This window comes from Brachyistius frenatus, unplaced genomic scaffold, assembly GCF_029030835.1.
Source record: "Brachyistius frenatus isolate BFR_SWC_R1_liver_20210118 unplaced genomic scaffold, ASM2903083v1 Contig_2, whole genome shotgun sequence".
NCBI classification, from domain to species: Eukaryota; Metazoa; Chordata; class Actinopteri; family Embiotocidae; genus Brachyistius; species Brachyistius frenatus.
This window is the reverse complement of record NW_027210601.1, coordinates 1-115812: the sequence shown is the minus strand read 5'-3', so window position 1 is coordinate 115812 and position 115812 is coordinate 1. Positions and strand designations below refer to the sequence as shown.

Below are 115812 nucleotides of genomic sequence, written 5' to 3'. Positions count from 1 at the left end.
CACTGACAGTGTTGCTGTGAAGCAGCCAAGAGGTAAATAGGTTTTCTGAAGAATTTCATGGTGGGCAATTTCGTGCACTGGTGCTGGATTTTGTTTAAGAAGCCTGGGAAACTACCAGAAGCAAAGGTTGACATTTGCTTTTCAAACCAAACACTGTCTTCAGTGACTCGTTGCTGTCTTGTCTGCCTGTTTCCCCCCAAAGATATTCACGTATATAACAACTTGATACTGCTTTCTTGGTGGCTTTTACACTTACAGATACATTTCAGTTACATGGAACAACTTATGAGTAACTGATGAGTCACTGAATCACAATATAAAGGAAAGACTTATCATCTCCAATGTGTGATTCATGGTTACAGGAAGGGACATAGCGGCTTCTGGTGACCACAAGGAGAGATGGCTGATACAATAGAGTGAATCCCTAAAAACAACACCAATGTTTTAAAGTCTAAAGAAGTTGTGAGAAAACACGTTTTTTTTTTTTTTTTTCATCTTTCTAAAACATCACACCTGAACTTTTTTTTTACTCAGACTTGTCAGTGTCTTTCGAGCAGAGTGAGGCAAGAGGATATATAAAAAAAGAACAACAACAACAACAACAAAAAAGGCTGTGATAAAACCGGAAGGAAACTAGTGTGAGTATTTCACCAACACTTTGCAGTGGTCTTATGGTGGTGTATTTATCCGAGCATATACAGATGAAACATGTACACATGATTTAAGATCATACCAGTAATCTATCAGGTTTTAACTCAAATCCCGCAGACACCGCAGTGAAACATTCTGCTTTTACCTTCTACGTTTATGAAGGTCCATTAGTTTTTTTTTTTGCAACATCCATATTGTATGATATTATATAAGCAGAGGTTTTCAGTGTAATGCATCACAGGGGAATGCAAAGATTATGCAACCCTGCAAAAACCTGATAAAGAAACAGAATCCTATTAAACAGAAATTATGGAAGAAAATGGCTTCCAGGCATGTAGAAAACTTTGTTTAAAAATCTCCTCTATTTCAAAAATGCTAAGCAAAAGCATCAAATGTACAGAAGCCCTTCTGTATTCCCTCTTATTGTCTCTCTACAGCAACAACAGCTGAACATGTGAGAGTGCCTGAATTCCCTCGTGATCCAGCAGTCTATTAAATGGCACTAATTTTTGCATTTAGAGACAAATCCACAGACTCAAAAGGTGTCAAATGTCAGCCGTTTCCTCGCCCGCCTCATACCTCTGAACTGGGACAGTTCTTCTTAAAATACTGCGCTCCTCAGAGAAATGTGCCAGAACATTCAGTGTCTACATAACACCCAGGTTCCCTCCCGGCCTCCCCATATCCAATTTTTTTTATTTTTTTATTATTATTATGTACTTTCTGGCACTGCACTGTGCGAGACAAAGATGTAAGTCTTCACCCTATTTAAGATAGATTTGATCTGTTCTCAGATACTGGGCCTGTCAGGGCATCTCACACTGTTTGTCTGTAGTTTTACTGTATTCTCACCCCTATAAATTTAAAAGTTTGGATTTAATTCAATATTTAGTCTTACTATAGTTCAGTTTAGACCTTTGGTAAGTCATGTTATGTCTTTTTTACCCTCTAAATCTGCCACTAATACTCACTACTCCTTTGTTCATACCCTATCATATTATTTATTATATCAGGCGTTTTGGGGTGACGTGGCAGGAGCCAATCAGCGCCACGGAAAGGTCCTGCATCCGTCCGTCGTCTTGGGCAACGCCCGTGTAGTGGCTGTCACTTACCGTCATGTATTTCCAATGTAGATTAAACAATTTTTTAAAAATAGTAAAAAATAAAATAAACATTACATACGTATTTATTCAAATTTTGTGTAAACGTACGTAATGTCATAATATCTGCAGTCCTGGTCTTCAGTCCTGATTGGCTGAGTTACCCTCGAAAGCTCGTGCCACCCTTTGTCGCCTGGCAACCATGTTGTTTGGTTTCTGATTAGCAGATAACGGTTTACAGTAAAAAAAAAACAACAACAACAACAACAACAACAATTAAATCAAGTTTTTTTTCTACATCAGCTACAGATACAAATGTGTTATTTAAGGTAGTACTTTTAAGACACTCGCGTGTTTTGGTTTCATCTCTAAAGAATCACTCTGAGTGAGACGTAACGTTGCTACGTAACAGCTCCATCGTACCCATCCTGTCCACTACGCACATTTTCTGCGCAAACGCCGCCGTCCTGTCTTTTGTTCCCCATTCATGAAGCGACTTTGAGGAGCCCGGAGAGGTGTCGCCGTAAACTGTAACACCCTCCTCCTCCACCCTTCTCCACCCACCCTCCACAAAAAAAAAGGGGACTGCTGGCCCTTTAAAGGGTTACGCAGCAGGGCCAGCCGATGTAGGACGAGCCGACGACCGCGCGTCTGCCCGCCCGCCCGCTGCCATCCCCATCATGGCCTCCGCACAGCCGCCACCGACACCGCCGAGGATGAACCGACCAGCCAGCGGCCCTTCCCTTCCCGGAGCGGAGACGGACGTCAAGCCGAAGCAGAGGCACCGGTAGAGGCGAGCCTGCGCCGGGGGAGAGCCGCCTCACATCCCATGCCACCCCGGTCTCCTCCATGCCTTCGTCTAAAGCCAAGTACAGCTATTCGATAAAGAGGGGCGCGAACCCGGGAGGAGGCGACGGCGGCGGCGGCGGCGGAAACATGACAACGAACAGGGATTATTCTGTCAATCTGTCGGTGCAGCAAGTGCTGAGCCTTTGGGTGCAAGGCACGACGCTGCAGCACTTCACAGGTATGGAGGGAGAGGGGGATGGGGGGGGGGGATGAAAGGTGTCGTTATTTTGCTGTTTTCATGTGTTCACAGAGAAAAAAAAAAAAAAAAAAAGTCATCACCATCAGCATGGCATGCCCCCCCCCCCCCCACCCCACCAACCCCTCCCTCCCATCGGTAGAGTTGTGCAGCCTGAAACGGCCGCTGTCTCAGGCGCGTCCATTTTAAAGCAGAATAAACCTGGACGTGTGATATTTCTGCTCACATGCAGGATGGGCAGAGCTGGGGGAGGAGAGGGGAGGGGAGGAGAGGGCATCTGTGCCACCCCACACCCCTCCTGCCTCCACAGCCGGTGGATAGATGATGCTGCTGCACCCCCCCCCCCCTCCCCTCTGTTCACGGGTGCAGGGGTCAGTGGCTGGCATGAAAAATAATCACAGCATGCGGCTAATTAATCTTTCTGCTGTGTGAATGCGTAGTAAATGAGTGTTGTCCCTCCTTCATCCCTCCTCCTCCTCCTCCCTTTTGTCTTGCAGTCCAGTAATCAAGGGGCAATTAGAGGCAGCATCCTCCGAGCAGGGTGTCTGCCTGGGACGAGCAAGACTAGAAATAGTGAGGATGAAGTTTTAAACCCGTGTTTTTCTTAATGCACTTTTGAATGGTAGTTTGCGTGCGGGATGCTGTAGACGAGCGGCTGGAGCGTCACGATGGGCGGAAAGCTCGCTTGCACTCGGTGTGTCACTTGCGGATGCAGACGATAGTGCTCGAGCTGTAGATTCGGGCGAAGGCGATGCGCACCTCACGTTGTGAAAGGTCAAAATATGGTCAGTCAAGTTCTCGAGCTGAATTTTTGGGAACAAGAAAAAAAAAAAAAAGCCCTACGCGGGCACTTTTATCTTTTCCTCTGCAGGCGGGCTGAACTTCCTCAGCAGGAATTTGACACAACAAAATGTATATCTGGCATCAGTAAAAAAAAAAACAACTAGTGTCATTGTTTTCTTACTGCTAAAAAAAAATAGAAATAAATCTTGTGGTGGAACAAAAAGAAGGGTCTACACAGAAACAACAGGATTCGTCTGTTTGCATAAACACAAGATTACAGAAGTTGTTGAATTCCTCCTGAGAGCGAAGCAGAGCCGGACATGTGGCCATAGCCGAGTTGGCACAGACCCGAGAAACACATCAAGCCAGACCGAGGACAAGAAGAAGAAGAAGAAGAAGAAGAAAAAAAGAGGTAGTTAATGATGCTGACTCAGCAGGAAGCTGCAGCGCTTGTAGAAGTTTACAGAAGGCGAGCTGCTGCTGCAGCAGCGAGCGTTGAGAGCTGCGGGCGGCTGGCGCAGGACCGGGTTTGCAGAACTGCCACCGGACCCCGCGGTTCACCAGCCAGGTGAAAAACGCCCTCCTCTGACATTGGAGAAGGTCAGGGGGGGGGGGGGGGGGGGGGGAAGTGTGGGAGCCTCGAACAAGTGCAAGAGACTCCACAAAACAAATGTAAACTTCTAAGATACACCGAGCCCCCCTCTGGCCTTTCTTTCAGGCCCCCGGGGGTAAAGGGGGTGGGGGGGTGTGGAGTTGCTTAAACAAACGGACTTCCTGTTTATGAGATGTGAGATTCAGCAGTTTCACTTCAGCCAACTATGAAAAGAACATATTTAAATATGAGTAAGCAACAGCGGTGTGCAATAGGAAACAGATTTTTTTTATTTTTTTATTATGTGCACGCGTTCTTTATTTTGCACACTTTTGTGGCACCGCCCAGCCATATGTAAGAAAATTGATCGGCGAAACGTATTCGTGGGAACAATATCAACCTGGGTAACACGAGGAGGAGCCAATAGCCAGAAGAAATAACTTGGCCTGAGTCTGGGTGCTGAAACTCAACCAGGTGTGTATCTTGCCCACGTTCAGATCTGTAGTCGGTCTAATTGTGGCTAAATGGACCATTTCTCTGCCAAAATTCACGACACGAAATAACCCATTTTGCTGTCTTTCAGCTCGACGTTTTAGGTATTCATAAGAAAATGTTACGTTTCTGTTTAACTCGGCCGCTCATTATAACCCTGTTTTTTTTTAAACAAAAGCTGTTCAGCTCACGTAAAACTGCTGTAGGTCGCATCCCTTCTAGCAAAAAGCACATATAGAGCTGCTCGCTGGTGACTGTCTGACAGTTAAAGAGCCAGATGTTCTCCTCAGGAGTTAGCAGAGACCTAAATACAGCTTTAAAAAAAAAAAAAAAAAACTGTGAATGAGTTCAATTGATCAGTTTTGAATTATTTTTTTATTATTATTATTTTTTTTTAATGTTGCTTCCTGTATTGACACATTTGCCCTATTCCTTTTATTAGGCAATGATATGTCAACGTTGTGTTTGCAGCTTGATGCGGTGCCCCCTAGTGGCGAGAGAGAAAACCAACTCAATCAATTCAGAGTTTAATTTAGGGAGTTCAGTTTTTCATCCAGTCCAAACTTGGAACGACTTTGACACGACATTGTGACATCGCGTTAAATCAAGATGGAAACCGAAGGCACTAAATGTTATTGAGACACAGATTTATTCCACTAAAGACAGATTTCACTGACGTCGGCAGGCGTCGGGACTTTGACCGTCGGTGTTTGTGCTCAGCGACGGCGGGAAAAGAATTCAGTTGCTTTAATTAGTTATAAAAAATTTTTTTTTAAAAAGTACCTTTTAGTACAGTGTTGACATCCTCCATCACAAGTGGAAGTATTATTTCAGTAAAATGCAGTTAAAAGGATCAAAGTAAAAGCATTTATACTGTAGTGTAATGGATATTTATATATATATATATATATTGCATTAAATAGGATTTCACCGTCACTTAGCGGTTTGAAGTCCTTTATATGCAGTTCGGTATTTTAGCTTTGTGGTAGAAGAAACAGGTTTTGCTTCACCTTTCATATTTTTTTTTTGTTTTTTTTGTTTTTTTTGCCGCTTTTGTGACATATTTGGTGATATGGACCTCTTTAAGCCTCAAACGGTTATTTATTGAAACCGCCAGAGAAGTTTAGAGAGGAAAGGTTTCTTTGGTGGAACTGAAAAAAGGAGCCAAAACCATCCTGAAGCACCGGTGAAATCGTTAACAGTGAAATTTAAACACTTACAATGCGCTTATTATAAAATGAACGGAGAGGAGCAGAAGCATATAGAGTCGGAAAATGGAAATACCCGACGAGGGTTGGAGTCAGTGGCTGTCGTGTTTGTCTTCACCGCCGGGCGACGGAGCAGCCCGGGATGTTTCTGGGCGAATCCTCGGTCTCCGTGAACACAAACGCACATTATATGTTCATGTATAAATATGTTTTATTACAGAAAAGTCAAAAACAACTATAAATGTTGTAAATAAAAAAAATAAAAAAAATCGCTTTTCATTTTGAACGACAATTTTGAGAAAGGGAAAAAAAAAAAAAAAAAAGGGGAAGATCAGAAAAAAAAAAAAAATCAAGTTGCAGGGATTGTTTTTATTTTTTATTTATCATTCAGACAAAAACACATTTATTTAATTTATAAAAAAAAAACAACAACCACGTGAATATTTCCGCAGCCTCTGTTGGTGCTGTCGTTGGTCTCATCTCAGGATTCAAATGTACGCACACGGTGAAACTTCGTGGTTCAGTCAACTGTCACCAACCGGGAAACGGGTTCGGGTCAAAGGTCGCCGTCTGGTGGAAAAACCTCCACGAATGATTCGCCTGCGCTCCCTCGAGCTCGGGAACGTTCACAATCGACATCGCATCGACGACTCCGTCGTCACGGTGCAGATTTTGTCGTCGTTCGTTTAACGAGTCGAACCGGGCAAATGTTCCTTTTTTAGTGAAGTAAGTTTATTGGCGACGTCGTCTTGACGCGTCTGTGGTTTTTATTTCGCCGACACCGCAGACCGCGACGTCGGCGCTCCTCGTCTTCACCAAACCCCGCTGAGAGTAGGTCGGGTCGTCCCAGACGATCACGAACCTCGGATCGGTCTCCCCGTACTTCCTGTACGCCCTTCCCGCCCTCCCCGCCGTCTCTCCTGTCCCCCTCGTCCCGTCACACGCAGACCTTCCCTCTTCATCGTCTCGGCAGAAAGACGGCAGCGGGGTGTGACGGTGCGCGAAGACAAAGGGCCGTTGTGTCACGGCGCCGTCGCGTCCCTCTCCGCCCGGATCGATGACAACTCGCGGAACAACTGGGCTGAACGGAGACGGCGAAGAGCTCCCGCTCGGAGACGGTGAAGAGCTCCCGCTCGGAGCCTCCGGCGACGAGGAAAACGCTCGCGAGCAGAAGTCGGTCTTTCACGTGTTCACGCCACGCGACGATGTCCCGTCCCCCCTCCTCCCCTCCCCTCCCCTCCCCAACCACCCCGTTCGCGTCCCGTCCCGTCGTCCAAAACAAAGCCGGCTCGGTCCCTCGCTCTGGATCCCCGCGCCTTCGGGTCGCTCGTTTCTTCTCTTTCTTCTTGCGGCGGTCTCGCGGCCAGCTGGCTTCTTCTTCTGGCTCCCATGGTGCCGGTGGTTCGAAGAAAGGCCCCCTCGCTGGCACGGGCCGAACCTCCTCACACAATGTCGGCCTGTGGCGAGGAGAGGAAGAGGAGGAGGAGGAGGAGGAAGAGGAGAGGGATTCGGGATGCCGTTTGCTCTTATTGTCTCTTAATTTCCAGTGAGATGAGGTTATTAAGGCGGCGCGGCGCGGCGCGGCGCGGGCCCTGTAGGATGCTCGACGGGCTTCGGCCGAGATAACGTTCGCGGTCGATGGAAACTAATTAGATGATTTTTAACAGCAGTTTGGTAACTGAGCAATTTCAGCGTCTCCGGTGTTAAAAACTGAGAGAGCAGCAGCACAATGCAGCTGCTGCACCATGTTAACGGCTCCTTTTTTTTTTTTTTTTTTTTTTTAATCTCTGCGATCTCATCTTTTCACATCCGGCTCCGTTCAAAAAAAAAACAACAACAAAAAAAAAAAACTGCGATTTATAAAATGACGAATCCGCAGCGCCGGCCGAAGGCGCTCACGAAAGGCGGCCGTCGCCTGTCGCTTCGGACGAGGTTTTCCCATCTCCTGCTTTTAATGCGTCGCTCGTCGCGAATGTCGGTCGGGAGCGGCTCCGTACATCTTCGCCTCGGGTCCGTCGCCGCGGTCGGCCGCCTCCCCCGACGAGCCCCCGACGGCTCAGACGACGGCCGCTGCAGATTGAAATCCTCCCTCGCCTCCGTTAGACGTGCTTCTCCGGTGGCGTCTCGGCGGTTTGTGATCAAACACCTGTAATGTGCACATCTGTAATGTGCACATCTGTAGCGTGCACATCTGTAGTGTGCACATCTGTAGTGCACATCTGTAACGTGCACATCTGTAGCGTGCACATCTGTAATGTGCACATCTGTAAAACGGAAAAAAAAAAAAAAAAGTAAGAATACGAGGGGCGACCAAACAGTCGCGATGCACATCGCGGTGTTACGCTCTGTGCAGCGACAGGGGCGTCGGAAACTTTTTTGATCCGCCTTTTGTAAGTCGTCTCTGAGCCCCCCCCCCTTCCCGTCCCCCCCGCCGCTGGTAAAACCTTGACGATGTCATCAGGGATATTCAGGTCGGATCTTCAGCGCCACAGAGGACACTATACAAACCCGGGACTCGTTAATGAGAGAATCAAACATTTACATGCTAGAAATCGCCAGAAATGCTAAAAAAAAACAAAAACAAAACAACAACCTGTAAATATTCAACCTGCAGGACGGGAGCTGCGTTTGAGGGGTTGTTTTTTTTCAGGCCGTGTGTGACGGGTTGTCGTGTCTGTCTCCCCCGTCAGAGATGTGGTACTGGGTGTTCCTGTGGTGTCTCTTCTCCTCGCTCTTCGTCCACGGGGCGGTGGGGCTGCTCATGTTGGTCATGCTGCAGCGCCACAAGCGAGGCCGCCTCATCACCCTGGTGCTGGTCAGCGTGGGTTTCCTGGCCTCCCTCGCCGGCGGCGTCATCACCAGTAAGTCCGGTTACTCTTCCTTTTGTTTTCTGTTCCATCTTTTTTTTTTTTTTTTTTTTTTTTTTGTCTGTGTGCCTTTTCAGATTGACCGCAGCAGCGTTCAGCGAGCTGGAAGAAGACGGGAGGTGACGGGGGAGGTGGGGGAGGGTGGGGGTGGGGGGAGCTGCGTGTTACCTCCTGTCAACCAGAGGAAGACAGGAGCTGACAGACAACACGGAGGAAGGAGACGCGGGACATTTCAGACTTCATTTCTTCACCTTCCCGTTTTGTTTCCGCAGCTTCAGGAAGCGTCGGCGATGTTGTTTTTGTGCCTCTGTAGAAAAATCCAATTATGTGCCGACTGTAGGTTCTTTCAGAAAATGTACTCACCCCACGAAAAAAAGAACGAGCGAAAGCAGCGTGTGGGCCCACTGACTGCACTCACAGCTGTAACGAAAGCGGTACGACCACTCGGAGACAACATGAATAACCTTCATTATCTGGGAGATATCACTAAATTTCCATAGTTCTCCCTGGCAAATATAATATCAGAAAAATTAGTCAATTAAATGATTGTAATTAAACATGACCTCTTTTTTTTTTTTAAAGTTATATTATGTGCTGACAGAGTGAACAGGATTGACGGTAGCACACCGCTGCTGTTATCACAGACTGTTTTATCAGAACAGACGTCGTCTCCGGGTCCGAAGTCGTTCACAGCTTCGGTTTTCTTCACCGTGTGCCTGGACGCGATTCCTCGGCTTGGCGTTCGCTCAGCCGCCCCGAAGGGCCGACCGATCGGCGACCCGGTGTCTGTGGTTGAGCGAGCGCGTTCGCCCCGCCCCTCCCTCCCTGTAATTGGACAGTTTGATATTTAAAAAAAACAACAAATAAATAAAAGCGGAATAAACGCTCAGCGCGTTTGAATATAAAAGCGCAGCCCCGTTAAAAAAAAAAAAAAAACGATTAAAAAAAATAAATAAATAAATACGTTGGTGGACACCGTGTCTTCAGTAGTTGCGGTGGTGGCTGAGTGTTAAAATGAACCCGAGGTCGACACCCGGTAGGATGCAACGACTGTGAATGATTCCCTGCGGAGCCAGGCTCAGAGGTCCTTTAAAGGTGCAGTACCACTGCGGGCCACGAGGGGGGGAGGGGTGTCTCCAAAAATCCTCCGGCTGCATTAGAGCCCCATTCAAATGGCCTCAACTCCTCCCTGTACGTGTCCCACTGTTTTATAACAGACAAAACACGTGTTTTAAAAACAAACCCTGCAGAAATGTGGTAAAAACATGGAAGTATTCTGCAGTGATTAGATTTACTTGTTCAATGTTGCCTGCTCCCCGCTCACCTTTTTTTATTTTTTTTATTTGTCTTATTTTATTTATTTTTTTTGAAACCCATTCCCCGGTTGCGGATGCTGCAGGTGTTATTTAAGCCCGAGTGTGATCCCGGGGTCTGTAAATAGAGCTGATCACATCGTAGCGTACGGCAGCAGCTCTCCAGGGCTCGCCGGATGAATCACGCTGCATCGCAGATGCGAGCGCCCCCCCCCCAAAAAAAAAAAAAATAAATAGAAAGACACTTTATTATTAATGTGTAGCAATCAGGGAGAGCAGACTATTGACTGTGTGTACGCCGGCCCGGCTCAAAGCCAGCGGGTATGGAGAGAGCGGAGGCAGCAGTCTCAGCCGAGTAAAGGTCATGTAGCGTCGAGGAAAATGTCAACCTCCAAACCCCCCCCCCCCCCCGAATACTTCAAGTACGTTTCTGTAACATTAAACATTCATGAGTCACATTTAAAAGACTTGGTTTTTTTTTGTTTTTATAATGGGACGCATTTCTTTCTAAAACAGATGTGTGTTCAGATTTGATTGAGTTGATTCAGGGTGGTTTTTTTTGGTGTTTTTTTTTGGGGGGGGGGCACAAATTGCAGGGAAGAGTTTTAAAGTGCTTTAATGTCTTTTTATGAGCTGCGTGTGCTGACAGGCGGAACAAAAATAATTGTCTATAAATAATTGTCTTCCGTTGAGTTGGCGGCAGAAAATTGCATTTAATTTGATAAAAAGAGAATAAAGAGGGATCTTAATTAAAGAATACAAATTTGACACTTTTTTTTTTTTCTGGTTTTTTTCTTTACGAGAAATGGTAGAATTTTTTTTATTTTTTTATTTTTTTTAAATGGCAGAATTACAACTGCGCTGTTTTTACTAGAAACGTTTTAAAATGCTGCTAAATCTTTTCCGAATGCTGAATAACCATAAGTGTCCTAAATAAGGCAGGAAATTGCATGTTCACAGGGAGCCATCGGTCCTGATACCCAGGTGCCAGTTTATTAGGTACACTTAGCTAAAACTACTGCAGACTAATGAAACCGCCTGCAATAAATCCTTCTTTTATTTTAGGTTATTATAGTCTGATTAGAAATCCCCCCCCCCCCCAAAAAAAAAGTTGCTGTCTGTTTCCATGGCGACGGGCCAAACGGCACACCGTGAGGACGGGAGGTCGGCACAGTACGAGGCGGCGTGGGGACGCGCACGGGGGCTCCTCCATCTTCTAACATTCACACACAGAAGAATCCTTGTCTGCCGGCGGGACGCTGCGCTGATGGACGTGTTCGTCCTCTCGGCTCCTGACAGCGGTGACGGTGACAGTGACGGTGACGGTGACAGGCCGTGACAGACAGCTCTGTTTGCTCGGTGTGTATTAACGCTGCCAATGTGTGTGTGTGTGTGTGTTTGTTTTTTCTCCCTCAGGCGCGGCGGTGGCGGGCGTTTACCGCGTGGCCGGGAAGGACATGGCACCGCTGGAGGCTCTGGTGTTCGGCGTGGGCCAGACCACCTTCTCCGTCGTCATATCCTTCTCACGCATCCTCGCAACTCTGTGAGGGGGAAGAAAAAAAAAACACAAAAAAAACCCCAAACCCCTCTCGACGAGGTTGAACGACAGACGCCGACACGAGAGCGGATGAATCGAGCCAATCAGAGACTTCGAGCCCGCTCGCGGCGGCGGCCCGCGGCTTTTGTGGGTGGAGAGGAGGCAGAGATGCTCCGGACCTTTGGGGGCTGGATGCAGGACACAGCGCCCCCCAGTGTCTCTGCACTGTCACTGCCACAGTCACAGCTCAGAGGGAACTCGATGCGAGGCCGGTTGTCTTGGTGTCAGAGACTCATCCTCAGCTCCTGGACCTGAAAGCCATGTTTCTGCGTTACATCAGTCCTTCGTGCCAAAAGCCTTCTCTGGGACATCCAGACGCCTTCGTGGCCGCTGACTCTCGAAGGCTTTCTGTTGCACTCGTGGGGGAAGAGCGGGGAAAAAAAAAGAAAAAAACAAACAAACAAAAAAAAAAATCTATTTTTTTGAAATAGGGAAACAAAAGTGTCGACCTCGTAATCACGACGTGACGACCTGCTTCGGTGATCCGCACCAGAACAAAAGCGGGTCGACGATGGGTGTTTTCGGGAGTCGCGATCCCGACAGCAAAAACAGCTTCTCCGTCAGTATTCAACGGCCGCCTGGCGTCCAGGTCTACACGCAGATCATCGCCGTCATTCCCTTTTCCTGAAACGGCTGAAAAGCTGCAGCGTCCGACTCACGAGCGGGACGAAGCTTTTGAATTTTGCACTTTGTAAAAACGTTGGCTGAAATCAAGTGAAGAAGAAAACGCAAAAACATCAGCGCTGCGTTTGATCTGTCTCCACGAAATGTTGATTTACTGTGCGCCGACGGGAACTCCTGAGCGGCGTTAAGAGGAGAGTGACCAGTCTGATGTCTGTGCTGTAAATGTGAAGCTGGAAGGTCGCTTAGCTTAGCTTAGCATAAAGACTGGAAACAAGGGGAAACGGCTAGCCTGGCTCCGCCCGAAGGTCAAAAAAAAAAAAAAAAATTAACGAAGCATATTTAACGATCTAGTTCAGATTTTTTTTTTGTTTAAATCTATTCTTGATCAGTCCGAGATTAACGAGCGGACAATCTCCCCTCGCTCTGCTTTGCCGGCACACTTTTAGCTCCGCCCCTTTGTGAAACACGCAGATATCAGAGGACAGAAACTGGATTTATTGTGTGCCAACGGGATAAACCAGAGACTCTCACACTGAGCGCAAAAACGACAAACATTTGGTCGGCCAAATACCGCGGCTTCACGTTCAAATGAGGAGCCCACCCGTTCCACGCAGGTTCCACCCGTTCCACGCAGGTTCCACCCGTTTCCGGTCTTTATGCTAAGCTAAGCGAGCCACCACCACCTGACTCCGGCTTCACATTCACGTCAACCCGCTCGTCTCAACTCTCCGCAAAACTTTCTGCAACAAAAGCCGATCGGTGTTTTGCGTCGGAAGAGTCCTTTTGAAATCGGACGGAGTGCAGACGGGGGGAGGAGGGGTAGTTTTCCTCGAGCCGGTTGGATTTCAGGTTTTAAAAAGGACGGTGTTGTTTTTGCTGCTCGAGAATCGGCGCCGACGTGTTTCCGGACAAACTCTTTCCGTGTCTGCGAGTCCTGAAAGTGCAGCTCTGCTGTAGTGACGCCGGGATCGAGGCCTCCTCGGCCTCCTCGGCCCACCGCCGGTCGCTACCCTCGTCTGCACTGCTTACGAGTCCAAACTCCCCCCCCCCCCCTACCCCCGTGGAGAGACGTCCCTCTTCTCCCCTCGCACCGATTTCTGCTGCTCAGATCGCCGTTATTTTTCTATGGCTTCCCTCTTCCTCGCTGTTTTGTTTTATCAACCCGTGTTCCTTAAAGTTTAACTTTGCACGTTGCACTGAATTTAACCTGCCTTGTTTTTAGCGCGGCGTGCGACGATACCGCTCCGGTGTGATCCGACGTAAACGCGGTAATTACACGCAGACATCAGTGAAAACACGCTGAAACTGTGTGAAGAATGTGCTTGAAGCTACTGTATTTACTCTTCACTGATAGGCCCCTTAATTCTTCCCCAAACTTAACCCCGGCGGAGAGGAGTTAGGGTTGAAATGCCAAAGTATCACTCACATTTTTAGCTTTATTCATCCTTTATTTATTTTTAATTTTTTTTTAATTTAATTGACATTACAGACAGAATTGAGTTGTTTTATTTAGGTTTTTTTTTTTTAGGAACATTTGCACTTTGGTATCCAGATAGTTGATGTGAATTTGACAAAAAAAAGAGAAAAAAAAAAAAAGAAGAAGAAGCCTTTTTGTGACATTTAGTGTGTGTGTGTGTGTGTGTGTGTGTGTGTGTGTGTGTGTGTGTGTGTGTGTGTGTGTGTGTGTGTGTGTGTGTGTGTGTGTTTTGAGGTTTTTAATGGCTCTAAAAATAAATTATGTAATTGACTCAGCTCACCTTCAGTACCAGCTCAGCACACAGGGGGGCGATATTGCACTGAGAAGAAGCGGCAGCAGGAGCCTGAATGCCTGAAAGATGATTGTGGAATTAGGAAATGTTGAAAGTGCTTCGGTTTAACACAGATATGTGACAGAGAGAAGAAAAGGAAAAAAAAAAGGTTCGTGTGAAATTGACCATTTAGAAAAGTCACCTGAAGCTCTGCACATCGTCTGCACCGCCCGTTTGAATGTTTTCAGCTCAATTTTTCAGGGACCAAAAAAAAAGAAAAAGAAAATGTGAGTGTTTTCCGATGACTCACCTGCTGTCACGGCGGTGAAATCTCTGTGAAACCGTGTATGTGGGGCAGTTTCTGCATGTTTGTTTGTGCGCGTGACTCATAGGAGACGTTGTTGTTGTTGTTGTTGTTGTTTCCGTGTTCGGTGTCGATCTGTGCGGTTGTGTGCATGTGAGTAGTATAACAGGATTTATTTTCTCTCATCATGTTGGGGGCGACGGTGGGGGGGTGGGTGGAGGTGGAGGTGGGGTTCTTTTAAAGTGTCAAAAGGGGACGAGGACCTAATTGTGAGATGGTGTCACATTTATTTGAACTTGACTGGAGTTGTGTGGAGGAGTGCACGCATCCAGAGCTGTATATAGCCACAGTGTTCACACCCAGTGCGCCAAGATATCAGTCATGATGAATAGTGTTTTGCCCCCCCCCCCCTCACCCCCTCCCTCCCTCCCTCCTCCACCACCACCACCCACCTGCTCCAGGTTCCTTGATTCAGCAGTTGTGTGACCGTGAGTGCGCCGCAATATCTAAGGTGACACCCAGCGACTAACAATCCCCTGTAGACTTAAAACAAAATCAAAAAATACCATCTGCACTGCAGCCAGACGCCCGGCTCAATAATCCCGTCACTTTCACAGGCTCGCGACTGAAGGTGCCTATCAGTCTTAACTGTCGCCCAAATGCCACATACGCCCCCCCCCCCTCCACCACTCCCCCCATCCTACGGACACATCCCGCTGTGATTGGATGTGCAGTGCAGCTCAAGATAACGTGTGAATGGACTATTACGGACAATCCAACAAGAGACAATGTTGTACAAAAACCCAAAGTGGCACTTGTAGAATAATGTACATGATGTTCTTTTTTTAATTTTGTACCAGCCAAACTGCTGATATTTATAACTATTGCCTATTTATGTACAAACTGTTCTCCTGTACATACTCAAACAGTCGGTTGAAATAAAAAAAATCTTTTGCAGTATAAACGCCAAGGGGTGATGTTTCCCGTCTCCAGCGCCCGATCTGCTTTATCTCCCGCTAAACAGCAGCAGCAGCAGCAGCAGCGGGGACTCGTCTGTCTTTTTGAATCCGTCCTTCCCACCAGGAGTCCAAAGGATCCCCCGGTGATGACGAGGAAGATGCTCGTCCCCACGTTCGGCTGGTCCGTCTTCCTCGGTGCCCCTCGTGGTCTCACTCACTCTCCCTCCGGATTTATGGCTTTTCATTCAGATGCTCTCCTTCCTCGCCTCACCTTTTCCATTCATTACCAGAAAACGTCTTTCAGATATTTTCGCTGTTGTTGTTTTTTCTTTGGAAAGAAATGCACGAACTCCGTGAAGGCTGGAAATACTGCTGCGTAGTGTGGAGCCAATCCGATGTTTAAAATCAGTAATGAAGGTGACCGTGGCTTTTAATCAACCTAAAAGGGAGGAAAGCTGCAGATGTTTTAAACCGCTCATTATTATCATTCTCCATAAACAGCTGCATTTTTGGAGGTTTTATCATATTCAAAAACTCATGAAAGTTGGTACACCCGTCTCTCCCGGCGAACATTTTTGTATTTTAGTGGAGTTGCGAGTGGGCGTGGCCAAATGGCTCGCTAGCGCGCCCTAAACAGATGCCCCTGCAGCTCTATTTACCTACATGCACGAAATTCGGTGGACACGTGTATCACACTTAGACGTACAAAAAAGTTACATTGCACCATTACGTCAACTCAACAGGAAGTCCGCCATTTTGAATTTAGTCGCCATTTTTGGCGATTCGCACATGTTGTACTTTAACGAACTCCTCCTTCAGATTTTGTCGCACCGACTTGAAATTGAGTCTGTGCCCTCTTAACATGTTTGGAATTAAAAGTTGTCAAAATAATTTGTTTTCTTCGATCGGTGTGCCGGTGGCCTGGCGGCCAAAAAGTGACCCAAAAGTCATGCTATGGTATGTTGTTCAAAAAATGACCGGCATTTTCAAAGTCAAAAATGACTTATGACAAAGGGGAGAATTGAACCCCAAACCTTTTACTGAGAGTCAGCAGTGCTAACCACTGTGCCACCAATCTTCCCGGGTGATGGGCTGCATTGTGACAAATCTTTGGCTCACTACAACCTATAACTCCACCGTCCACAAATATTCATTCAAATGCGACCAAAATTGCCGCAGACATTCTTTGGATAGTAGATATACGCGTTTTCAAGGGGGTCTGCAGTGATATTAAATATCTTCCTGTAATGTGTAGTGATGCAAAACTTTTTCAATTTTTCCAAACGTTTCAACTTCACTAAAAGTTGAATCACCATCAACAGGTGAAATCTGAACCATTAATATCAACCTTGGTGAAGTAGAATCTTTTACCTGTTGAGTTAACCAGACTGTCGGTTGAGTCGCTGGAAGCTCTGAGTGAACTCCGTGAAACACTTTCTCCTGCCGCGATTTGTCCTCCGCCACCGAAGATAGTCCAGCGGTCTACGACGCAGACTCCAAGCTGAAAACGACCTCATGAAGACACGGGTTCGAGCCCCGCCGAGGTAACACACACGGTTCACGGTTTACCCGCCGAGGTAACATGCAAGGTTCACGGTTTACCCGCCGAGGTAACACGCGGTTCACAGTTTACCCGCCGAGGTAACACGCAAGGTTCACGGTTTACCCGCCGAGGTAACATTCACGGTTTACCCGCCGAGGTAACACGCAAGGTTCACGGTTTACCCGCCGAGGTAACACACGGTTCACGGTTTACCCGCCGAGGTAACATTCACGGTTTACCCGCCGAGGTAACACGCAAGGTTTACTGTGGGCAAGTCCCCTTAATAAACAGAGAGCGAGTCCCTCTAAGGGTAAGCCACACAGGTTCAGGTTTGTACGTGCAGTCATACTAATACCAAACCAAAGGTCAACAACAATACAAAACAAAACAAAAATACAAGTCCAAAAGTGACTTTTTTTTTTCATTTTTTTTTTTTTTTTCATATTTCAGACATGATAGAGTATGACACAGAGGTGTTAGAGCAGTTGCTGCACAGTGAGAAGTAACTTGAGGCATGCATGTCAGCTCAGGAAAAGGTCATACTCCAAAAAGTCATGAAAAGTCATCCAAAATATCCAAAGTATGTCGTCCAAAATATTCAGTCATACCCTATACAAAAAAATAATTTTTGTAAAGAGTATATAGTATATACTATATAGTATATTGTATAGAGTATATAGTATAGAGTATATAGTATATAGTAGAGTATATTGTATATAGTATAGAGTATAGAGTATATAGTATATAGTATATTGTAATAGAGTATATAGTATATACTATAGAGTATATAGTATATAGTTTATAGTTTTGAGTATAGAGTACAGAGTATATAGTATATATTATAGCCAGGGCAATGCGGCTAAGTTTAATGTTTTGCCGTGACACAGGAAGTTGATGTTTAAGGTCAAACGATGCTCCAAACCTCATGAAACTTGCGTCAGGCACCAAGTTTCATGAGTTTTTGAAGATGTTAAAGATGCCAAAAAAAAGCCTTTTTTAAAAAAAAATTTTTTTTTAAAGAAGAATAAGGAACAGGATCGAGAAAAAAATAAAACTGGAAGCGGGAATATGCCGACCCTCGCGTGCTGCACGTCGGGGAGCCGGCGGCCCCGACCCGCTGGATCCCCGACGTGAATATTTGTTTTATTTATGAGAACTGCTGCTGGAATAGTGTTGTTCTCTGCGATAAAGTAATTGATTGTGTCAAATCCCACACAACATTTGAATGCATCAGCAAACATATCTTCAAAAATATTTTTTTTGTGGAGGGGGAAAACTTTTCAGCGTTCCGCAGCGCTTTCACGCTATTTCCACGTGCGCCAAATTCAGCCGTTTAAAAATATGTCTGTGGCCCCGCCCCTTCCAGTAGTTTACGATCGTTGAGGGACGGAAGTGTCCAGAATTTCAAATTAAATTGTTTGGACAGTTTCGAATGCACTTTTCTGGTACTCAGAGTCCACGGCATGTCAGCAAACTCGTCAGCGTGGATGTATTTAAGCACACAAAATAGCAAGTGTCCATCTAATTTAACATGAATATCATTAAATAAAACTGCCACCGTCCACTCTATTTTCAACATCCGAAATTGTGGAATTTAAAGTCACACATTTGGGGTTGCTGCTGTGTTTTCCTGCTAACTGTTAAAAAAAAGAAAGGAAAAAAAAGGAATATGTTCCAAAAATAATGTCGTTTTTTTCTCCTACCACTTAAAGTCAGTGATTTGTTCAAATTTGATTAATAGAACATTAGTCTTGATTTGATCAGTTGGTTTTCACTGTATTTGAATCTGCTCGTGTAGTTATTCACCCCATTGATGATGAATCATTGTGGATTTCCTCAGATAATATGCCTGGTTCACTACCATTTTGGGCGTCAGTGCTCGGTGGGTATATTTGTGCTGCTTTTAAAATCGTTCCTTCCCAAGTTTTTGAATATTATACCTCAGCATTCATTCTCTATATGGTAAGAAATGCAGTCTAGTCTCGCTTTGCCAAGTTTAATTCAAAAAGTAGGTCTGTTGCATCCAAATTATGCATTTCATTTTCCAGCATATTGGGAGGGGTATTTAATCTTGCCCCTGCAAAGCGTTGTCTTTAGGATGTACTTCTCAATTGCTGACAACAGTGAGTCACAATGTTTCGGCCATTTTTATACCACATGGGATGGTTTGGGGAAGGGTGGGGGGTGGAGGGGGAGGGGGGGGAGTGGAGGTGGTACTTTAGTAGGAAGTAAACTTGGCAGAGAGACAACTCGGATAGCTGAAATGATGCTAAAGAAGCAATTTTAACTCTCAGTTTTGGGTATATTCTCAATTTTCCTTTTAGTGATGATATGACAACAGTGATGATGAAAATGTAATTGATAACTACAATGGGTTGAAACCATTAAACAACTTGCTACTCTCTTGTATTGACATGCTCAAAATGAACCGTGTGCTGAATCGGAGGCGGTCCTCAATGCATCAGCTTACACACAGCTCAGTGGTACCATGAGCCCACAAATGAAGCTGGCCGGCTTAATTGTGCATCTTCTATTAAAATATTGCATCATAGTTTTGACAAATTGGGTTATACTTTGGCCCAGGATGAATTTTGGAGTGAATACAAAGTTTTCGCTCAAGTATAATCAGAGAAGCCCCTTCAATTGCAAGCCAATGCTTAAAATGTTTGTGTCGTTGCTGTACTCTTTAGTTTAACCATTGCAGGACACGCAATCCATATTATTGCCGGAGAACTTTGTCTGAAGCCGGGTCTCGGACCTGCAGTTGCTTCAGCCGTTTCAATGCGAAGAAGAGGCCAAATTGTGCCATGCCCTCACTGATGACGATGACTCAGGTGACGCCCTAAAGGTTTTATGCTTCTTTTTTTTTTTTTTTTCTAAGGATGCGTAGAAGTCACGCTGTCCTAAGCAGAGGATGAAGTCAAACTGTTTTAATCTAGACATTCCTGTTTTAGTTTTGGTAGATGTTCCAGCTGCGCATGAATGTTTGAGTCCTTCCCTGTGAAACTACTGGCCCTGTCTAAGGAGAAGAAACCATGCTGTGCAGCTGAGAAGGCCTCCAACAGAGTCAGCGTTGGACTGGCTTTGAGATGGAGAGCGCTAAGACCTGCTAAAGGACTCCAACTTCATGCGGAACGAGCTTCTGCCCCTTAATTTGTAAGTACATTTACGGGTACACAACATTACATGTCTGTTTTCATTAGTGATCTGCTCGAGTAGGTGATAATGTCAACTAACTTGCTGCTGTTGATATAAATTTGCTAATACAAATGTCTCCATCGCTTGTTAGCTGGCTGCCAGCATTGCCATTGAACATATCACAGCAATGTCAGCATAGTTAATAATTGTGGTTGTACAGTTGTTGATTTGTTTTTTTTTTTTTTACTGTTAAGCTCTCATTTTAAAAGGCTGGTTGTAAATGAACCTGCATTACTGATTTCACAAGCCTCGTCATATTCTTGTCATAATATCCATGCCTTTGGTCAGCTGTTTGTTATATTAAAATGTCAAATTACTAACACTGAGCTATATTGTAAAAACAGGGCAGTAAACGTAAATACTTCCAATACAGTACAGCAAAAATGGGCCCAAAAGGTAGCTAAGCATAACTAACGAGTGACTACTATTGTACAGTTAGAACAAAGGAATGGTGAAAAAGAGGCTGCAGCAATTGCTGCGTGTATTTTCTACTTTCTTCACAATCTGTCAGTGAGCTGCAGCAGGTATTGGTTTGGTTGTGTAGTCGCCTTTTATCGAGCTTGACGAGCATGTTTTCTTTTGACCCAGCATGAGGACCCGCTGCCCAGACTGACCCCTGAAGACTTGGCCCGCTGCCACCCATCCCCTCGGCAAGCCACCGAAGAGCTTGCCAAGAATCAACTCGGAAGAGGTTGATCTGCCTCATTTCATCACGATGTTCTCATCAACAGCTTACGGCTACAGCTAAAGACGGAAAAGAACTGTTTTCTGGGAACAACACCCACCTAACCACGTGCGCATGCACGCCTCCATTTTGCACGGACTTGCACACCGGCTTAAAGACAAGCATATTGTAGTAATTGCTGCTCTAAGTGTTATCTTGTTTGAGTAGGGAGCTGTAAACAGGATCCCAGGCAACCATCGTAATGTTTAGTAGAGTTGTGCTTTGTTAAACTATTAACCTCTGACTGTCAAAATCATCACCGACCACATTTTTTTTTACAGAATTTGTTAATAATACCTCAACTTTTATTCCATATGGCGATAAATGCCGTCTGGTCTCGCTCTGCCAAGTTTAATTCCAAGGGTAGAGCTTGTGTTCAAATTTAGCGTTTCACTTCAGTCAGTGCTTTGGGAGGCCTCCCAAGCGGGGGTATTTAATCTCGCCCCTGCAAAGCGTTGTCGTTAGGATATAGTTGTCGACTGGTGACAACATTCAGTGACGAGTCGATGTTTTGGTCATTTTCTTAGCAGGTGGGAGGGTTTTGGGGGGGAGGGTTGGGGTTGGGGTGGTTCTTAGGAGAGACAACTCGGATAGCTCGAATAATGCTGAAGCAGCTTTTATGACGCCCGGTTTTGGGTATATTAATATTCCTTGTAGTGGTGAGAATGACAACAGTAATGATCGTTCATGGTAGATGATATGGCCAAGAATTTGGATCAAGATATTTAAGATTCTGTTTGTTTCATGACATCTTTTTAATATATACTTTTTTTTTTTTTTCCTTTTTAGTTTTCTATGCTTCTGTAAAGCACTTTGAACGACCCTGTTTTTATTGTATGCGACAGATGGCCGCCCACCTCCGAACCGGGTTCGGCCGGAGGTTTCTTTCTCTTCAAAAGGGAGTTTTTCTCTCTCCGCTGTCGCTCATGTGGGAAAATGTTAAATTGTTGAGTTTCTGAGCTTCTGCTTCTGTTTGAGCTACATTTGGTTGCATTAACTTGATTAAATGACACATTTTGAAGATAATAATAAAAAACAAAATTAAAAAAAAAAGATCAAGATACAGGATTGGATCCTTCATTATATCCTGATCTCGAGGTCCTCCAAAATATTTTGATTTAAAAGGTGGTATTCAATCAGAGTAATACGATCTGAACGGCCGAGTGGTAGGAATGAGGGAGGTTAATTGGGTTCCAACAGCTTCGTTTTTGCATCGAGGGTCCCAAGCAGGTTAATCCAGATGTTTAGTATCTGTCACTAACAGTGTATTTGCTTATCCTTGTAAAATTTGGTTCAATATAATGTTATGTAGATTCATTTTTGACTTCATGTTCCCTCAGTCAGTATTTTAACCTCTGTAGTTTCTTTTCACAGCCGAAGCTTAGTTCACCGTCTCTTCCTGCATGTTAGTTTTAAGTTGTTTTTAGAACTAAGCTTTCCTGGGTTGGTAAAGATCTGAGCCTTTATTTAATATTAAGAAATAATAGGAAGGTAACATACCAGTCCAAAGTAAAACAACTGATCACAAAGTCGATTTCTGAGATTTTATTAGGATTCAAATAGGGCAACATACATCCATAATAATAATAATCATAATGTGCTGCTTATTAAAAGGCTGTGTACAGTATGAGGAGGTCGTGCTTCGGTGCCCTGTAATGGTAGAAACTCGCTAAGATGAATGGAAATAACTGGCTGCCACTGAGAGGAACGAGCTGAAACCAACTTATTTTTTATTAACTTTTTACATCCACAAGAAGGTGGTAATTCAAATGACACCTTGATAACATGAAGTTGTACTTGTTTTCAACGAGGAAAATCACATTTGGTGAAGAGTGAATAGAGGTTCGTAAAATCAGGCCTCAAAAACGGAACTTATTTGCCGGGGTGACTGTTTACGTTCTCGCTCCGTTTGTGTAATCAGAGGCTGCACCAGGCCGGCGTTGTCAAAGCTTTAATCATCATTGTGTCTTCGGATCTGTCGTCTCCTCGTCTCCTGCTGGCAGATGGAGGTCATCGTTCGCTGTGCGTGCCCCTCCTGCAGAAACCATTCTCGGAGAAGCTGAAGTCGTGTTTTGTCTTCCCCGCAGGCTCGAGGAAGTTGGCTGTTTTCATTTGGTGGTATGATACCTAAAAAAAGCTTTCCAGTACGTGATGCCTTGCGGTCGTGCAGACAGAGGCAGCAACTCCTGAAACCTTTAGACTGTAGCCGGGACTCCGACGCACAATAGGGCATTCTCCTATCTGATTTGACATTTGGTTGCTGGTCCGGCCGTGTGATGTGCTTGAAAGGGTTTTTTTTTTTTTGGGGGGGGGGGATTATGTGTCCATACCTCTTCACAGACAGCTGCTGCAGAGTGTAATGTATTTATAATGCTGCGACGAGGAGGAGGAGGAGGAGGAGGAGGAGGAGGGGTATGAATAACTGTGAGGGAATTTAATCAGTGTTCTTGTGGACTCGGAAGGACAAAGGTTTTGAGTTGTTATCACCTTGTTTTTTGTTATTTTATTCTTTAATGGCAGAGAGCAGAGCCTCTGGTTTCCATTCATCAGCAGCTATCTGGACGCTCGTTTTATAACCCGTCAAGGAGAGAAGCTGAGCCGAGCTGATAAGAGGTCAGCGGCCGCTGCGAAGGCAGGAAGTGTTTCATAAGAGGCCAGGGAATGTGGCTTTGGTATTTGAGAGTGTTTGATGGATGTTTGGTAAACTGTGCAGCAGAAACAATGATGTTTACGCTCTTAAACAACCTTAAATCCCATTGAAACACTGTAATTTGTGAATCCTGCATGGATGCATTAGAGTACAAATTTCAGATACTTGATACCCGTTTCCTACTAATTAATACGTCTACATCAGTTTATTTCAGTAAATATGGTAATTACACTTTGATTTTACAAGTATAGCTGCCAGTTACAACAAATTAATATTATACAAAAAAAAAAACACACAAAAAAACGAGGAGTTTATCAAACCTGATGTTTTCTTATAGACTTTTCACTTGGCAAGAAATTAATCTGCAACAATTCTGTTGAATCGAAAGTCTTTTTTAGTTTGAGTTTTTTCCAATTCTGTGACTGAGTCTATATGTGACCGAGCTTTTTCGTATCTGGGGCCGACGCTATATGCAGAACATGATATCACAGTAAAGTTGACCTTTGACCTTTTGGATATAAAACCTCATCACTTCACCATTTTATCCTGTTGGACATTTGTTTGAAACGTTGCCATAATTAGCACATGAATTATTGAGTTATGGCCACAAAGGTGTTTTGCCACCATGGCCTTTGAACTCTGGATTATATTCAGTTCATCCCGGAGTAGAATTGAGTGTTTGTGCCAAATGTGAAAAAAAAAAAAAAATCCTCCCAAATATTTCCTGAGATTGTGTTTACAAGAATGGGAAAGACTTGAGGTCACAGTGAAACTCCGACCTTTGACCAACAAAATGTAATCTACGACTTTTTGATGACAAGCGAACATTTGTGCCAGATTTGAAGACATTCCTTCGCTGTGTTCCCGAGATATCGCGCTCACGAGCAAAAGTTAACGTGAGCTGACAAAAGACCTTGACCTTTGACCTCCAAAGTTTAATCAGCTCGTTCTTGGGACCAAGTGAACAGTTGTGCCAAATTTGAAAAAAAAAATAAAATAAATAACTTCACCTCCAGAGAACGGGACAGACGGATGGGAGAGAGGGTGAAGTTACATCTACGGTGACCTTGACCAATGACCCCCCAAAAATCGAATCAAGTTCATCCAGTCGTCTGCACACGGCGCGATGCAGACACACACGTACCGGTACATAAAGATGACTGTATGTTGTTCATAATTTGCCGCGGCTGCTTCGCATGTCATGTTATTTAATGATGAAACCAAACTGCCTCCTTCATGCCGACCACCGAGCCACTCGCTGCTATTGTCTTATTGTTTCCTCCTCAGGAAATACTCAAGAGTTGAGCGCGAGCCCAGGCGAGGGGATGCATGCACGCTTTGAAAAAAAAAACAAAAAAAAACACCCCTCCGACAATGGCTGGCTGCGGGCCAAGTCTTTTGACCCGACGGATCACTTCACATTATTGACCTTGCCTTTGTGCTCGCTGACTTGACTCCAGTTGCTCATAATGTACAGTATATAAAGCGCAGACAGCAGACAAACAGAGAATGAGGTCCGTCTCCATCGGAGGCCCGGCCCGCTGTCAGAGCAGCGCCGGCCGTCTGAGTGGAGCTGTGATCTCTGTCTGGGTTTCCTTCGAGACGGATTCTCCTGGACCGTAATATCCTAAACATGGAACGTATTCCCCTGCAGTGTCAACACAATGAAACCTGCCGTGGGGAGCGTTTACAATCAAAGGAATACCAAAAATGTGCTTTACTCCCTCGCAGTTTTCCAGTCGTTCTAAATTTAGGTTTCTTGGTGTAATTTCAAAGAGACGAGTCACAGTTTTTAGCCTGATAAAGATCCTTTTGATGGATTTATCAGAGCGAAACAGCAGCCGGAGGCTGTAGATGACGGCGATAAAGGTTTTTTTCATTTTCTAAATTAAAATGGATGTTTGAGATATTCAAAATAAATAAAATATGGACACAGCTGTATTAGTGCCAGTTCAAACTAATCAAAGATGTCAGTTGAAGCGTTGGCTGAAGCGTAACCACCTACAGCAGCTGGACTAAACTGAAGGGAGCTGAAGTGTCATCTGAGAAAAGACGCTCTACTTTTCAGGTTATAAATTGAGTGGAAGAGTCAGTTCAAGTGCAAGTTTGGAAAGGAGTTGACATGCTGATAAAAGAGAAACAGAAATGGGAGTTAAAGCCTCAACTTTTAAATACTGAACGGAGATGACGTGTCGGCTGAAGTGGAAATAACAGATTCTAGAGGCAAAGTAATCTTCAAGTATTTTAAGTAATCAGATTACAGGAAGTTTTCACCTTGTCTTGTCTTTGGGACAGTTTTTCACCCTCCTCTTCTGATTTTATACGAAATGATAATGATGAGGAGGAGAAGGCTTTTTCTTTGCCTCCATTGTTCAGCAGAGCCCCCCACCTCCCTTCTTCTCCTCTTCGTGACAAACAATGATGGACGCCCCCCTCTCCTCCACTCCCCCCGTCCCCTCCATCCTCCGCTGGGTTTCTCCTTCGTCGATGATTAGGTTCTGATGAGGGACTATTGTCCCGACCAGCAGTGGTCGTGTGCGAGAGACAGAGTGACGAACTTACAGTAACACCCCTGATTCTCTGTCTCCAGCACCAGACAGGAAGGACTCTGAGCTGTGATGAATGACCGGGAAACGCTGAAAATCCCTAAATATGTATATGCTTTGAAAAATAGAGCAGGGACTTCGTGGACCCAAAGGTCCTCCGTGCCCCGCTGATCTTTGGGCCTTTTACGCCCATTTTAATCCGATTTTCTGAGGAAAGCCTTGTTTCTTTAAGTTTTCACCTGCATGTTGTGACGTGTATGTGAGCAAAAACCTATCTTTACTGCAGCCTGCCATTTAAAAAAACAACAACCCTGTAATCAAAAAAAAAAAAAAGACTTACTTTGAACTAATCTCAAACCCACAGTGTGTAAATTGGTCTCTTCAAACTTTATGATGTTAAACTTGACAAAAAAAATTCACAATTTTTTTTTTTTTGAGTGCCAAAAGGTAGCTGAATTGTTAGTAACTAAACTTCCGAAATAACTCGGATAAAAGTAGATAAAGATTAGTAGACTAAAACAAACATGGAGAAAGAATTAATGATTCGACACACTTCCATCAAGTCTATATTGTTCTTGTGCTTCATCGGGTAAAGTTGCTCATCAGCTTTCATAACGAGCTGGAAATTCAAAATTTGTTTCCTGATGACGAACCAGAGACAACTGGAGACCTTAAGAAATATCTCATCATATTTAAACTTCAGTAGCATTAATCTATGGGCTGTATTGACACTAAAAATACAGATTATCACCAGACATCCTTTCAGATTTGTTCGCAACATGCACATTCAGACAATAATAAGACCCTGTTTGACACATCACATGTCATTCTCCATGAAATCCACCAGAGGGCGGCATCGCTCAGCTCACCGTGCGGCTGCAGGCTGTCCAGCTCCGACTCCAGTCACCCGCTGGGATCCCCGCAGCGTTTCATCCTCTGAGCCGCAGGGACTGACGGCGGAGTCACAGGAACCTATCACTCATTTAAAGCGGTCAATATCCAATCTGAGCGGCGATTATCCCCCTTTAAATCGAGGCATTAGCCTTTTACTCACCTTTGGCACAGTTGGACTGACGGCTGTTTCCACGTCTGACGTCGCACGGTAAAAATAAACGGCGGGGCAGGTTCCTGCAGAAGTGGGTCACTGTTTAATGTCATTATTTCGATTTATTTACACTCGTTCACGCCTGTGAGTTTACCTTGTAAAGATGCGTTTCAACATTAAAGTAACGTCCGTGTAAAGCAGAAGGTCTGGCCGCATGCAGCGTGTGACTGACAGGCGATCTATCTGCACCCACTTGTCCCGCGCGGCCCTCCCGAGGGGCTGCTGTCCATCCCGGCTGACGGGTGGAGACAGGCGGAGCACACCTGGACGGGTCCCCCCCCCACCCGTCTGTCACGCCTACAGAAATGGAGCCACAGACAGTTCAGAGTCGGCAACTCACCTGAACTGCATGCAACCCGACAAATCTTCACGGTTCGAAGGCGGACGCCCCAAAATTTGTGTCGCCAATTCGGTCCCCGAGTTACGGTGCTAAATAATGGCCAGAAAAGTGTTTTTGATGAACGTTGTCATGTCGCAGTGAAGTTGACCTTTTGACCTTTTGAACATGAAATATCCAAAAGGTCCAATTGGACAGTTGTGTGAAATGTTGTCACTATTAGCGTATAAATTCTTGACTCATGACCACCAATGTCTTATGTGAGGTTACAGTGACCTTTGACCTTTGACCACCCTTGAACATTTGTGACTTCTTCCAGCATCTATATGCTGTCGTTCGACGCTTCAGCTGTTTGTGTGTTTGTTTGTTTGTTTGTTTGTGATCAGACTGATGGTTCGATTAGTTGATCAAATTTCTCAGCATCTCTGATCTTCTGGCCTCCTGAGAAAGAACAAAAAAAAAAAAGAAGCCTGAATCAGATCTGTGCTGATAAATGAAACCAAAAACGAATCTTTTTCCGCGACATCTGCTCAAACAATAAACAGTTTATGCTCCTCTCGTTCTCATACAATACTTTATGGACTCGCTTTCCTCACTGAGCTTTTCCTGTCTGGCAATTGAACCGTCAAACATCCTCCATCTTTAGGATTTAAATCTGCCCCGAACGTCTCGTCTCTTGTCGTCTCCGCTTCCTCTCCTCAGATGGACGGAAGCGACTCCGGTGTCGCGATAAGAATCTCCATCAGATGCGACGAGTGTCTTTGAAGGCGACACGTCTTCTCACGGTGCGATGATGAGACGGGGCATGTCTCGCGGCTCGGGTGGCATCGTGCTGCACGCCGGGGCGAGTGTGCCGGGGTGCTTCTCGAGATACCAGACACGAAAGGATTTCCTCCTCCGGGGGGGGTGTACGGTGTAACGAACATATCACATAAACAACTTTATATGTCGTAATGTGACGTAATGTCAGCACATAACTGCAGTTTACGAGTCTGCAGCCGGAGATTCGTTAGCCAGGAGGACACGTGAGAAGACCTCTGACTCCTCCGACATGGCCGTCGCTGTTTTGTGTCTATTTTGCAGTTGTCCTGTCTGTAGTTGTTTTGAGGCCATTTTGTTTTCGCTGATAGTCATTTCAAGCCTCTTTGTCGGCGTTTTTCATGAGCTCTCAGTTGTTTTTACGTCTCTTCGGGTCGATATCTTGTTGTTTTTGTGCCTTTGTGAGGTCACTTTGAGATTTTAGTTGTTGTTTTTTTTTTTACCCTTTCTGGAAATATTATGCTTCTTGTGATCAGTTTGCTGCATCTTCTGGTTGTTTTGTACCTACTTGTTGTTGTTTTGCATCTCTTTGTGGTCATTTTGTGTCTCTGTGTTCATTTGGTGAAATGGTGGTCATTTTGCATTTCCGTACAATTGTTTCGCACTTGTGTTGTCTAGTTGCATCCCTTTGTTTTTTTGTGTTTTTTTTTACTTATTTATAGTTGTTTACTTCTCATGGTCATTTTGCATCTCTTTCGGCTCATTCAGCTTCTCTTTCTGGTCATTTTGATACTTGCCTTCAGTTGTTTTGCGTGTCCATCTAGTTGTTCTGCACCTATCTTTTGTCTTTTTGTACCTATTTATAGTCGTTTTGTGTCCCGTGGTCATTTTGCGTCTCTGTGATCTTTCGGTACTTATTTATAGTCGTCTCGCCTCTCTTTCTGGTCATTTTGTGTCTCCGGGGGTCGCCACCCCTTTGACTCCACCTCTGCTGAGAAAAATGCCACTGACCAGTCAGTCCCGTCCTCAAGATGGCGCGGACAATGGTCGGGCCCTATCGGACCCCTCCAGACCTGCCCAGCCGGCCCTCAGTCTTCCTGCCAGGCCCGGGCCGTGACATTTTGATTGAGCACACGGGGTCGGTGGCGGTAACCAGCCACCGCTGAGATGTCGCTGCTGATTTGGGCTTTGTCTGCCACCCTGTGACTTTGACTTGGCAAAGGGGAGGGACAGGGGCACTTTCATCCCGGCCATTACTCTCAGTCCACCGACCAGGACGCTGACCTTTCTGCCAGTGTTGGTTTGGAAGTAAATGCCAATTAGCGCAGTTGTACTGAGCAGGAATGTGACAGCGATGTGCTGGCAGGTGCGAGTTGAGCCTGCAGGTTTGCTGAGCTCGGGATGAGAGGGTTTCAGGCAGGTGTAGCGTTACGTAATAAAACATAATGCTGGATTTGTGCTGACTGCAGTCTCTTTAAATAGTGACTCTGCACCACGTCTGATCAGTTGTTGTCAGAGACGGTGAGGGGAGGGAACGGAGTGTCCTGTCATGTGTTCGAGCCACATTTTCTATCAGACAAAACAAGAGTCATTTCACTGCAGAGGAGGAGACAATAATATGTTTACAAGTAAAGGTCGTCGCAGGTGTTTACGCATATTTGTGTAAAATGTACAGGATTCCTGATTCCATTCAAAAATGGTTTAGACTCTGTCCAAGAGAGAACACGCGTGTCAAAAAGGTTAAATGTCATTCGGCGTTTGTAAACATTTCGATTTATAGTGTCAGAGGAAATAACCCTGACGATGTCGTAATGTTTCCATCAGTTTGGACATTTTTAAGAAAGTTCGAAGCCCAAAAGACTTGTTGAGTTGTTACTTGCTTCTGCATGTAATGAATATTTTCAGGAAAGTTTTAAATAAGATATTGTGCTGCAATACAGGATCTGCAGGATGCATGTTTCAGAACTTATGATTGTTCAAACGTGAGACTGGAACCTCATTAATTTATATCAATATTTGACCTTTATAGAGGAAATTGTGCTCAATTGAAGTGAAGGCAAACTGGAACAAATGCAGGTGAAGAAAAAAAGAGAAAAAAAATGTTTAGGCTGCAATTGGCTAAAACTGTATTAACTATTTGAAGCATTTTTGCCTAAAAAGCCAAAAGTGTTTTATTCTAACTAACTTTCTCAGGCCTGCTTAAAGATGCCAATTTGTACAAAAATACATACATTTTATCCAAAGTCTTGTTTATTCTGGAAAAGATCAAAGATGTTCTCTTATTATTCTCATTATTTTACACCGCAGGATTTGTTGATGAGAGAATTTGATCTTACAGGAGGCTGATTAACGTCATGTTTTAATTTATTTTCATCCTCATTCTGCGAGAAAGCGTCCCCCGTTGTCACTCAGAAGAAGATGCAGTGATATTATAACAACACGTTACAGTTGGGAAATGTCTGAACTAATACTCTTTTTCTTCTGTTGTTCTTCTTAGAAATGGTTGGTGGGTGGGTGGGCAGATTGTGGGGTAAAAATAAAGAGCAAAGAGAATGAGTCACCGTTCCCTCAATCCCAGTCTGTGATATAAATACATCCACATAGACACGCGTACATGCATACGCTGCTCCACGCGTGGCTGACATTACATAAGCTGCAGCGTGGGAGGTGTGATGCGAGGCATGTATAATTCACCGATGTGGGACCGAACTGAGGGGTAGCTCTCGCACCCCGGCGAGCCCCCCCGAACACATCGCCACGGTTTTTTGGGTTGAATTTGACGCTCGATTCTGAGTGGACGAACCTCGGAGTGTTAAATCAGTGTGAACTGACAGACGAGCCGGAGGCTTCAAACAGCCGTTATCAAACATAACTGGAAGTCAGGAGAAGGATCAGATTGTCACAAATGTGGAAACGAGGGCATGTGCTGAGTAATCGTGGAGTAGGAGGAGGATAGTGTTACTTCATTCTGTTATATTCAGTTATAAACCACATGAGCTGATTTTGGGTTTTTTGAGAGAAGCAGAAATAAACTCAGAGCGCGACACTAACATACGATCACATATTAGGTGAGTATAGGGAACTTACTTAGCAACAGTGTTCACGTGGAGTCGTGTCCGTGTCCAATAATTACTCTCTTTTTGTTCTGTTTTGGTCTCCACCAACCCCCGAGGGAAATATCTTCTTTTGCCTCTAAATGCTCTGCAGTCTTTGGTGTGCGCTCAGATGCATAGAGAAATAACAAATGTGCACGTGCTCAGGTGCTGCTGATGATCAAGCGATGAAACGTGAAATACTTAATTGCGAAGTTTTTTAGCTTCCACCTGCTTCGTACACGTCACAGTACTGTGACAACGGGAACAGCCTCTGAACTTTGGGATCCCACCTTTGTAAATATAGCCTAAATTGCTTCGAATATATAAAACGTATGTAATGCATATGTAATAACATTCCTTATGAAAAATGATTTCATCCAAACCACGTGGTTTTTGGTGCTTTTTTTTTTTTTTTTAAATAACGACACACACGGCAAATTTCCATTTGATTGGAAGCTGCAGCCATTAAAAATCTTTAGACGTTTCACTTTTCATGTACACTCACTCACCACTCTATTAGGAACACCACTACATAAGCTCTGCCATAAATCCTTCTCTTCATAACTTTACATTTTACAGTTCTGTCAGAAAGTTGGACAGAGCAGCATTTCATTGAAAAGCGTTCCTAATATTTTGCCCCCCCCCCCACCTCATGTATGTTAATAAAAAGACAAAAATATTCGGAGCACTCCATAATATGATGCATTGTGGAACGCCACCACCCGTTGGTACCTCAATTATAAAACCTTTCACACAACGTCGTCAAAATCTGAAGATATTTAGTTGAGAGTAGAAGTAGAATTTGTGGCACGGCCGTTGTATCCGATGACACAGGTGTTCCTAATAAAGTGCTCAGTGAGTACATACGATACTTTCACGCAGAGTGAAACGCCGATAAACTGTACCGATACTTTTGATGCCTTCATGTAAAAATAGCTTTAATTGGTGAATCCGGTGGATCCGGTATTAAACGCGCTGGATCGCATGCTGAATCTGGTCTTAACCTATTTAGTTACACGGCAGGGGCTGAAAAACAGGCAGATTCATGTCAAGAACGTACGCAGAGATATTACACAGATTGAAGTAAATGAAAAATAATCTGAGGAGTTTTTGTGCAAAAAGTTAACAGATGTTTCATATTTTCTTTGTAAATAAATTGGGTTATTTTTTGCTATAAATTCAACTGGCAATCATCTCCTTGTGAGCATTACAAAAACAAAACAAAAATTGAGACATGCTGTTATTATTTATTAATATTAATTCACACAGAAAACTCAGTTGTGCAAAGTGCTGGTCTGAGCGTGCTTTTTTTTTTTTGTCCACAGGGGGCATGAGAGAGCTGCAGGTCACTCCTTCACAGTAAACTACAGCCCCACATATTACACCGTTTACATGACCCAGGATGTATGTGACACCTTCCTGAGGCAGTTTAAATTTTCACCGAGAAGATCGTGGCATTTTCTTTTTTTTTTTTTTTTTTTTTTATAACTCGCCTGTCTGTCAAAGAGAAAAAGAGTTGAAAGGCAGAGCTGCTGCCAGCAGTGGTATCCAGGGAGCAGTAAAGACGTGGGAGAGCAGCACCGGGGAAAGCCTCTATTTGATTTTGATTACAGCTAATATCCTTAAACGGCGTTAAGCCCCATGTTTCCAGTCCTCAGCTTCTCCAAATTTTTTGAGTGATTAATTAGCAGTGAAAAATAAAGACTGTAGAAGGAGAGAAAGACGTGTTGCTATACATTCACGGGTGTAAATTTGATGAGGAAACTTTGCACGCAGTTTGATTCCTTTGAAGTAAAACGTGAATAAACAATAGAATTGACCGTAATGCAGTTTGACACGAAGGAAAGTATTTTGAGCCTCCTGCGTGACCCTGACATTCAGAATCAACCGACTTTCAACACTCTTTTTGGGGAAATACTTCATTTCATACGGCGCCGACAGACAGTTTTACTTCCTCATTACGAGAATGTAAATGTTGACGTGATGGTGAAAGAGTGAAGGAACAAAATAATGGATCCAAAAACAACTCGACTACATAAAACGAAACAAAACGCGAACACGCAGTAGAGTAGTAGTTTTAGATTCATGATGTCTGCAGTTTGATAAGATAAAAAAAATAAATAAAAAAGAACGAAGCCGGTTTTATGTTGAGCCTTCAGCTTCATATTTCACTTCTGAATCAATCGATTGGAACTCATTGGCTATCGATTTGAAGACGACGGGTTTCTGGGAAAAATGGTCAATATTTTGGGGGGGGGTTCTGGTAAAGCCAGCGGATATATAGACTAAGACTTTCTGTCCCATGCGTAGGTCGTAGTTTACAGTCCGATAAGCATCTTGAGAAACAAGCGTGGAGTTGAGAGGGACCTGTGCAGCGTTTCCAGACTAATAGTCGCAGGCAAGAAAACTGAACCTGGAAGCAACAGTCTGCAAACAACAGACTAAAAATCACGTCCCATCGGCTCCAGATTTAGATTCTCATGCAGATGTCCGTTTATGGGGACGTATGAATTATTTGTTTACGCGACAACAACAGATAATTTACCGACGTTTCCGAATGCGCTCGCTCTCAGCTTCAATGACACGTGATGTAATTTGGCTTTGTCTTTTTTTTATTAAACTGTTGGATTTTATGAGAGTTCTCTGTTTTTCTCGCCCGATCGGACTTCCTATAGGGAGTAAATTGATGTCGTAATCAGTAAAATTAAAAAAAACAAAATGGTGTCCAAACTCACAAAAATATGATCCAAGTTGTAACAAACTGGAATTATCTTTTAATTTGACACGAATGTCCGATCTGTGTGGGTCTGTGCGCACATCGCGTCGCACAAAGATCCGATCTCGGACTCGAGCGGTTTTTCTTTCCGACCCTGAGAACGATTAACGAATCAATAAATTGTATGGTGGAGGTTTCCCTAACACACTGACCCCCGGGTCTCCCTGCTTCAGGTGCCGTAGTGCTTCGATGTTCCCGAGGGCCCACGCTCACACAGACAGCAGAGGGTCACTAAGCGCTGTGTGTAACCCATAAATCAGCTGATGTACGAGGTACCGGGGACGGGGACGGGACGTACCCGGCTCCCCCTCGCCTCCTCGACTTAAATGTTGCATTTTCCGAGCAGACCCAGCGTGTTTCTTTGTTTCCTGCTCTTTTTTCTTTTCCAGAGAAGCGTCTAAAAGTAGCCACGGCTAATCCTCATCTTCCTGGAAATGTTTTCCAGCCATTCGGAGGTCGAACAACGAGCACACGCAGGACTTCAATTTAATAGCCAGTGTGTCAGAAATGTTTGGTACACGATGAAATGTGTCATTAAATACTGAATTCAAAAACGTCGTGGATACGTTTTTCGGAACGTATTTATTTACAAGTGCACGGGGGGAAATGATTTTCAATTGAAAATTGAGAATATGCCAGCTTTTAAATAGACTTTTTTTTAAAAAAAATTTACTTTCACTTCAGTTTTTCCGGAAGTCACTTTATTTTAGTTAGTTATGTAATTATTTCCTTTAAAAACTATCAGAATCAGTCAAATCCTGCAACAGAGGCACGTTGCGCTCACCCTTCATATATTCAAACCGTTATGTTAGAAAGGTTATGAATTAAAATGGGATGATCCACAGAAATGACCTGTCAGGAAATATTTAAATGTAGCCTACGAACTGCTACTCACAACTGCTCAGTCCTGAACAAACTAAACTAGACAGAACTGTAAAAGAAATGGTGAATAGATAACACAAATAACTATTAGATTATATTTCACTGAGCTGATCACCTAATGCTAATAATAATAATAGCTAAGCCACAATAAGCTGACAACCAATCGGAAAAGCTCATGTCAGCATGTGACCTGTTTTGACTGAGGTGTAAGAAAAAAACAAACAGTTGACATATATATTAACTTGAAAAAGTACAGAACGTCTTAAATAATAAGCGACTAAAATGAGAGAAAAACACTAGTTAAAGCACATGCTGGTTCACATGAATGGATATTTCCTCTTTTGAAACAACTTTCTCCACGTGTGAATATAAATAAAACATATTTTAAAGAGAATTGTTGATTTAAAAAAAAAAAAAAATTTTACTCATGAACTTCCAGGTGGGATAAAGTTGCATCGCTCTCTGAACCAACTGGCAGAGCTGATGTAACGGCATCGGTTAATTTAGCATGATTCAATATTTGAACTGCTAACTCTGAAACATAAATTTCAGATTTAGTGCAGATATAAATAAAAACAAAGTCATAAAAGTCATACAAATCTCTGCTGTTTTCAAGCATCACTGTTAGAATCTAAGTTTGTTTTGGTTCCACGCATCTAATGTAACGCAGCTACTTCCTTTATTTCTTTTCTACTCCCTTACGAATGATTTTTATTTATTTATGTTCTTCTCTCAAAACACTGTATATTTGCTGTCATCTGAGGAGACACTCGAAGCATTTTCCCTCATTAGTCCAGGCCGGCCCTCCCAGCAGCAGCTGGGATTTTTCCGTCCGCGGTAACGGAAATGTTGACACAACACCGGGCTGATCCTGCAAAACTTTCTGTTACTTCAGAATCCAAGATTCCAGTCTGGCCTCCCTCGTCCCTCGTCCCTCGTCCCTCATCCCTCGTCCCACGTCCAGCCGGGGCGATGCCGTCGAGATGTCGTCACGGCCTCGGCTCGGTGTCGTGCACCGGTCTCCAGGTTCGTGTCTGCAGCTGACTGGAAACTCTGCATGACTGTGGTGATTCACTGGCGGTGATTCAACGGAGGGCAACAAAATCCCAGAGAAGAAGGAGGATGTTGGCCGCGCTTTAAAGACCGGCTTTAAAAACACTTGATTCTTTTTTCCTCTGGACTATATGTAGGTCACAAGGGAACGTTTAAAAAAAAAAAAAAAAAAAGGGGGAATTTTATTTTTCCCAAAAGCTCATTTTGTAGGGCACTAAAATGGGGACAAATACAGAGTTTTACCTCGGCGATGCCTCTTCCGAGCAGGTCTGCGTTTAAAGCCGGCGGCGGACGGAGTGACTTTTTCTCACCGGGGCGTCAAATCCGCCTCTTGACGCAGCCCGCCGCATCCTTCCGCCTCTTCTCTGCCGATTAAACATCAAATCCAAACACCGCGCGATGCTCAAAGTCAGCCTCGGGAAGGACCTCACCGTGAGTGGATTTTTGTTGTTGTTGTTTTTAAACCGAGATGGTTTCCACAAACCCTTAAAAATAGGCCTTCACGTCAGTTGTTTGGTGCTGCTTACGTCTGGAGCTGAAACGACTGGCAGACTTTCCATCTCGTGTTCGCCGCGCAGCCTGCGCAGCCACGGTGGATCGCGCGGGGATACCGTCAAAACGGCCGCGCACGCGCAAGACACGTGGCGCGCGCCGTCAGGAGAGCCCGCCTGGCTGCTGTCCCGACCCGACGCGTCCTCCTCGGTCTTGGACGGCGACGCTCTTCCCAACTCGAAACGCGAAGGCCGCTCAAAACACCTCGCCCGGCTATTTCTTCGTTGCTGTAGACTTTTTTTTGGTTTTTTTTTTGAAGCGTTTCAATCGTCTCCGCCACCGAGTTTGACACAATATTTAACGTGCGCCCTCTGCTCGAGTTTTTAGGTTCATGGGGAAAATCGCAAATGAACGCTTACAAGTATTCACCAAAAAAAAAAAAAAAAAAAAAGTGCGTAACTCGGACGCTGATTTTGATCGAGTTGCGTAACTTGGGAAACTTTCTCCCAAAGTTGATTGTTTCCTACTCCGTGCATGCCGCCGTGCTTTTATTTGTGCACAGCAGGAACAGTCTTGGAAACCTTTTGATTGCCTGCGTGTTTTTTTTTTTTTTTTTTTTCCGATTTGAAGGAGCCTTCAGAGGTTTATCCAGCACAACTTGTCGTGACCCCAAAAATGCATATCTTGGTGGCACAACAAGATTTTGTCTCGTCTAAGATAGGCAGTGAGTTACAGACAAACGACAGACAGACAGCACCAAAATGTGCCGGATCATTCGATTTAATGTAACACAATTGTCTTGGGGGAGAGGGCAGGGAGGGGGGGGGTCACCAGTTGATTGATCAGTTTGCTGGCAGATGCAGCGGCGGGGTAAGACACTGGACCAGGAAGCGGGTTCGATGAACTGTCAGATGGCGCATGAATGGCGCTTTGAGACGGCGTCGAGAGCTGAGAGAGCACTCAGCGCTGCACCTATCAACACAAAGAGGCAGCTCTTGTGTGGGGAAAGCCTGGCTGTTGTTATTCCACGGCGGCGGAAGGCAGGAGTGCCTCCCCGACCTTGAATTCATCTCATCGAGCTGATTGCTCACACAACGTAATGAAAGTGACTCACGCGGGCTTGCCATTCAGTCGCTGACAGCGTGTACATTGTACCGGCTGAGGGCTTACATCACGGTTTATTGTTGCCTGTGCCTCAGACGAAAAGGCATAAACAACAGGATCGTTTCTGTGCGGGTAGTAAAAATGGTAGTCAATGTTTAATTTGCGTATCAAACGACGCCGGGGTGAGCCATCGCCAGCGAAGATGTAGCCCCTCCTGGCGACTGTAAAATATCTCTTTGCAGCAACATTTGTGGCCAGCAGAGAGAAGCCATCTCGTTAACAGTGCGAATCGGGGAGCGTTAAATCAACCGGCCGAGTCATGTGGCCGGAGAACGTCCTGTTGCTTGAGCTGCGTGTGCGTGTGTGTGTGTGTGTGTGTGTGTGTGTGTTTGGGGGGTGGTGGTGGTGGGAAGAGGGGGGGGAGTCTTGTCGTCGCCACAGCAACAGCCTCAGTTATGTAACATCATATGGTGTGGTGTAAACAAAGCATCCAGCAATGTGTACACCCCGCCTTTTTTTTTTTTTTTTTTTTTTTTTTTTTTTTATCAGAGCTGCAGGAGAATATACGGAAACAGACATTTTGCTCCAACCGGTGCACAGCAGGCTGTTTCTGCCTCTCCGCACCCCGATGGAAAACAAAACATCCTTTATGGACACAAGTTACATTGAGACCACGTTGACATTATTGCCTCATAATTTACCTTTTTACAACCGTGCAGGAGCAGCTCTAATTGAAAATCCTGAAATATAGTTTGTGAGGGAGGCGGGCGCCTGTTTGCATTCTGCTTCTGGTCTCTGTAACGGTGTTTAAAATGGGAGACCGTCCGATGTGATACGTGTACAAGGCAAAGCTTATCTCCACAGGACAGCTTGGGTGCCAAAACCATTGTACTGTATTTATAAAAGGTGTTTATGGCCGTTTTGTGGCATATCTGCGGCAATAGAAAAGAAAAAAAAAAAGGGGGGGGGGGGAATGACAGGACGCCGCCCTATAAATACTTCAGCAGCATCAATCTTTACCCAAACGCCTCACTGTGCGCCAAGAGAAATAGGACACTCAGGCATTCCCTCATGAATACTCTCTTTCTTTGGAAGGTCGCGTTAAATAAATATGTATTTTTGATATGAAGGGAAACAAAGATAGAAAAACAGCTCAAGGAACCCCATGAACATCGGTTACAGAGGGACACAAACAGCAGTGCCTTCCCTTCAAATAAGAGCCTATTGTTTAGGAGGACAGTTCTGCTGGGCAGCTGTGCTTATTTTCTAGAACCACCCCAGGATATTAATAGCTGTGCTGCCATTCACTGCTGTACGGGGTAGTGGAAGAAGTCCCCTTCTTTTAATATGATTAAGCTGCCATCATGCTGCGCTGTCGGAGGTCGAACTGATACGGCAGAGTGTGTCAGGAGTCATGAAAAAGACAAAAGATGCATGTTTGACTCTTCAGACCTCCCCGGTGTCTCTGAGCGGACTCTCAGCTATACGTTGTAAAAGGGGGTCAAATTATTACAATCAGCTCACTCTTTTCCATCAGACCTTCATTTTGGATTGAGATAACCCCCCCCCCCCCCCCCCACCCCAAATAAAGAAAAAGCGAAGGAAAACTCCCAATAATTCAGTTCAAATACTACGAGAAGCATCTTGAAACATTTGAAGGCTTTCGATACAAGAGAGCTTGAAAACCGAATGTTACTGTTATTAAAGTCTTGGATGAAACAAAAGGAAAAAAGAAAAAAAAAAAAAAAAAGAAAAGAACTCAGGTCTCTGCAACAGCCATGGAAAGAAGGAAAAACATTTTGTATGTTATGTAAATCGAAGAAAAAGGCGTTGGTGATATCTTTAAATGTCAGATCATCAAAATTTGAGTTCACGGAGGTCTTTTTTTTTTTTTTTTTTTTTCCACAGCAAAAATTGCAACGGTAAGCTTTTCTTTCTGACTCCCAACAGTATCTTAAGATGTTTCACAATGCAAAAGGCACATCATCGGCTAACTATTTTATCATTAGGAGGAAGAGGTAACACTATTGAGGACAGCCGACCTGTGGAAAAGGTGTATATAAAGTAGTATACTTTACTTTAGAGTAACAATAAGCAGTATCATTACCTTAAGTTTAGCTGCATAAAATCTGCTAAAGCTCTGCAGACTTTTCAGCTGTTGTTTTGACCAGCAATGATAAACCAGCTTTTCATTACATCTGTTTGACATTTAAGTTTAAGGCCAAACATTTTCACGAGTTTTGATGATAAATCTGCCACCCCACTCACTGCAATATGCGTCACGGCAGCAGTTTTCAGAGGGGTCCTTCTCATTCAACAACAGGGGGAACGTGACCTTTTAAAATGTTCAGTTTGGACGGCCGTAAGACATCGTTAATCTCCGTGTTCAAAGATGTTTGGGCTGTTTGGTTCCTTCCAGTTAGTTATGTAACCGTGGTAACCCCAAGTAGCCCATCCCAGCTCAATGCGACACGAAAACACAGTGATTTAGAAAATTCCTACGTTTCATAATTAACCGATTCAAAGTGACTTTCAAGCTGACGTTAGCGGCAGCTTGTGGTCTTCAGCTGTTATTGGCAACTGAGTTATTTTTCTTATCCAGACAATGACACAACAGCGCTGAAATAAGTCCCGAAAAACAGGAGATGAGGAGATTTACTATGAAGGGTCAAAAGTCCGCGAGTGTTAAAGTAATCAATAAATTGGCTCGCTGGCCTGTGTTAGAAAACCACTTCCGCTTATATTTTCTTGTTCAAATATTGCTATGTTGAATCATAAGTGATTTACTGGTAATGACCTCTTTAAATAGAATAACCAGAACACATAAATGCGCTTCTGTGTAAATCTGTGCGATGAGGACATTTGAATAATGAATTTGAACTTTTGAATGCCATGAGATTATGAAACTGTGCCCCCACAGAAAAGCTGAGTATGATGCCGCAGTAACCACAGAGCAAACAGTTTCTCAGGTGTGATCATTTGCTGCACTCACGAGAAGCCTACGTTCAGTTGAATATCATCGGCCCGGCAGTGGAAATTAATTCAGGATGTATTATTTGTTGAGGACTTGAATTATTTAGAAAGAATATCCACATCACCTCTCCCTCCCCGCTCAGGCTCCATTACTATAAATCTAAAGACCCTTCCAGAGCAGTGCCGCATTTCTGCTGATCCTTCGAGGCACAAATGGGACCGAGTCCAGCGCCGACAACAGAAAACTCTGATTTGATCTGTGCTCTGCGTTGACTTTGGCTGACGGAGGGGCAGCTGAGGGCTCGATTAATAAACAATTGTTCTACTCTTGGCATTACTTTGGCTCAAACCAAACAAGCTGTCTTCTCAGGAAAAATGTGGTTACGCAAACACAGACAAGTTTGAGCAGCTATCCTTGTTTGGGCATTGCATTGACTTCCATTCATTGCGAACAGCCTGACCTTCACCATAAGCAGTTCAGGACCTCGGAGATGACATCTTACCTCATCAGGACCAGGATTTGGTTCCCGTAAGAACTAACGATCCCAACAAGGTCAGTGTATATACCGGAAAAGGTGACACACAGACACACACACACACAGACGCACACACAAACACCCTGCTCTGCAAAAACAAAAAAACATCTCTGTTTTTATGTGGGTGTGCAGACAGCAGTCACAGTTAAAAACAAGAAGAGCTTCTGCAACAACAGCTGCCGTTTTAGGCGAGGTTAATTGCCAAAAGGCCTCGTTGCATTGAAAGAAAGAAACTGGATCATCTTTATTTACATGAAGTCCAAAACAACCCTCATTCACGGAAAACAAATCCCCCAAAAGGACAGAATATCCGCATCGATGTTCAGATCTCTGACTGGGAAAAGACAACAACTCGTTCTTGTTCTTGCACAAAAAAAAAAAAAAAAAAGTTCCACTATTCAAATGTGCCATTTTAAGTTGTTGCAGTTGAAACAGGTGAGTCATAAAGCTCAACTGAGCCAGGAGTCCCACTCTGCAGTCTGCAGGAAGCCTGTGATATGGTGGTGGGCGGCTGTCACACAATAACTTATTAATGGGTAGATTTGCCTCACTGCAGCAAAGTTTCTTCGGGTGACGGCGTGTTTCTCAAAGACAGTTTTGCAGCAACTGCAGCTCCTGACTTGATGTGAAAAATTAGTTCAGGCTGCTGTTTCATTGAAAAAAAAAAAAAAAAAAAAAAAAAATCCAGGCAAATCTGTTCTAGCAATAGAAACAAACTCCAATGTAAATTAACTGTGTTTATTTTTCTTCAATAAACTGGCAGTGTGACGATTATGAGATGCTTTCGTGCACATCACGTCGCCGTTGCTCCACGAATACATTTCTGCACAGGCAGCTTGGTCGGAGGGTGAAATCTCTCGATTTATTTACGCATTTATCTGAGAGCTATTTCTGACTCTGGGGGTAAAAAATAGAATGACCTTTTAAGGTCGGTGATGTGTCATAGCTGGACTGGACCAAGTCAGGCTCACTGTGGTCGTATAGATCCGTGGAATACAGACACGGGATCAAAAAAAATAAAATGAAAAAATAACAACCCCGGTGCACCGCTGCACAGCCTTCTGCTGCAGACAACTCAATTAGATCATTAAAATATATCGTTTCAATCAGCCTGATTTGAACCGTTTTTAAAAGCACATCATGTTATGTTACGGGCCTTTTTCTGCAGTTGAGTGGGCTGAGAACCCGATATTGTTTCATGGTATTTTTCACATGCTTATTAAAGGAAACTTAGCATGCAGTAAAAAAAAAAAAAAAAAAATTCCCCCCATACTGGCAGCTTTTCTTGTCACTAGTTTTAAGACAACGGCCTGAGTTGTTTGCTGCTGCTTGTGGAAAATGTGAGTTAAAGCAGGGGGAAACTCAAAAGTCAGTGTGACTGTTTAAAGGTCATTTGAAGCACAACCCAGAGTTAACCCTGCATGTGGTTGATACTAAAATAATTTGACCTGTTAAGATGATAGCTAGATAGACAGACAGATAGACAGACTTTATTAAACCCTCAAAGGGCCATTTTGTTTTTGCTACAGCAGCATATACAGGTACGAGGCAAAGACATAAAAATGACAGAATAAAAAATAAAAGTAGTAAAAAATATTATCCATTAAAAAAAAGTTAAAATAGTTGTGATGACAGGATTCACCACAATCCTCTCTGGTCCTGTCAATTTCTGCTGTCCAAAAAAAAAAAAAGCAAAAAAATAAAATGCTTTTAAAGCAATTTTAGGATGTTTCAGCCTTTAACGAGCATTAATTAATTTAATCCTCTTTTAGCCTCCGACTGTCTGCAGGTTACCTGCCAGCTGCTCCACAGATTGACAGGTAAGAAAACAAATACAAGATGAACCAACTTTCATACCAACTGTGCTCATGTAATGCTGACGGTTTTAATGGTTTTCAGCATCTGAAATGGCTGTTTTAAAAAAATAATAATAATAATAATAATTATTATTATTATTTACAGTTCTTGGGCTTTTAAGATGTTGCTGCAGCTAACTGGTCTAAATTGCTCAGCACTGTTTCACAATGGACGTTGGAACTTTTCAAACAAATACTGAAAATAATTCCTGGTTTGAGAATAAGATTGAAGGTGACGACTCTTTAGAGATGTTTGTTGATCAGTACTCACAGTTACTGCTTTATACAAATGAAGGGGGAAGTTAAATGTTTTGACTTTTATGCAAATTAATTATAGATCACTGGATAATCAATCGCTTGACAGGTGATATATTAGCACATTAACTGGGATTACAAAGTGGGTAAAGAGGACAACTGCTCAGTTTTAACATAGCAGAGTATTTTATATCAGATCTGTTTTTACGCCTCCAGGTCTTGAAGAGGAACATCAGCGAGCTCATTGTCTTTGTTTCATCTAGTTGTTTTAAAGGTTTTTTGTAATTTTGTTTAGAGTATCCAGTAACACAGAAAACCTCAGGCAAGCTCGCACTAAATCACTCTGACTGTTATTATCAGTACATCTGACAGTTGTTTTCTTTGATAATTAAATGATTGTCTAGAGTGCCTGAAAATAGTGAAGTATGCCTATTATTATACCCCAGAGTTCAGATGTTTTGCTTTTTAAAGGGAAAAACAGTTGGATATATTTAATTTTAATTCATGTAAACTATTTGTCAAGTGTTTAAGAAAAAAAAAAAATCACAAAAAGTATAAATTAATATGAAACATAAATAATAGAACTTCCATTTTATTTTAATATAATCGGACATGTTTTATTGTCTCAATGTTTATGATGCTTTTTAAAAAAAAATTATTGATCTTTTCTTTCTTTTTTTGGGGGGGGGGGGGGTCATGAGATAAATAATATTTCAATTATCAACATTTTATATGTTTACAATGATGAAATGAACCTGATGTCCCACAATTTTAGTGACCTAAATTTTAAAAGGGAGATTTCCCTTGGGAATTATTAAACTATAAGATAATAAAAGCACTCGGATTGTTCCTGGGAAACCTAAATCAGAGTCTGTATACATTTAAATAGCGTTTTTATTATTTATTAACTTCAGTATTTTAGGACATGGTGCTTTGGGATGACAAATCCCATAAAAAACAAAAAAAAGCCTCTCCCAGGGAGTTGAATTGTACATATTTCAGAGTTGGGTTTTTTTGCCTCTGGTGGAGGCCACGGTTCGTCCATCTTTGTTGTTTACCGACACAGGCAGCGGTCCCGGAGCTTGAAGGCCCACTGCAAGGTCTCTGCTGCGGGTTTGTGCATGGGGAAGCCCGGTCTGTAGTGGCGGAGGGGCACAACGTGACCTGACAACAAGGAACCTCCGGGAAAACCGTCAGTCCTAAACTATGTGCAGAGGAGAAGCTAGGTGGGGGTCCTGCAGGGGGGGTTCACGACAACCGACACAACCCGCGCCTCAACGCCGGGCGACCACAGACGAGTCTTCCGGGGAGAGCGGAGGGGAGGGGGGGGGGGGGGGATTTGAAGCTTAACCGATACGGATCGACACCGGGGTGAGGTTTTAGCTCCGGTGTCGGTGCGAGCAGGCGTCTCGGGCCTGCGGTAGGCGCGCGGCCGTCGGGAGCCCCCCGCCGTCCGGGGAGGACACCCCGTGGCTGGGAGGCGGAGACGGGACCCCCGCTGACGTCAGTGGGCCTGACTGTTTCCTGCAATAGAAAGTGAGAGAGAAGGTGAAGAGAGAAAACAGAGCTGAACCCCCTGCTGACACTGAAAGGTGTGTTGCAACCCCTGACACCAGCTGCACCCGCACCTGTGAGTATCAACACGGACACTCCGCCCGTTTTTTGGTTTCGCCGCTTGTGTTTACGGCGGACGAAGCGGGTTTCCGTCCCGGTGATATAGGTCGACCTCGGTGGCTGCAGCCGGAGACCGTCGGACATGCTTCTCCCCCCCCCCCCCCCCCCCCCCCCCCGTGTGTAGTCCGGGTTAAAGCCTGCCGTGAACTTTGAGGGGGTCTCCGAGTGCGTGTTTTGCTCGAGGCGAGCCAGACGTGTTGTGGGTTTTTTTTTTTTTTTTTTTTTTGGCGCAGTGTTGTTTTTGGACTCCTGCAGCAAACCGGGCTCCGAGGAGCCAACTTGAGCTCCCGGGCAGCTCTTTGTTACTCTTTTGCACCGTAGGTAAGCCAGAAGCCGCCCCGAGCGTGTCCGCGTGTCCCGCTGCCGTCGCTTGATGCTGTTGATAAACGTGCGTGCGTGTGAGGCTGAAGGTTTGGCCGCGGCCGCGTTTTGTTGGATCGGGAGGAGGAGGAGGGAGGAAAGGGGGGTGGGGGGGGGGGGGGGGAGAAGTGTCCCATTGCGGAGACGGTGAGGGGTTTTCCCTGGCTCCTCCCTCTCTTGCAGGGCGTTCACGTGTTGCAACAGGCACAAAATACGCTATTCCCACGCGTTGTTTTCGCTGACTTCATTGCGCGCAGTTAAATCTGAATCCGGTGCTTAAATTCTTGCTTGCACCTCGCGGGACGTGCAGCGTGGAGCGGGAAGCGGCTCCGCACCGCTCCGTGTTTATATCTGCCCATGTTTGTCTCGCGAACGCACTCCCGTCAAGTGTGTGTGTGTGTGTGTGTGTGACTGTGCGCATTTCTGCTTTTACATAACACCCGTGGTCTATCCTCAGGTGTGAACGGAAACCATCCCTCATTAGTCACCTGCTGAGGACGCGCTGGTGTTTTTTTTTTTTTACCCCCCTCCTCCTCCTCCTCCTCCTCTCGTGTCAGTATCAGGGTGTTTCCTCAGATATCTGTGCACATACATACATACATACATGCATGCATGCATAGACAAGACGGACTGACAGACGTGCACGTCTCTCTCCTCCGCGTCGTCGACCCCGTGAAGCGGCACCGGCGCGGCGGCGCGGCGGCGGCGGCAGGTGAGGAGCTCTTCATGCGTCTGTCGCGCGACTCCACGCCGAGCTGCATACGGTTTTCTATGCGACCCGGTGCGGCGAGCATCCGCCGTGAGATGATGTCATTGCTCCAGCGCCACATGTTACCACCTGTATGGAGACAAATCATCATCCAGTTGTAGTAAGTGTTATGTAATATTGGGAGGGTGGGGGGGGGGACCAAGGCTGGTTCTTGAAGCACTGCTGTTCCTGCAACGTGCATGCTTGTGGCAGGGGGTGTTTTTTTTGTTTTTTGTTTTTTTTTGGGGGGGGGACATGATGGAGATGATGCAAGGGCAAGAAAGCTTAACAATGTCATTAAATCAGTCGGCTGTCGATGGTCTGATTTCCTGTCTGTGCAGAGGTGAGCTGAGGCTTTGCAGTTGTTTGTGTGCACGTCTGCGGGGTTTAACGTTTAACTTCAGAATTTGCATGACGGCAATATTAAGCTGTTAATCTTTAAAAGGGCATCGAAAACGGCGGATGAGGGTTCGGACGCGCGTCTCTCCGGCTCTGCCCCGCCATCGAGCTCCCAACAGGAAGATTTCGGACAGTTCATCACCACCGCCGCACGCAGGACCTCACTGTTTGCGTCGTTCGTCAAAGTGCAGAGCGGGATCCTCCGTGTCGGCCGCCGACACGTCAGTCAGACCGCAAAAAAAAAAAAGAGCCGCCGACCCTGCACCTCTCCGTCTGAGGTCAGAGCGGCAGATAGCAGCTGCTGCAGAGGTTATATTGATATGGGTGGTGGTGGTGGTGGTGGTGGTGGTGTTGTGGGCACGCACATCTTCACACCTCCTCCCACTGACAGCAGACAGAAGGCCGAGTCGCCGCCGCCGCCGCCGCGTGCTGTTACGTCAGAGGAGATGGTCTGAAATGAAAAGTGCGGCCGAAGCACCTGTTTGAGGGACAAACTCAATCAGCCGCTCTGTCCCGGACTCTCGGGACAGCTGCGGAGAGGAGTTCCTCGCTGCACAGAGCCTCATTGATCTGTGGAGCTCACGTTGAACCGCGTCAGACTTAATATATAGTGTTTATATATATATCTATATCTATATGTCTGTGTGTTTTTCTGTAGATGTACCCAGACTGTGGCTCAAGGAGTCGACTCCTCAAGGTTGAAACCCGCTTTCCCCAAGATGCACCTGTGAACTGAGGCGGAAAGATGCCGCGCACCAAGCAGAACAACCCGAAAAATTTAAAAGGTGAGTCTGCACCCGGCGCTGAAGAGTCCTCAAATGGTTTTTTTTTTCCTCTGCTGGCCGGCTGGTCGAAAGTTCAAGAGTTTGATCCGCAGCGCCCGCTTGTTGATCTGTGTAAGACGTGAGACCGGGGTTGAAATAGTGCCGTTATTTCCTTCGCGCGTGTCCTGAAAGAGTCACCGCGGAAAGAAGAAGAAGAAGAAACGGGGAAAGACAGAAGTCGGATAAGAGGAATTATAGCCTTAAAATAACACTGCGACGTTGCAGGATCACGTACAGTGATTCATGGCGACGTCATAAAGTCCTGAAAACTTGCCGGCTCTAATGTTAAAACGGCTCGATTGTAACTTGTTGTCAGCTGTTGTTGTGGTGGAACGGAGGACACGTTGATGTTTACTGTGTTGAGCGGTTACTGTCGCCTGGGCGAGTCAAAGGCACTGATGTGATTTTCCTCCCAACACGTATAGTTTGTTTCTACCCTCACGTGTTTCCTAAAATTGTTCCCCTGGTTCGGTTTAGGCACAAAAAAAAACAAAAAACACTTTTTTTTTCAAAAGGATGATTTTTCCATCAGATTGGCGTTGAGATATTTAAAGGCGACTCTCTCCCACCGTGCGATGGACACTCGGGAGGTGGTGTCCTGTCCGTCCTTCACTGGAGCAGTTTGTTGCAAGCAGGTGGATGTTTCTTGAAGCCGGTCTCGTCTCTCGATGCGTGTTCCCCGCGAGCCCCGCCCACCTGAGTGGAAGCCCCGCCCACCGGAGTGGTAAGGAAGCGGAGGCCCGTGAAGTCCAGAGGAGAGACGACAAGCCCACGCTGAAGTTTATTAGCAGTGTTTGTCTGTGCTTTGTTCTTGTTGCAGAAGTAGAAGGCGATTTTGTGAGAGCGATTTTTTGTTGTTGTTGTTGTTGAAAATGACGTCATGGCGGTTTTGATGGGACGTTGCTAAGGTAACGCCGCCGCCTTGCAGTGGTACGGTCCGTAGTGGAAAAAGGACTCTTAAATATCTATTGGAAATATGTCTTCTTGGTATCGACGGAGGTTATGAAAATAGTGGCAGGCGTTACCAACCACTTTTGCCTGATGGAAACCCCCCACCCCTCCCCCCTCCTCCTTCACCCCCCCCCCCCCAAAAAAAAAAAAAAAGAAAAAACCCGACCAGAGTGAGTACTGGAAGTGGAAACAGGGCTTTAGTGTCTTTCTCTCCCACATGACCTTAAAGCTGCTGCAGAATGGAACGTGGCTTTCTGTTTTGATCGAGGTTCACTCAGCAATACAGTCGAATTTTAGAGAAAAATCCCACGCGCAGCTCTCAAAGCAGCGGCCGCTTCGACGCGTTTCGCCGGCAAGTTTGTTCCGTTTTTGGAACCGACTTCAGTTTTCGACGGCGTGCCTATTCGCGCCGCGGACTTGGGACGGCGGCGCGGCGGTCGTTCAGTCGGGCTTCTGCTCTCCGCTTCGCCGACGGGAAAGACGCCGCTTCGTGCGGCGAGTGTCGGAGTCAATATTGAAGTCGGGAGCATCCTGCCGCGGCGACGCGGAGCCCCGATTGGCTCCGAGGACTCCGTGTTATGTCGCGAATTGACAGATTTGCGTGTCAACAGACGTTTGCGGTTCACAGATCTGCGAATGTGCAGCGTTACATGCTGGGTGTGAAACTGTGCATCACCGCCGTCCCCCAGCAGTCGATCCTCGCAGCACATTTCCTCGCGTCTGTGCGCGGCGAGCCGGAGTCCCTCTGGTTTATTTATCATATAAACACTTCCTGTGTGCAAGTGGTGGTTGTTGTTGTTGTTTTTTTTATTTGTTTTTTTTAAATCGCTCTTAGTTGGCCAAACGACATAAATGATTGGGTTTGAGAACAAGTGCGTTTACTTTGCCCAAGGTGTGATCGGATGGACGATCTTTATATCGGGAGCGAGGTCAGAAACGTTTCAGTGCGGGGCAGCTGTTTTAAAGAAGCAATGAGAGGGAGGAAAAAAAGTCAAACGTGTAAAGATTCAGATTTAAATCCTTTGTTCTCGTCTCTTTGAAGTCAATTTTTGTGTATTTGAAGCCGGTTTTTTTTTTTTTTTGTCCTTTTGAAGTTGTTTTGTTTCTTTGTTATAATTGTCTCTTTAAAGTCAGTTCGTACTTTTGTGGTATTTGTTTGTTAATTTGAGGTAATTCAGTGTCGTTGAGGTTGTTTTTCAACCTTTTGACTCTCATGCAGTTGTTTTGTGTGTCTTCGTTATAAGTTTGTGTCTTTTTGAGGTAGTAATTGTTTGCATCTTTGAAGTTGTCTGATGTGTCCTTGTAGTATTTTTTTATTTATATTTTTTTTGAACTCGCCTTGCGTTGGAAACTTCCAAGCAGTTTGACTTCTGTTTTTTTTCTGTGACGAAACTTGAACTCAAAACTTGTTGGCACTGAAAAATGGGAACAATGTAAAAGGAGCTGCGACAGAAACATGAATCTTGTGTTGTTTCTTCTTCGTTGGTTTTGCGTGGCTGGTTTTCTCGCGTGTCCTCCGGGAACCACCAGCGGGACGAGAGTTGTCCGTTTTGGTGAAATGTCGACGGAAATACGGAAACAAAACGGTTACAAGTGTCTTTCTGTCTTCGTAAAATCAGGAGCTCGCACCGTCTTAAACTCGGTAAATAACTTTTTAAAGGCAGACGCAGCAACGCTTTTTCATTTCCCCTCGGATACAGCACCGCGTCAGTCGGGCGTGACTTTCCCTCCTCGTCCACGGTTGAATGTGTTGGGTTTGTTGTGGGGTGGACCCACTTCAACGCCCTCGTCATTCAGTAACTTGTCGAGGCATTTGTTTGGCTTCTTGTTGTGCCTTTTGACCCAGTTCGTCACCTCTCCAGTCGAGCCTGCGCTCAAGGCATTTCCTCTATCGGGCAGGAACTGCTAATTGCGCGGCGTGCTATCACATGCTTAAACTCTGCTGTGGAGAATGTCTTTTACTGGAAACTCAGAGCAGCGTCCTCAGACTGCCCCGCGGCCGTCACATGACGACACTCAATGCCCAAAACTAGCTTTAAAAAAAACCCACAAAAAAAACACTCGGCTTGAAGCGAAACGAGTCTCCGGCAACTTGTTTCCTCCTTTTTGTAACACTCGCGGCGATTAATCGAAAGCTTCGCATGGTATTTCATTCAGTTTTCTGGACCCTCCTCTCGGGTCTCTCCTGCCTCGGAGGCCCGATTATAAAAGAAAAGAACCGCACCAACATTTTCCCTCCAGTCGGCTGAAATCTGACTCGATGCACTTCATCCTGTCAAGAGGACAAAGAATATATTATTTTATTGACACCCGGCTGCACTGCTCGCAACCGATCGCAGTTTTCATGGTGAATATTTTACATACTTCTGTTTCTTCAATGTCAGTTTATTGTTTTAAACCTCCGCTTGCCAAAAAAACTATAAAACAACCCTGCAGTGAATTTTTACTTCCATTTTATAGTAAAAAAAGAAAACGTAATAAAACGTGTGTTTGAAGTCCTGGTTAGTAGAGCTAAAACAATTTATATGCAAGTCCTTGTTTGCTTTTTTTAATTCAGTTGAGGGCTATTGTTTAAGTACATGATCTCCTCTTGTCTGTTATCTTGAGGCCATGTGCAAATACAAAACTAAACTCACAACAAACACACACACACACACACACACACACACACACGGCTCGGCATGAAGAGCTGCAGCGAGCAAACAAACAAAGGAAATTACGCCGATGCAACATACAAGACATTGTTCAAATGTCAGAAAAATAAATAAAAATACACGTCATAAATACCTCACAGCCCAAACATCATGTATTTTTCTTATCTCATTTTCACCTCACGTCGCATCTTCATTTTACGGCAGCAATCTGAGATTTTTTTTTTTTTTTTTTGCAATTGCAAAGTTTCTGTCGATCAGCAAATGAATCGACTCGATTCTTTCGGCCCAAAAAACATGAAATGGTATTTTGCATTACTTCAAACCGTAAATGTCAAACAAATAAATGATTATTCATGGTTCACGTACACATTGTAGTGACTAGTTTTTGTTGTCACTGTGGCAAAGAGGTGTGAAATGAACTCGTTTCAAACGGGGGGACTGAATATTATACTGTTTTTACAGGAATCAATACTTATAAAGATGAAAAAAAAAAGTGTGTAAAATCACATATGATTAATAAATAATCCTACTGTGACCGCAACACCTCCATTTATGTAAAACAAATTGTGATGCAGAAAAATCCTCTCCACATTACGAGCCTGATTTAAAAAAGTCTGTAAATAAGATTGCATAATTGCAGAAACTCCAGGAAGCACAAGTGTATCTAATAAACTGGTGACTGCAGAAATGAACAGGAAACACGCAGATGAGGGAAGAAGTGTGTGTTTGTTTTTGCTTTGGAGGAATCCGACGCTGTAAACGCAGAAACAAGAAGAACCGTTTGCTGTTTTACTTTTTTTTCTTTTCTTTTCTTTTGGTAAAGAAGGAAAACCCTGTTCTCAGGCGATCCGTGAATCATTTCCCCCTCGCGGGACCCCGACCGTGAGATTCATTCGCGAAACTCGACAACACACCAACATTTTTTTGTTATTTTTTTACTGGCACCCTCCTCGAGGCTCATGCAGCTTAATAGCGCTGCTCGTGTGCACCGTCAGGAACGATCTTGTGACGCAGTTTGCGGGCGGCAGTGGAGGAAGTCAGGAACTCCTCTTCCTCCTCCTCCTCCTCCTCTTTGTTTACTTTTGTCAAACAGCTGGTCTCCAAGCAGCTCCGGTGCAGCGGTTCCCCTTCAAAGAAGCACACTCGCTCTCCGTGGACACCGGCAGGAACAGACGCAACACTGGAAGACCTAAAATCATCAAATATTCAGCCTAGTTGGTTTAAGGAAAATAAACCGTATAATTACAGACACTTTGGTTTTCAGTGTCGTTGATGTCTTTCAGTGGTTTAAAGTTTAAACGCTCACCGGACTAGATCACGTGACACCTTTTTGTGGCTGCACGCCTTTTTACCGCATTACGGGTAAAAGGATCTGCGGGTTGTAGGTGAAATATATTTCACCATTTCTCACACAAGTTTAGAAACTGCGATTTTTAGGTTGTTTTTACGGCCCACCTGGCGTCACACCAAACTGCAACGATAAGTCCCGGCCTCGAACACCGGCCGTCCGGGTGGAAGTTCTGCGTTTGTTTCATCCGACCTCTGGGTGACCTCCTCCCTTCTTCAGATTTGATCCTTTTTTTTTTTTCGTCCTTCGTTACGCAGCCGTCTTCCACCCCGGTCATACACGCGTGTACTTTTCACGCCCGGGCGAGGCAAAGCGTGACAATGACACGGTATCCTCTAAATGGCCGGGCGGGCGTATTACACGCTTTGGTGTGATACTGCGTTAGTGTAGCAGAGGCGTGTGAGGCCGAAATATTAAAACCTCAGAAGAGGCAGCAGATTTTTCACGTTCTTTTTCACGACTACAAACATTTCAAAACAGTGATTTAAGTTTTCAAATGTCAGAATTGTATCAAAAGTAGCTGGAAGTAATTTTTGATGGCAGAAACTTGGACCTGAAAGATCTTTTAAAGCTCACGTTTCAACTGGAAAAAAAAAAAAAAAAAAAGTCTGGAGTCGCCCATTTATAGTCAAACTCTTCCCACGGAACAAGGAAGTTGGATTCTCAACACCATCTGTGACAAAAAGGTAAGAGATATTTACGATTTTTTTTAATTTTTTTTTTTTGCAGCAAATTAAAAAAAGAACACCAGCTTGTATAAAGAGAGACTCTGGTGCCGTCACGTTTTAGCCAGTGAAACCAGAGACACAAATATTTGACGATTGTAAGAAAATAAAAGCTCGTTTTGTGTGTGTGTGTGTGTGTGTGTAATTTTCAACAAAGAATGAGGACCATTAATAGACTGAATAGTATTATGATGAAATAATAACACATGGGTTGTGTAGAGTTTGTCTTGAGACTATTATCAACATGCTCTGGGCGCGAATGCTTTCTGTTACATAACTTGGAAGATGCGTTGCAGTTCAAAGTTGGTCATAAGTCATCGTTCTGAGTTGCAGGCGGCGTCTCGCCGCGAGGACGCCGGCATCGACCGCTTCGTCCCGGCTGGTCCGTTCCTCCAGACCCGGTGAGGAAGAAGCGTCAGCTCGGAGGTCGACGGCCTCGTGATGAAAGTGACGAAGGAAGCCCAGCATCCTCTTCAGCAACATGATGATGTTTTTTTTTGGCTTCGCAGCGATTCCCTCCAAACAATGTGACGACCCCAAATCTCAAAACCCCGTTCGCAGACTTCAGGTAAATCCGGTGGAAAAAAATACAACTAAGAAACCGGTCGTTACATTTCCGTGTGCGTCTTTTGACTTTAGAGTCATCGGTGTTGGTTAAAGAGCAATTTAATATTCCTTATTTAAAAACGGTCCTTTATCAGTATCGGCCTTCAAAATCTGAGTGTTGTTTGAACTGTCTTATCTTTACTGTGCATCTGAGCTCGTGCTGTTGTGGGACTTCAGTTTCTCTGTGTGCGATCAATAAAGTTGATCTCAACTTGTAAAGCATAAATATATGTTGTAGCACAAAATGTAAATATATTTTAAACCCTTGTCTGCAGCGCCTCCTTTTTTGTATGTACTCCGGTGTCTACAGGTTGTTGTTGTTTTTTTTACATGTGAAACAAGTGTTTTGTAGGATAACTGTAAGACGAAATAAAAAAAAATAAAAGCAAAATGAATTGACTAAAAAGAAAATTGTGTCTTCGATGCCCTACATTTTCATGAAAATATAGTGTTATTTTCAGTTTGAGCCAATAATTACTCAGATTTTTACATGCAAAATTATTAAGCATTAAATATAAGTTCGTAAAATAACTTTTTTTCAATTTTACAATTGAAGAAACACCTTGTCAGTGTTGTTTGGTGAACTACAAGGTTACACAGACACGCTACATGCAATAATCTCTTTAGTCGAGTGTACTGTATATATTATAAATGACCTACTATATAAAAGTGGAGCACAAAAAAAACAAAACATAAACTCCATAAATAAAGAAAGGTGCCAATATGCAAAGTATAAACTGAGATTTTGCAAATTGTAATCGATCAAATCCGAGTTAATTTAAAAAAGTTAATTTCATAAACAAATTTAACAAATTTATTTTCCCATCACTTTCCTCAAGCATATTTCAGTCATGAGGCTTTTAATTTTTTTTTGTTTTAATGTTTGGTAAAGTGATTTGGTTTCGATTTATGCTGCTGCCCCCCTCCTCCCCCCGTTTCCCAGCTAACGCAGAATAATGAAATCTTAAATGAAACTTCAACAAGTGTTTCTTGTCTTGCTGCAACTCTGTGGACGAACTCCATCTCCCCCCGCGCAGTGTTTGTAACGGTGGTAAAAAAAAACCACAAGAGAGTGCCGTGCTGCTGGATGCAGGATGTGTGGCTCAGTCGACGGAAAAATGTGACCCCGAGGTTGAAACCCACTGATTCAGAAAAGAGCAGCAGTTTTTTTTTCAACCTCTCGCTGCAGCGACGCCGAGCTGCCGTCCGCCGTCGCTCCTTCGTCTGCGTTTGGTGCCCGTCGCCCGTCGGCGTGCCGTTTCCTCGGCGTGCCCCTGAAAGTGCCCAGACTTGTTAGCAGCGCCAGTGTTTATTGAACTGACGCTGCATTCCTCTTGTCTTATAAAATAAAAAAAAAGAAATAAAAAAAAGAGGCTCCTCTCGCCGAAGCCCAACAGGTCTGGTCCCCCCCCCCCTCCTTACCCCCCACCCCACCCCCCCACCGCCCCCGGCCTTCGGCGGACAACACGCTGCGTGATAAATGGTGAACAACTGCAGTGAAAAAGCGGGTACTTTTAACAAGCTGGAAAATGTTTAGCTCATAAAGCCCAAAGCAGGGAGACCGAGTTTCCCCATCCCTCCTCCGGGCCTCACTTGTGCTGACACGGATGTTTATGCACAGAAATAAAGTTTGTGTATCTTATTACGCTAACCTGGTGGCTGATTAATGTGTAATTTGCGTTGATGGTGGATTTACTAGAACCTTAAAACAGGTGCAGAATCGTCTCTGCGAGCCAAAACCCTGGATTTGATTTGTCTCTGGGCTCAGGTTGTTTTTCACTGCCTCGGTAATTTGCAACAAACTGACATCGGTTTCCTGTTAATGATCAACCGTGTTTCTGACCTCAGCGCTGACTGCGGTTAAATATCCGGGGCCAGAATCAACTGCGGCAGCAAGCGGCCCGCGCTAAACCAGAGTTACACGCTAACGGACACACGGCCAAGCGCGGGACACACACACAAGAGTTGTTTGTTTGTTTATTTGATTTAAAGCTGCAAGCCTTCCCCGGGCGTCGCGTTCGAGAGAGCCGAACCCCGTTTAAAGCGCTTCGCGAACGCCTCTTTTGCTCCGATCTCCTGCGTCGGCCTCTCTTCCAGTTGCCGGGTCGGAACTGAGCAGATCGACCGCTTACGTCGTCGAGCCTCTTTTGTTTTTGTTGATTTTGTGTAACGTTTCGAATCGCTCCGATTACCCAACGAGAGGGAACTCTCGGCGTCTCTCCTCTGTGCGTAAAAAAAAAAGAAAAAAGAAAACGGCGCGAGAACGCGACGAACCCGACTCGGCTGTCGGCTCCGTTCCGCTTGACGAGACCTTTCGCAGGGAGTTTCTGCTCATTGTTTAGCTTGGCGGCGACAACGCTACTGTTCTGGTTCATTGTCAGCGCTCTCACAGCTTTTTCTCCGGCTTTAAAAAAAAAAAAAAAAAAAAAACCTCTAAACAACCTGCAAAGCTCTAAACCGTCAACAGATGCAGTGACTCGCTGGCGAACCGAGTGGAGCCTTTCAGCGCCTCGAGGGTGTTTCCCTTCGGAGCCGGTAGAGACCAAAAACAGAGCTGAAAAGAGACAAATACTGGACTTGGACTCACCAGGTGGCCAGAAACTCAACTCCAAATCAATTATAATATCGCTCTGTCGCTGCTGCATTGTGCTTGCAAGCAAGTTTCCTGTATCGCATAATGAAATGCAATACTTCAAGGTCATATTATGACCACCGGTTGATGATACTTCAGCTTTAAAATCGAGACATCTTGCTTCCTCCCTGTATCGGTGGACAGCAAAAAAAAAAAAATCTGGATAAGTTTTCCTGGCAACTGTGTGTTTTCTGCCTCGACACACTCGTCTTCCACTTGTGGGTGCGCGAACGCACACTTGAGTGCTTAAGAGCGCGAGCGTGAGCGCCGAGAGGGGCATTCGGCGAACCGGCGCATCCCGGAGCGCGCCGACGTCAGTGAGCGAGAAGGCCGAACGACCTTCAGCCTTTTTTTTTTTTTTTTTTTTCCCCCCGAGCACAAACGAAGCAGCCCGACGGCTCCTCCTGGCTGTTGGACGCTGAAATACAGACCTCTTCGAATTCATAACCGTTCACAATCAGAGGTACGGCGGAGGGGGGGGGGAAACGTGGTCCATCTGATAGTCGGAGGGGGGATTCAAAACTCGAATCGCGTCCCAAAACACTCCCGAGTCTCTTGTTAAAAGCGGAGACGACGTTCAAGTCCGTCTTGTTTAAACGTGCCGTGCGGTAACGAGCACGGCCTTCTCGCCGCTGACAAAAGAGGCGCACAGAAAGAGTTAAACATCCTGGCCCGAGCCAATGGATTTTTACATGTTGTGTCATGCTTAGGCAGCCAAACCAGTGTTTCCGTACGGTCCCTTCAAATTACAGTGCGCGACTGCAGCGAGATTCACACAAAGGGAACTTCTCTCCCAGAGGCAGGAATAAACCGGGGTTTTAGCAACAGTAACTACAACAGACAGGCTGAAACTAGTTCAGGGATGTCTGTTGGACTCGGTGGTAACCTCAGAGAAGGTTTCACTTCGACAGGGAGGGACCGGGCGGCGGGGAATTTTTATGGCCACATTTTGTGTGAATGAAATTGAATCTGGCGAAAGAGGGAAGGCTTCCCTCCGCCATCCTGAAATGTGGGTTAATGTCTATTCCTTGTTTTTAACCGAAGAGTAAAAGCTTATATTTGAGTCCTTTTTCACAGCGTGCGGTCTTTAATGGCAGGGCTTCCACTCGAGAGTTCAGACACTGCGCAAAAGGAATTTTTGATGATGGAAAATGATGATGATTATCGGAGAACGGGGACTCGCGCCCGCTTTTTATTTATCCCCCCTCCCCATTTTGTGTGAGCTCTAATTGAGAGTCGTACCTCACAACCGGCCGCGGTTTTAATCACCCCGGGTGTCTTGCTCGGTGAAGGGCGGTTCCTCCCTGACAAATCGTCCCTCGGGGCAAACGACGCGGCGGAGGCCAAGAGGGAAACCTCCCCAACACCTGGCAACATCTGGTTTTGAGGAAACCGATTTGTCAGTTCGCTAATTTTTCGAGGACTTCAGACGGCAGACCGTTTCTGTAATTTGTTCTTTTATTATTTTTGGACACGCTCTTCAGGCTGCGTGTTAACCACGCCGACGGTCTAAAATTCACTCAAATAAGAAATCATAATCATTGCCTGTGAGTAAATGTCCGCAACTGTTTTATTTCATTTGAAATTGCTTTCATTTACACCTTGTTTTTATTTTCCAATAAATGCTGCGAATCTCAGCTGCAGTTCGTTAACGGTCGTCTTTGAGCCGATGTTTCGACGCCTCACTTTATTAGAAGTTGGGGGAGTTTTTCCTTCCAGCTGTGGCTCTTGTGGGAATTGTTGAATTGTGGGTTTCTCTCCATAATGTTTTCAGGACTTTACTACTTTAACGGCCCCGAGATGACGCATGTTGTGATTTGGTGCTAGATAAATAAAACCGGATTAAATATCTTTGGGTTATGGACAATATCTCAGGAGCTTACTCGTATTTGGCATAAAAAGCTTCACTTGCTCTCACGGACGTACAATAAGACTTTGGGGGTCAAAGGTCAAAGGTCACCGTGACCTCACAACACACATTTGGGGCCGTAACTCAAAGAATTCATACTTTAATTATGCCAGCAGTTTACACAATAGGATACAATTATGAAGTGAGGACCTTTTATATCCGAAAGGTCAATTTAACTGTGAAATCACAATGTTCTGCAAAAAAAATTCACAACTGTTGGGTTTATTGGCCAAGTACATTTTTGAAATTTAATTTAATTTAACCAGGAAAGGTCCTGTTAAATTTTTTTTTTTTTTTTTTAAATCTCTCACCTAAGGGAGCCTTCGCCAAGACGGGCAGATTAAAACAACTCAAACCCAATTTTAAGATATAACTGAAGTATATAAACGCTCGCAATTAATTTACACACTAATCAGACATGCGGCAGAACAAGAAACAAGTCAAATAAACTTGAAAAAAAATTCATCCCCGCTGTAAATCACAACGTGAGAGGCTTTGAATTGAATAATGCTCGATCGGGTCGATGACTAGAAGTGCTCGGTGGCTCGTAGTGGAAGTCGTCATCGTGGCCTTCGCTTCCGGGTCTGCGTTTGAGTCGCGTTTTACACTTCTGTGGTTCGGTACGCCGATTGTTGAGTCCCGCTCGAGCTTCTCTTCTGCCCACCTGGCGTAAAAAAATTTAAAAAAACACTCGCCGTGTGCAGACTCTCAGTTTGAACGTCTGTCAAACTCCCTGTTTATGAGACGCTGGTGACTAATACCGAGGCCAACACCGCCCGCCCGGCCCGGCCCAGGAAAGGTGCGTGTTTTTCAACCACGTGCATTCGCGAGTGTTTCTCCCTCCGCCGCCTCGCGTTGTTTTCTCCCCGGCTTCGCCCCGAACGAGAACCGCTGCCCAATCAGTCAAATTATCGGGCTTTCACTTTCCAGACCGAAGCGTCGGTGAAGGGCTCAGGCGGGCCGAGTCAAATTGGAGCTAACGAACGGTGACCTCCTCGTACTCGCCGGGCGAGTGTGCGCGTCCCTCCACAGGTGAGCTCCCGCGGCCTGCCGAGACACTTCCTGGAAACTCGGTGGAGCGGCATTGATGTTGGCAACTCGGAAAGGTGAGCGTCGGCGTCGGAGCGGGGATGAAAAACGGGGCGGGGGGGGGGGTGGGGGGCTGGATTTAAACCCCCCCCACCTTTTGCTCAACGTCAGCGCGGGGACCCACAATAGTGGAAAGAAATTGTCCCTGCGGTGGTGAAAAAAAAAAAAAAAAAAACCCGGGGCCGATGGCGAGGCTGCGTGTCGCATCATTTGGGAATGTGCTCGTGACACACCGAGGAGGCGGCGAGCTCTCGTACGCACCGAGGACGTACAGTAATGTCGTCTGCCGAGAAGCGCCCCGACAAAACCCGCCCCTGTTCGGCGGGCTGCCGTCTCCCAGGGGGGGGTTGTTTTTATATTAATTTTTTTTATGATTGTGGGGAAAATGTGAGGCGAGTTAAGCTGCTGGAGTTCAAGTAAATAAATAATAAAACAAATAAATAATAAAAAAAAAAAGCTTCGGAAAAACTGCTCAAATACATTTTTTTTTTTTTTAAATTTAAAAAAAGGAACCAACGTCTGCCAGCCGGAAACCCTTAAAAGGGAGGTTGTGTGGGGGCGCTTTTCTGTGTGTGTGTGTGTGTGTGTGTGTGTGTGTGTGTGTGTGTGTGTGTGTGTGTGTGTGTGTGTGTGTGTGTGTGTGTGTGTGTGTGTGTGTGTGTGTGTGTATGCAGAGCTGGCATTGCTTAATGGTTTGCACAAGCAAAGCCCAATGTAGGGGTTGCCAGGGAAACAGAGCAGCATGAGTCTCGGTCTGCAGGTGCTGTTCTTGTGTCCTACTGCTGGAACCTCCTACGAATGCGGAGGGAGGCGAGAGGGGCGCAAAAAAGACGAAGGAGGGCAGAAAAGGGAAGGTGGGGAGGAGGGGGTAGTGGTGGAGGGGGGGGGGAGGCAGCTAAAGGAGGAATGCACAACAAATGGTAAAAAGCAGGGTGAGATAGGATAATTACGGCGGTAACACGGGACGACAGCGGGGTCAATGGACAGAGCGGGGCGCGAGGGACGCCACAGAGGAAGTCTTTCACTCCGAAGGTCTCTGCCGGAGACGCAGCTCGTTAAAGTTAATCTGATCAGCAATTTAACTTCAGGTAAAAGACACCGCGGCGATCTCACGAAGTCCGAATCGAATGGCATCAGATTAACTTAAAGGCTGCAGCTGCAACGACACAAATCAGACGCAGGGACCAAATCGCTGGACGTCACCTCTTACACACCGAGACGTTGTTGGGATTCTTCTTATGTCAGATCAGTTTATTAAAAAAAAAAATGATTTGACCTTGAATATTTAGTCACTAACTGACAACTGACATCTGACCTTTCGTAGACTAAACCATTAATAACTTTATAACGGGGAAACAATCATCACATGAATCGTTAATTAAAGTGATCAATAGTTTCAGCCCTCGCAGCACAACTGGGGAAAAGAGGTCAAAAGACCGTCAGAAGACCACGGTCATAGTTTGACTGACTCCTTCCTCTCCACATGTTAAATTATCATCAGTGCAAGCCGGTGAAGAAACTTAGATTCGGTAAAGTGCTTTAGTTGAGTGAGATTTTGTTTGTCTTAAGAATGCTGAAATTGTTGTGAAATTCTCTCTGTAGATTCACAATTAAGAAACTCTTTAATTATAGCCTCAAACTACAAAATAATTCATCTCCAAAGCAGCTTCCTTGCTTTTTGAAAAATACTTTTAACTCGCTGCCGTCGGTTCTCGTTCCACTCCGCTGCCGTATCTTTCTTTCAGCTCTTATATATATATATATATATGTATATATATAATCTTCCTCTCTCCTCGTCATCGTTTTTTTCCCCCCCTCGCCCGGTCCAGTCAGGCACGCGCTCGCCGTGCGTCGATCTGCTGACCTGCATTACATATGTTTCTGAACGTAGCCACTCTGCCGTCAGTGTTAACGGTGAGCAGTTCGCTGCGGCGACATCATAGCTCACCGCGTAATTAATTCGACGTCAGCGATCGCGCACGTTGAGATCGACCCGTACGCGACGTTCCTGTTCAGCACTCGGGAGGCCTCGTCCCGGAGGCGACGAGGGCCCCTCCGCCGCTGTGAGGATCCGGATGTTGAGGCGCAGTCGAGGGCAGAAGCGGGCAGACGCGTGAGAAAGGCGGAGGTTGGCTGTGTGGTTTCCTTAAAGTCGGGCCGTGGGCCGTACTTATCAACACCGACGCTCGCTGTTTTCTCCGCTGCTGCTCGCGTGGGACGTCTGCCGCCGTCGCTGCCGGCCAATCAGAGCGCGGCTGCTTGCTTCTGCTTCTCAGGAGTCACATGCACCACCAGGCAGAGGAGTGACTAAGCACCAGGCCTGGAGGGAACGGAAGCTGTTGCTTTGCTTACGAGCGACAAATACGCCCACCCCTCATACCCCCCCCTCCCCTTTTCCCCTCCCCCCCACCACCCCACACACACACACACACACACACACACACACACACACACACACACACACACACACAACACATTAAAACCCTGTCAGACAACTCCACACAACAGTCCTCTGCTCCATTACAGATGATCCCATCGCCTCACTGGGCCTTTTCAAGTATTGATTTTTGCTGTTGTTGTTGTTGTTGTTGTTGTTTTTGTCCGCTCCCTCACCCCCACCCCCCCCCCCCCCCCCAAAAAAAACCCCCACTTCTGTGGCGTGAAGAAACTCAAAAGGGAAATTTTAAGAAGGTGCTGCATTTAGCAGCACAACAAGTAATTTGGAAATGATTAGAGAAAATCGCAGCAAGCTTTTTGTGATGAGCCGTGATGGATGCTCCGCTGTGTGTGTTTGTTGACACGACGCTGCCGAGACAATAGACGCTCACGGCAACGCTGCTCAAACAGCGTCGGCTTTTTCGTGAAAACGTGATTTGTGTTTTCACCAAAAAAAAAATTTGTTTTAAAAGCCTTTTGATTTTTCTTTTTCTTTCACGGTCAAAACAACCAAAAGCGACAAACCTGAAAAATCTGCAAATCAAATTTGACTGTTTTTGCATGACTTCTTACATAATCGGTTCGTTCATAGTTCATGAATTCTCTGTTTCATAAATGTTTTAACTGAAATAAGCATATTTTCCTACAAAACACAAAGTAGCCCGATTTGTTAAACGCAAGCAGTCGCACCGAAACGTTCCCTGAAAGAAATCTTAAAAATAGCTCAATTTGAAATTAAATTGTGACCTCTGTATGTGAAGAAGCAGCAGTAAACGTGACCACATGTCCCTTCTGGTTTTTTTTGGCAGTTTCTTGCTGTGAACGAGCTGGAAACCGGCCCTGGTTCACCGCGTGGCCTCGGTTTGCTGCTCTATAAGTTACATCTCAGTAAAAACAAAAAAAACAAAACACACACTCGGTATTCGCCAGTCAGCAGAAAGCAGGACGCTGAATAATGGAGCTTGAGAGCTCCACATCACCAGACTGTGGGCGTTTTATAGGAATCGGTGGACCCTTCGCATGTCAGCAAACAAGTCCTCCCTGTAGGGCCTCTTTAAAAGAAAACACGGGCCCCGCCTCGTATCACGCTGCTTGTTCATTCATAAACTCTGCTCTTTGTTTTGATCGTTTCCGCGCTGCGTGTGCAGGCCAGTTGCCATGAGCAGGAAATATGTTGTTTCATCGGTGCGGTTTTAGTGTGTTTGCGAGGTATCGACTCAGCCAGGAGGCGGAGGAGGAGGAGGTGGTGGAGGAGGTGGTGGAGGAGTGAGAGGAAGTGAGCGTTGTGCGCCCTGAAGGGTCTTGTTGGTGTCGGGGGAGGGAGGGAGGAGAGGGGGTGGTGGTGGTGGTGGTGGTGGTGGGGGGGGGGGTGTGAGGGGTGAGGGAGGGCGGTTGTCCTCGGTTGCCCGGACCCCAGAGGAGTCCAAGCGGGTCGATGGTGAAAGATTGAAAGGCCCCCGAACACAGCGCGAGTCATGAGGACGGCTGAGCGAGGTCAGGTCAATATTTTAAAGACGTGCACGCAGACTGTACTACGCACACACACACACACACACACACACACACACACACACACACACACACACACACACACACACACACACACACACACACACACAGCACTGACTCTGTAAGGTCACATGGTGAACTCAGGCTTCGGGCGGTGCCTTATCGTATTGTTCATGGTAATATTGGTCTCATTTCGGATGGTAAAATGGTATGAAAATCCATATTCAGGGGTAATAGTTGGTGTTTTGACTTGACATTATGACATCAGGCGCTTTCGCAGCGTAACGCTTTGACCCACGTTGCATTCGGGGGCGCGGCGCTCTGTGTCGAGGCGCACCTGCGACGAGCGCACGGTTACGTCGAGGTTCATTTCTTAAAGTCGCGTAACCGCAGAGGCGATGAGTTTACGAACAGTAGTTGACTTATTGTATTCGCTTCACTTTGATAATGTCGACAATATCATCTTTCCATTTTCAACTGTTGCTCATCTGAAGGGTTGTTGTTGTTGTTATTTTAGTCACCACACGGTCCTGCAACTTTCAAAATAAATGTCTCGTTAAGAAATGAAGGGTTTCTGTCAAATAAAACACCGCGGGGCTTTTAATTTGAAAAGGATATGGGAAGTACTGGGTTTGTATCAGCGCGCAATGCGATCACTTTCATGGGGCAAACGGCAGCGGATCAGAACGAGGCTTCGAGTCGACAGTCACAGGTCTGTTGATTTAACAGTATAGATTCAAATTCAAGTTACAAAAGTTTTAGATTAATTGCAAACTGTCGCTTCTGCTCGCTCGCTCCTCAAAATGGGTGCAGGAAAAACTACCGCCCATCAATTCACTCGACCTCTCATCTGTTTGTAATCACTTATATCATCAGGGAGTACTGTTATTCGCAGCTGTTAGGCACAGAGAAAATGTCAGATGATAATAAATAAATCTCGCTCCTGCTTTCCCGTCGCACCCCGGTATTAAAAAGGTGTTAAAAAAAGTCTTAAGTTTGTGGTGTCAAACGGTCACATTGAGCCTCCGGGCGATTGTGTCAAGCCGCCTATCAGGTCAGTTGAGCGTAGAAATAGCTTCTTCTTCTTTTTTTTTTTTCTTAAAAAAAAAAAAAAATAAAAATGGAAAGTCGCTCAGCCGTGCAGCAGCAGCAGCAGCAGCAGCAGCAGCAGCAGCCTGGAGTTTCTGCAGCCGTGGACAAAGATAAATGGCACCAACAAGAGGGCGAAAAGGAGGATGGAAAAGGGGGCGAAGCAGCAGCTGAGAGAGAGGAAGAGGAGGACGGCGTCGTGCCAGAGGGAAGAGCGTGAAGAAGAGTGTGAAAGAGCGGGAGAAGGATGTCTGGTTAAAGAGAGCAACAGGGACAAATGTAAAGAGGGTTAATAAGGAGGCTGTGAAAATATGTGTGAGGAGGAGGAGGAGGAGGAGGAGGAGGAAGGGGTGCTGCCTGCTGGCAAAGCTTCATCCTCTCGCGTAACACGGGCCGTCTCTTCCTTTAGCTGCTGTTGCCATGGGGAGAGATGTTGGTGGTGGAGAAGGGGAGGTGCGGGGGGCGAGGGGTGGGGGGGGGTGGGGGTGAGGGGGGGCATTTCTAAGCTCCCGATGCCTCTCGGGCGGGAGAGTCTCGGGGGAGGAACTCTGAGCTCCGCGACGATCCCCGACTTCCCTCCTCCTCCGCGGCGTTCGCCGAGGAGGAGCTGGAGGCCCCGTCGGTCGTATTTTTAGACCTTGTAGTCTGGATGGTTTCAGTCAAAGCACCACAAGCAAAGCTGTTGTCCTCCCTCCCCCCTCTCCCCTCCCCTCCCCTCCCCTCCCCACCCGCCTCCCTCCCTCCCACCTCTATCTAAAAAAAATAAACAAAAAAAAAAGCAGAATTAAAAACAAGGAAGTTGCCGCGTGAAGGTGCGCGAGAGCCGTTGAGAAGTCGCGCTCGAGGCTTCGAGGCTTCGAGGCTTCGAGGCGTCGAGGCCGACGCCTGACTCGGCGCTCGGGTTCAGCTGCGCCTCGTAAAATGAGACCCGGGCTTTGTTTACGAGCGCGCGGTCGTTTTTCCACGTGCACGGCGTGACTAACGGTGAGTCTCAGGCAGCGAGAGCAGGTGCTCCCGCAGCCGGCGATCACGGCAGAAACCCCGTCCGGAGGAAAGCCGCGCGCCCTCCGGCCGAGAGCGCCGGAACGAGCCGTTAATACAGCGTGAGAAAAAGTTCATTAATCCACGGCGAGTTGGGATAATTGCTGCTCGGCGGAGTCCAGCGGTACGTGGCAGCAGATGGTGAGAAGATTGCTCGGCGTTAGCACGAAGACTGGAAGCAGGCGGGAACGTCCAGCTAGTTAAAAAGTTAAACAACAACAACACTAAAGCCCTTTAAAAGCTAATAAACGAACCTATTTGAGTTTGGTTCACCTCTCCGACAGGATACGTGTTTGTTCAAATGACTTGACGACTAGATTTCTCTTCATTTCTCAGGCTCGCAGACTGTATGTCAAGTTAGACTGACTGACGTGGAAGTGCCTTAAACTGCAATACCACTGAGGGCCACTAGGGGCTGGCTCCAAAAAGACTCCGGCTCCGTAGACTCCCATTCAACTTCTCTCATGAGGTACAAAAGTCGAAACGTGTTTTTTTTTCCCCCACAAATATTAAACGCGAAGTTAGCAGGAACGAGCACCGGCCTCAAAGCTGCTTCGTGGTCCAGGTGGAACATGTGGAGTTATCTAGAAAGACAGGATTCAGTCCTTTCATGGAGTTAATTCGACTCGTTTTCCACAAATCCAACATTTTTAAAGGATAGAAAAATACGCGGAGTTGTCGTGTGCACGATGACGCTAACTGTTTCGTTCACGTTGTCTTTGATGAAGAATCGGTTCATCGGCAAAACTGTTGCCGCTCTTGATTCGCGCAATTCACCGGGTTCCCCAACCGCACCGCGACTGGACGTCTCTGGGCCCGCCGGCGGGTCCGGGTTAAACCCGCCTGCCGGCGCACCTCTGGATTATTTGGTCTCTCAGCGGCTTCTCCTGCTGAGCGTCTTCATTAGTTTCTGCATACAATGGATCAATGCACCGAAGGGATAGATGGGTATTTATAGCCTCTGCGGGGGCACAGGAGGTTGTGCGCCACAAGTAGGTTGGCGGCTAATCTGATGTTGACAGTGCGCACTTGAGCTCGGAGGAATTAGGGGACCTGCTCTGTTTAAAATAAACAAATATTTAGAGCCTCCATCCTGTTTTGTTTTGCTTATTATTATTATTATTTTTTCTGTAAAGGAAGAGAGAGGACGGGGAAGTCAGTGCTCAGGCAGGGAGGGCTTTCCCAGATTTAGAGAAGGGATTAGAAAAAAAAAAAAAAAAGAAGAAAGAAAGGAGGGAGGAGAGAGGAGAGAGGAGGAGGAGGGGGGGGGGGAGAAGGAACACGAAGTGCAGGCAGGGAGGAGAAAGAAGCGTGGTTGCTCCACTGTGAGCGGAGGAACCAGGCAGAAGTGAGAAGTGAAAGCGCAGAGACACAGCTGTGTGTCGGTGGGTGAGGACAGACGGCAGCCAGACGCTCGGCTTTCCGCTCGGCTTCAGTCTTCCTCCTCTGCGGGTTTTTTTTTTTGTTTTGTTTGTTTTGTTTTTGTTGTTGTTGTTGTTTTTTTGTTTGTTTTTGTTTCCCCTTCCTCTCTGCTCTCTGGGAGACGGGAAAGAGGCGCAGGAATGTCAGCGGTTATTGGTTTGGGAAAGTGTCTGTCTGGGTCGGGAATGTCAGGTGTTTCGCCGTAAGCGTGTCTGACTCCGGGAGGGGAAACCGACCGACCGGCCGACCGACCAGCCGAGCCGAGCCGAGCCGAGCCCGGCCGGCAGCAGCAGTCACCCGGCTGCTCTCTGAGAAACGTGTCGACTTCCTACCAGGTACCGTTGCGGCGCTGCCGGAGCTTCGTCTTTGTGCGGATCAGTTTGTGTTTTATTCCGCGTTTTGTTTCAGTGTGGTGCCGCTTCATTGTCTCTCCACATCTTCCTCCTTCATTTCCTCTCGTCTCATTACATTATTATTATTATTATTATTTTTTATTTTTTTTAATTTTTTTCAGTCTTCCTCGTTTTGGCTGAAGTTCGTTATCTCGCTTGTTTTGTGGGTGGTTTCTGTTTGTTTTTTGGTCGTTAATTCGTTTCACATTCACTTGTATTTTCTCACTTATTTTGAGAGCTGTCGCCGTTATCCTTAAATCTGCTGGTTAATTTCTTAACATAAATTGTAAAAAAAAATTAAATAAAAAAAAAGAAGCTCACCAGAAACCTTCCACAGCTCAAAGTGACGCGTTGTTGTTTTTTCTTTCCTGATCCACAATCCATGAGATCAACAAGTGTTTCACATAGTTGTTTTTTTTTAGTTTTTTTTTTTTTAAAGTTTCTTAAAGAGCTTCCTGTCAGTGAAATATGATCCATCATCTTTGTTGTTGTCTGAGTAACAAGTAACTAAGTGCCCCCCCCCCTCCTCCCTTCCCCTCCCCGCCCCACGGCAGCGATAACCCGGCTCAGTGGCTCCGGCGCTGCGTCTCCAGCGTGTTTCGTCCCCGCCGGTCGTCCGGCGGCAGCTGACGCACGACATCAGAGGGAGGACGGGATAAGCCCGGGCGCTGCAGCCGGGGATGAGCTGGAGGCGTTATGCAACAGCTCGTCCAGAGATAGAGCAGAGCTGAACTTTCTGGGTTTTTTTTTTTTCTTCAACATACCGTGAGATCATCACTGACCCCCCCCCCCCCCCCCCAATCCCCACTGCTGGGCGGCTTCGTGTAAGAATAGATACCAGAGTTATGAGCGTTGGTTCGTGCTCCCCTCACTGACTGTTTTTTTTTTTTTTTGTTTTTGTTGCAACATCGTCTTCTTGACGATTTTCTGCTGTATTTTTATTTTATTTTTTTATTTTATTTTTTTGTTGGAATGGATCTCGTGAGCTCCTTCTGCAAGCGTTCACCTCGGCTGCGGCCGGTCCTCCCAAGTGTTGCAGGGTTTTCTGGGTTTCCACATTAAACTCACTCTGTTTCCATCCACCTGTTTAAATGCACACATTTTAAACATCTGTAAATCAAACTGTTCTTATTTGGCTGAAGTGGGAAAAGCACAAACAAAATGAGATGGAACCAAAGGGAATAAAGGTGTGACTTTATCGTCGACTAAAATATCGTCAGATGGAAACCTCAGATCTGCGTGGACTTAAATGAATACATGAAACTCGTATAAGAGACGGATTCCCATCGTGATTGTGCTGGTTTGAAGTTTGCCTGCAGTGTTTCAGTGACGTCATCTTGCGGCGTTCATTTGAAACTCTACTTTTTGTCCGGGAGAAAAAGGTTGCTGCAATAATGAGCTGATAGACGGATAATTAAATCTGTGATAATCGATTCGCCGTTTATGGTATTTATCAAAATAAATGTCAGACATCGAAGAGTTTCAGCTTCTCGGAGGTGAGAATCTGCTGCGTTTGTTTGTCCTCCACCTCTCGGGGCAGCGAGGAACATGTTGGCTGCTTTTGAACTTTATAATTAAATCCTAACAAACAGAAACTCTACGGAAGCTTCTCTACTTTGAGCATCTTTTGTGTCGAACGATAATTAGAGCCGAAAACCGATGGATGAGTTGGATGTAAATGTGATGGTGGTGGAGACGGAAGGAGGACAAACTGAGGACTGGGAGAACGAGACGAGGAGGAGGAGGAGGAGGAGGAGGAAGATAAAAAGACAGCGAGGGAACGCCGTGTCTCTCGCGCTCACTGCGGTTACGTAACGTTGCCTCCTGCCCACTGCTGATGGTGGAGGAAAGCACAGAGTAACAGCAGTGAACAGGGTGGAGGTAGTGGAGGTGGAGGTAGAGGAGGTGGAGGTGGTGAAGGGGGAGGTGGTGGAGGTAGAGGAGGTGAAGGGGGAGGTGGTGGAGGTAGAGGAGGTGGACGTGAAGGGGGAGGTGGTGGAGGAGAAGGTGGAGGTGGAGGAGGTGAAGGTGGAGGAGAAGGGGGAGGTGGTGGAGGTGAAGGGGGAGGTGGTGGAGGAGAAGGTGGAGGTGGAGGAGGTGAAGGTGGAGGAGAAGGGGGAGGTGGTGGAGGTGAAGGGGGAGGTGGTGGAGGAGAAGGGGGAGGTGGTGGAAGTGAAGGTGGAGGAGAAGGGGGAGGTGGTGGAGGTGAAGGGGGAGGTGGTGGAAGTGAAGGTGGAGGAGAAGGGGGAGGTGGTGGAGGTGAAGGGGGAGGTGGTGGAGGAGAAGGGGGAGGTGGTGGAGGTGGAGGTGTGCGGCAACATCACTGAGGCAGAAGCAGCGGCGGAAAGGTCGTTTCCCAGAATTCACCTGGGAGCGTCTCCAAGAATCCCAAAGCAGAAGTAACGTCAGATCGATCGGTCGATTGACAGAAAATTCATTCTTGGTTTTGGATCGTTGGTCGAACAAATGTTGTTTTAAAGCTGCAGAGTTTCTGGATTTTGAGGATTTGCAGTTGTTTTTTTTCAACTTCGTAAATCCATCATTTTTGGTGTTGTCGGACTGAATGGATATAAACACGTCATGTTCAACATTTACCGGCATTTTATAAACAAAAACAATCGCGTTTTTCTCCAAACAGCCCGAACCGTTATCAATAAGTCGATCAGTAATCGTTTCTCAAGACTTTTTCTTGTTCCAGCTTTTTCAATTTAATATTTCTTTCTTTACTTTTCCTTTCTTTCCTCTCTGAATATCTTCAGACTGGCTGAACAAAACTTTCAGACATTTAAAGACATCATCTCCAGCTTCGGGTATTGTTTTTTTTTAGAAATTGTTTATATCATTTTATCGTCAAAAACGAATCGATTTAAGAGTTATGAGAGTGCGTAGTTTTGACATCTGTAAGATGATAACATTTAAAAAAAAAATAATAATAATAATTTTTTTAAAAAAAGCCTCCTGCAGTTTCTGAGCCTCGCGGGTCGCCGCGTTCATGAAAAGAAAAAAAAACAAAAAACCTGAAAACAACGTTTGTTGGCGTGTCGAACATCTGCGAGGTCGACCCGCGTCGCCGACGCCTCGCCCGGTCGCCGTGCTCGCGGGGCCGCCGCGTGTGGAGACGCGTCCCGCCGTGTTTACATGCGGGAGCAGCCACGTATGCGCCGGCCGGCGACGTTTTTTTTTTTTTTTTTTTTTTTTTTTTGCGAGCTCCGAAAGCAGATGGTTGTCTGGCGGCATCCGCTGGAGAGGGAGGGGAGAGAGAGAGAAACCAGAGAGGCTCGGAGCAGCTGCGCGGAAAAGCCCCGTGGGAGTCCGCGGGGGAGACGGCCGCCGGGGGGAGGAGGGGAGAGAGGAGGAGCCGGCGGTGACGGCGAGCTGCAGCCTTTTTTTTTTTTTTTGGATTTCGGCGCCCGGATACGTTTTGGAAGACCTTTATCGACTCGTCTCACGGCTTCGCGATCACTGTTTGCGTCGTGCCGCCTTTTCCCCAGAAGCCTCCGGTCGCCGCGGCGTCACGCGCGCGTTCCTCCGCCGTTCCTCGAACTGACCCCGAGCGTAACCGGGTTGCTCTCGGCGGCCGCCCGACGCCTCCGAGCCGCGTCGCTTCCGCCGCTGTTTACGACTTCTGCTTCTCAAAAAAGCCGCGGTTTTGTAGTTTTCTCCGTCAGCTGTGCGACGCGTTCGGACGACGTCGTCGCCGTCGTCGTCGTGATGCCGTCGGGGGAGGGGGGGGGGGGCGCGACTCGGCCTCCGGCGGGAAGTCTGCGTCACAGACTGGGGATGATGCGGAGTCCGATGGAAGCCGGCAGGTTGCATTATGGGAAATGTAGGCTCCAGTGTTTTGTTTTTGGGTTTTTTTTTTTGGGGGGGCAGTAAAAGTCATTGTAGCTCGGCTTTTTAGTACTTAAATTTGAACTTATTTGACTGTTGCTCGTAAATCCTTAAACTTTATATAAAAAAAAAAAAAAACAGGCATCTTGGTATAAACCACATCGCATCTGTGTATAGATATCTACACATAGCTGCTGGTTAAAATACACAATGTCCTCCAGAAAGCTTTTTTTTTTTTTTTTTAATTTTCCTCTCAAAAGATTAAGAAAGGATCTTCAAATAGCAAAAAAGTAAATGCAGTAAATCTGAATATTATTGTTAAATCGCTGAGCGAAAATACCCAAAAGAGGTTTGTTGTCGCTGGACGAAATGAGAAGTTTGAGTTCATCGCTCTCGTTTCAGTACGTTTACGACAGACAGTCACTGAGCCCTCCGGTTCACGACGACCAGATACCAGCTCTTTAAAATTGCAGAGAACCGTGATGGTTGTTTCACTTGAGTGTCAGAAAATGTGGAAAAGCCTCAAAGTTCTCAAAAGTGACGCCCAAAAATCCAAAGATCTCTGTGATATAAAACAGAGAAGAAAAAAAAAAAAATCTCTCCGAGAGGAATGTCTGGCGTCTCTTCTCGAGCTAAACGATTACAGCCTGACTAATCGAGTAAACATTTGAGCCCCTCGCCGCTCGGCCTGAAATAAGATTTGTTCTTAATCTACAGTCGAGAGAAGGAAAAAAAAAAAACCAACAACAACAACAAAAAACAACAACGGAGATTTGTTCAAATTGAATCGCGACGGGTTTTTCGCGCCGCGCCACGCGTCTGGCCTCGTCGACGCGTTGGACGGACGGACGGACGGACGGAGGGACGGAGGGACGGAGAGCGCGGACGCTTTTTCCAGACCAGTCGAGAGGGGGGTGGGGAGGAAGACGAGCGGAGCCTGAGGAAGATCCCTCTGCTCTTCAGTAACGTGATCAATGACCTGGCACACCTCGCGTCCTGATTTTCCACCCAGGCTCCCCCTCTCCCTCCCTCCCCCCGTCCCCTCCTCTCCCCCGTCCCCCCTCCGTCTTTCGCTGCTGTCGCTGCCTCTCACTGCACTCGGCCTCATAAGCTCCAGATCTAATTAAGACCTGTCTCTTTTCCTAGAAGGCTTGGCGGCCGTGATGGTCTCTCCTCCCGCAGCGAGGATGGCACCGTGATTAGATTCAGAGATACGGGAGCAACAGCTGCCAGCTGGATGAAACTTATCGGCCCGGGTCGCGTCGGATTCCTCCGATTTGGAACCGCGACTGCGTCAGAGTCATAAATGTGGCTGTTTTCAAGCTCCTCTGGAAGTTTTGTTTTTTTTCCCTTCGCCGTTTTCACCGAAGGTGGGCTCTGGGAGGGGGCGGAAACGTACCCGGCTGCTTCACCGAGGCAGAAGTACCGCAGGAAAATCCCCCTTTTAGCGCTCAAACATGATCAGGAAAATGTACTCAAAACATCAAAGTACAAGTATTCATTCTGGAGGTCAAATATCTCATTGGACTGATTATTATTATTATTATTATATATGACTTAATACGAGTAAATAAATGGACAAGCAGCGTTTTGCTTCTGCATCTGGTCGAGTTTAAAGATGGATTTAATTTCTGATCTGTCTAAACTGACGTTTGATAGCAGGTGTCAATGTGAAACCAACAAGTTCTTTTTTTTTTTTTTTTTCTAATTTCTTCTTTTAGTACTTGTTTCACTTTTCATAACGAACAACCGAACACAACACTGTCGTTCTCTGAGGAGTTTCTCTGAACACTTAGAAACGCGGCAGCCGTTGGGATCGACTCTAAACTAATTCTGATAGGCCGTAACTCGTCCTGTAAGTGTCCCGTTTGGTAGTTTAGTCCAGTGGTTCCCAACCTGGGGATCGGGCTTCCCAAGGAGTCGCGAGATGAATGGGAAGGGTCCCTGATCCTGCAGGTCATTAAAGAGATAAAAAAAAAAAAATAAAGTATTATTTCTTAGACCGTTCTCTAGTTTTTCCACGTTTCATGAAATATTTAAAGATTCTAAATCATTTAAATGGTGGAAATTTTTTTTTTTTTTTTTTTTTAATGAAACTGCCAACAACGAATCCGAGACATCTGAACCACGACCGGAGATCACAAGTCGACACTGATGCTTAAAAGTGTGACGCGTCAGAAGCTTCTCTTTCGGCGTAAAACGCATCGTATCTGCCTCAGTGATGTTGCGGAGCGGAAATACGATGGAGAATAAAATGTAAACGTACCTCAAAACCTGAGTTTGTTTCCGCCGCTGCGACCGTTGGTTTGAAACTGCGGCAAGATTTTTTTTTTTTTTTTTTTTTTTGGGGGGTGCGACGAGGGAAATATTTGGCAGGTTAATTACACGTAACCGTCGTCGGGCAGAACGACTGAGAGGGAACCTGGTTGTGTTGCGTGTTTGGCAGCCATCTTTAACCTAATGGACACACACAGGGACGGTATTAGAGGTCACTAGCTGGATTAGGTTAGGTTAGGTTAGGTAGTTACTTTATTAATCCCCGAGGGGAATATTTTTTTTGCTACAGCAGCATACAGAAGCAATAAGATAATAATAGAATAATAGAAAAGCAATAAAATAGCAGTAAATAGCAGTAAAAAAATAAATAAAATGCACAGTATATACAGTACAGTATATATCTATATGTATTATATACTTCATCCAGGTTCTGTTGCATTATCACCAGCTCAGCTGTCATTAACTCAGATGTTCCCACAGAAATGAGGCGCGGTGTCCTCCTCCTCCTCCTCCTCCTCCTCCACCCCCTGACCTCCCCCTCCTCCCATCCCTCTCTCTCTCTCGCTCTCTCTCTCTGCCAACACACACATGTACACAAAAACACACACTTCCCTGGGTCAGCGTTTGCAGGGAGATGCCTCCTTTAGGTCACATTTGAGGACGGTAGAGATTGAGCGCTGAGCCGTCTCAGTGAGTCACCGCTTTATTTTTTGCTTTCAACCTGCCAGCACCAACTTTGTTCTGCAGCTTTAGCCGACCTAATTACAATCCGCGATGTTGATCCTGGAGTTTTGCCTGTGAAGTATTTATCTTCTTTACCCCGGCGGTGACACTGCGAAAAGTGCCCTGGTCACCCCGCTTGTTGTCTCTGGCCCGGGTAAATATTTATCTGCTTTTCTGAACCTCTTTATGCGGACAAATTGTAAAAGCCTCAGAATTCCCCATAATGACTAATCCAGAAATAAAGCCGAGGGAGCTTCCTCTTCTCTGCAGACTACAGTGCGGGTGGTGGTGGTGGTGTTGGTGGTGTTGGTGGTGGTGGTGGTGGGGGAGGGGAGGTGTTGGATGTGCAGGCCTGCGTCACTCGAGGGAGATGTTTTCGTCGTGTAACGACTCGTCGCGTTTATGTAACGCCGAGCGCTTGTTGTTTGTCCGCTCTGAGCGGGAAGGGTGAGTTGTCGTTTCTCCCCCCCCCTCCCTCCCCTCCCTCCTCCTCCTCCCCTCCACCCCCACCTTCCTTTAAATATCGACCCCGGTCCATTTAAAAGCTCCCGGTGACCTGCAGGTTCACCTCAGCCTGTCAGTGTCAGTCAGTCAGTCAGTCAGCGTTCACCGGCCGGCTCTTTTAAACGGCTTCAACAACCGACTGGCACAATTTTAGTGCTGACAAACTTCTCACAAAACCCCGCAGCTTTCACGGCCTCGTCCAGACTCCGGCTTTTGCGCCCACACGCAGCCTTGAATGTCTCTTTTTCTTTTTTTTTGTGGGGGGTGAGAATAACAATGTTGCTGCTGGGTGTCTCTGTTTTCCAGCTAAAGAACTGCAGCGGTTTGCTGTTTTTAAGGCAAAGCAAAGTAAACTTTATTTATAGAAGGGACGCTTTACACAAATCTGTCCAAACAGTTGCTTCAATTGGATGTTTGAGACCAGAAAGCTCTTTTTTACAGTGAGAACGTTCCTCTGCTGTCACCTCGTATCTCTGCGTGAGACTTGAATGCACCAGCATGATTTCTGGAGGCCGATCGCAGTCCGGTTTAAAACCAGCTCGGGATTATTTCCAGAGTCGTTTAACCTGCTGATTATTCTCTCGATTGTTTTGACGATAAAACATTAACAAAAAAAAAAAAAAAAAAAAAACAAAAAAACTTTTTAATTCCCAGAATCCAAAATCAAATCTTGAAATGACTTTTTCTCCCGAGTATCAGTTTAAAGATATTGAGTTCGCTATGTTACTGTTTGTGAGAAGAAAAGCACAAGTTGAAAAGTTGCAACTCGAAATCATTTTTTGCTAAAGTTAACTGTCAGGTTGTTTTAGGTCGACAACTTGAAGCTACTGTGATGCGGAAAATTTAAATCCCAAGAGATGTTTTGTGTCCAGACCAAAAGTATACTTTGGATTTTCCAATCAGGGCGAAAAAAAGACATCGAATTTTAACAACTCCTGATCCGTGCTTTTTAATTGAGTATTTCTATCTTAAAACACGTCTGAAGAGGCTCTTTAAATAATAAAGGTCGCCTTCACACGTTTGCTTGACATGCTAAAAAAAAAAAAAAAAAATCCCCAATAAGAATGTAAATGAAATCCTCCTACAAAAATGAAACGAGCACTTTGTTTCCGTTAAGCGCACACAAACAAGCAAAAAAACAACAACAAATCTATCCAGCTGCCGACATGCAATCTCATTATCAAACAGGAACTGAAAGAGAGGATCAGAAGTGAGGTTAAAGAAACAAGGTCTTCCTCTGGTAAACACCTCGGAGTCGTCCTCGCCCTGTGACTGAGCTGTTGGGCAATCAGCACTTGGCAGGAGGCATTAAATTCCTCCCCCTCTGACACACTCACAGGGAGGGAGGGTGGAGGGAAGGAGGGAAGGAGGGAGGGAAGGCGGCCTGCCGAGAGGATCCCCTGGAGGGTGCCAAAGCCGGTTTTAGTGATGTCACTCGGCCCGCTCTGTTTGGCCTCCCCTCCTCCTCCTCCTCCCCCCCCCCCTCCTCATCCTCCTCCCCCCCGCCCCTCCCCCCTCTCTTCGCGGGCCTTACAGGAATTCCCCTCCTCGTCATCGTCACATTATTCAGAGGAAACCGCCGGCAACGCCCCGCACCGCTGCAGAGCCACAGCTGATAGGGCGGAAACGCAGACCTGTGACTACTTGCTTGTGTTGACACACTTGCACTTGTTCGTCGCTTTTTTTTGTTCTCCCGACTAAAAGGCGTCCTGCAGTCGAGAGCGAGAAGTGAACATTTTGTCCCGTAGCGTGGAAAAAAAACAACAACAAAAAAACCAACCAACAACCCGACTGACAGCTGCAGAGAGAGACACTCGGAGACAGCAACAGGAAACAACGCTGAGCTCAGATCGGCTCCCGTTTGGGTTTTCTGGTCTGTGAAGATTCTGACTCGTGCTAAAAGACGCCGTCCGCAGCGACACCTCCGCTCTCGTCTCAGTCAACGAACGCAGGCAGGAAGCAGTCAGTGCGCTGTCAGTCAACTAGGCCGCCACGGTAACCAACAGCGAGCGCGGCAGTGGGACGGTCGAGCGTGAGAGCGATCCACGTCGCGTCTGAGGCTGTTTTTGTGTGTCTGATCTCGGTCTGCTGTCGGACACGTCTTTGGACCGAAAGCGCCGCCGCTTCCAGTTTAGATCTGTCCGGGCCCCTGCGGGACTCCAGCGGCTCTGCAGACGACCGGCCGATGTAAGTCCTGTTTGTGATGAACGTCACTGTGAAACCTCTTTGAAAATCAACGGCATATCTACCCAGGTGCTTCACTCTGATGCGTCGAAGCAAATGAACCGGGGCCAAGTACGTGTTCGTACAAATCCGGGCTGCGACTAACAATCGCTTTTGTTGTTTCATAATCGTACTTTCTCATCGATTCAATTCGGTTTTCTCAGAACTCGTTTGCAAGGAATAGTTTGACATTTTGGGAAAAACCCCTGTTTTGTTTTTTTGGTTGTTGACAGTTGCATATGTGTAGTGAACGCACACCTGAAGCCAGTGGACGCTGAGCAGCACCTTTAAAACTAATTCACGGACACGTTTGTTTAATCTGTACAGAAACGAAAGCTAAATAATCAAAGTTTGTCGTTATTACGTGTCAGACCTCTTCCTGTAACTTCTTGGAGTTTCTGCAGGTTGCCAGGCAACAAGCCCCAGGCAAAAGATACTCTGCCAAGAAAATAAAATATAACTTTAATTAGCATTAGAGGTGCTCGTGTTTTTTTCTCTCTCTCTCTCTCTCCTCAGAGCGAGGCTGGCTGTTTCCAGCCTTTATGCTAAGCTAAGCTGGTTGTCTGCAGGCTGTAGCTTCAGATTCACTGCACAGATGTGAGAGTGATGTTTTATCACCGAGCTGCCGCAAGAAAACTGAACTTCACAAAAATGTCAAGCTATTCCTGAAAAACTGCTTTTTTTTTTTTTAATTTGACAAATGATCTTTGAACAGTTAGACATCATTATAATTAAATTACACGGTGTTTTTTTGTTTTTTTAAACCTGGTTAGTAAACACCTTAAATGTTTTTTTTTAACGTCTGAGCTGCATGTGAAACCCCCCCTACCCCCCCTCCACACACACACACACACACACACACACAGACCTCACTGTATGTATGCAAAATTTGTTTACAGGCTGCAGTCAATGAAACATGCTTCCTCTCCCGTCAGTCGCCGAGCTCAGTAGAGTTGAACAGTTGAACCGCTGCCGTGTTTCTACTTGTGTCACGGCCCTCACAGGGGGGGAGTGTGGGGCGGGGGTGGGATGAGGTGGGGGGGGGGGAGATACTCATGACGCTGACTTTGACGTGCGGCTTGTCTTCACTTCCAGTTTTTTTTTTTTTTTTTTTTCTTTTAAGCCTCCGCAAAGACAGAAGTGGGTGTTTGTGTGCAGCGGAGAGCTCGCCGCTGAATTTCAGTGGCCGCTTCACGTCTCATCTGAAACGGTTTTTTTAGGCCCAAAACGCAGACAGAAATCGAAACGGAGAAGTTGCTCTCGAGTTCAGTTTGGATTTCTTTTTATAGAACGGGAGCCGCTGCGTGTGAACTGAACCAATTAGGCGAGAAATTAATGGACGGCAGCTTTTAAGTTGAATAGTCATTTCAGTCAAGTTTCTAAACAAAACGGCCAAACATGCTGTAAATGTCAGGATCGGTGGCTGAAAAGTAATCGAGGACTTTACTTCAGGCAGCATCTTAGGTCCCATTTTCTGCTTCTATGTGACATTTAAGATGAACGTATTGGACTTTTTCAGCGGTTTCTTCACCAAAAATTAAGAAAAAAAAAAAATCTCACGAGTAAATTATATGAAAAGCCATCTGTATGAACACATGCTTAAGTCCTTCTGCGTCGCTGCTGTTTGTAAAACGCTGGATAAATTGGGGCATAAATAAAAGAAAAGACGTCACGACCTTCGTGAAATGACTCATTTCACTCTCCGAATACGATCCGTCGGGTTCAATAACATTTGAAAAGTTGTTTCAACTTAGCATAGGGCTAAACTGGAAGTTGGCCGGAGCGTGCTCAGTAGGCGTTCATCCGGCTGGTGTGGGAGTGTCTCACCAGACACCACATTTAAAAACTCTGCTCTGAAATACAAAGACATTCACCTGGCAGGGAAAGTTTAATCGGCGCTTTGTGAGTTTAATATTCTGTCAATCATCTCAAGACCCTCTCTGCGGTGAATAATTAGTAGATTAATTGGAGAAAAAGGATCAAGAGATTAATCAATAAAAAAAACATTGTTAGTAATCATTTCTTGTCTTAATTTTCCTGAACAGCTTTGTTTTTGTTTTTTTTCCGCTTCTCACCTTCCCTGATTTACAGCTGCGAGGGAAAGAAGTCGTTATTCACCGCGTCTTGGCTCTGTGTCTCTGTATTGTGTTTGGAGGTCTGGCTCCATCTCAGGCAGATTTTTTGGGGGGGAGGAGGATGGGGGGGGGTTAAATGTGTGTGTGTGTGTGTGTGTGTGTGTGTGTGTGTGTGTGTGTGTGTGTGTGTGTGTGTGTGTGTGTGTGTGTGGTCTGAAAGAGATGGAAGAGGTAATATTCACATTCACCTTCTTCATCTCCGCCCGCACCATTAAAAAAAAAAAAAAAACACACACACACGAACACAAATACACACACTTCTACCCGCCCGGTGGATTTCTCGTTATATCAATTTTTCACGAGGGTGCCCACGCAGTCCCAATAATCAGTGGCCTCCAGTCTGCTGCTTCTTCCACCTACAGTTTCCTGCGGGGGCAGCGCTACTGTACGGATACCGCAGCCAACCTCTGTCTTTGTCTGCGTGGAGGGAGGGAGCGAGGGAGGGAGGGAGGGAGGGAGGGGGGCGAGAGAGGGAGAGGTGGTGGTGGTGGGTGGGGGGGGGGGGACGTGATCAATATTTCATTTGTTGACTGGGTGTTTGCAGCTTCATCAGGAGATATTGGGAAGATGGAGCTGTAACTTTCACCTCCTATTATTATTATTATTATTATTATTATTATTATTACTATTATCTGTCTTACCTCAGACATGTAAATCCTCCTCGCTGTGTTCTGTGTGTGCGTTCCTTGCTTGGTGCGTCTGGCCCGTCTTTACAGCGTTACATTATTAAAAGGTTTCCTGCCCGGAGCTCCAGGTGATGCCGTGTTAACTCGTACCTGCCTCGGCCTCCGTCGCCTCCGTCCCCCCCCCCCCCCACACACACACACACATCCACAGCGCTGCTTCCACCTCGTCGCCCCCGAGTCGTGGGATGTTTAGCAGTCAGCAGCTGATCTCCAGGCTGCCGAGAGAGAGGAGAGAGAGCGAGAGCAGGACTCACTTCACTGCTTTGTTTTATGCCGAGTGTTTCAGAAAAAAAAAAAACTCTTTCTGCTCTCGCTGCCTCTCATCTCTACCTAATGCGCTGATTCACTTTTTACTTTTTTTTTAAATTTATTTTGGTGCACATTTCATGCGCAGCTTTCTGTACTCGTATCAAAAATGACGCTGAAACATGTTTTTCCTATACATCTTGTCCTTTTGTCTCAACAAAACAAACCAAATTTTGAAATTATGAATGTTTTAAACACAAAATAGACAAACTAAACAACTAAACCCGAATATAACTCTTATTATTATTATTATTATTATTATTATTATTATTAATAATGGCATAATTTTGATTGAAATCAGAAGCTACAGATCAAAGAAAAGGTCAATAAAATCAGTGCTTATTGTTTATCTTTTCAAACAAAAATGCCCAAAAACTGCTGTTTAATATCATTTTAAACTGTAATCATTTTTGGGCTGTTTTGTCAGACAAAGATTTTAAAGACATTCAGAGGCATTTTTCAGAAACTAATCAGCTAGTGGTTATTTTATAGCCCTAAAAAAAACAACAACAAGGTTCATAAACGTCGAATGTAACTGGCTGAATTTTTTTATTTGAATAATGAATCCTTTAAACACTAAATTCCAGGTTGAGTTTCGATTCAGGAGATTCCCTTTTCAAACATTTACAACATAAACAGCAAATCCTCACATCGGAGAAAGTACCACCTCTGAATGTTTATATCTCTCCACCTTTCTGTTTGTCAATCTTTCATCCTCCCATCGCTCTCTCTGTTAGAGCTGGTAAAGTGAGCTGATGTGAGGAGGGAGGGAGCGCGGGCGGGTGGGGAGGGGGGGAGGGGGATGGAGGAGGAGGAGGAGGAGGGAGGGGTGGTCACTGACTGATGATGAGAGACCGCGAGGTAATGGGACACCCTCCGGATGGCGGGGATTCCTCCGCTCCGCATCACGCTCCGTCCGCGGCGGCCCGAGGGAGGGAGAGCGCCGGCGTACTTCCTTTGTTCGGCCTCGGCTCGGCTTTCAGGCCGGCTCGCCTCCCCCCGGAGGCCGCCGGGCGGCGCTCTCTTTGTTCGTGCGTGTCCGTGAAGATAAAGAATGCGTCAGACGCTGACGGTGACCCTTATGACCACTTATTGCATCGGTCAGCTCTGCTGAGGGCTGCAGAAAAACTTCTCCTCCTCCGCGGGGGAGAGGGAGGGAGGAGGGGGCGGGAGAGGAGGGGGGAGGGGGGAGGCGCAACAGGAAGAAAGCCGAGATACCGTCAGCAGACTTCCTCCTAAAGGTGACAGTGATTTCTGTCGAGCTCATACATCTGCCAGCTGTTGTTATGACGGTTACAGCAGGAGATGTCCTTCGTGAATAACGGCCTCATTGTCTTGCGGAGCCTTTCAGCAACTGGTCGGGACTCCGGTCCAAGAAAAGGGAACGTTATTGCGTCTACTATCTGTTATATATATATATAAAAAAAAATTTAATTGCACGAAATAACTAATTCTGTGTTTATCGAAGTTGCCACAGCTCAGTTTTGGCTTTTCTCTCCTGCAGCTGGTGAAACTGGCAACACGTCAAGCTTTTCCGTCTGCTGATCCTCCAGTGATCCGAGCTAACAAAATTAAAACACGCTTCGGACAAACCGTGTTCGGTCGGGGCTGCAACCGATGATTGTTTTCGTTATTCTGCCAAATACTTTGTTGATTAATCAATTATTTTGTCGAAAAGATGAATGAAAGTGAATCGCAAGATGTTTGCAGGTTGCTTGTTTTGCCCGAAAAACAACTTCAAAAACCCTAAAATGGACTATAAAACCTGATGAATTAAAGCAGATGAAAGAAGTTAGAGCAAGCAGGTGTTTAATTGTTCTCATAACTAATAACACATAGGACACGTTTTATGTTAATTAGTTAATTAACAGGCTGTTCACAGTTCAACCAGCATCTCAGTCCCTGTTTTGTCTCTTATTGGCTTGGGACTTTGTTTTTATTTTTTTTTAATTTTTTATCGTCGACTGAATCTGCCAAACATTGTTTGGTTCTATGTTCCCTGATGTGACGTCACGATGAACATTCGCGGTTTAGTTTTGGTATAAAATAATGAATAGTCCGAACAATGTGAATCTAAACAATTGTCATAAGCAGCCGATTACTCGACTGGCTGCTTTAGATCTAATGTAGTTTATTATCCATCAATGTGCCGGTTGTTTTCTCGATTGCGTCACGGTTGGTCTATAAAATGTGAGAAAATTGCGAGGTGGCTTCTTCAGCCGACGTTCAGTTCACGCAGGATAAAGAAAAAGCAGCTGGAACCAGGAAATCTGTGGCATTGTTCCTTTAAAATGACTAAAAATCCCGAATACTGTATTTGTTGATTCACTCTGTGTTGATTCACTAATGGATGAACTGATTAATCATCGTCTATTGTCCGATTTTGTTGAGCTGGAAACCGTCCTTGGTAGCGAGTGGATGCATCAGCCAGTGTGAGGGTGTGTGTTTGATGTGTGTGTGTGTGTGTGTGTGTGTGTGTGTGTGTGTGTGTGTGTGTGTGTGTGTGTGTGTGTGTGTGTGTGTGTGTGTGTGTGTGTGTGTGTGTGTGTGTGTGTGTGTTTGCACACAGCCGGGTGGGTACAGCAGGCTGGTGGAGGTGCAAGAGTTACATAATCTCCCATCTCCCTCCCGCACAGTGACAGCGAAGAAGGGGGCAGCTGCCGACTCCCATCTCGTCATCTTCGGCCCGCTGAGGCATCTCCTCTTCCTCTCCTCCATTTTTTTTTCTCCTCTTCCTCTCTTTTTGCTTCTTTCCTTTCCCCGTAGTCTGTCCCCCTTCTGCTCTTCCTTTCCTCCTCCATCCCTTTTTCCTTCTACTCTCTTCATTTTTCTCTCCTCTCCTCTCCTCTCCTCTCCCCTCCCCTCCTCTCCTCTCCTCTCCTCTCCTCTCACACTTACAGTACTATATATTTCATGAAGGAGTGTTAGCTCTTGCGTCCGCCTCATCACACTGTGGTCCGGCCGCATTGTTCAAGCTTGTTGCCGGTGCGGCGTCGTGCATACTGATGACACTTTTGCAAACTCCCTCCCCCCCACTCCCCCCCTCGAAAAAAAAAAAACAACAACCCCCCCCCAAAAAAAAGCTAAAGCCCGCACATCTCTGATGCTAACAGAGGAAGCTGAAGCCCGTTTTTCGTCCATCCGAGACACGTGTATGCCGTGCATATGGCTGCCATGAAGCGTCGCCATTTGGCATGGCGAGGCGCAGCGGGGCAGGCTGTTGGGTAAAACACGGCAGCGTGACGGGAGGAGGAAGGTGCGCGCGGGAGGGGAGGGGGGCCTGCTGGGTATTCGTTGGCCCGATCGGGCAGAGGGGCTCTCGGCGGGCGTCCGGTGCCGGGGAGCTTGCGGTTGTGGTGCTGCTCCGTGCGGGTCGATGTCAGCTCTCGTGCGATGTTGTCATTCGTCAGACCGGCGGGGGTTCGAAGTTTCACGCGCAGGATTTCTTCTGTTTCCTGCGCGATGACGTCACTTTTGCACCAGTAATCACATTTCCCACTCATCCCAGACAGCACAGAGAGAGCAAGAAGCAACGGCGGGAGGACCGGGGGGGCGCATTAAAAGATTCGTGGTTGTCATGACAGCGAGCAGCGAGGAGACTCTTGACTCCCTCGCCCACAAACTCCTGCTGTCTAATTGACATGCACCCGCCCACTCTGGCCCCTCCCATCCCGCACGTCCTCGCAGATCAAAGATCGTGAGGTGGCCACCTTGAGACGGGGGGGGGGGGGGCGACCCTCATCTGCGTTTCCCTGCCGTTGTATTTTTTTTATTTTTTTCTGCTCGGAGGCCTTCGTTCGCGGGGCTGTTGCGAGGCAGCGCTGCATCATGGGAGTTTAGAGGGGAGGTCCGGTCGATAAAGGAGAGAAAGATGACTAAACGGTACAAACAGTACGTCGCGTTAAGAGGAGCAGAACGACCTCTTATGGGGGTTTAAATGAGCTGAAATATCACCTGTTTCAGTTACAGTAAAGCGTACTGATTTATATTCCAGTAGATTATTAAAGCCTGTCAGATACGTCACCTTCATCTGCTTACTATACAATCTACTCAAGCTCTCACCGAGCCCTTCAGGCAAGCAGCTAACTGGGCTTTGAAAAGCCTCTGTGATATTTTTGTGTCATTTATTGGTTAACTCTGGCAAGAAGAATTACAGAGCGACTTGCCGACAAGCATGTACAGCGAAGTATTATTAAGGAGTTTGAGCATCCTACAAATCATTTTCTGTGTTTCTGTTTAAAACCACACTTGTAAACAGTTTAGCCATAAGTGGGTCGTTGTGAGTTTCGGTGTCCTCCGACTGTGTTTTCTCCGGCTGCACCTCGCATTTTGTGGGCTCGAGCCACGATGTGCTCTGGTTTTCATCACCGGCAACATTTGTGTGGATTCCTCGTGTTGTTTTCCCCGTGGTTACAGGGCTATTACGCCGATTTCAGATGGCACGACGACTATGCAGCCGTCACCCAGACCACCTCGGCAACCCTCAACAGCCATAATGAAGGAAACATAAACGAGCCTGTAATCGTCCCCTGCTGGTTTAATAATTCGCTGCGCTGTGGATGGAATATTTTTTTTTGTTGTTTTTGTCAAGGGTTAACGCTGCCATGTCCTTTTCCACTCGCTCGACCTGGCGTTTCCTGCTCTTTTCCACACTTCGGAGCTCGACTTCATGGGTGTCATTCAGCATGAGGGGACTGTGGCTTGTTATGCAAGAGGAGGAATCTGATCTATAACAGCTTACGCTCCGCTCCGCTAATACGATTTTTGGTTTTTTTTGGGTGGGCAGTAATCACTCGTGCCTCGGTTTGCCAGTGCGGTCCAATATAAGACACATGCAGAAAGCTGTGCAAACAATGAAAAACAAAACAAAACAAAAATCCACCTCCAAATCTTCTAACCACTAAAACAAGTATTTATTATCTCCAATTGGTTTGCAGTAACACAGGCGTTTACTGGAGGAAGCTGCGAGGTTGAGCCGCGGCGGCTGTGACTCCGAAGGAAGCTTCGGGATCCTCTCTGTTTGGATAAACACCAAGCTGGCTCCGTTGCCAGGAAAACACAGCGATTCCTTTGTCGGATGCCAAGGGCGTTCACATGGTCATTTATATGTAAATAGAGCAGACACACCAACACATACCTCTCTCTTCTCTCTACCTTGCTGCACACAAACAAACACTCTGCCCTCTCCTTGTTTGCCTCGGTTGCCGTGTTTTCTGCTGGCAGGGTGCCTTTGTTTTGCTCCACGGCAGCGCAGGGTTGGGGACGCATTATGTAATCCGTGGCGTGTGCCTGGGATGTAAAGAAAGATACAGGAAGAGGAAGAGAAAGATGGAGAAGGGTGCGACTATAGTGACACACACACACACACACACACACACACACACACACACACACACACACACACACACACACACACACACACACACACACACACACACACACACACAATGACATAATCCACTGACCTCGTCTGTGGCCCGCTCATCTCCGCCCCTCCTGCGAGTATTCCCGGCATTGCGCTGTGAATTTGGGAACCACAGAAGAAAATCCTCTTTCATCCTCCATCAGCGGTTGCGCAATCGAGGACAAAATTGCTGCCACCGGTCCTCGAGGACCGGTCTTGCACTCCTAATGTCATACGCAGGGCACAGAGGCCTCGGCGGGCTCGTTTTTCCGTCCAGTGTTTTTTTTTCCGCGGTCGGAGGAGGCAGGAACACTTTTACGCGCACTTTTATCTGCACTCGTCCAAGGAACCCGCTCGCCCGAGGTCACAGCAAAACAAAGGTGTCAAAAGGACTCCGAATCTTCTGCGTGAGAGAGACAGGGATCAGGAGAAAGAAAAAAAAAATCTGCTCTTCAAAGTAAAAGTTAAACTAGACTTTGCTCTTTTTTTCTTATGTTTCACCTTTCAGCTGCTGTTTTTAGTTTAAACTAAATTTTTGTAAAAACTAAAAAAAAAAAGAGAAAAGAACGAGCGCCGAATACGTACTTCTGCGCGCTTTGTCCCTCCTGCAGCCACAGCGGTAAAAAAAAACAACCAAAAAAACCATCCAGGAGCAGAAAACCTCGGGGTTCACCTCCTCCCTCTGCCTCCATACCAACGTATACAAACCATTCACACCACACTGAGCCCGCGTGTATAATTAATATTGATTACAGTAACACGCCGTCCGTTACGGCGCCACCTCCCACACGGTTTACACCAAAACAGGTTCCTCACCTGCTGCACCCTGGGAGACGACTGTGACCCATAAAAGGCCTGAATGGAGGGAATTCTTCGAGGAATAGAATATGTAAATCGATCTGCGTAAATTCCCAACAATGAAAATGAACTCACCACATTGACGGGTCTGCAGGCTTTTTTTGTTTTTAGTTTTTTTTTTTTTTTTTTTCAGACACAAGCTCCTGTTCCTAGAAGTGGGTGTTCCTGTATGATTGTGTTTTTGAGCGCACTCCCTTCTTCATGATGACAGTAGTTTCCATAATGGAATAGTTCGCTCGCTCTGCTGTGGAAGAATGTCTGTTTTTCATTTGAAAGACCTTCATCCTGCTGCTGCCGCTGCTGCTGCTGCTGTGTGGGAAGCATCCCCAGTATCATTAGTTACATTCTGCACTGCCGAGCGCGGCTCTCCATGCTAAAAATGCTCTGTTCTTGCGTTGCAGATAAAATAGAAGAGGCACAGAAAGAGCTGAAAGACCCCAAAGCCTCCCAGAAAGGTAAGAGGATCTTTCGTCAAGACTTTGGTCATTTATGAAACGTTAGTTTTTAAACACACAATGTGTCGAATGTTTTTAATTTTTCATTTCGGGCGAGTTTGCTTTGTAGAATTTGTTGATTTAGCACCTGCTTGTTAAAAGGGAATGACAGGGATCAGTTTTTCACTCTAAGCACCAAATAAAGGTAACGTTTTTTTTTAGTGGTGCAAACAATATCTATTATATGGTCACTGCAGTAGTAGTTCATGTTTACTTGTAATTTTATTGAACGCTATTGATATATTTAAGGAATGCTGCATTAACATGTTAGTGCAGTTATAGTGCTGGCAGATTTTTGGAGCCGTCACACCTCTGCTTCAGCAAAACTACCTGCAGTATATATAATAAAAAGTTGATCTGGCTTCTCCATTTGTGGGTGAATCCTTTATAATTGCAGAATTTTAGATTAGTGGTTTGATAAAGACTGTCTTTAATTCCTTTGGCCCTATTTCAGTAGTGACCTGCCATAATAATGTTGTTACTCTGAAGTTTTAATGGTTGCTAAATATTTACAGTTAGTTGTCGTGTATATTCTGTGTGCGTACAGTAATCTTTGCATGTAGAGAAAGTGCAATGTGGCATGACTAAACACAGGAGGTCCAGTGTCTGTTTTCGAAATGGGTTGTTATGTAACTGCATTCAAATAGAAAGCCAGTTTGGTTAAGATGTGCCTGAGAGTTAACCTCATCTATGCAATACTGCCCAATCAAAACACAGCAGGTAGTGATGTCACTGCCTGCGCATGGTAATCCCTTCAGTAGGAAGAAGTTCTTCCTGTCAACACCTTATTCAACCTGGATCACTAATGGCTGGCCTTTATTTTACATAAAGATTAGACTGCATGTTCATACTGTGAAGGGGAAATGATGGATTTCGAGTGGAGGAAAAGGACATCAAGCTGGTTGACAAAATGTGCCGATGAGATGACTTTTATTTTTGGTTTGAAAACAGCCTAAACTGGGTTTTTTTCTATCTCGCAGACAGACCGACATTAAACTAGTGTTTGTTTATTAACTACTTTTTATGATGGAAAACTTGTGAGGTCATGGAATCTCCTTTGCAGACTTGTTTGAGTAGTGGGGGGGGGGGGATAATCCTTTTCCCATGTCTTTCAGCAGCTCTTATAAATGCTGCCTTGTTAAGGCGATTTCTGTTTTTTGAGTGGGCTATTTAAACAACAAAAATCACAGGGATATTTTTTTTTTTTAAGAGACCCTGTTATATTCGTTGTGTGTGTTTTAAAACCCTCTCTGCTTGCATGTTTCCGTGGAGAGTGGATTAACTTATGTAAGGACAAGGCGTTCCTCAATCTAATTATGCCAGAGGCTTTGAAGGAACCGTGACCTCATCTTGGGAAATACCTATATAAGCCAGGAAACTGTGACAGGGCACTGCTAATCTTATGCAACATGTCCTCAAAACTCTTTGCCTGACTCCTTATTGCGGAGCCAACCGGACAAATTACGGGGCACCGCGGTTCGGGTGCGCCCTTTTAAAAAGCAGCGTAACCATTATTGTAGGAGTGCAGTTTTGCAAGCATGGAAATGCAGTGTGTGTGTGTGTGTGTGTGTGTGTGTGTGTGTGTGTGTGTGTGTGTGTGTGTGTGTGTGTGTGTGTATAGTGTTTATATGGAGTAAATATTCTGATCAGCCAGGTCGGAAAAACAGGAAGAAATCATTGTTTGCTTATGTAATGAAGCAGCGGCCTCGGTGGTATTAGTCACACAGAGAATCAGTAACAGTTTGGGCGATGAGTCTAGAGTGTGGTATGTATCACCATCTCACTCGAACAAAAGAGGTTATTGATAACCTGGTGAAAATACAAAGTCAAATCTTTTCATTACAACTCTTGAATATTTTTTTTCAGTACAAGATTTTGTTATATAGATTTTATAATTAAACATATGTGACAGATAATACTGCTCCGTAACAAAGCAGTTAAAAACTAAAGGTCGTAGAGTTTGCACAGATTTTACAGTGCAATACAGTAAACATAGTCAGGCTTTCACAACAGTGAGTAGTAACATAAAGGTAGTATAATAAGGACATACTACCGTAATAATTCTAAATACTGTAGTATTTTAAGCAGCACTGGGAAGAAACATAATGTCAAGTCTCGATTTTGTCCTGAATGTCTGTGTTTGCAGAAAACGGTTCAAAAAGCAACAGTGACTTCTAAATAACAAACACAGTCATTAGAACTGATGATTGATTAGTTGCTGCCCATCAATAGATGCTGAGAGACACAATTAGACTTTTTTATTTTAGGAAGACTTTATCTATTGTTTTCTTTAACGTGCTGAACTTTTTATACAAATATGAATTTTTAATTCTCTTAAATATTACTGCGTAAATGTAAAACAAACAAACAAAAACAAAGTGAAATGCAATATGTACCAAACGGCTAAATGTCGAAAAAGTTTGATCCCCTAACCAAATATAAAATGCTGCATCAGAATTGTGTGAGCTGTTTGATATAGCTTAAATAAAAATTTGTTTCATAAGCCAGTCAGGACTTTTCAACTCTTCAGCTTGGCAAATAGAACGGATTTTCTCATTAGTGACGTTAGTGTTTCTCTGTCAGATGAGAAGTTGTAACAAGATGGTTTTATTGCACCCACTTTTCTTGGTTTCTCATTGTTGTCTCTTCTTCCACAGGGATATCCGAAAGCAGTCGAAGAAATGCGGACAACATAAAGGGCCTGAAGAGGAAAAAGGTTGTTGCAGAGAATCAGCTCAAAAAAATTCCCAAATCTCCTGTGAAGAAGCCCCTGCAATCGAAAACATCTGAAAAGACTCTCCGCGGATTGTCGTCCAAGGAAACTACACCTTCGTGCTCCTCCTCCTCCAACAGTCCTTCCCACGACCCTTCAACGTCACCCGGTGGGGAGAGAGACCCGCAGTATGACCAACAAGTTGCAGCATCCCCTGACGAGGGGTCGTTTTCCACCGATGCTGAAAGGTTGAAGCAGGAGAAACCATCCTCGAGGCCGCCATCACTGGAGCCCACAGATGGTGAGGAGGGCTCTTTGATTACTGCGAAAGTGACTCAGTCCAAAGACAGCAAAGACCCCGGCTTTGAGGGCGACTCTTACCACAGCAGTGCTCCACTTGATGTCCTACTCAGGGCCATGGAGCCCGACTTCAGCACACTGGCTGAGAGGAAAACTTGCCTGCAGGTCACAGCCATCGGCAAACATGCCGCCACCCTTCATACTCAATGCAGCGGTGAAGTAACAACAATGCAGGCGGTCAATGTTGGCCTCCACACCCAACCATCCCATATGCAGACCTATTATATTGACAAACAAGGCAACTTCATTAGCATTGGAGCACCACTGCAGGGAAATGTGCAGACGTCCACGCAGAGTAGCTCTCCGCTCGCTGCACCGCATTTCATGCCCATTTCTTCCAATCCGGAAAAGCCGAGCTTGCACATGAACTTTAATACTGGACCATCCACCATAACTCACGCACCTGTTCCCTCGGGCTCCAACGCTCTGCCGCAAAGCCAACCGCCGGTTGTGCACACATGCCAGTCCCTCTCGGCGAGTGTTCCCAGCACCATTCAGGTCCCGGTTACACCCGGCAGCAACCAAGTTCAGATGACCACCGTGATGAACTACGGCGTTGAGCAGGTTTCCAAGGACCAAAAGCCTAAAAAGCCAGGAAAGTACGTTTGCGAGTACTGCAAACGGGCGTGTGCAAAACCCAGCGTGCTGCTCAAACACATCAGGTCTCACACGGGAGAACGGCCATATCCCTGCGTCACCTGTGGCTTCTCTTTCAAAACTAAGAGCAACCTGTACAAGCACAAGAAATCCCACGCTCACGCTATAAAACTGGGTCTCATCGCGCGCTCTGAATCCGGAGGTGGATCGCTTTCTCAAGAATCCGACAAAGGCCCCGGCACGCTTTCGGAAGCCGAGGATAGCGGCGACAGCGACGAGGAAGGCAGCACCGCGGACTTAGACCCCGACTCGTCGCAGAGCAGCGTGGCGGCTTCGTCGGAAAACAGTTTACCGAGCGCAGGTACGACGCAGGCGTGCCACGCGGAAGCGGACTCATCCGGTGCGTTTGAGTCGGTCAAACCATCGGCAGGTCAGAGGGCTCATGAGCCCAAAGTGACGGCCGCGCTTCCGAAAGTTGTCGTCTATCCAGTTAACGTCTCCCCTCTAAGGGCGGACAGTCCGAGAGTTACGGGAGCGGCGCCCGAACAAGCTGCCGCTCAACGGCAACGAGAGTTCCAGACCGCCAATCTGAGATCGAGCATCACAGTCATGTCATCTCTGAAGGAGGTGGACGGTACGAGCCCCTCGCTAGACACCGTGAGCGAGGATGAGGACCAACAGTGCAAGTCTCCGCTGTTTGGCGGACACGCTCAGCTTCAGCGGCAACAAGCGACGGATTTTTCCCAGCAGCAGCAGCAGAAGTGTCTCCTGAGTCCTCGAAGTCTGGGAAGTACGGACTCGGGCTACTTCTCACGGTCTGAAAGTGCTGATCAGGCCATGAGTCCGCCGAGTCCGTTTGTGAAGATAACTCCACCGGTCGATGTCGACATCGCCAAGAACACTCTTCCCAATCTCCCTCCTGTGGTTGCCACGGTGATGCATGTAGCAGTGGAGCACAGGTCACGGGCCACGGACGGGCAGATGCGTCCACCATTAGAAACCAGCGCACGCTCTCTGGAAGAACGAATTTCAAAGCTGATATCTGATAACGAGGCAGTAGTTGACAACAAGCAGCTGGACAGCGTAAAGCCGAGGAGGACCTCTCTCTCCAGGAGAGGCAGCATAGACTCCCCTAAATCCTACATATTTAAAGACTCTTTTCAGTTTGATCTGAAACCGATGGGAAGAAGGTCGAGTTCCAGCTCGGACATCCCCAAGTCTCCGTTCACTCCCACAGATAAATCGAAGCCAGTGTTTCTTCTCTCGGTACCGTCTCAATACCCGCCAATGGATTGTTTGCCAATAACAAGAAGTAACTCTATGCCCACGACGCCGGGACATTCAGCTCTCCCCCTTAATGTTGCTCCCCTCCCCCACCCTCTGCGAATTTGTCAGTCATTCGACGACAAAATTAGTTCATTCAGTGATGATGTGTTTTCATCGGCCCCCTCAACCCCAAATCCTGCAATACACTCTCGTACTTTAGTCAGACAAGAAGCAGTGGAGGACTTTTCCACCAGCGAGGGGCACGGCCTGCCCACCGTTCGCTCCATGGACGAGGGCTACCACGGTGCGAGCAGCTCCATCGAACTGATGCAGAGAAGCCGATCTTTTGAGAACAGTCAGGACAGAAACAGAAAGCCTCTGCAGAACAAAGGCACCATGTACGAGTGTGAAACCTGTCGCAACCGGTACAGAAAGCTAGAGAATTTTGAAACTCACAAAAAATTCTATTGCTCTGAGCTTCACGGTCCAAAAAACAAGCCGATGGCTGTTAAAGAAACGGATCAAGATGTGTTTCATGTCAGCGTGCAGCCGCCCATAGTCGCCAGATCGACGAGTGGCTCTGGAGTACTTGATCAACAGACATCAATTAGGAAGAGAAGGAAAATGAAAAGCGTCGGTGATGAGGATGATCAATCTCCGACGGACACTATTCCACCTTGCTCTGTTAGTTTTGAGCTCCCGACAGTTCTGGCGAACAGGAATTTTTCTCAGCATCCTCTATTAGTAGACGTACAGCCCAAAAACAACCAGTCGAAGCTACCTCAGATTCAGCTTGTAGCAAGAGGTATTAATACTTCAGATTCCAGACTGTCGCCAATACGAGAGACCCAGATCAGCACTTCTACTAAAGGAGATTTACAAAGACAAGGCAGCGGTACGTCAGTCATTAGACACACCAACTCTCTCAGCAGACCCAATTCCTTTGAAACAGAGTCTGTTGACAGGGTCTCTCCTGTTGATAGTATGGAGAAGGATCCCCTGAATAAACCCAAATCAGATGTAACGGCAAGTGTCTCAACTGTTAGCTACCACGAAAACATATCCAAACCCAAGAGCGTTGACTACGGAAAACAAAGGAAGGAGCAGAGCACCGAAGGTACGACGGCGGCAGTCGGTGAAAACTCCACTCCTGTCCATCAGTCTCGCCTCGTTCGTCAGAACAACATTCAAGTCCCCGAGATTCTGGTCACAGAGGAGCCCGACAGAGAACATGAAACGCAGACTACTGAGCCAGCAGACAAACCCGCAGATCAGTTCAACTGGCCTCAGAGAAGCGAGAGTTTGTCGAAGGTACCGGCAGAAAAACTCCCTCCTAAAAAGAAGAGAATTCGTCTGGCTCAGATGGACCACTCCTCTGGTGAATCCAGTTTTGAGTCCAGCCTCTCGCGAAGCCTCAGCAGGGACAGCAGTCTTTCTCGTTGTTCCAGCATCTCGGCCTCTTTCGACAGAGACGAGCCATGTAGGTCGGAGAGTCCTTCTCGAGGGGAGTGTGTTGGCAAGGTTCCAGAGCCTCAGTGTTTGCCAGTAGCCTTCAACACTCTTGGCGTGCCTGGAATGATGAGGCGTGCCGCATCTGAACAGATCACTTGTAGTCAACCCTCGGTGGAGATTTCATGTGACTACCGTAGCAAGTCCTTTGACTGCGGTAATGTATCTCCCAGTAGATCTCTGTCACCTGTTGGCCAGCCAAAAACTGGACAACTCTCCCAAGTAGCTCAGGTTCCACTTATTGAAAGGAGGAGGGGGCCATTGGTTCGGCAGATGTCCTTGAAGATAAACCCAGAGAGTCAGCAGCCTGTCCGGAAAGTTGTCGTACCTCTAGATAAACCTCTCATTACTAATGTTAGCTCTTTCACTCAGAGTAGATCCCAGCAGATTCACATTGCCAACAGGCGCACCGTGGCTCCGCCTTTTATCCTGCACACTGGAGAACCATCACTGCAAAAGAATGAACAAATGGTGCAAAGCATTCATTTGGGTAGCCTAACTCAGCAGCCTCAAGTCCACGGCCTTCCGCACCCTTGGCATCAAACGTCAAAGGTTCAAATTTGCCAAAAGATACAACAACCGCTCAGCCAGATCTTAGTTTGTCGCGAGAACATTCAAAACAAACCTGCCGACTCTAAAGAAAAGCTGTGCTTTGTGCCCAAATACCAGCTACAGTGTCCGACTCTGAGAGCGAGCCAAACGTTTTCATTCTCCAGCACACAGGGAACTCAGATAGCCTTGCCAGTTTTAACAATACCTATTGCCAATCCGATTCTGAACATTTCCAAATCATCGGATGTGATCCAAAATGTATATGTTGGTCAAACCAATCAACAGGCCTCTGAGATTAAGAAACAGACTGTTGTTTTGTCTGGTGAACAGAAAAGGGAGCCGTTTGATCAGATCCAAACAGGTGCTATACCACTGCCACAGATCCTCATAACTCACGAGCAGATGCACTCTGCTTCCTCTATGTCCAATAAAAATAGCCTGTCGTCCAATCATAGTGTAGAAAGTGATGCTGGAACAACTACAAAGAAGGACAGGACTCCGACAGCAGGCACTTATCATACTGGAGAAAAAGCACCATCTCTTGGGTCTTTGCACTGCACACAGAAGCTGGCGTCGGTAACACTATGTCCCCAGCAGGAACCCACTGCTTCCAGTAAACGAATGCTGTCACCTGCCAACAGCCTGGACATCTACATGGAAAAGCACCAGAAGCGGGCAAAGGACGAGCACGGAGTCGCCTGTCTAACAGATGGCAGGTCCGTCAACTATCTTAATGCCAAGATGTCAGATGTGACCCGACAACGGAAGCTAACACTTGTCAGGCAGGTTTGCACGACTGAACCGGTGGACAGTCCCATTGAGACCGAGGCGCCGCCTCTGCCTCAGGTTAAATCTGATGGGGAGAAGGACTCGGAGGCAACGGACGATGTTAAACCTATGTCACCTGATGCTGCTGGGCTGGATAAAGACACAACTGTTATCCCCGAGGAGGCAGGCCCTGCCCTGAATACCACCCTCAGCAGCAAGGGCACCTTTGCGCCAACTAACAACATTTTGAAATCTCAAGACAGAGTTGAGGAACAGAGGTGGACACCTGCCAAATCTCCCATCAGGCCATCGAGCTTCCACGGCGGTCAGATGAAACTGAACACGTCTGTGTCTGTGGTCAACACCAAAGACAGCCAGCGTCTGTCTTTCCCCAGCCTGAAGACCGCCACCACCTTCACCTGGTGTTTCCTGATGAAGAGGAAACCTCTTCATGTTCCACAGACTGACCTGAAGACTTCAGCGTACGCTGCCTGGACGGTCAGCCCCAACAATCCCAACCCACTGGGGTTGCCCACCAAGGTGGTCATGTCTCTGTTCGACTCCAAGCAGAGCTCCAAGAAAATAAACTACACCTCCGCCATCAAAACGACCGGGAAGTCAGATATCTTGTCTTACTCAGGCAAGCTGAAAGACATCATGCTCAAGGTAAGAAGGAACTTTCTGCAAAGTTTGGAAAATATTGCCGTTATATAGTTGCCTTGTTTCTTGAATCAGATCGATAAACACATCAATGACTTCTTCTTCTTCCTGCAGCTGCCAATAACTCAGAAGTCTGTATCCGTTGAAACCAGAAGTAAAGTGCAACCAGAAACTCAGGCGAGCAACGATTCAGACAAGGACATGGCATCTACAGCGGAACCGAGGCGGGTCAAGATATTTGACGGCGGGTACGATCCAAACCAATGAATTTATTGGATTCCCGTTAGAAACATTACCCTTTTGGTTTTCCATGTTCGCCTTCAATCACGTGTGTCCTTCACCCGCAGATTCAAATCTAACGAAGAGTACGTTTACGTGCGTGGGCGCGGACGGGGTAAATATATCTGCGAGGAATGTGGGATTCGCTGTAAGAAGCCCAGCATGTTGCGCAAACACATCCGCACCCACTCTGACGTCCGGCCGTACCACTGTGTCCACTGCAACTTCTCGTTCAAGACAAAAGGTGAGTGTCAAATCTATAAATCTAAAGATACCGCTCCCGTGCTCGTGTGCAAATGTCACGACGAACGTCAGTTTCAAATTATACAACCCTGTCTATAAAAGTATACGCAGTGCATTTAATAAACCAGATCCACCATGAGGACTGTAGTCCTATGAATTGAATATAATACTGTAATTGCAGAAAATAATCTTACAGCCGGACATACAGCTTGAGACTGTATATTTGTAACTGGACGTGTTTTTTTCTGTTCCTTTTACAAGCATCTGAAATTAAAGCTGTTGTTTCACCTTCTCTTAAACCAAGACAGTATGATTCACCGTTCTTTATCGAACTTCCCTTCCCACGCGACACTGCAGAACAGTACTTGGTGTCAGCAGCCCACGTTCATTTAAAAATGTCTTCATCAGTTACTCACCCTTTACATACAGCCTGCCCAAAGACCGCGTACTCTTACGTAAACTCCTTCTGCGCTATTGTTCGAGCTCTACCCACCCGTGTGACCTTGTTGCCTCTCCTGTTTTGCAGGGAATCTGACCAAGCACATGAAATCCAAGGCCCACAGTAAGAAGTGCATGGAGATGGGGGTGCCTGAGGGTCTCATTGAGGATCAGGACGCAGAGGACTCTGGTACAGTGATTTAATGCTCAGGTTTAATAAGCCTTGAGGGAAATACAGGAGGGTCGTGACAAAACATTTCCCTGTAAATTCAGGGCTTTATTTACAGCATATAGTTCCATATACTTAATGCCTTATGACTTAATGCTGACTTGTTCACACCGTCTGCTTTGGCTTCAAACAGCTGGATTGCCCTTCTTTTAATAGTTCTCCTGTTAATGGCGTGAGATATAAAACACGGATTGTCCCCACTTGTGCCTTGTTGCTATGTCGATCAATTGCTTTGCTGTGGTCTAATTAGAAATTCTAAATGCAGCTTCTTCCTCTGTTAACTCACAGCGCATGTGGGCGGCATGCACAGCGTTTAGAAAGAGGAAATTGCTGCGTCTAATTTTAGAAAAAAAAAAGAGAGAGAGAGAGAGAAGCTGCCTGAAAGCATTCGATGGTCCAAGTCTCTGAGAGCATATTTGTTTTTCCTCCTCTGCCTGTGATGGAGCTCAGGGGCATATGGTGGTCTGGGGTGTGAAACGCTGCAGCAGCAGCAGCACAAACATCCCTGAATAGGATTCTTAGTCGTGGAATTCTTCACTTTGAGAAAGAAATCTAGACGATAATAGGAACTCCTTAATGAGTCAAAGTGGTTAAATGCTACAAAAGAGACGATCTTTTTTTTTTTTTTTCCATATGAGCTCAGTTCATGTGTTGTGCAGAAGATTAGACCTGCTCCTCACCTGTTCTCTCACCTGCAGGCGACCGCAGTCAGGTGGGCAGCGCCGACCGTCAGGACTCCGACGGAGACGACTCAGACGGCCCCGACGATGAGGAGAACGACGACAACGAGGAGGAAGAGGAGGACAGCCAGGCGGAGTCGGGACTGTCCACCAACCCGTCCGTCTCCGCCAGCCCGCAGCACATCCCTTCCAAAGAGGCCGAGGTGCCTCCCAGCGCGCTCCTCGCCCAGATGTCCATCAGCTCCTTGTCTTTCCCTCCGTCCCAGCCTCCTGCTACCGTGTCCCACATGTCCTACACAGATTGTGTCCCCATGATGAGCCCCGTGTACCTGACCAAGCAGATATCCGTCTCCGGGTCCTGTTTCAGTTCAATGCCCTTCCCCAACTCCCCTCCCCCCGTTGCCATCACATCCGACTCGTACACCTCAGACACAGAGTCGGTGCACATGATGAGCCCAGTGTCACCATGCAGGCAGATGTCCATCGACTACCCTGACTTTGATGTCCCCCCTAGCCCCCCAGTGCCATGCAAAGCCTCCAAACTTGGCCAGGTGAGACCTAAATATTCTCATTGTGTCTCTCCATCCCTCCCTGTCTGCTTCCCTTCTTTCCTATCCGTATCCTTACTTTGAATCCTGCATGCGAAGCACCTCCACAAAGCTGCTGTGAATTGTCTGCCAAAAGGTGAATAGTCTTACGGGCTTGGTGGATTTCTTAACCATTTCAAACCGTAAGAGATTTTGCAACAATCAAGTCATGAAGTAAGAATATTTCTCTCTTTTACAGGAGAGCTCTGCCAGTCAGGCCGTGGCGACCAGTGAATCCAGCATCCCAGTGGACCGGAGCACCCAGACTTCCTCGTACGCTTCTCAAGCTCCAATGCACTTTCCCCTACAGGGTGTGTCCCAAACACCCGGACCAGACCCCCAGACCCACCTGTTCAGTCACCTGCCCCTGCACTCCCAGCAGCCATCTCGCTCCTCCTACAGCATGGTCCCTGTCGGGGGGATCCAGCTGGTGCCTGCTGGCCTGGCAGCGTACTCCACCTTCGTACCGATCCAGGCCGGACCCGTCCAGCTCACCATCCCGGCCGTCAGCGTCATCCACCGGAACACGAGCCCGTTACCGGCTCCCCACACACCGCCCCGACAGGACAGCTTGCACAGCCAGCCGCTTGTGGTCCAGGAGCCGATCAGCAGCGTCTTACCCTGCTTCCCTCTCGGACAGGTCACCGGCCTGCAGGCTCAAACATTACAGCCGTTGGGTCTGGAGACGCTTAACCTCATGGGTCTGACCAACACAGGCCTGGCATCCACACAGCTGCTCCCCCAGCAGGGCCTCACCCTCAACGCCACGCTCGGGCTGCAGGTTTTACCCACCTCGCAAAGCAGCACGGGCCCCCAGACTCATGTCCCCAGCCTGCAAATACTGAACATCGCCCTGCCTGCCATTATTCCCTCTCTCAGCCCTCTGTCCACCCTCAGTCCCCTCCCCGGGTCCTCCGAGAGGCAGGGCAGCCCCGAAGCTCCGGGAGCACAGCCAGCTCAACACGAACATTGGCTCGTTTCTTCGCGGAGTTGCATGGCTGCCTCACCGCCCACAGCTTTGAAGGTCAGCAGCTCCCCAGAGCGGCGCTCGGGCAGCAGGTGCAGCCCTGGAGGTAGCAGTGGAACAGAGCTCGCACCGACCGCGGAGAAGGAAGAAGCGGATACATCCCCTCAGCGGCGTCCATCACCAGCTCCGGAGAGTCGAGCGGACAGTCCGAGACAGTCGAGAGTTGAGCGAGCGAGTGATGCTGCGCCTCTCAGACCACCGCCAGTGACCAGATGGCATAAGACAATCGATGACTATAATGAGGTATCCAGTGACGATGAAGACAGACTGGTCATTGCCACCTGAAAACCCCCAGTGGGAAGCTCTTCTTGTTCTCTTTTTGTAATTCTTGTCACTTTGTAAGACTGAAAACACTTTTCGGGGGTTTGTTTCTTTGCAAATCACCTTTCAAAGCACAGATGCTGACATTCATATTGTATGTGCAATCATATGATAATTATAATGATGACCAATCATTTAATTTTTACTTTTTTGTCAGCTCCAGACAGTTTTTTTTTTTTTTGTACATGTTGTATAGACAATTGTGCCTTTATGGAGTTTCTTGTTTAGGAACCTGTACATAATTCCTTATAAATTCAGTAGTTGCTTGTGTTTATTTCACAGAAATTGAAGTACAGAGAGGCATAATGATGCATATCGAGTTTATTTTGGAGGATTTGTCATTCGTAAATATATGGAATTATAAATGTTGTACTTGTATATGTACATTTCTATGGATTATGGGGCAATGTTTCTGTGTACAGATGTTGTGTTCAACTATTTATTATAATCCATCTAGTGCCCATTATGATTCGTAAGTCCATAGGTATGTGCATTATGGTAGCTTTACATTGCTGTATCAATATTCTTAACTGTATCAGTAAAAATTTGTTTATAAACCTTTAAGATGTGTTTGATTTTTGTTTTGATTGATATAGATTGTCACTACAGATGTTTGGTGGACTTGTGAAATGATTACAGGTGACGTATTCATTTACAGACTATTTATTCTAACAATGAACAAATTGCGAGTGTTAAAAAAAATGGGGCAGTGGCATGAAACGGTTTTTGCTATAAATAAGTCGATGGCCTGCTTTGCTACTGAGTATTTTTGACGTTTAATATTGTATGTAGCACGTGTTTAATTTCGAAGCCGAAATAGACCTGCAGTGTTCAGCTGATTCGTCGATCGGTTTTAGTTTTTTAAATGTGAATATTTTATTGGGGTTTTTTTGTGTTTGTAATAATACACAGAATTCTTCTGAGTTTCATCCTGTTGGTCAAGCAAACCACGGTGGAAAAAAAAACGGTTCTAGGTATTTTTGTTTCCAATTTGCTGAAATTTTTATCGACCAAACTATTCATTTTGAATTCAAAGAAAAATTCTCAGTAGAAAAATGATGCAAGAATCTTGCACAACAAAACAATTCAATCTCCTTCAACAGGCCACCAACTCTGACCAGTTAGAGTTAATCCTCCGGTGACAAACGTTCCTTCAATATCACGGTTTGCAAATTAAATGAGTGGTCCTTGATTTATTCATTTTTATTTTACACCTACGAGAAGAGTCATAATAAGAGCTCTCAGAGGACTGGGACCAAACATAGCAATCTAGCCTCAATGAAAGGAACTGCCCTCTCGTCTTGAGAGGCTTTCAGTGATAACCTCCTTGTTCCACCCCATTCAGAAGGTGACTCATCCATCCACAGCAGAGACCCCTCATCCTAGGCCTCCTCCTCCCTCAAAGCTCACTGAAACCTGTGGCTGAAAGCCATAGCAAAGCAAACAGAGACCCCTACAGGTCAGTATCTACCAGTGCAGGCCAGATGAAGTGAAGAGCCCAACTTGCACAGTCAGAACAAAAGTGGGCTTTTTCTCACATCGTATACAACATAATATCACCACAACATCCCAGCAGCTGCATGGGCTCATTGGCAAAACCTGATTGCCAAAGTTTTAACCTAACCATTATAAATCTGCTTCTGATCCTGCTCTACTGAGTTGATTGTGTCCTGGAAAAACTCTTTCCCTGGGCAGTGGAAACTCTTAACACCAGCTTCTGATTAGGCGCCTCAAAGCTGCAGCATGTCAGGATACTTTACCTAAGACTTTTCCACTTTGTGCATGCATGCACACGTGTGCACACCAATACACACACAAGGTCAATTTTCCACCGCTGCCCGCAGCAACTGTGTGTCTGAAAATCTGATTTGGGGAAATGAACTACCGGCTTGGTTTCCACAGTTTATTACAACTGGCGATGGAGGGAAACCATTACATTAACAGGCCCATAAAAATGTCACACTATAGTATGTCCTCCAAAATGTCATAAAAAAGTCATATGATAGTATGTGGTCCTAAATTTGATATACCGTACAGTTACTGAGAAAATCGAAGGCAAAGTTCACTTTTTTCGCATTTTGACATCGAAATTTCCTAATTTAAAATATTCATTAAAAATAATCCGTAATAGCTGGCGAAAAACTTTGACTGGATTCCCGTTCAGGAGAATCTCGACTATGACCCTGAGAAATATCAAAAGTTTGACTTTTTTTGTTTTTTCATATTTTCAACTTTTTTCATGTTTTGGTCGACATGACTTTTTTTGTTCTTATTTTGGACAAAATGCTATAGTATGACTTTTTTCCCATGTTTTGGACGAGATACATATACTAAATATCGCTGATAGACAGCAATATGTCTGTATTGTGGACGTTAGGCTTCATAGCCACACTCTCACATCGCTCTGTTCAAAGCCACCAGTCTCAACTCTTGTGTTCTGTACATTAAAATGACTGTTTTTATGAATGGAGTCTGGTGGCTTCGAGCGGAGCGATGTTACAGCTGTTTTCTGATTAAACAAAAAGGTCTAACATAAAGGAATCCTTTCCGTAACACTGTCAGACACTTAGAATTACACTTTGAACCTGTCAGTAGCAAAACAGGCACTTTAGTTAGTGGACTTTAGGCCGGCGCTGGTTAGCTCACTGAGCTAAAAGTCTATAAAGTGTGCATTGTGAAGTTGGTAGCAGTCAGCTGAGATGTTGGTTATTATTACCTCGTCTGTTCAGGTATTTGTTACTTACTGTGTAAAATGACCATGGGCCCAACCAAGTGTACAATTGGGAGGGGGGGGATTCCCACAATTAGGATTTCCCTCACAATAGGAAATATATTGAAAATAAACAGCAAATAACAAGACACAGATGCACTGACGGTGTTCATAAAAGGAGAATGTATTTAACATATTTTATACTCAATATTTGGGGGGCAGATTGGTATTTTCTCAGTAGTGGGAGGGGGGGGGGGGGACGTGGTTGCGTCCATGTCTATAAGGCTGGAATATCCAATTAGAGAATGTGATTAAGTGGATTCACAATGTTCAATACTTTGCACTTTTCCGTAAACGTTTTAAATCTGTTCTGTTCTGGTTTTGCTGAAGGCTTGACTGGCAAATTATGTTATTAACATTATTTATGGAATTGTTATTGCATCTTGTCTCTCACCCATCTCCCCCAGGCGTCCTCGTCTCATTTGAAAGATGAAAATCAAGAAATCTGGTTTCACTGGCCACAGTAAAGACAAGAGGAAATCTGATGGAAAATCAATCCTAAATTCATTTAATCTAATTTGCTAATCACTGCTCTTGACTTTATTGTTATTTATTTGATTTTTTTTTTTTTTTTTTTACATTTTATGTTGCTGTCTTGGACAAGTCTTCACTACAAAATAGGTTTCCAATGTTGGTTAAACAGATATGTAATAATTTATTTTTTTAAAAAAAAACATTTATTCGACTTCAAATTGTAGATTATCACCGTGATTAAGAAAGTGCTTAATCTACCAATCTAGTTTTTACTAAGATTGTTTTCAGTAATAATACCTGTGCATAGTTCAAGTCACGTAACAATACGTGTACTTTCTGCACTGCTTCATATCCTTAAATATACTTTTTTTTTTTTTCTCCAAATAAATTGAGTGTCTCCTCCTTCCCCACTAACAGCTCTGAATAAACTGCCAAATGACGAATGCTGTCCTTAGACTGCCACCTGCTGTCTAATACGTGCAACAACACGTGAGTGTGGCACAGGTCGCATTAAAAACCAACTCCGGCGTCTCCTGAATTCCCAAACTCGACGCTTGAGACATCTGACTGATCCTCAGCTTGGCCTGCACGGCTCCTTATCGGGGAACAACTACTAACAAACATCCTTGTCTGGGTACAAGCCAAAGGACAAAAACTGTAACGGCGCTGCAGGAGGAGGAGGAGGAGGAGGAGGAGGGGATGGGAGGAGATGGGGTGGGGGGGGGGGACTTGTATAAAGTGAAAGGGCTTGCACATGTGGGGCCACATTGACAAGAGAGACTGTAGACTGTCGCCTCTGCTCTCCTGCGTGAATCTCCGAGGACTCAAAACATTTTACGAAGGAGGGATACAAGATTGTGGTTTTTGTTTTTTTCCCTCCCCACTTCTGAAGGATTATTAATTTTCCTGAGCGCTAATTTTGTTTAAGAAGAAAGTACAAAAATGGATATATATATTTTGATTTCCGTGTTATCAGTGATGTACTCCTGGATTTTCTGCACAGGTAACTTTTGCCCATTTTTTTTTTTTTTTTTTTCCCCAACAGCGACTGAACTAATTATAGCCACTCAATTAAATCATAAAACAAATCAGATTCGAGCGAATAATAGAAGTGACGATGGGACTGTTTGCATGTTTAAGCAGACTACTTTAAATTTGAATTTTGATGAGGCAAAACTAAATCTTCACTCTGCAATTATGCAGATTAGCCTAACGCTTCCCTTGACATATAACATTAGTTTAACAGCTTGCAGATTGTGTTTTGATAAAGATGTTTTAATTACAGCGCTATCGGCTCCTGCTGGAGGGACACCCACCGCCTCCGCCGTCACCCAGGGGCGTCATGTGCGGAACAAGCGCTGCTCCTGCGCAACTTTCCTGGACAAGGAGTGCGTCTACTTCTGCCACCTGGACATCATATGGGTCAACACACCTGAGTAAGTAACGCAATGATAGAGCGGCGTTACATTTTTTTTTTTTTTACTTTCGGAAGGACAGTAAAACAAACAAGTTTAAACGGATTTGGCCGTCTAATTAGCAGAGTTTAAAAAAAAAAAAAAAAAAAAAATATGATTTTTAATTTATTTTTAAGCGTAATGTCCCAGCAGTTAATATCAGCTGTTTGATTCGAGCTTGTCACGTGTTCCTCCCAGGCGCGTGGTCTCCTACGGACTGGGTAACGCTCCCAGGACGAAGCGCGCGGTCGCGGACTCCATGGCAACCAGCGGCGGACCTCGCTGCGAGTGCCTCCGTGAAAACGACAACACGTGCAGGAAGTTCTGCCGGCTGGAAAACAATCTCAGGTGTGTAGTTGGCATTTTTTATTTATTTATTTATTTATTTATTTTTTATCGCTGCTTGAAAACAGACGGTATCAACGCGGAGCTAAAAAAAAATAAAAAAATATATATATAAAAAAAAAAATCGTAATTACTGTCAGTGTAAGTTGCCACACTCATTCATTTCTATGTTGTTTGTGTGTGGTGGGGGGAGGGGGGCACGTTTTGCTTCTGAAATGGCACCAAAAGCGTGTCGAGCAACTGAAAAAGTGATCCTGCGCTCATCGTGTGTTTCTGTTCTCCCTGTTAGGTATGAGGCGGACACGGTGATCCGCTCCCCCGAGGGCGACGGTTGTGCTGAGGCGGAGTGCAAACACAAGCTGGCAACCGACCCGGGCGAGATTAATAGGTAAAACAACCCGCTCAGACTAAAGCACGCTGCATTCCTGAGAGTGCGTTTGCAAAAATAAATGGATTTGGCAGTTGCAACCTCACGCAACACCGAGGTCTTTTGTAGGGCAAAATATCTCATGGGCACATCATTTTGTGTATGAGTAAAGCCTGAAAGATAAAAACAAACAACAACAACAACAACAAAAACAGCCAGCACGTGTTTTAGAGGCAGAAATGTCAAGATTAACCTGAGGAATTCCTTATAAATTATGATGAGTGAGCACCATTATATATTGCTTAAACCTCCTGAAATTGTCACTTTTGCAGCTGCTCTCCGGCCACAGATGCATTCATGTGCCGTCATGTTTTCAAACCAAAAAAAACCCTCAAAGTTTGCGGCGCCTCATGTCTGCGCTTTCTGACGTACTAATAATTGTAAACGTAAAGCTCAATAAGCTCGAGCGCCTCCAACCACCTCAAAAGTGTGTTTCTGCATGACACCTGGTTTGAAAGTGAGTGACTGGGATCCACCCAGCTATGGGATTACCTTTTTACATAACCCGAGAGATGAGTGACTCAGGCGTCTTGATTGTTTTCTCTTTTTTTGTTTACAGCGTGAAGAAGAGCAAACGGGTGTCGCCTGTAGCGCTCCGGGCTGCACTGAAAACCCGCCTGCTGCTGGAGAAGTGGAGGGTGAGACGGCGCCACAGGGCGAGAGCATGGGAGGGCGAGAGCGTCGCCTCCTAAAGACGACAGATCGAGTCGTGCAGAGGCGGAGGGAGTTTTTTTTAGAACCGCGGGCCTTTCTCCGAAGGCCCCCCCCCCTCCCGTCGGAAAGTCAACCAGAGAGGCCGCACGAGGCCGGAGAACTTTCTCCGTGTGGGCTTCCCCCCCCCCCGGCTGCAGCAGAGCAAGAGATCATTTACAACTCGGCGGCTTGCACTTCTTCGGGCAGACGAACGAGGTCATAGTCGACACACGGAGTTCAGGTGGAAGGAGATAAGAAGAGGACTTGGCCCCCCCCCGGTCTGCTAAATCAAGGACACTCTTTGATCTTTTCAGATGTCACGGTCAAGACTCGAGAACTCTTTTGGACTCCCAAAGAAAAAAAAAAAAAAAAAAAACTCACCCAGTAGCATTTCAACGACTTGACATTACTGGGAGGAACTCGTATAAGCCCTTCTGTTGCCGCCGTTAAATGGAAGAGGCTCTTCTACTACTTTATATTTCAAAACGCCATTATTTTTCTCGCACACAAGTTGCAAAAACAGATCATTTGTCGGTAAAGTAAAAAAGGTTTACGTGCCTTGTGTCGCTGTTTCACTGACTGAGTCTACTTACTGCATTTACATTACAGGTCGTCTCCTGTATTCAGCTGCTGGGAGTTTTCCTTACTCGTGTTGCCACAGATTACTCGGCATTTATCTTAATTTATGTTTTCACTACATGTGTGCGTTGTTGCTTATATGTGCTGTGCTCTATTTATTTATTGTTTTTTACACGTTGTAATTTGATGGCCATATTGGCCCGTCGTGTGATTGGTTTGTCATTTCCGTGAAATGGTTTGTCACTAAAGTGCCAAATTCTGGCCAAACTTAAATAAATCTTACTTATTTAAAGCTAATCCTTTCTTCTTATTGACATGCTTTAATTTTTGCATCAACTACAAAGGGGGGGGGGGGTTCACTTGGAATAAAGGGACTGTTAAAAAAAAAAAAAAAAATCGTCTGTGAACAGAGTTTTACGAATCAGAGGAGGAACAGAAGCAGTCTGAGTTCAGTGTCGGAGGGTTTTAGGTTGGTAAGTAAAAACGGGGAAAGCAAAAGTGAAAGATAATACAAGAGAGACGTGCTGATGTGGAGGACAACAAGAGGCAATCAGCTAACCCTGCCCTTTCATCTGTGTATACACTGCAGTTTCTACATCAGCTGAAAGAGGATTTAAGGTTTCTTTCAGCAGCTTGGATTTCAAAGACACATCCAGCACCTTTGTTTGTTTTCAACCCTGTAATGATCTTCTTTAGTTTTCAAGCTATCCTCCTTCCAACCCTGAGCTTTTCCCAAGTTTTGCTGAAAAGTGACTCAGCGAAATTCCATCGGAGACCCTCTGATTGTTGTTGTCATAACGACCTCTCCTCTCACCTCTGATGATTATTGCAGATAAGGCCCATTATGTACAGCTGCTGTCCCTTAATCACGTTTTAACCCCCCTCCCCCTCCCCTCCCTCCGTCCTCGCGGGCCTCACATCTGTTCCCCTTCCCCACAAGAGCTCCAAACGTCTGCCACTTCCGTTTAGATCTTTAGTTTCATCTCAGCTCATGAATCAACTTCATTTCATTTAAGTAAATCACTCATCCAGCTAATATCACCGCTGTGAAAAGAAAAACCCGTGTTATCACGGAAATTCCAACTTCGCAGGAACTGTATCGTTGAGACGATCAAATTGGATTGAAAACAGTATGAGCGAAAGAATCTGAACCTACAGATAAAAACTTTTCTTCCAATAAGACTCACTCAGCTTAGAAAATCAGGCACAACCGTCAATTAACGCGTCTAAAATCTTGCAGGTGCGACGATCCTCAGGCACGTGTTTTCTAAAAATTTTGCAGAGCGGAGATTAAAGCAGCGCTAATCTGCTGCATTAATCTGTCAAATTTGTCCCTCCTATAAAATGGTTGTCATACAAGTTGTTCTTGGGTTCGGTTCAAACACTGGCAGGCCTAAATCTTTTGTTGCCATCGTCAGAGAGCTGCTTGAACTGGCAGCGGAAAACAATCCAACGCAAATTGGTTGAAAAGTCTTATCTACGCAGCCCATTCAGAAAACAAATCCGCGGTGGAGTCTGAGCCTCGGGGCGTCAAGTAAAAGCCGCTGTGGTGTCCTCATGTGTGCAGAGTTCAATCATAATAATACCGATGTCATATTTTCCACAAAGACCAAAAAAGAAAAACAATTTGAAGGCATGTCTGCTGCAGGAGACAGTCAGCACTGAGGATACAGACAATAGAGAGGAAGATTAGATGGCATTTAATAATCTGGGTTTAATCCCACGCTGCAGGTAAAGTTGTCTTCACATGGTGGGACTTCTGCTGATATATTTATATTTTAAAAGATTTGAAATGTCAGCATGAATCTTGATCGACTCAGTTCTTTGTTCAGCAAAGCGTTGAAGAGTAACTGAATACATTTACTCAGCTACTGTAGTACTTGAGTATTTTTAATTTGAACCTGCTTTATACTTCTTCTTCACCACGTCAGAGTCAAATATTGTGTTTTTTAATCCAATAATAAAAGTAACTAATCTACAGCTAAAGTTCCGTGTCATTTTGAAGATGAAGTAGACTTTGTTGTATTTAAGATTATAAATGCATGAGTAGGAGAGTACTTTTAAAATTGCAATTAAAGCTAAATATTCAATCCACCAGTGAAAAGGAACAATAATTACAGTGCTTTTGCTTTTAATAGCTCCATTACAGCATTCTTCGACATGCTCACTCAGGTTTTTTGAATAAAACCCGTGACATAAAAGGAGATGCACAACATATTTGAGACCCATGTTTGGAAGTGGCAACACCAGAGTGTGAAAGTGCCCCATTACAAGTAGAAGAACTGTGTTCAAGACTCTTTGCGGTTACACAAGAGTCCTCGCCACTTTGAGGCCGATGCAATTTTCCCGTCCGGCGCCCATGTTGTTGAAATAGTAAATGTATTTGCACTCATCTGAGCACCCGTGGGCGTGCTGGTCTTAAAATGAGGTGTGGTCAGGAGCATTGTTGGCACATCGCTATCTTGAGACAGCTGAAAGTGATTGACCAACAAAAACCTGGTCTAAAGTCAATGGCACAGTGTTTTACTGTTATTTTAAGGGTGTATTGCTATAGTAACATGCGCCTACATATAAGCAGGTGCTCAACGTGCTTAAACACGGGGACATGTAGCCGCGCACAAACGTGCAAAAGCTTAAAAAATAAACAGATTACTGCGCGAACGGTTATTATAGCGTACATCAATCTGCACGTGAGCAGATGTGCTTCCACTGCAGAGAAGTGTTGTTTCCTACTACTTAGCAAATCCTCTGTTATACTGTAATAACAATCTGCCAAGGTGCACCTGGCTTTTAGAGGGAATGAGAGGGGACACTGATTGGTTTATTTGATGTTATGGCCAAAACACACTTAATGATCAATCGGGGCTACTTTGAGCTCAGATTATCTGTCGTTAAACGAGCAAAAGTGGATCTGGACTCACCCTATAGGTCGGGGGTCTCGGACCTCTTTTCCTCCGAGAGCTACTTCAACTAAATTGCAGGTTCCGAGGGCTACTTGTGTAGCTCTCAGACACTGTATCATTCATCCACATAGCTGAACTCCACCAAAGCAGCTGAATAAGCTTCTTATATTTAAACAATAACAAATTGATATCCAACACACACACATTTAACGAGCAGCTGGCCTCAGTTATGCTACACACTAAGCTTTTAGATCGTTAAAACTGTGCCCCTAATTCTTAAACATTATCAATGAAATGTACTTAAATTAACTAGTACAAGTACTCATGATGGCACAGAATGGTACCAGTCATTGTTATACTAACTTGTAAGCAAAGTGGAACTACTTTATCGTACTGGGTAGTTTTTTAACTACCTCTGTAAGCTTGATTTGTTCATTTAAATGTTTAATCTGGAAAGCTACAACTCGTGGAATAAAAATGGAAATATTTCAGTACAGGTACCTCAAAATTTACCTCAAGAAAAGTGCTTAATAAATCCGTTCTTTTTTCCGCCACTGACAATATTATGAATATAATTCACACACTTCTACTGAAAACTCACATCACTTCACTGCGACCCTGTTACCAAACTGACTGCGCAGCTTGTCGTCAGATTGCCTTCATCAAAACAATTTCTGCACGTTTACTTATTGACTTCACTCTTATCTTCCCAGTCATCGCAGACCCTCTACGTCACGAGTCAGCACGGCTTTATTAAGCTTCAGGCCTGCGGGATCATTACTTAGAGGAGATGCCTCAGTGTACGCACACTAAAGAGGTTAACATCACATCGATGGGCCCTGGAACCAACACAATGGCAGCTACTCTCTGCTATGCAGCTCTATGCAAAGAACTCTCCTGAGACATTAGCTTTTGGCATAACTCATTAGTCTATTGAATAGAGTGAGCGGGAACATAATAGGTCATTACGCAGCAAAGAATCTCCTCGACTCTACAGGAATTCTCGAGCTCAGGAGCCGAACAATAGGACTCTGTGCGAGGAACGTCTGGGCGGGGCCCGCTGGCCTCGGTTTCTGACGTCTGACCAACGCCTGGCTATACCTTCACACGCCCTGTTTTTCCAACCAACACTCCCAGGTGTGCCGAAGCATCTCACGAAACCCTGCTGCAGCCCAACCGGAGGGGATTAATTGCTGTCTGAGTGAAACTCAGGATTTGACTGAAAAAGGTCATCAGGAGTCAGCCGGATGACGAAGCGCCACAAGAAACCTGTCGAGGAGGTTTGCTTGAGGGGTGGGGTTAGCGGGGGAGACGTGTCGCCCTGTCAGTGTCTGCTTCGCAAAAGAAAGTCAGACTGGCAACTGGTGACCTTGAGTGATTCTAGATATGTCGTCAACTTCATGCCGAGGAGGGCTGGCACACTTGTCAGAGGGCTGATTATGGGAATCTGCGTAGTTATCTCTCAGCACTCTGTCTGCCAGTAATCCACCTCTCAGACTCACCTGACTGAGCTACTCCATCCCTCCCTGCCAGGAGTACGACAAATTACAGGAACATCCCAGAGATATCCAAAATATGCTCCGCTCCCAGACAGGATTGCGAAGATGAGTTGTGTCTGCATGTTCGGCCCCTGCACTTGGCTTTATTTTAACTTCACTGTGCCTGTCTCCCTTCGCTCACGTACACATTTGGAGGGAATGTTCAGAATGCAAAGAATTATACACCAAACTTCACGAACCCGTTGCAGTTTCAACTCTGGAGTCTATAATTGACTCTAAGTCAGGGATGATGAAAAACACATACGCCACGCATTATAAATATATACATGTTACATAACACGCACACACACACGCACGCACGCACACACACACACACACACACGCGTCCTGCATATACGTAATGAATATGCATTTATTTGGCACTTGAAGTAAGTATTTGCATTTTTGTTGCAGAGGCTAACAGGTGTTGGACTCAGAGGATTCCAGATGGAGTAATTGACCCTGCTGAACCATTATCAACGTCCAACGAGGAAAAGCCTGGGGTGAGCTATCTAGAGGCTCCGTTTGACCTTAATTAAAGCTTTAGAAAAGCAGAATGAACTTCAAAGAGCCTCATTTTCAGTTGTTTACCAGCAGAGTTGCTTCAGGAAATGCAACCTCAGTCGGTCGGTTCACCACTTTGATGTAGACTGAAATATCTGTTGCACAGATTGCCATTAAACTTGGTCGTTAATGGACCCCAGAGGATAAATCCTACTGGTGATCACGTAACTTGTGTCCAGTGCCACTGTAACTTGGTTTACGTTTGTAGTCCAGACAACAGCTGGATGGATTGGCACAAATGTTTTTTTTTTCTTCATGGTGTCCAGTGGATGAACCCTAATGACTTTGTTAATACTTAAGAGTTTTCCTCTGGCACCATCATCATATCAAGGTTTTCACCAGTTCAGTAAAGAGAGCATAATTGAGTCTTGGTGCATTTTCTCCAAAGCTTAATTTCACGTGGACTTAAACTGGTTCAGGTTTATCTTACTTTAAAAAACTAAAATGTTAAGAAATTGTTCCTTGAGTAAACATTACACTACCAGAGAAAAGTCAAACTTTGCAAACAGATATCGATTTGATTTCAGTTTCCAAAGATAATAAACACATAAAGAAACGGGGACTCTCACTTACAGTTAGATGTCTGGTAACGCGTTATAAATAGCATCTGTGTTGCTGTTTGTTTTGCTCTCCTTTGTCACTCTGTTTGTTTACATTGCTAGGCAGATGGAGATGAAGTTCTTATTCTGTCATTTTCTTTTTTTCTTCCCCTGTCTTTCTCGACACATGAAGAAAATCCCTTGTGAAGGATGCAGAAGGTAAATGTTGATAGATACTGATGGTGTGTACGAAGCAGTTAAGACTTTTCTTTTGTGCGTAAATCGCTTCACAAAAGACATTTCACCAGCGATTAATACCACTATCTCAGTTTTCATTTGTTAATACGTGGAAAATATCGAAGCTTTAGAATGAATGGGTTTTAAACAGCAACACCCATTTTGTTTCAAATGTTATGAACTATTTGTATTTGGAGCCACAACAAAAAGTATACACGAACACTTTTTGACTACACTATTTTGGTATAGGTTTTGGATTCTATAGGATGTCCAACATGTTAGTGAGTAACTGACATTATCCATTAAGTTTAATGAATTTTAAAAACACACAAGACCACATTTAATCCCGTTGCAGAGGATGTGACTACTGAAACTGAAACTGAAATCCAAATTTAAAAATCCACCAGAATCCGAGTTCCCGAACTGATTATGGCAACTCAAAATACAACAGTATAGTTGTTTTATAAGAATAGTTTCAAATTAAAAGTGTAAGCATTCATATGCGGGCCCTCGGGGAGCCAGCTGGTCTGGGCCATAGGATCTGTAGGAGGAGTTCATTAAAACACAACATGTTCGATTGGCCAAAAATGGTGACTAAATTAAAAATGGTGGACTTCCTGTTAAATTGGGCTGCAGTTTAGGGGGCGCTAGTGAGCCATTTTGCCACCCCCATGAGCAAAACACATCAGATGTATCATCTCACCCCTCCGGATGTATGTGCCATGTTTGGTGAGATTCCTTTCCTGCATCCTTTGACCTGAAACATCTACTTATTCCTGTATTACCATACAGATCTCTTCAGGGCCGGACTGTTATCATACATGTTAAGTTTGGATAAGATTTATAGCAACTTGTAGTTTCATGGCGAGACAGTCAAAATGGCCGCCACGCCACTGGCACAAAAACAAATTCTTTTAACAACTTTTAATCCCAAATATGTTAAGAGTGCACTGACAAAATTTCAAGACGGTCCAACAAAATGTGTAGGAGGAGTTTGTTAAAGTAGAACATGTGGGAATCGCTAAAAATCGCAACTAAATTCAAAATTGAGGTCATGTTGAGGTTGAGGTCATCGAACGTTTTTGTACATCTAGGTGTGATACACATGTCCACCGAGTTTGCATTTTCTTCCCAAAAGATTTTTGACCTGAAAGAAAATGAATCATTAGAAATTTAATCACAATGATTAAGAGTTACATATTTAAATTCATTGTAGCGATGAGATGAGATAAGCAGGAATTCAGTTGTAAAGTTGAATTTTTATTTGATTATTTTCTTGAATTATTTGGATTATTATTATCGGTCAATTTAAAAACTGCTCATACAACCAGTTTTACTGATAATGGAGATGTTTAAAAAAAAAAATTGTATTAACATGGCAATTAATCACCAGAAATGTAGGATAAATATTTACATTTACTCTAACAGCAGATGGGATGAGAAGAAATTCAACTGGGTTTTTGCTATTTTCAGTAGATTACTTATTATTTTGAATATTCTGTGCGGTCAGTTTAGGGAGGGTAATTGTGTTGTTGTTGTTATTGTGTTGTGCGTGACATAATAGTCTTCAAAATAAACATAATTTGCATTATGGGCGGGGCTTGGCAAGTTGACAGCAGGTTGCTCGGCAACAGCCACACCCAAAAGGGGCGGGGCATACGGAACGCCCGTTCATCACAATCAAAGGGGCGTGGTCTTTGGAATTGTGAATTTGTCACACTCAAAGGGGGCGGGGTATTTGGTGCCTCCCTTCTGACACGGACGCTTCAGTTTGTGAAAACTTCACCAATTTCTTTCAACGCATTACATCAACATTTGAGAATCACAGAACAACGCACACAGCAATGGACAGAAAAAGCTTTTTTCAGAAAGAGATCATGGAAGTTACAGTGGAGACATTTTGCCTACTGTACAAATCTTTCTTTGACAACATCACGTCACAACAGATGATACTTTTGACTACAGGTAAACCCGATGACGACACCAAACAGTTGATGCCGCAGCTCGTGTCCGATGCCATCGAAGTCATTTCAAAATCCCTGGTGGCCAAAATGAGCACAACAAAAGTAGCTGAGGCTGACATTGATCAGTCTGAAGACAAGGACAATCTGAGTTTTCACAGCTGCTTTTCTGATATAGTATTCAGCCCATCGGACACAATTGAACCACAAGTCCCAAATTTGACAGAGCAAGAATCTGACTTTCCTCTGCTGACCAAAGTAGCTGAGGCTGACCCGGATCGGTCTGAAGACGAGGACACTCTGAGTTTTCACAGCTGCTTTTTAGATATAGTATTCAGCCCATCGGACACAATTGAACCACGAGTCCCAAATTTGACAGAGCAAGAATCTGACTTTCCTCTGCGGACCAAAGTAGCTGAGGCTGACCCGGATCGGTCTGAAGACGAGGACACTCTGAGTTTTCACAGCTGCTTTTCAGATATAGTATTCGGCCCATCATCAGATGTTCCCGAGGTCGGGGTCATCGCGCCTCTGACAACTGAGGCGGAAGCTTCTTCTACATCTGTGGACAAAGATGAACAGAAATCACCAGCGGAGACAGAGCAATTCAAAAACTCTGTGAGGGGTCTTGTTAGGATGCTGGTTCAGCGGGCCGCTAGCAGGAACCTCACTAATACAGAAATCGATGACATCAGTGCACGACGGTTCGTCAAAGTCTGGCTGGCTCTTCAGAGAGAAAATCTTAATTTTTCCCTAAACAAGCCCGTTGACACTTCCTTTCCCATTGTTCGTTTAATCTATGATCACGTGAAGAAGGCAAAATTGGAAGAACAGTACGAAATGTCCGTGAAGGTTGTTATGGACCAACTGATCGAGAAAATCGTTAGAGAAGCAGGCTCGACACTCAGCTCGGATAAAATCAATGCCATTATTTCGAGGCTCGTTAGCAAACTCTTAGCAAAAAACGAGAGAAGAGATCTTTATATCGCCCCAAACAAGTTTGAAAAGCTCAACCAGACCATTTACCAGGACCTTAAAATTAATTTTACCTCCCCAGAAATGATTCTGCGTTTATTGTACGTTAACGGTCCAGCAATTGAAGAGATGATCGATATTATTATCGGACGGCTCCTGAATGCCCACCGAAAGAAACCTGGTTCCGTCCGGAGATTGTTCTTGGCTGTGGGGGAAGCCATCCGCAAGCCCTTCGGCCGCATGGCTGGGGACGGCGTGCGGTAGGATAACTGTTGCTTTCAAACGAAGGCAACGAAGAGCTCAAGCGGGAGGTTACCTCCATGTGGGGATACTTCCTCCTCCTTGACCTGTCTTTGATTTTTTTTTTTTTTTTCTGCTCCACTGGTTTCTACAGAACAGAGACCAGCGGAGCAGAACTTGAATCTGGATACGGGTCAGGATTTGAGCTCTCAGAGTCATCTCAGTGGACAGCAGTGCTGTCTAATTTGGTGACGGTGGTTTTTCTCCGGGTTCTCCGGTTTCCTCCCCTCTTTAAAGTAACCACTCATATTATGTTAGGAATTTAGAATAGTCAAATAAATATTAAACTTTATAACTGAATTTATGCTCATCTGTTTATTAAAATCTCTGATGAGTTGTTTTCTTTCAGGCCAAACTCTTGCATAAAAAAAAATGCCAAGAATAGACAGTTGTTTGCAGTTCTTTTACAGCGGTGATTACTCCTGTTGATATAAAAAAAAAAAAAAACATCTTGATTGGCAGTAAATATGAATGTATAACTCAGATGTATCACCCTTTTCCTTTTTACAAAGCCACAAAAACCCTCTCAAGCTCCCTTTCTCCAATATAATGTCTTTATTTGTCACATATCACAATAAAATAAAAAAAATAAAAATGACGTTTAACAAGTTTCAATTTCAATGTTTTTGTTCTGTTGCTTTTGCTTATACCCAAAAATATTGCTGATTGTTTCCCAGTTAACCTCACAACATGTGTTACTTTAAGCATTACGCAACTTTTACAGAGTTTTGTTGGACCTTCTCTCATATTGGGGATAACATATTACGGCATGCTATGGTAAGACTTTTTTTTCATATTTTGGACAACATGCAGTGATGTGACTTTTTTGTCATGATTTGGACGCCATGCTATTGTGTGACTTTTGTTTCATAATTTGGACGACATAATATAATCTGACTTTTTTGTTTATTTTTTCACAGGCAGAGTGGTAAAGAGGTTAACGTTGTGGCCTCTCAGGCAGGAGGTCATTCTTTTAATTCCCGCTTGAGACATATATCTCAAGTCATAATATAGTACAACTTTTTTTCATATTTTGGACGACATTCTATAGCGTGACTATTTGGGCATATTTCATACGACATGCTATAGTAAAACTTTTTTGTCATAATATGGAAGACATGCTGTAGTGTGACTCTTTTGTCATAATTTGGAGGACATGCTATAGTATGACTTTTTTTTTTATAATTTGGACGACAACCTATATTATGACTTTTTTAATTTATTTCATACGACGTGCTATAGTATGACTTTTTTGTCATAATTTGGAAGACATGCTATTGTATGACTTTTTTCACGATTTGGAAGACATGCTACAGTGTGACTTTTTAATCATAATATACTATACTATACTATAGCATGTCTTCCAAATTATGATTAAAAAGTCATACTATAGCAGCTATAGTATGAC

General features: G+C 45.3%; 3 protein-coding genes across 5 annotated transcripts; all 3 read left to right on the top strand.

Annotated features, from left to right (window-relative positions):
• Positions 1-2219: 2219 nt before the first annotated feature.
• Positions 2220-12436, top strand: tmem170b (transmembrane protein 170B). Its single transcript, XM_069691612.1, has 3 exons — positions 2220-2778; positions 8562-8732; positions 11468-12436. Exons 1-3 carry the CDS (start codon positions 2601-2603, stop codon positions 11596-11598), a joined length of 480 nt encoding a protein of 159 aa, XP_069547713.1. The 5' UTR covers positions 2220-2600; the 3' UTR covers positions 11599-12436.
• A 32251-nt stretch (positions 12437-44687) lies between these two features.
• Positions 44688-99209, top strand: hivep1 (HIVEP zinc finger 1). Of its 3 annotated transcripts, none has more exons than XM_069691599.1 (9): positions 44688-44759; positions 47007-47133; positions 86324-86377; positions 89074-94847; positions 94956-95089; positions 95189-95364; positions 95890-95991; positions 96729-97261; positions 97497-99209. In XM_069691599.1, exons 2-9 carry the CDS (start codon positions 47094-47096, stop codon positions 98607-98609), a joined length of 7926 nt encoding a protein of 2641 aa, XP_069547700.1. In that variant the 5' UTR covers positions 44688-44759; positions 47007-47093; the 3' UTR covers positions 98610-99209. The 3 variants fall into 3 exon arrangements, with proteins under 3 accessions (XP_069547700.1, XP_069547684.1, XP_069547693.1); XM_069691583.1 differs by having other exon boundaries at positions 44688-44797; XM_069691592.1 differs by lacking the exon at positions 44688-44759 and adding an exon at positions 45815-46070.
• A 3426-nt stretch (positions 99210-102635) lies between these two features.
• On the top strand, positions 102636-104852 carry edn1 (endothelin 1). Its single transcript, XM_069699809.1, has 5 exons — positions 102636-102892; positions 103175-103325; positions 103542-103691; positions 103978-104076; positions 104675-104852. Exons 1-5 carry the CDS (start codon positions 102832-102834, stop codon positions 104805-104807), a joined length of 594 nt encoding a protein of 197 aa, XP_069555910.1. The 5' UTR covers positions 102636-102831; the 3' UTR covers positions 104808-104852.
• Positions 104853-115812: the final 10960 nt, after the last annotated feature.

Bases quoted from the DNA above. Each gene is read 5' to 3' on its own strand.
- tmem170b (XM_069691612.1), top strand. From the start codon at position 2,601: ATGCCTTCGTCTAAAGCCAAGTACAGCTATTCGATAAAGAGGGGCGCG. The intron at 2,779-8,561 runs GTATGGAGGGAG...CTCCCCCGTCAG, and splicing joins GACGCTGCAGCACTTCACAG to AGATGTGGTACTGGGTGTTC. The intron at 8,733-11,467 runs GTAAGTCCGGTT...TTTCTCCCTCAG, and splicing joins CGCCGGCGGCGTCATCACCA to GCGCGGCGGTGGCGGGCGTT.
- hivep1 (XM_069691599.1), top strand. From the start codon at position 47,094: ATGCCGCGCACCAAGCAGAACAACCCGAAAAATTTAAAAG. The intron at 86,378-89,073 runs GTAAGAGGATCT...CTTCTTCCACAG, and splicing joins CCCCAAAGCCTCCCAGAAAG to GGATATCCGAAAGCAGTCGA. The intron at 95,090-95,188 runs GTACGATCCAAA...CTTCACCCGCAG, and splicing joins GTCAAGATATTTGACGGCGG to ATTCAAATCTAACGAAGAGT.
- edn1 (XM_069699809.1), top strand. From the start codon at position 102,832: ATGGATATATATATTTTGATTTCCGTGTTATCAGTGATGTACTCCTGG. The intron at 102,893-103,174 runs GTAACTTTTGCC...TTTTAATTACAG, and splicing joins CTCCTGGATTTTCTGCACAG to CGCTATCGGCTCCTGCTGGA. The intron at 103,326-103,541 runs GTAAGTAACGCA...TGTTCCTCCCAG, and splicing joins ATATGGGTCAACACACCTGA to GCGCGTGGTCTCCTACGGAC.